Below are 144,179 nucleotides of genomic sequence, written 5' to 3'. Positions count from 1 at the left end.
TTTCCCCATGCCTGACAGATTCCAAACCTACAACCTCCTTCCTAGTCACCATGTCCAACTATATCCTCACCCACGATTACTTCTCCTTTGAAGGCATTACTTACAAACAAATCCAAGGTATGGCTATGGGCACCCACATGGCACCATCCAGTGTCAACCTATTAATGGGTCATCTAGAAGAATCCTTCCTAAAAACCCAGAATCCTAAACCCCTCACCTGGGTCAGATTCATTGGTGACATCTTTGCTACCTGGATCGAAGGAGAAGACACCCTATCCACATTCTTCCAGGACCTCAACAACTTCTCCCCCATTTGCTTCACCTGGTCCCACTCAACCCAACAAGCCACCTTCTTAGATATTGACTTCCACCTCAAAGGTGGCTGCATCAGTACCTCCAACCATATGAAACCTATGAACCACCAGCAATACCTCGACTTCAACAAATGCCACCCGTTTCATATCAAGAAGTACCTTTCGTACAGCCTAGCCACCCATGGTCATTGCTTCTGTAGTAATGAGCACTTTCTCTCAAAATATACTGAGGGTCTCACTGAAGCCTTCACTGACCATAATTATCCTCCCATCCTTGTACAAAAACAAATCTCACATACCTTATCTTCCCAGTCTCCCACCACCTCCGAAAGTCCCACTGTCGCCACAGAGGAGCATTCCTCTCATAACTCAGTACCATCTAGGACTGGAGCAACTGAATTACATTCTCTGCCAGTGTTTTGAATACCTCTCGTCGTGCCTTGAAATGATAAATATCCTGCCCACTATCCTTCCCACCCTTTCCACAGTGGTATTTCACCAATCACCGAACCTATACAATATACTCGTCCATCCTTACACAACTCTGCTCCCATTCCCTTACCTCATGGCTCATACGCCTGTAATAGACCTAGATACAAGACCTTTCCCATACATCCTCCAACCACCACCTACTCCAGTCCGGTCTCTAACATCACCTATCCCACCAAAGGCAGGGCTACTTGTGAAACCAGTCATTTGGTCTACAAGCTAAGCTTCTTTCTATGTTGGCATGACAACCAACAAGCTGTCTGCATGAATGGCCACCGACAAACTGTGGCCAAGAAACAAGTGGACCATCCTGTTGTTAAACATGCTGCCAAACATGATATCCTTCATTTCAATGACTGTTTCACAGCCTGTGCCATATGGATCCTTCTCACCAGCACCAGCTTTTCTGAATTGTGCAGGTGGGAACTTTCCCTGCAATTCATTAGTCACTGCCCTCACCCATCCAGCCCTTTTCCTGTTCCTGTTCCAGCACTACACAGCCATCATTCCACCACCACACCCAGTCTTTTTATTTCTCTCCTTTTCCGCTACTCCCCCCCCTCCCCCCTCCCCTGTCCTCCGTGTAACCTGCAGCACTTCATTGTTTGCCACTCTCACCATACTATACCTCTCCCTCCCCACCTCAACCTCCTCCTTGCCCCCACCCAGTCGCCACTCTCTTTATGCACTGGTGCTGCTGCTCGCAGTGTGGTTTCAGTTGCCTGAGACTGCAGTCGCACACGTGTGTGTGTGTGTGTGTGTGTGTGCGCACGCTTGCACGTATGTGTGTGTAGTGTTGACGAAGGCCTTAATAGCTAAAAGCTATAATTGTGAGAGTGTTTTCGTTGTGCCTATCTGCAACTGAGCATCTCCACTATATGATGAGTTGCAACTTTCCTTCTCATAATATTGTTACAGACCATAAAAAGACTATCCTCAGCTACTTTTGCCACTAGGACAATCTCAAATATTGGAGATGTCAGTGTCACAAATTTCACTTATGTTATAGTGTATACTTCCACTCTGTTATGTGCTGTGGAATAATCATCTGAGCAAGTCACCCATGTTAAATAAAATTTTCTTTCTGTAGAACCTAAGAACCTTCTTTTGCAATATCTTTAAGAAATTGGGATACTCACTGTAACTTCCCAATATTTTTATTCCCTTATGGGCTTCATGACTGACAATCTTGTGCCCTATGAAACCACTGAAATATAACATGATCACGATACAAAAAGGGAGGTTGGCCTCAAATGTGATCTCGAAAATCTACTTTGGGTGCAGAGAGATGTAAAGTATTCCAGTATTAAAATATTTAATCTGTTGCCAAATAACATCAAAGGCTTATATAGTAACACTGCATTATTTAAAAATAAAATAGAGATGTATTTACTTGATAAAAGGTTTTCTTCATAACAAAAATTTTTCAGCAGAGACATACGGACTTACATGCAGATATTTTTACAGTTTTGAAATGCAGACAGGTACAATGAAAAAGATCACTCAAATTGAAGCTTTCTTGGCCATGTGTGCGTGTGGGAGTTGCAGTTGCAGTTCTGTGAATGTGTGTGTTTTCTATTTTGGAAGAAGAACTTTTTTGTCCAAAAGCTTAAATGTTTAGCAATCTTTTCCATTGTGCCAGTCTGTGACTCAATGCCTTCTCTGTTTTATGAGTAATAGTCTGTCCTTTTCATATTCTGATTATTCCATCATGGGCATTATGTTGTACAGCGTGTGATAATCCTTGCATGGTGTCATTCTCTTCACTTAGCTTAAGTTTGGTTCTAGTTTTGTGTTTTTCCATTTTCCTTGTGATATGTTCTATGTAACCTACATTAGATACTCTTTAACTTGTTCCACATCCTAGTATCTCACATGCATAAATTGATCTATGGAATATGTGTATAAATAAATAAATGTCTAAAGTATGCTAGTAATTCTGTCTGCAGATCACCACACTAAGAGAGTTTTCTAAATGCAAAGTGCTGAGCTCTGAGCTGGTAATCTTATCCACATGCTGGTGACATCACAGTTTATTATCTTTTTGGATGACCAGGAAATTCTCACATGGAGCCTCACACAATACATAACATTTTGATTTCTTTGGGATTGCATAATATAAGTTTTTGTAAGCTTAAGGGTTTAAGCTGTGGGCTGTGAACCAGCTGTAAGCCTTTCCCATTATTCTCCAGGCTGTGTCTGGTACAGATTTATCTGATTCTTTATCAATATTGGCAAGAGCTGTGCTGCATGCAGTGTGGCGCAGTAGTTAATATTGCTAGCTGGTGTGCTATGTGTTGCCAGTTCAACCCTGACCACCTGTTATTTGTTTGTTATTATTTGTTATTTTTAGAAGGCTGTCAAAATCTCTTACATTTGTAATTGTAATGTATGCTCTAGAATATTTGATATTTGTATAAATAACAGCTCTCTCTGTGCAGGATTTCAGTTCTATTCTGTCTGCATGTTGTTGTTTGTAATAAATGTGATTTCAGTGCGAAGAGTTGTATTTCATTGACAACCTGGCTTTTAGGTTTGAACTTGAGTGTGGTTATGGATTATGATCTGACATTGGTTGGTGGAGATGCTGGGTACTTCAAAACTTCTGCAACACCGAAACTCCGACTATGTTCCAAAAAGCTGCTACCTACATGGACAGGAACTGAAATAGAAGCAATACACAGTTTATGTATTCAGGAGACAAATGGATTCCAAGCCAGCAGTAAGTCAAATGCACAGCAGATATACATCAGTATTCTCCAGAGATGCTGATCTGGATCCAATGAAATGGTTGACAGGATTCGACCAAGTTGCCAAAAACAAAAATTGGGATGACATATGTTTCACAAATGTGTACTTTTACGTGGACAGCACATCCCACCATTTATTCAAGAAGTATCAAGAGAAGATCAATAGCTGGGCTAAATTGAAGAAAATATTTGGTGACAATCAGCAGTAAGTTCACATAGTGGAATTTAATAAAACATGGCGAAAATATTTATGTGAAGTGTGGGATGTGTACTGTAGTTTAACACAAGAAAAACAATGTCCAGTCACTATCTAATTATTTCATACCTCATTTTACAACACATTACCAGTGTTCAGATAACCCTCCAACATTTTTATACATATCTTGGGTAATCTGAGGTGCTGCTTCGTGATGCTGCCATAGGTTCATTTTGATGTTACTGTATCATCACATGGATAATATGAAATGGTCACAATAAGTTTAAGTAGTTGTTGTGTACACAGATTTTTATTCGACATGCTAGATGTTCGGCGTAGAACTTACATCTTCCAATTATAAAACAGTTTACACTGTGACAACATCTGACTACTGTTGTTGACCCAAAATTCAGCCTAAGACTGAAGTATGGTGACTTACAAATTGCCTCTATTTATATGGTTTTAAACAATTACTATCATTGTTACATATTGAATTTTTCGTAAGAACAATTAGGGTTTTTACATACATCTTCCGAAATTACGTAGAATATAAGTGAATAATTCCATGCAAAGACAGAAAAGAATCAATTTCTATTAAGACTGTAAATTATATGCTTTATTATTGCAACAATATATTTTGTTAATTTGCATATCATAATTAATTGACTCAAAGAAAAATCATGCTGACATTTCCAGGTGTACAGAGTGATTAGTTTTATTGAATGAAAGGCCTAGATGCAACTAATTAATTTTTGTATGAGTGAAATTTACATTTCTATATGGTAATAATTACAGTTCTAGTAATTAAAACATGAGTGTAATTGATTCTGACTGAAAAATCATTGTGTCATATTTTTATTAGGGATTCAAACAATTTCTGGCTTCAAAATTTAAAAATAACTGTCTCTATGACTTTAATCATTAACCCACTAGCCATTGCCAGCCATTAATATTCATTCTCTTTCCGAGTACCTAGCAGTGAGTTACAGCCAGACGGCGAGAATCTCACTCCTACATGCTGCACTGTTGCCATACCTTGTGACAACTGAATTATTCATTCAATGGTCAGTTTCCTTTTCTATTTTTTTTTCATGTAGCTGTGTAGGTGTGAATGTATATCTGTAAATGTTTAAGTGTGATTCAAAAAATAAGCCAGGTGACAGCAATAAATGTGAAGTGCTTCACGAGCAAGTGAGGGGGCTATTTACCGCATTTATAACTTTTCAAACGTGAATTTGAAAGCAGGTCTCCTACTGTTGACAGTTGAAGACACAAGAATGGACTCCAAAACCATGTGTGCCAGCAAGAGAAATGTAAAGAGAATTGTAAACAAAAGTGTCAGAGCTGTAGGAACCGCAGAAGAATTTGGTTTCGTGTCACCTGGAAAGCATCGAAATCACAAGGAACCTGTTACACAAATGGATGGTTTTAACAACAATGTTTTAAAGTGCTCCATGTGAATGATGAATCCCTGACATCACAAAAATGTGTTACAGTTATCTACGAGAAAAATAGCTTCAATGGTAAAGAATTTTAAAAGACGTTGGTTCCTGATATGTTAAGAAGAAAGTTTTTAGCTCAAAGAAGTGACATAAAAGCAGTATGAACTACATCCCATATAATGATTCATGATACAGGAGAAGGAGGTAGTTCAAAAGTGTATTATCTTGATGAAACATGGGCCAATTAGAATCATTCTGGGAAGATCTGCTGGAAAATGAGTGATGGTACTGGTGGTTTTAAAGTTTTCATAGGAATAGGTTCTCAGATAGTTATTCTGCATGATGACTCTTCTTCTTTTGTTTCTGAGAGTAAACTTGTATTTACACATGATAAAAACAGCACTGACTACCATTCGGAAATGAATGCTGTTAGTTTCTTGACGTAATTCACAATTCTTGCCATATCCTGCTTCGAAGTTGGTCATTGCCAATTATAATCCAACTGTTACAGAGAAAACACCAAGTACAAACACCAGAAAACTGGATATTTTTCCCTGCTTTAAAAATAAAAATATTAAGCACAGTATAAACCAGACTCTTGCTGATCTCCTGCAGCTCGTTAATTTATACAAGTCACGTGACAGAACATACAAACTTGACTTCCTTACATGTGAATGGGGTCACACAGTTTTGTGTTTACCCATGTGTCACTCTCAGTGTAGTCCTATGGGATTAATTTGGGCAAAGGATAAGGGTATATGGGAGGGGAAAAAAAAACACATTCAAGATAACGTTGATTGAATCTCTTGCGCACAAGGCAATAGACAACATCATCAAAACCTGTAGCATGGGCACATCTGTGTGGCATGCTGAAATGCTTCAGAAAGAATAATTTGACAGTGAAGGAATGATGGATATAAGCCTTGAACCTATCATCGTAAATTTACAATCAGATTGTTCGGAAACATACTCAAATAGAAGTGACGGTGGTATTACGAAGTAGAATTTGGAACAAAGTAATAATATTTCTTAGTTTTAAAGCTTGTGGTTTAAAAAAATGTTTTTGTCAACCTGTCAGTTGCATACATAATAATGAGAACTTCCTAGTCTTTTTGATTAGGATTTTGTGTCCTTTGAATTACATAGACCATAATGTTCAACAAGTTGCCCAAGGAGAAGTTAAGCTTCTCCCACTTTTTGTATGCTCTTATAACACATGAGAATGCTGCTGGATGAATTTGTCAAAAGTCTTATATTTCAACATGTAAACCTCTGTCATTTTCAAGGAACAAACTGGATAAGACCATAAAATGACAGTAACTGTTACTGGTCAAGATATCGGTAGTTTTTGATGTATCGGTCATCATTCCCTGGAGTTATTCACAGATGATGGTTAATTGTTTGCTTGTTCAATAGATTATAAATTTGGTCTCTCACTGTAATGTCAAACGAGTTAGTTTGCTCTCATGATGACCTTTAACAGTGAATGATATGACAACTTATTGACTATTTCTATGACAGTCTTTTCATTAGTCTTTCCTACCACTATTTCTTTTTTATGCACAGTGATTACATTTAACTACAGTCAAACACATCAACACACACACCTTATACACATTTTAAAAAATTCTATTGAGTAGAAGCAGTTGTCAAGCAAATATAATGATTTTGTTTGTGCTTGAAATTAATTTTGTTGTGTATCAAATTTTTATTTATAATGCAGTTCAAATTGCAATAAGTGATAATTATCTTGTCATTAGGCAATTGTCATTTTGAGAAAAATTGTACTTCACGTCTTCACGAAGCTGTGTCAGCTGTTCTCGCGTCCTGACGTCATGCAGAGTAAATGTGTGGAGCAGTGGACACAATGTCGTCAAGACGTAAACTAATATTTCTCTCCTGACGACTGATCGAAATTGGTTTTAATATTTACTATTGCCCTCATAGATTTGAACGCATAATACGGTGTACCATAAGTAAATGAGCCTGACTGTTGTCTGCAGCAACGCAGTTTGGCAACATGGACTTTGTTTGCCCATTCTCTGCTGATGAACAAGCACAGTTCTCATCCCTCCACTGCTCCACCTCTATGTACGGAAGCACTACCTTACGTGATGTGAGCTATAGTTTGTAATCCAACATGTTTCCTTCATTCCATTTACTTGTGACACCGAATGTAACCAATGTCAGAATAACAGTTTAACTTAGTGGCCCTATTCGGGAGAGTGGAGATGAGATCGGAATAGATGCAGGGTCCCAAAGGGTTGTCGTATTACAATACCCCTTCCTTCCCCCCCCATGAACCATGGACCTTGCCATTGGTGGGGAGGCTTGCGTGCCTCAACGATACAGATAGCCGCACCGTAGGTGCGACCACAACGGAGGGGTATCTGTTGAGAGGCCAGGCAAATGTGTGGTTTCTGAAGAGGGGCAGCAGCCTTTTCAGTAGTTGCAGGGGCAACAGTCTGGATGATTGACTGATCTGGCCTTGTAACACTAACCAAAATGGCCTTGTTGTTCTGGTACTGCAAATGGCTGAAAGCAAGGGGAAACTACAGCCGTAATTTTTCCCGAGGGCATGCAGCTTTACTGTATGGTTAAATGATGATGGTATCCTCTTGGGTAAAATATTCTGGAGGTAAAATAGTCCCCCATTCAGATCTCCGGGTGAGGACTACTCAAGAGGACGTCGTTATCAGGAGAAAGAAAACTGGCGTTCTAGATCGGAGCGTGGAATGCCAGATCCCTTAATCGGGCAGGTAGGTCAAAAAATTTAAAAAGGGAAATGGATAGATTAAAGTTAGATATAATGGGAAATAGTGAAGTTCAGTGGCAGGAGGAACAAGACTTTTGGTCAGGTGAATACAGTGTTATAAATACAAAATCAAATAAGGGTAATGCAGGAGTAGGTTTAATAATGAATAAAAAAATAGAAGTACGGGTAAGCTACTACAAACAGCATAGTGAATGCATTATTGTGGCCAAGATAGACACGAAGCCCACGCCTACTACAGTATACAAGTTTATATGCCAACTAGCTCTGCAGATGATGAAGAAATTGATGAAATATATGATGAGATAAAAGAAATTATTCAGGTAGTGAAGGGAGAAGAAAGTTTAAAAGTCATGCGTGACTGGAATTTGAGAGTAGGAAAAGGGAGAGAAGGAATCATAGTAGGTGAATATGGATTGGGGCTAAGAAATGAAAGAGGAAGCCGCCTGGTAGAAATTTGTGCAGAGCATATCTTAATCATAGCTAACACTCGGTTCAAGAATCATAAAAGAAGGTTGTATTCATGGAAGAACCCTGGAGATACTAAAAGGTATCAGATAGATTATATAATGGTAAGACAGAGATTTAGGAACCAGGTTTTAAATTGTAAGACATTTCCAGGTGCAGATGTGGACTCTGACCACAATCTATTGGTTATGAACTGTAGATTAAAACTGAAGAAACTGCAAAAAGGTGGGAATTTAAGAAGATGGGACCTGGATAAACTGAAAGAACCAGAGGTTGTACAGAGTTTAAGGGAGACCATAAGGGAACAATTCACAGGAATGGGGGAAAGAAATACAGTAGAAGAAGAATGGGTAGCTTTGAGGGATGAAATAGTGAAGGCAGCAGAGGGTCAAATAGGTAAAAAGATGAGGGCTAGTAGAAACACTTGGGTAACAGAAGAAATATTGAATTTAATTGATGAAAGGAGAAAATATAAAAATGCAGTAAATGAAGCAGGCAAAAAGGAATACAAACGTCTCAAAAATGAGATCGACAGGAAGTGCAAAATGGCTAAGCAGAGATGGCTAGTGGACAAATGTAAGGATGTAGAGGCTTATCTCACTAGGGGTAAGATAGATACTGCTTACACGAAAATTAAAGAGACCTTTGGAGAAAAGAGAACCACTTGTATGGATATCAAGAGCTCAGATGGAAACCCAGTTCTAAGCAAAGAAGGGAAAGCAGAAAGTGGAAGGAGTATATAGAGGGTCTATACAAGGGCAATGTACTTGAGAACAATATTATGGAAATGGAAGAGGATGTAGATCAAGATGAAATGGAAGATATGTTACTGCGTGAAGAGTTTGGCAGAGCACTGAAAGACCTGAGTTGAAACAAGGCCCCCGGAGTAGACAACATTTCATTAGAACTACTGACAGCCTTGGGAGAGCCAGTCCTGACAAAACTCTACCGTCTGGTGAGCTAGATGTATGAGACAGGCGAAATACCCTCAGACTTCAAGAAGAATATAATAATTCCAATCCCAAAGAAAGCAGGTGTTGACAGTAATAAGTCACAGCTGCAATACTAACGCGAATTCTCTACAGACGAATGCAAAAAAATGGTAGAAACCGACCTGGGGGAAGATCAGTTTGGATTCCATAGAAATGTTGGAACACATGAGGCAATACTGACCCTATGACTTATCTTAGAAGAAAGATTAAGGAAAGGCAAACCTACGTTTCTAGCATTTGTAGACTTAGAGACAGCTTTTGACAATATTGATTGGAATACTCTCTTTCAAATTCTGAAGGTGGCAGGGGTAAAATACAGGGAGCGAAAGGCTATTTACAATTTGTACAGAAACCATATGGCAGTTATAAGAGTCGAGGGCTATGAAAGGGAAGCGGTGGTTGGGATGGGAGTGAGACAGGGTTGTGGCCTCTCCCCGATGTTATTCAATCTGTATATTGAGCAAGCAATAAAGGAAACAAAAGAAAAGTTCGGAGTAGGTATTAAAATCCATGGAGAAGAAATAAAAACTTTAAGTTTCACTGATGACATTGTAATTCTATTAGAGACAGCAAAGGATTGGAAGAGCAGTTGAATGGAATGGACAGCGTCTTGAAAGGAGAATATGGGATGAACATCAACAAAAGCAAAACTAGGATAATGGAGTGTAGTCGAATTAAGTCTGGTGAGCTGAGGGAATTAGATTAGGAAATGAGACACTTAAAGTAGTAAAGGAGTTTTGCTATTTGGGGAGCAAAATAACTGATGATGGTCGAAGTAGAGAGGATATAAAACGTAGACTGGCAATGGCAAGGAAAGCGTTTCTGAAGAAGAAAAATTTGTTAACATCAAGTATAGATTTAAATGTCAGGAAGTCGTTTCTTAAAGTATTTGTATGGAGTGTAGCCATGTATGGAAGTGAAACGTGGACGATAAATAGTTTAGACAAGAAGAGAATAGAAGCTTTCGAAATGTGGTGCTACAGAATAATGCTGAAGATTAGATGGGTATATCACATAACTAATGAGGAGGTATTGAATAGAATTGGGGAGAAGAGGAGCTTGTGGCACAACTTGACTAGGAGAAGGGATCAGTTGGTAGGACATGTTCTGAGACATCGAGGGATCACCAATTTACTATTGGAGGGCAGCGTGGAGGGTAAAAATCGTAGAGGGAGACCAAGAGATGAATACACTAAGCAGATTCAGAAAGATGTAGGCTGCAGTAGGTACTGGGAGATGAAGAAGCTTGCACAGGATAGAGTAGCATGGAAAGCTGCATCAAACCAGTCTGAGGACTGAAGACCACAACAACAGCAACCCCCTACCTGCCCCCCTTCCCCTCCCAAAGAGGTCTGACTATCGAAGAGAGACAAAGCTATTCTAAATCTCTGGCTAAAAGTAAGCGAACATAATTGGAAAAAAATACGAGTGTATAAAATTTCACAGTTTTATCATTTGTGTGTCCTTTTGAATGTTCTATGAAATTTCTTATCACTATGTTCAATGTTCATATATTACTTCCTAAGAAATTGTGTCTTACCTCTAAAAGAAAATTGTTAATGTGAGTTGATTTCTCACAAGTTTTTGTTTAGTTGGGTGTCAAGATATGGATATAGTATCACATAAATTATTTTATAATATGCAGTCACAAGTAAATTGTGGTCATACTTTCATTCTTTCAGACAAGAACTTTCCTCAACCAGAATGTCAGACATTTGATGTTGTATCAAACCAATTTCAAAATCAAAATTTCAATGGGCCAAAGAAATGTATCATCATTCAGATTTAATGGTCAGAATGATCACATCTAGATCAGTGTCCTTAAAAAATTGTTAATGTACGCCAGTAAACAAAATTAATTGTTTCTCAGAGTAACACCTCTGTTGTTGTAGCTACTTTGCTTCTTACTTTTATGAGTTTTTCAAATGCAGTGAACAGTATTTTAGTAAAATTAGTTGTGTTTTTATCATACTCCATTTCACATCATTTTATTCCAACTCCTCCCTCAGTTCATTTCGAACTTGTATCAACACAAAATCATCATTAGTTTACTCACATATACCTATATCCAGTAATAAAATATGAAAGGTAAGCATAGTTTTTAATTAATCTAATTACAGTGTAACTTTCAGTTCAGAAGTATGGTGAACTGTACAATGTAAAGAGTTATTTTATGTATATATTAAAGTGTGACAAAACAAAATTCAAGTTGATAGCATAAAATCTAACCTACTATACCAGACAAAGTGCAGATTTGTGTCCATGAATATCAGAATCAAGAGTTATCCTACATAAAATCGTAGAAAAACGCCAATTTGAAGTACATAAAAGAAAACGCAAAGGAAAATTCGCCTCCAGTCTGTTAATTGAGACCAAAGTAGTACACAGAACTGTGCAGAATTCATCCACACACAGGAAATGTGATTGCGGTAAGTGACTGTAATGTCACAAAACAGGTTATTTTGAAGAAATTCATTGACATCCAAACATACAATCAAATACAAAAGTTAACCTACAATGCACCTGTGATATGACTAAAACTGTACAGCAAACATATTGTTTGAATACAAAGTTCAAAATCATGACATCACAACAGAAAAACAATTCAAATCAATATAGTAAGCAAAACTACATGAAAATAGAATTTGGCATAAGGCTCCTCAAACCAAATTGAAAATGTTCAAGGCCTACATTTGTGATGTTTGGACCGAACTGAAAAATCCAAACCGCTGGGTACTGGAAATGGAAATGTCGTGTGGCTAGGGCCTCCCGTCGGGTAGGCTCGTCACGTGGTGCAAGTCTTTTGAGTTGACGCCACTTTGACAACTTGCTTGTCAATGGAGATGAGGTGATGATGATTAGAACAATACAACATCCATTCCCTGAGCAGAGAAAATCTCCGACCCAGCCGGGAAGCGAACCCGGGCCCCTTGGCATGGCAGCCCGTCACGCTGACCACTCAGCTATCAGGGCGGACTGCCAGGTACTAATCATTAAGAAAGTTCATAATCAATTAGTTCAGTATCAAAATCCATAAGGAATAAGTATGCATATATTCAAATCAATATGATGTGGACCAATTACTACCCTAAGACAAACAGAAGTTAGTATTACTAGCACAAAGGCTCAGTGATGCAGCATCAACAATGAATATAACTCTTGTCACATATGGGAAAATCTTCCAGATAGGTAATATTATTCATGTTCATACGAATCGTTGTTTGAAGATAAGTTACACATGTTTGCACTTCAATGATTCAATAGGAAAAGCAATCAATGTAAGTATTCAATAAAATCCTGAACAGGCAGTTGAGGTAAACAGTGACAAAACCATATATACCACTGATATGAGTACGTATCCCAGAGAAAAGTGGTTCAACTTGTGTGATGTTAAAGAATCTATTATGTTAATCAGTTGGTCACATACAGAAAATATAAATGTTTAAGATGAGCGTCAAAATACAACATGACAATGTTGAGCATCAAAGCACTAAAGGACATATATGATGAATGCTAATGACTAGTACAGAAAACATGACACAAACCATATACAGAATCACATATAGATAAAGGGACAAGCATAATGCAAAGCAGTGTAATACACTTGACATACTGAAATGTAGCTTAAACTCCATGCGCGATTGGTGTGTCAAAGAAATGGTTGGTGTCCAACAGGAACATCCAACCAAAATATCTCCTATCTGACTGATGCCTTTCTCAGACCAACCAGACAACGCATATGTTTCATCAAGACTGTGGTCATCTGTAACCATGCAGCCAAAATCCACTAATAAGGCCATTGTCAACAGCAAGCAAAATGCTCCTAAATCATGTTAATCAAAAGCTTTCAAAGACAACACCAGATTCACAGCAGAGCAATGGAATTCATTATAGCCAAGATAATGTAAATAACAAGTAAATCATTGAAATCCATGGAATATGTGTCATGTGTAAACTTTGTATACCAGGCTAAGTGTATGTAATGTAAATTATGTAAATTGATGCTAAAAGTCTCCATAATGATCATTATGAATATTCAGTCATGTATGTATGAAATATTTTAGATTCACATGATGTTGAACAATTGTAGAAATCATAAAAATGTGAAATAATACCAAATATTATACAAATGACCAAGATTACACCGTAATTCCTGCTGATCAACTAGAGTGCACGTAAACAAATGCATGTGTGTGATCTAGTTGGCTACACTTCTCTTCAGAATTCATATTGTTGCCAGTTACTGTCAGTAAAGATAAATTAAGATACTGTTATCAAATCAGCGAATCATTTCATGCACCAAGAAGTGATTTAGACATATGACTAGGAACTAAGTGTAAATGGTGTAAATAAGGAATGTAGTGCCGAAGTATAAAGATGTTGTTCCAGATACTACATTAGTTGGGGCCCTTATGCTTGCCAGACACGTGGTACACACAGAAAGTGTACCCCCCTGAGGGTTGATCAAATTGAACCTCAGAAAATATCATTAAAGCAGAGTGTATCAAGAAAATTATTGTACCTCATGTCATCAAACACGGATATCATGAATCAAAATAGATAATCAAAATCAGCAAAAATTCAAAGAATAGAAATGTGTGTAAGTATGACTGTAGTACTGATGTATAAAGGTGTTGAAGCAGATACTACATTAGCTGGGGTCCCTGTGCTTGCCAGACACATGATACACACAGAAAGTGTGGTTAGATATGAATATATGGCTTCAGCTGTGTGATGTTTCTTAAACGAAATAGCTTACGTGACTTTGGATAAATTGACCTAGATGCATTTAGATGTGGTATCTCTAAGATCTCAAATAGTCCAATGTATACATCGAAGAACTTTTTTGTTTCTTTGTTAATTGCTTTTGACTTTTCCTAACTTTTAGTTAACATGAGGTCTCCTATTTTAAACTGTCTAACTTCAAGATTTTTGTCATGCTTCTTCTTCCTCTTACCATGATATGTCTCCATATTTTTCTTCACCACCTCTTCCCTCTCATCAGCAGTTAGCTCTGCACAAGTTGGAAACTCAATCAATTCATCTAATAAGTTAGCAGATTTTTGGTTAAAATGAATTTCATGTGGTGTGAATCCAGTTGTATTATGCTGAAAACTATTTACAATGTCTTCAAATTGACTTGTATAAGTGTACCAACTTGTATGATCCTTGGAACAGTACATTCTACACAACCTACTAATTTGCCTCATATACCTCTCCATAGGATTGCATTATGGAGAATAAACAGATATTAAAATGTGCTTAATGTTCTCATTTTTAATAAATTCCTTTCATGTATGAGATGTGATTCCGTAGAAATATTGGAACACGTGAGGCAATACTGACCCTACGATTTATCTTAGAAGAAAGATTAAGGAAAGGCAAACCTACATTCCTAGCATTTGTAGACTTAGAGAAAGCTTTTGACAATGTTGACTGGAATACTCTCTTTCAAATTCTAAAGTTGGCAGGGGTAAAATACAGGGAGCGAAAGACTATTTACAATTTGTACAGAAACCAGATGGCATTTATAAGAGTCGAGGGGCACGAAAGGGAAGCAGTGGTTTTAGCCTCTCCCTGATGTCATTCAATCTGTATATTGAGCAAGCAATAAAGGAAACAAAAGAAAAATTTGGAGTAAGTATTAAAATCCATGGAGAAGAAATAAAAACTTCGAGGTTCACCGATGACATTGTAATTCTGTCAGAGAAAGCAAAGGACTTGGAAGAGCAGTTGAACGGAATGGACAGTGTCTTGAAAGGAGGGTATAAGATGAACATCAACAAAAGCAAAACGAGGATAATGGAATGTAGTCGAATTAAGTTAGAAGCTGTCGAAATGTGGTGCTACAGAATAATGCTGAAGATTAGATGGGTAGATCACATAACTAATGAGGAGGTATTGAATAGAATTAGGGAGAAGAGGAGTTTGTGGCACAACTTGACTAGGAGAAGGGATCGGTTGGTAGGATATGTTCTGAGGCATCAAGGAATCACCAATTTAGTATTGGAGGGCAGCGTGGAGGGTAAAAATTGTAGAGGGAGACCAAGAGATGAATACACTAAGCAGATTCAGAAGGATATAGGTTGCAGTAGTTACTAGGAGATGAAGAAGCTTGCACTGGATAGAGTAACATGGAGAGCTGCATCAAACCAGTCTCAGGACTGAAGACCACAACAACAACAACAACATGAGATGTGAACTGACTTCCATTATCTGACAGCAAAGCATGTGGTTTGCCAACATTCCTAAAATAATCATTAATAAATAATAATTTTCTTACTTGTAGCTTTTTTCAAATGGTAGAGCTTTACCAGTTTTGAAAACAAGTTGACAGTAACACACAAATATGAGTAGCCTTTTTGAGTATGGGGAAATTGACCCAATAAGTCAGTTCCCACCAGTTCTGATTTACCTTGTGGAATTCTACTCTGCATGAAACCTTTATGCTTCTTGTTGGTAACATTTACTCTCTGACATTGATCACAAGAACTCAAACACTTCCTAACCCTTCTGGAGATATTATCAAAGTACACATTTTCCTATATGTTTTGGATACACTTCATGGATCCACAGTGGTCGAAGCTCTTACGTATATGGTTAATCAATGTGCCAGTATATTGTCTAGGCTAACAAACCTTCCACTTGTCCATGTCAGGACTACTTCTTCTAAATAAAATTTCTTTAAACACTTGGTTTTGCCTTATCACATCCTTTATTACCTAAGTAGCTCTTGACTAGTTTCCATGTCTCATCCTGACTCAGATTACATCTCAGTTGTTTATGGATTCTCGCAATTTCTTTCTCTTCTTTAATACCTTGAATGTACAAGATCCTAAAATTCCTATTCTCTTGAATATTCTCACTATCCAGGTTACCCCTTACTGGTAATCTAGACAGAATGTCAGAAATTACATTCTGATCACCTCTAATGTGCTGGATTGAATAGTTAAATGCTGTAAGAAAATTGCCCACCTGGTAATCCTACTGTGATATAGCTTGCACTCCTGAATGTAGCACAAAGCCTTATGGTTTGTGTGTACAGTGACTTTGTGTCCTTCTAAATAATTTTGAAATTTTTAAACCCTCAAACAATGGCTAAAAGTTCCTTCTCAGTGACTGTATATGCTTTTGTAAACTTCTACTGGCAAAACTAATAGCGCAGTGCGCAGTCTCTCCCTCAACTTCCTTCTGTTGGAATAAACAAACTCCTAAGCTATAATCGAACCAGTCTGTCATCATAAAAAATGGTAAAGATAAGTCTGGTCTAAGAAAGATTTCACTATTGACAAGCTCTCTTTTAATCTCATCAAATTCCGCTTGACATTTGTCAGTCCATTCCCAAATACTGTTTTTATTGCAATTGCTTTCAGAATTTCAAAATGTTCATCCCAAGTTTTACTGACTACCAGAATGTCATCCACATAAATGACTAATTTGGAATGTAACTCACTTCCCAAAACATAATCCAAAGCCCTGATAAATTCAGCAACTGATAAGTTTAATCCAAAAGTACTACATGGTATTGAAAACTTTTTCCATTATACAAAAAAGCAGTATATTGCCTGGAATTGGGTTCTAAAGCAATCTGATGAAATCTTGATTTCAAATCCGAGCTTGTAAATATTTTGCTTCATGAAATTTATGCAACGATTCCTCCATTGATTCTGGATGGTCAGTTTCCTTGTCCAGAAATTTATTTAAATGTTGAGAGTCAAGCACTATTCTAACCCCACTATCTTTCTTAGCTACTACAACCATAAGATTGTTTATTGACTGCTACTCCTTTCTTTTATCTCCCAACTCTGCAATTTCTCCAGCTCCTTCTCAACAACTTTCCTCTTACAAATAGGTACTCCATAAGGCTTAATGAAAAATGGTTCATCTGGTCTCAACTTTAACTTACACATGTAATCTTACTCTGCATGGCTTGTCATTGAAGATGCTATTATATTCCCACAGGAACCCCTTCAGGTCACTCTTTTCATCGCTACTTAAATTGTCTGCTGAGTTAACTTTATCCATTACTAATTGAGAAAAATCTTCAAAAACCGCCTGGTTATCAAAATATTCATTATCTTCATCTAAATAATTGCTGTCATCAAACACTTCTACTCCTCTTAAGTTATTGCAACGATTATCATCACACATCATGTGTAATTTAGTTTCACCATGAACACCAGATTTTGGATCAATAAAATTTAACTTCGTATTTGACCAATCAAATCTAACATTAACTTCCAGTATCCAATTAATCCCTAACAACATATCCTCATTCAGGTCAGTTATTACTAGACAACCTTGCTCAAATACAACGTTACTGACAATAAATGAAATTAATGCTTGCCTACTGATTAATTTACTAAGTTTCCCAGTGGTTCCTTTTGTTTTAACACCAGTAATTGGAAATTCAGTGTACTATTCCATATTCTTTACTCTATTTCTTAATTTACCAGACACACCACTTACTGGGCTACCAGTGTCCAATAGACAAACTCCCTCCCAGTTCCCTATAGATATTTCATACATGGACTACCAAGTATTTCATGCTTATTACTGCCATCCTCTTCAGCCAATAAATCATCTTCAATATCCCTACAATTTAAACCTGCACTTACTTGGAACTCATTTCCTAACTTAGGTTGTAAAGTACGTAAAGGTAGCTTACAACTAGAGTATGTGTGTTTAATACTATCACAGTAATCACCTTTTCCTACAGACTCCTCATTCTCTTCCAATACTTTCAGTATCTTATCGCAAATTAGCTTATCTTGGTCCTCCTTATTGTAACAGCTATGTGATATCTCACTTACCTCAATGTGTATCAACTGATTTTCATGTAGCCTACCTGTTTCTCTGATTCCAAATCATCATATCCTACCATTCTATTACTCATATAATTGTCTAGTATTTCCACATAAACCATACCATCTAATTCATGATAAAATACAACATCAGCATCGGCATCAATAGACTCATTAGCAACATCATCAGCACCTACATGAACCTCAACTTCAACTTCATGTCTCCACATCACAGCCACTATCAGAACTACTAAAACTTGTGCCAGCAGGCACATAAACATGATTTAACTAAGGTATATGATCCTCACTTTCCTCCACATCTTTTTCAGACAATACTGAAAATTCGTCGTCACAAAATAAGCTATCTAAACCTTACTCATCAGCATCATCATATATGTTGCTATTACTAAAAACACAACTCTCATCAAATAAGTTAGTCAAATCATCTGTACTAAGATTGAAATCATCTGTACTAAGATTGAAATTATTTTCTACTTTCCTAGTATCTTCACTCATTGCCGTTGGCATGAAATCTCAAAATGTTTTCTCATTATCAACTCTGTTTATCTGGTAATTATTGTGTCTATCGTGGTGTCTGTGACCCAAATTCCTCCTTCCTCTCCTGCCTCTAGCCTGATTTCTGCAACTGTTCTTCACCTCAAACTAACAGGCCCACAATGAGGTGCTTACCTGTTTTCCTGATTGTTATTTTCATGGGATCTGTTACCATTTCTCCTTTGATTACCTCCGCCCTGATCATTGTTATCATTATTATTATTATTGGTTGTTACCAAAGTTATTATTACTTCTATTACCATCATTTCTGTTATTATTGTTCCTGTTCCTGTTGTTGTTGTGATGATCCCCCCCTCTGAAAAATTGTTCTTCCAAGCATGATCTAATTTATCTACGTATTTCAGAAATTCCTCAGTAGTGTCGTCTGGTCCGTAAACAAGACTCCACTGAACATGGCCAGGTAAACACTGCTCCAGCACATCAGTTTGAATTAATTAATCAAGTGGTTTATCTAAATGTGCTGAAGTCTGCTTCTCACAAAATTCTCGCATTCTCATATCTCCTTCACATAATCTACTTATGTCCGCAGCTCGTGGTCTTGCAGTAGCGTTCTCACTTCCCGCACACAGGGTCCCGAGTTCGATTCCCGGTGGGGTTAGGGAATTTCTCTGCCTCGTGATGACTGGGTGTTGTGTGTTCTTCATCATCATTTCATCATCGCCGCTGAAGTGGCGTCAACTGAAAAGGACTTGCAATACGGCGGCCGAACTTCCCTGCATGGAATCACCTGGCCAACAATGCCATACAATCATTTCATTTCAATCTACTTCCATTCAAAAATTCTGATTTTATTCATACCTGCTTACTTTCTGGCCAAAATTTATTTAAAAATAATTTTTCAAACTCCGTGAATGCCATTTCTGGGTTAACATGCTGGTTAGCCCAGGATAAAGCTTCTCCATCTAAAAATCATTTAGCAAATTTCACTTTCATTTGTTCTGGCATGCCTGGTGCGAAGTTTCCTTGCACTGGTACAAGTAATCAACAGGGTGTAGTTTAAAAGCACCCAAAAATGTTCATAATAACGTTTCTGCAATTGTTTTGAAACATTTTATTACCATTATATATACTACTAAACACATTAGTCTCTAGACTTAAAACTTTAGAGTTGACCGAAGGTTATTTGTTACTTCATTCACTTTGCTGTTTACAAAAGAAATTTGTTCTGATAAAAGTATAGAATTTAATTTTAGTTTCTCATCAATGAAATTATTTTCAGTTTCAGTAAAAGTCTGTATGTTATGCAACTCTGATTTTAATCTGTCAAGTTTGTTAATGACAATGTTTTCTGTTCTTTTCACTCGTTTGTTGACTATGTCAACATGTTTGTTAACTAGCTGTAATTCAGGAGCAGCGAAGTTCTCCAAACAATCCACTTCAGATTCTATATTGTCTACTCTTTCATTTACATTGTTTATCTGTTTATTTGCTGTATTAACATCTTCCCTAATTGTATCCATTTTTTTGAGAGTGTTGTCTATTTTTCTGAAATTATTTTCAGCATCATCTCTATTTTGTTTTATTTTGCTCCAACAGTTTACTATCTAGTAACTTGGAAAATTGTTCCAATAAAGTTACTGGTTGCATAAATCCATGGAAAGGTGAAATTATACTACTTGTGGAATTCTCGTGGCTTTGAATGGTTAGATACAGTGTCGATGCATGCAGCTTCTAACCAGATCTTGTTGTGATTCCAGCTTGGTCACTATTTATGTTGCTTCTACTCATTTTAACTAATTTTGTACAATGTGACAAGATGATAAAAAAAAAACACTTCTGAAAACTATCTTTCATAGAATATTTGCAAAGTATGTCACATGCAATTATTTTTGCCTGACTGCATGCAATTTCAATTTCGATCAGTGAACTGTTTTACTGCTTTGTTATGTAAATAATTTTATATTTGGTACTCACCTGACAATCCATGTGGTTGGCTGTTGGCGTTGGTCCATTAATTCACGTCCACTTTTCCCATACAGATCCTTGTTTCTACTCATGTCCCAGTAATGGTATATGGCACAGTATATTGTAAACAATTATCCCACCTGAAACGTGAATGACCATTAGCATATGATGCAGTTTTATACACATCCCGGCTCCTTTCAGCACGTTATAATAAAATGTGGGGAAAATGTTTATGTGAAGTTTGGGATGTGTATCATAGTTTAGCACAAGAAATACAATCTTCAGTCACTATCTAATTATTTCATACCAAGTTTTACAACACATTATCAGCATTCAGATAACCCTCCACCAACTTTATACGTATCTTGTGGAATCCAGGGGGCTGTTTCTTGATGCTGCCTTAGTTTCATCTTGATGTTACTGTGTTGTCACACGGATAATATGAAATGGTCGTATGCTTCCAACAAATGGATCTTGGAAAAGTAGAGGATGCCTGATAATTTTGTGAGCAATTCATCAGTTTGGGGCAAAGGGTAGGTATCTATAACGGACTGTGCATTAATCGTGACACTGAAGTCACCACAGAGGCAAAGCTTACCCGTCGGCTTCTTAACAATGGCCACTGGTGTAGCTAGGTCACTGGAACAAATAGGCTAAATGACATAGAGTGACTTCAAATGATCTAATTTGGCCTTGACAGAATTATACAATGTGAAAGGCACCTGAAAAAAAGTGAAAGAGAGAGAGAGAGAGAGAGAGAGAGAGAGAGAGAGAGAGAGAGACTCTTTCATGGTAATGTGGGCCTGGAAACTGGTATCTCAACTGAGCTCAGGGGAAAACAGCAATGGATACTCAATGCAGACAAACTCTGGTTGCTGATATGGAACTTTACCTGACATTACTTTTACCTCATGAGAAAGGGAGAAACCGAAAGCATTAAATGCATCTAACCTGAACAGGTATGCAGTATGAGAATAATCCATAACAGGGAAGATGAGAGGGCAAACAACAGATTTGTAAGATACAAAAATGGTGAACTGATCTAGGATTGGAATCTGCTGTTTATTATAGCTAAACAAATTCTGTGAGACGTATGTGAGAGGAGGTGAGCCCAAATCCAAATATGTCTTTGCATTTACTAAGGTCACTGTAGCTCATGTGTCCATTTGCATTTTTAGCAGTTACTTGAACACACACAAGTCAATAAACAATATTTTTTGGAGGACAGTTTGTGTTCATTGGTACTACTGCATCCACAATGTGTGAAGAGGAGCTACACACTAATACCGTTTGACCTCTCTTTCAACACTTGTTGCAAACAGCACACCTGTGTCGGATGAAGCAGTACTGGCAAGACAGAAGGGGCCCGTTGCTGCTGTGGCTGTAACCGATGGCGCAGGGGTGGTTTAGGTCTGTATCATGTGCCTGACACACCAGTAGCCCTTTTCATTGGCTCTCACATGGCGTTGTTTCCCGTGAGATCACCAAGTTAAGCGCTGTTGGGTGTGACCAGAACTTGGATGGCTGGCCATCCAGCCGCCATGCACTGTTGCCATTTTTTGGGGTGCACTCAGCCTCATGATGGCAAATGAGGAGCTACTTGACCGAATAGTAGCGGCTCCGGTTAAAGAAAACCATCTTAATGACCGAGAGAGCAGTGTGCTGACCACATGCCCCTCCTATCCGCATCCTCAAATGAGGATGACACGGTGGTCGGATGGTCCCGATGGGCCACTTGTGGCCTGTGCACATGGCGTTGTTGCACTATTGTCCTGTATGCCTTACCAGCCTGTTGCTGGAGGTCCTTTCACCACACTCTCTCTCACCTTTTGGAAGTCCCGCCATCCTTCTTTTACTTCCGCCACTTTTTCCTTGAAATGACCTACATCTATACTGTGATACTGCCAGTGCACTTGACATCCATGAGGCGATCTATCGTTTCTTTCTGCAGCACAGGTCACCGTATGTGGTTGAGGGGATGCATCCCCACGTCGATTGGCGTGCCGTTTGGCGATCAATATGCGCTCCTTATCATGACAGTGATGTCCAGTCTACATGGTACTTTACTGTCAATGGGAGGCAAGTATGTCAATCACGCCTTCACAGGATTCACCTAGCAGGCACCCCGTTGTGTGTCACTCGTGATGTTTCAGGTACAGACGATCACCGCCTGGTGTGCGGATCAGCAAGAGGTGTCTAGGTAATGGTGCAACAGATGTTGTCCCTCATTACCTGTATGACTCCTCATCAGATACCTACTCAACTTCTCCTATTTCCAGACACGGGATGTTGTGTCATTTTGTGTCTGAAGCCACAATATGCAAAGCATTTCCTAGGCAATCTAAATTTTTTGTGTCATTTTGTGTATAAAGCTGTACAATGCAGCACACTTTGTGTGATGTTTATATTATAAGGAAACACTGACTGTGCAGAATTACTTAATATTTGATTTACACTTTATATGTGTACCTTAATAAGCCTCAGAGCAGGTATCTTAATTAGTAATTAAATAGTTTCATAATGTCACATATATGAGTTTTATGTACAATAATTTTAGATTCATGTTAATATATTTGTGTCTTATATGAAACAATTTACAAATTTTCATTCATATAAACTGCATGTGCAGTTACTTACTTAACTGTTTTCCCTTATGTTTACAGGAATATGTAAAAAAATTTGTAAGGTTGTTACGATTAGTATTTTCTGTCCGTAGAGTACCAAATCACTGGGATCTGCCAGGGCACAAACAAATTACAAAATGCACATGCACACGTTATGTCTGCAACAATGATGTCACTTCCAATGATGGCAGCAACCAAGGAGGTCTGTCATAATGAAGGATGCCTGCAATAAATATCTGTTTTTGAGTGGCTATCAGTGACCAATGCTGAGCTTTGCCTTTGAGAGCCATAATTACGCAGTGCTGTCTCAGTGAAAGGACACTGACAATACAAGCCACTGTGTCTGCTGAAATGCAATTTTCCAAGTAAAGGTGTTAGTGACATAGACACTGTATATACCGCTGCATGATTGCACTACACTCTAAGTTGAGCTGTTAGTGATACATCACTAAACACAATTTAGGACGTTTCTTCTCCTCTCATATTTTTACAAGTGTGCAAAGTGAAAAACAATACAAAACTCCCTGTGCAGTGAACATTCCCTTTTTACGAAACAATAACACACTACATGTTTTTCTTGTTATTTTTCTAAACTTTACGGGTTGTAATTTTTCATATATTAAAATGTACCTAATTACTTATTTTTAAAAGGTTCTCAAAATAATTGAGCCAATAATGAACAATCTTTCTAACATTAATAGAACTTCTACATCTTCATGTATTTTGTTTAAATATTTGAACATTTTTTAGTAAGCCAGAAGTGCTTCACTATATTCTTTGTAAAAACAATATTTGCTGTCTAATCTATATCTTTATATATACATATGTTTTATAATTAAGAATTTTTAGGTCCTTTTGTCTTATTTGTACATAAATCCCATTCAAATTCTTAAAGAAGCGACAGGCAGGCTTTGTAAGGACTGTGTCAGAACTCTCAATTACATTGAAAACAATATAGCCAACTTAACACTATTCTTTGCATTGTGTAAAAGTGGAAAGAAATAAGCACTCAGATATCGATAGTAACTATCTGAGGGCGAAACGTGGGAGCGCGATTCTAAGCATTGATGTGAGACAAGGTCTGTCTGCGAGAGTGGAAGTAGTAGTGTCGGTCGAGAGCTAAAGTCTGAGTTTGCAATAATCCCATGTTTTGCTTGTCAGTTAAAGAAGCTTTCTTATCCTCCAAATAATAATAATTATTCTCCACATCTCATTAATGAATAAATGCTGTGATTAATAAATGTTAGTGTAACTTTGAAATTGAAATAATTTGTTAATCTGGCACTCAGCCATTATTGACACCTATGTCATTGTCACTGTCATTATTAACACTTGGCCATAATGATTTCTGAAGTTTTTAAATAGACTTAAATTATGAAACCACTTCTTACAAGTTATTTAGTATTTAACAGGACCCAACAAAATTCCTTTTTATTCAATTCATTCTTAGTAACAATAAGCTTCAGCCGCTGCTGCTGCTACGAATTGCTGTGAACCACATGGGAAAAGGCAGTCATCTAAAGAGGTGAGTGCAAAACTTAGGACCAAAACAGAAACACTGTCATATCACAACATGTCATGTACTCTAATCCAATAAATTCAATTGCACAACTCAGATTTGGTATCACTTGAAAATTCTTGGTCAAAAGTTCAGTCAGATAGCTTTAACGATCTGTTGAGGGCTTAGAGGACAGTGGAACTGACATTCATACAACACACATGCAGTGTTATGCAGGTTAGATTCCGTTTACTGATAGCTCAGGTTGTTTATCAAGTCTATTTTCACAGATGAACATAGGCATATTTGTTGTAGCTACATTACATATTAGTTGCATGTACATTACAGTATATTCTCATATTGACCTCATACTCATACGTTATTTGATTTTATACGTGGATATTTCAGACTGAAGCACGTAGAACCGCTCGGCTACCGCGGCCGGCTGTCCAGGTTAGGGTTCGAAGGTGGATTCACCAGCAAGAGGACTGGGTCCAGCTTACGGAAGGATCTTGGGCAGGCACAGATTCAGGCTTCCATTCTTCGGGACACAGTTTATTACTATCTCTGACCATTCCACCCACAAATAAAGTGTGCCACAGATGTGTACGATTTTAATAATGATAATAATAAAATACATGACATGTTTTATAGTAGTGATTAATTTTTCATTTACCATAAAATAATAATTTGTTTAGATCGATGAATAGTACTTTGCTTTAGCATAACATCCAAGAAACTGCTATTGTTGACACTAAGTGGGTTAGCTTATGCGTGTGCGCTTTTAGGTGGCTGGAGCTAACCAGTCAGGCCGCAAGCACATCCTTAAGAGTAAGCCCTCACGAAAGCAACTGAAAAGTATCCTATATTAAATGTAGCACATAATTTCTATAATTCTCAGTCATTCTCGAGACTGTTAGTTTTTATGCTGCTTAATTCTCCAAAAGTTCGTTAAGAAATGATATATGTAAAAAATATGAATGTTTCCAACTTTTTTTTTTGAGGGGGAGGGGCGTGTCATGACTTCTACACACCGCTTCGGATGTGTACCTGATCTTCAAGCAATGTGGAGACACACAGAACTGTCTGCATTGCATTGATACATAAGCTTGGTTTGATAGTTTACCTTGTGGTGACGATTGGGCTTTCTTGTAGTAGGCCATATACATAAATCATTACTTCTTTGTGGAAGTTTTGAGCCTTTTTGGGACAAAGGTGGCAACATCTTTTTGTTCACTTGCAGTGAGATGTATATTAGCAGGGTGATACGAAGCATTTTAGCATGCGATGTTAACGGCCATGCTGAGGTGGATACAACGGTTCCTGTCAGATCACCAAAGACAAGGACCCTAGACATGACTGGTACTTGGATGGGTGATGTTCGGGTACGCTATGTGCTGTTGACAATTTTCCCCTTTCTCTTTACGGGAGAAGGTATAATTCCATGATCACAAGTCTTTGCGCCAATGTCCTGGATTAAATTCCAGACTTCTCCGCAGTGTCTCATTAAGTGAGGGCACACAGAATTGTGGATGGTGATCCGTCCACCGGATGAGACGTTAAGCTGGACAGTCCACTTGGTGCTCTTCGAGAGGAGTAGGCTACAAAGCGGCACCGGGTTTCACCCTCTCCCTTCTCTCATCATCTCGAACATGACAATATACCCACGCGTGAGCGCACGCGTACATGTACACACACACACACACACACATTGCAGTCATCTACACGTAATAGATACATTTCCACTCAAAACTCTCATACTTCGTGAAGAAAAGGTGCATGTTCATCTGTTCATCTGAAGGATGGGGAAAACCTCACCCTTTCCAATTAGGTGGCTAAACATTCTCTTCGTGGTCTCCCAGCTATTCGTGGCATACGATTGTTTTTTAAGCATGGGCTAAAGGTGATGGCTCAGTACCTACAGTACTTACTTTCATCTTTTCAATAACATATGATTTTCTTGAGATTACTGCTTGCTACTATTGTTATTTTGGCATCAGTTCTCCTGATGCCGTTGCTGTAGTTAGAACTGCTTTTTTAAAAAATTAGTATTCAACTTTACTTTGACAGAGCAATACACCTCATTGATTGCCAGAGGTAATACATTTAATGGATTCTGGTTTCTGCTAGTGAACTTTTTAACACATTCATCATACACACACAAAGCTCCATTTTTCCTGCTTTTTCCGTGTGAAGTGCGTATCTTGTAAAATCCTATCTATGCAGAAGTTTATTTACATCAAGTACTTTAACAAGATTATTGTAAGATATTCATGCAAGTACCCTGCATGTACATTTCGAATATCTTGTGATTTTCACTTGGAATATTCGTAACTTCATAGTATTGTGAATAGTATTAATTGGGCGTATATTGATTTTTCAATAGCTTCATTCAATGGACCAGCAAATTCAGTATTTGCTCCATTAACATCATCTGTCATGATTATTTGCTCTTTATGTTGTTTATAACATCTTTGTACATTTCATTCTGCTTTATTATTAATGCATTGTTACACATGTAGTTGATGCTGATATTTCATTCAGTTTGTTCTTAGAGTTTTTGCCATGACTGTCTGATGTTAGTAACAGTCATGATATCCATACAAAACTTTTGCACTTTTATAGCTTTAAATAATGACAGTATTTTGAACAAGTGTAGTTGTTTGGAAGGGCCCAGGAAATGACCTGGGGGGGTCTCTGCAGACATCATGAGACTCTGGCATAAAATGGGGGTGATACGCGATTACAAGAAATCAGCAAGAGAGTTCTCACAGCCTCTGTCACCTCAATTCTCCAACTTCCTACCTACACGTGGTGCCCCTGTTAAGCCGAGCAACTCAGCGGAAGGTTGGGTAACCAACCCCAGCGGGAAACTGAGTCGGTGAGCAGATAGGAGTTGGAGGACAGTGGAGGGCAACGGGAAACCACCACTGAACTATCCCAAGAAAACCCCATGGCTTCGCTCAGCTCAAAATGTTCTGGAGTTTCAAGTTCCCCGATCGGATCTCCGGGGGGAACCAGGTTGAGAGGAGCTTCACGAAGAGTAAGATGGTGCAAAGAGAAGCACTGCATAGGAACATGGAATGTAAGATCCATGTATCAAGGAAAACTAGACATAGTGAAAAGAGAAATGGAGAAAATTAACATCGACATATTGGGAATAAGTGAAATGCGGTGGACTGGCATGGGAGAATTTGCTTCGGATGGCCATATGGTGTATTATTCTGGGCATGATAACAACAGAAGTAATGGAGTAGCCTTCATAGTTAGTGATAAAGTGAGAAAAGCTGTGATGGGATGCAAATATAAAAATGATAGAATGATGTCCATCAGACTTCAAGGTCAGCCCCTCAACATCACAGTAATTCAAGTTTATGCACCAACAACCGATGCTGAAAAGGAAATTATTGACCAGTTCTATGGAGATTTACAAGAATTACTACTGTCAACACCAAAAAAGGATATCGTCTTCATAGTTGGAGATTGGAATGCAAAAGTGGGAAATGAAGCTGTAGAAGGTATAACAGGGAAATATGGTCTTGGTACAACAAATGAAGCTGGACAGAGACTCCTAGAATTCTGCCAAGAAAATTCATTGATAATTACTAATACACTGTTTCAACTACCAAAACGATGCCTATATACCTGGACTTCGCCAGATGGCCAACACCGGAACCAAATTGATTACATACTTTGTAATCAGAGGTGGAAGAGCGCGGTTCAGTCAGCTACAACAAGACCTGGGGCTGACTGCAGATCAGATCATGAGCTCCTGATTGCAAAATTTCGGCTGAAACTTCAGAATGTAGCAAAAAGTATCCCAACTTGTAGATACGACCTTAACTCTATACCCTCCAACTATGCTGCAGAGGTACAAAACAGATTTAATGTATTACAGCTGGAGGACAAAAGCTCGCAAGAGATGTGGACAGAAGTAGCTAATACTGTCAAGGAGGCCGCAGAAAAACACATTCCCAAGAAAAGGAACAGTAAGAAGGCTAGATGGCTATCAGTTGAGGCACTGCAAGTTGCAGAAGAACGAAGGAAAGCAAAAATCAAGGGAGATAGATCAGCTATGTTTGAATTAAATAAAGATTTTCAGAAATTAGCTAGAAGAGATAAAAATATATTCTTTAATGAACAGTGCAAGGAAGTTGAAGATAGTAACGTAATGGGGAAGACAAGAGACCTTTATAAGAAAATTAGAGAAATTAAAGGAAAATTCCAGGCAAAAATTGGAATGATAAAAGAAATGGGAAAGATCTGAGTGAAGCAGAGGATGTTAAGGAAAGATGGGCAGAATATGTAGAAGACCTATACAAGAAAGAACTGCATCATGACAGGGCTCCTACTGCTGATGTTAATGTTAATTTAGAACTAGAGCCAGATATTTTGGAGAGTGAAATCCAGTGGGCCCTTGAAAATATGGCTGATAACAAAACTAGTGGACATGATGAAATACCAGCAGAATTGTTTAAAGTCACTGGAAAGGATGCAGTGAAAGTGCTGCACTCAATATGTCAAAAAATATGGATCACGCAGCAGTGGCCAGAAGACTGGGAAAGATCAGTATTCATCCCCATTCCAAAGAAGAAAAGTTCTAAAGAATGCTCAGATTACCGAACAATCGCACTTATTTCATCACATGCTAGCAAAGTTATGTTGAAAATCTTACAAAATAGACTTCGCCAATATCTAGATCGAGAGCTGCCAGAAGAACAAGCTGGATTTAGGAAAGGAAGAGGAACTAGAGATCAAATTGCTAACATTCGGTGGATTATGGAAAAAGCGAGAGAATTCCAGAAAGATGTGTACCTCTGCTTTATTGACTACGCCAAAGCCTTTGACTGCGTCGATCACAACAAATTATGGAACGTACTGAAAAACATGGGTGTACCAGATCACCTCATTCATCTGATACGGAGTTTATACCTTGACCAAGAAGCCACGGTGAGAACTATGTATGGAACAACGAAATGGATAAAGATTCAGAAAGGGGTCCGGCAAGGCTGCATACTGTCACCGTACTTATTCAATCTGTATGCAGAACATGTCATGAGGAATGCGAGGCTAGATGAAGGAGAAACAGGAATTAAAATAGCTGGAATAAATGTAAACAACCTCAGGTAAGCGGATGATACGATCCTGTTCGCAGAAAGTGAAGAAGAATTGAGAACACTCTTACTGAAGGTGAAAGACGAAAGTGAAAAGGCTGATCTTATGCTGAATGTGAAGAAAACGAAAATTATGGCAACTACACCTACCAATTCGTGGGATATAGCAGGAGAAACCATGGAGGTAGTGACCACATTCAGTTATCTCAGTTCCCAGATCTCTGCTGACGGTGACTGCAGCCATGAAATCCGGAGACGCCTGTTGCTCGGTAGACAGGCGATGTCAAACCTTGACAAGGTTATAAGGTCCAGAGATATAACACTAGCAACAAAGATCCGTATTGTGAGGGCTATGGTCTTTCCAGTTGTGATGTATGGATGTGAGACCTGGACCATTAGAAAGGCTGAACGATGAAGAATTGACTCCTTCGAATTGTGGTGTTGGAGGAAACTTCTTAGAGTTCCATGGACTGCAAAGAGAACCAACAGATCAATATTGGAGCAAATTAAACCAGATTTCTCCCTGGAATGTCTAATCTTAAAACAAAAGCTGACCTACTTTGGACACACAATGCGAAGGCATGCCTCGCTGGAAAAAACATTAATGCTGGGGAAGATTGAAGGAACTAGAAGAAGAGGACGTCAGAGGATGAGATGGATCGATGGCATCACAGAAGCAATGTGTTCCAACCTGGAAGGTCTACGGGAGAAAGTGCAAGACAGGAAAAAGTGGCGTGATTTGGTTCATGGGGTCACGAAGAGTTGGAACCGACTAAACGAATAGAGAGAGAGAGAGAGAGTTGTTTGGAAAAGAGCAGTTATGGGAATGAAGAGAAAACGACAAAAATTAATCCTACAATGTGCAATAATAATCATAAATTTATGATACATCCTTGTATGTATATTTCCATGGGTTTAAGATATGTTTTGCATTTGGGATGTTTGTCCTGGCTTGTAAGATGGGCAGAGATTGGAGACTCTCAGTGGGACCACTTCACCTCTAACTTTAATACTATAAGTATTTTCAGTTACAGTAAGCACGTTAAACTGTAGTAGCAATAGCTAAATCGTAATCCAAGGCGACAGTGACAGTTACGTTTGTCGATTCGGAAGGCATATTTGTTTAGAAAAGTCAGCTTTATGATAGGTAGAGATAATGGACTATTGCAATGGTAGCGGTTATTAGCTGTATACAAATTATCAAGTTAATAAGTACATTAAAGCAAATACAATGGTATTTGTAGTAAGATAATATGAAAAAGGATTCTCTTATTCACGATTAGTAAGTTAGCTTCGTAAAATATAATTATGAAAGTGGGCATACCTGATGACCTTTTGTCTATGATAGTTAAAAGTCTCTTTTATGTTAAAATTTTCTATACAGAATAAGTTTTACTGCAAAATCGGTATGCAAGGTCAGAAACTGATTAAAAATCTGGCTAAGATATCTCATTCATACCTGTACTATTAGTATGTGCTGAGAAAAGGGGATGTTGACTTGAGAAATAATGTATATGGTAATATTTTATTCACTGGAATGCTTTTTGTAACGCTTGTATTATGATTTCTGATATCCTAGAGCTAAGTGCACTTCACAATTAGGAGAGATTAATTTATCAATCTTTCCTCAGACTATTTACATCGTGCAAATATCTTCCAGAAAGTCTGCTGTTCTAGGCATTAGTAGTGAGACAAGCTATGTACGGGCGCACTCTGCATTGTTGCCAAATTTATTCAAGATGGCGGCGATGACGTCACCAAGATGACGGCGTGTAGACTTGGCAACAGTGCATGACATCATTCAAGATGGCGGATTTTGGCGGGGAAAACAGGTGAATTGGGCTATGTCCACTAACCTAACCCCCATAAAAATGGCGGTAAATTGGAATTTTGGCGGGAAAATAGGTCAATTGGGCTATGCCCATTAACGTAACCCTCCAGAAAAAAGTGGCGCGAAATTCAAATTCTAACAGGATTATCTATGCAAAACCATACTTGTCTTTATTACTATCATTTATCATCATTTACTATCTTCTTATTCTTCTTCTTCGCGGATGGATCACTTAGGACCACGCATAATCAACATTTGTTGGACTTCCTTTTCACTCAGTATTCCTTTATAAACAACGAATGGGCTAGCTTTCATTGCGTAGTCTATGTACGTCGGTTAGTTATTCTCTCTTCTTCCTCAAAACCCCGTGTGTTTGTGATTTTTCTGATTTCATTTCTATCATGTAGATTTGGAGACCCTAATTCTCTCAGGTCTTTTTCCATCTGTTTGTACCAGTTCGGTCTTGTAGTTTTGTTCTTTAAAATTGTATGGATTTTGTACGTTAACCTGTTTGAGTCCATTCTTTCTAAGTGCCCCATGAATTGGATTCTTTTCATGCGCATTGTGTCTGTTATTTTGGAGATATTTTTATATATTTCTGCATTGGGTTTTGGATAATGTACCCCATCTTTAGTTCTTGGTCCTAGGATTTTCCTCATTATCTTACGTTCTTTCACTTCTAATTCCTCTTTTAGTGTTCTGTGTTGAAGGTTTAGTGTCTCAGATGCGTAGAGAGCTTCGGGTCTAATTACTGTTGTATAGTGTCGTATTTTGCAGTTCCATGAGAGACTCTTTTTGTTGTAAATGTTTTTTGTTAACTGAAATGCCGTCTTCATTTTCTGGACTCTTGATCTGACAGATTTCTTTTCATTACAATTTTCTGCAATCCATTCACCTAAATATTTAAATTCTTTTACTTGAGAGATGTAGTTATTACCAATTTTGAGATCAGAAGGTGCATCTTTGATATCAGTCATAAATTTTGTTTTTTCAAATGAAATTTGTAATCCTATTTTAGCTGCCTGTTCTTGTAATAATTCTAGCTGTTTCTGTGCATCGGTAATGTCTTGTGTGATCAGTGCCATGTCATCAGCAAATGCTAAACAGTCTAATTCTATGCCCTTATGTTTTGGTCCCAGTCTGTGTGCTGGTGCACCTGCTTTTCTCCATTCTCTAAAAACTTTTTCAAGAGCACAATTGAAGAGCACTGGGGACAGTACATCCCCTTGTCGTACTCCTGTGTCTATTTCAATTTTACTTTGGATTTGGTCTCCGTGAGTGTTTCTTTTATGATGTTTGTGGTCTTTTGATCTAGTCGAAATTCTGCTAATACTTCAAAAAGAGATTCTCGGTCTATACTGTCATATGCTTTTTTAAAGTCGACAAACGTGATGACATAACTTTTGTTTGAAGTACTATGTAAATATTTCATTGAGTTTTTCAAGTTAAGGATTTGTTCTACGCATGATCGACCTTTTCTGAACCCACCTTGGTATTAGCCTAGTTTTGAATCCAGCTGAGGTTCTGCGCGGTTTAGTAAGGCTTTAGACAGAATTTTGTATGTTATTGACAATAAAGAGATTCCACGATAGTTGTTGGGGTCTGTTTTACTTCCTTTTTTGTACAGAGGATGTTTGATTGCAGTCTTCCAATCTGTGGGGATTTTTTCAGTTTTCCAGATTTCATGTATAATTTCTTTGAGTTTTGCAATAAGATTTTCTCCTGCATTTTTCCATAATTCTGCGATGATTTGGTCTTCTCCTGATGCTTTGTTATTTTTCAGTGACTGAATTATCTCCTTAATGTCTTGTAAACTTGGTGGCTTTGAGTCTGGGTTTTGTTGTGTACGATGGAACTCAAATTTTTCTGCAGGCTTTTCACAATTCAGTAATTTAGAAAAGTATTTTGCAAGAATTTCACAGTTTTCGGTGTTGGTATGAGCAATTTCCCCATGGTCATTTTTGAACGGGAGTGATGGAGGAGAGTATTTTGTTAATTTTTGTTTGAATACTCTGTAGAAATTTCAGGAATTGTTTTTCTTGAAATCATTCTCTATGTCTTGCAATTTTTTGTCTTCGTGTTGTTTACGGACTGTTCGTATTGCTTTTGTGACTGTTTTCCTGGTATCTTTGAGATCTTCCAGGGTCTCTTGATTTTTGTTACACAACCAATTTTGCCACGCCTGTTGTCTGAGATTTATCAGTTGGTCACACTCATCTGTCCACCATGGGTGTTTACGTGTTCTTGTTTGCGGTGCTACAGTCTCAGCTGCGTTTAAAAGTCCTGCTTGCAGTTGTTGCCAATTTTGTGGTTTTAGATTTTGCGTTTCTTTTGTAAATTGTTCATTGCCATTTATCTTTTGTACATCATATTTACGGTGTGGAGATTTCTTAGTGAATTTTCTTTTTTCTGGAATGACATCTAGGGAGAATTTTGTTGGGTAATGGTCGGAATCTAGGTCTAGTCCATTAAGGACTTTAAGTTTCATGATTTCTACTGTACTTACGTGGGAGATCATTACGTGATCCAACTGATATTAACCTAGTAATGGATTAGCTGAGATCCAAGTTTTCGTTTTCAAGGCTCTTTTCTTGAAAAATGTTGATTTGAAAAATAGGTCATGGTTTTTGCAGATTTCAATGAGTCGCATGCCATTCCGGTTGGTCTGTGTATGTCCTGACCATTTACCTACCCAATATCGATATTTCTTTTCTTTACCGATTTGTGCATTGAAATCGCCCATAAGGATTTTGACATGGTTATTTGGGATTTTTTGGAGAATATTATCTAATTGGTTCCAGAATTCTTCTACTTCTTCTATTTTGTTTTTGTTAGTGATGTTAGTTGGTGCATGTCCGTTGATTAGGGTGTATATCTTATTAGCTGATTTTATTGTCATCGCGGAGAGCCGACCCGAGTAAGATTTGAAAGTTGCGACTGAATCAAGTATTGATGTATCTACTATAAATCCAGTTCCAAATTGTGGACAATTTGCCATGGCTCGTTTTCCAGGTTTTCCTTTGTACATCCTGTATCCTTCCGAATCAAAAGGATTTTCATCTGTATATCGTGATTCCTGAAATGCAATAATTTTGATTTTACGTTCTCTGGATTTGTCCAGGATGTTTTTTAGTTTTCCCATTTTTAATAGAGAATTTACATTAAATGTCATTAGCCAAATTCTAGATTTTGGTATGATTTTGTTATTACGGGGTTTTGAGGTACTCCGATTTACCTCCATGCACACTTCTGTGGTCTCCCCAGAATCCGAATAGACCACTTGCGGTTTTTCAACCGTGGGATTTGACCCACTGGGGTAATTTGTCTTTGAAGGTGCTGTATCCATGTTGATTTAATTGGATTGGGTTTGTGACTGAAATTGAGATTTCAGTCTGGTAAAGCTCAGAGTTCCACTTCTGAGTTTTATAGATCAGCTGCCACTAACATGTGGAACAGACGCTGTAGGGTTACCGCCACTAACCTGTGGAACCGTCGTGCCCTTTGTCCAAATAACCTTGGACGATAGCTTTTATAGTATCCCAAAAAGCAAGGTTGCCTCTTCCGGCAGTTCCGCCGTACTGATGATCTTCATCTCCGCCTTCACTGCCCTTGAGGTCTTCACCGTGTCCCTGGCAAGGGGCCCTCACCAGGTACTATCACCCGGGCCAGGTGAACCAAGGTTTTTTTATGAGGTGTTACTCCTCCCCCTCCTCCTTTTTCAACCGGGCTTGGGATCGGCTATGGCGGTCATTTATTATTATTTATTATCATTTATTATTATTATTTATGATTATTGTTTATACCTTGCTCGTGGATTCACTATGAGGTCTGGAGTCCAACTGTGTTAGTTCATACCCCTGCCACCAGAGAGTGCCGCCGTGACGTTATTCAAGAGGCTGATTTTGGCAGGGAAAGTAGGCCAGATGGGCTACCTCCACTAACCTAACCCCCAGAAAATTGGCATGAAATTTGAATTTTGGCGCGAAAAAGGTCAATTGTGCTATGTCCACTAACCTAACCCACTAGGAAAAATTGGCTCCAAATTCAAATTCCAGCACAATAATGGCTGCAATACCTTACTTTTTTATTATTATCCTTTATTATTCATTATCATTTATTATCATTTATTATTATTTATTATCATTTATAATTATTTATTATTATTGACCTACCTTCACTTGAAAATTGCGCCAAATTCAAATTCCAACACGATAATGTCTCCAAATCTGTACTTCTATTCATTATTATTACCATTTATTATCATTTATTATTTATTCAAGATGTCCGATTCGGAAGGAAGAAAGCCATTTGCGTTACATCCAAAACAAAAATCGGTCACAAGTTCAAATTCCAATACCATAATCGATCACACATATGAAATAGTCCACATCCTACGAACTTTGACTGTCACTTATGTTTTTTCACTGCTAACCTATCAAAATCGCTTCAAATAATAAACTGCACTTGTACTAACATAATTCACAGCCTCTGATTTTGCGAGGAAAAAGGACTGAAGTCTTTATTTCAAGCAGTACAGTCATCAATTTCGAAAAGTGACCAGGGAATAGGTATATATCAACCAAAAATAGAGCCTAATGTGGTGAACTTGAGGAAGTACTTTTCTATCTTCTGGTTTGCACCGAACAATTTGTATATCGGACCAAGTATGCTGCAATAGGAGGAATCCCAGAAAAACGTGGATATCAAAACGAAGGGTGCATTATACTGTATGTATATTGAGGTACCAGTGATTCCAGATGCATCAGTTTGTGACATAGCCTGCGTTCTACTCGTATATACTTACGTGTCCTGTCTGTGTTTTAAAGCACTGTCTACTTGCGATTGTTAACGGTAAACCAGTCGGTCATCAGAGGACTTCCATCTCATGTGTGAAGAAACTTGACACATTCCTCTAAAGGAGCTTTCATTTATACGATCACCCCTGTCGCAGCTTGGGTGTAAAATCGAGACTTGAGGGTCATAACTAACTTAGCGGTAAGAGCAATGCAGCCGCTGTGTACGCATTGCCCAACTGATGCGCTGTTTACTGAGTAAGTGATGGAAAAGTTGTAATTTTCACATGTCTCACGCTGCTGCTTTACATTTATCTGTCTCCTTGTAGGATGTATCCTCCACTAGTAAGTATCATTTTATGTAGGCCTTATGCAGGCATCGTATAATTTCTGAGCCATGATCAGATGTGAACAATGAACACTACACGTCTCTGCAAAGCTATATTGTGCTCGTATCATGAACAGAGAATGTTACGATTCGGTAAGATAGTTCAGCGTAGAGAAACTGTGAAGAAGGATGTATGTCTGATAGGGGTGAAAGGTTAATATTATAGCCAGTTTTTAAGTGCAGAACATCGTAGTCTTACGAGTTTGTATGTTTATGTTCTCTGTCTTACGAATACCTTCCAAGTACAGATCCTAGACTCTAGAACAATTATTTAGAGTTGATAGCTTTGTTGATTTAGGTAAAAATGTATCCAACTCAATTCGTCTCGAACTTATCTTGTTCTTCTTAACTGTATGCTATTACATTACGGCGCTTTGAAATCTGTTACTATATTGATAAGGAGTGCTAACCTCCTCGACATGGTAACATCTCGAGAAATCTCGTGCACTTGGATGGGTTGGGGCTTGGAGAGTTATATTCATTCACGAAACGTGGAGTGTAATGCTTTTCTGCTGATCGCTTGGAGATTAATTCTCTAGTGGTGCTGCAGGGTGTGTTGGTCAATGAGTGTGTGAGGTTGGTCTTATACCCTACGACGGGGAGAATGCTCTGTGACTTCAATACGCTGAGAGATAGATCGTAAATTAAACACTATGCTCGAAGTGTTACAAATATGTAGTGTGTTGATTGATGTACTTTGATCATGTATGTGTTCGAGAATTAACAATGAATGCATGTACTGCACAGTAATCTACCCACATTCGCAATCATACTCGCAAAGTGATGTAAAAGGGGCGGTTTAGCTGCGATACTGAAATTGGGGGCCATGCTGTCACATCAATGGCTTCTTCGCACTATCAAGTCTGTTGCTTAATATTACAGTACATCGAAGGTGTCTTTTCCATCACATCCACGCATCGGTTACCACATAATAATTGAGTGATATAGCTTGTTTGAGTTGGGGGAGAAGTTTTGTGGGTGGGAGACAACTTCTGGGGGTCGCTAGCAGTTAAACAGCGATCGTGTGCACGAGTGCAAATTTACCAATAACTCGAAATGGAACGCTGAGCTATCATCTGCTCCGTCACGGCGATATATGAACTTAAATGTAGAGGCCATGAAAGACTTTCGCACGGTAGTTTGGAAACCCCCCACAACGCTGCCAAAATCTTCTACTTTCAGTATATTGTAAGTGTGTTTTATTTAAAAATAATTTAGTGTTATGCTATCTGCGGTAAGAATATGATTTACGTTGTCTAGTTTTCTGTGAGAGGTCATGGATCAGAGCGTCTTAATACCAGTTTAGAATGTGACATAGAGGTCCAAGCCGTGGCAGAAAAAAATGTTTGGCAGTGTACAAAGCGCGTTAGAAAACAGTGTTTCAAACAAGTAAACAGGGCCACAGTGGGCGTTTCTTGCGATTTACAGTATAGTACCTGGGATACTACCGGCCGGCCGAAGTGGCCGTGCGGTTAAAGGCGCTGCAGTCTGGAACCGCAAGACCGCTACGGTCGCAGGTTCGAATCCTGCCTCGGGCATGGATGTTTGTGATGTCCTTAGGTTAGTTAGGTTTAACTAGTTCTAAGTTCTAGGGGACTAATGACCTCAGCAGTTGAGTCCCATAGTGCTCAGAGCCATTTGAACCATTTGGGATACTATCATCCTCCTAGAGTAGAGGTGATGAAACTTTAAACTACCCTCTGTAGTGTATCAATAAGTGTGTATTTAATAGGTTTGTTCGACCCAGGGAGCAGTAGCAGCAGCAGTTTGAGGGGTAAATTCAGTGAGGGGTGATGTATGCCGTTAGACCGGCTGCAGAAGGTGGTGGATATTGCTTTGTCCGACTTCTGCTCAGTCTCGACTTAAAATGGTATGATCACATGTGCGAAGTTGTATAAATGGGAGCAGTTGCAAGATGTGTGGGGACTGACTAAGACCATGTTGGATTTTTACTGTAGCAGATAGGTTCGAGAAAGGCGACTCGTTTCGAGATATGATTCACTTGTGGCTGTGATCTTCCTCAATGAGTCATCATCGCCTTTAACTCAGTAGATATATAACGGAACATCTGACAAGGTATCGAGACAGAATCTAGTGGCGTGAGGGGGTTGCAAATACCAGTCACATACTGCGTTCCTTAGCCGAATGACTCAAAAATCATCGGGTGTGTGTGTGATATGTCCGCATTTGAGGATCAGGTTTATAAAGTATATCTGTTTCTGTAAAGGAAATGTCTATGTGCTGTTGTAGGGGGAGGGGGGGGGGGGAGGGATTTGACTTGGGGTACCCAGTCAATATAAGAAACGCTTATACAATGATGAGACTCTAAAAACTCGATCTCCAGACCACTTAAGTTGTACTGGCTTTGAGAACTTACATTCAGATGCAAACACCGCAGCTCTAGAAAAATCTGAAGTGAACAATTTAGCACAAGAAAAGTGTAAGAAGTCGAAGATGTTTGGTAAAAGTGAAGAAATAGTTATTTACTCTGACAGTCATGGACGAAATCTCTCAGAAATATTTCGTTATGAACTCAATGTGAAAGCATGTGGGTTTGTTAAACCTGGGGCACCCATGAAGGAAGTTATCAAAAGTATCGACCAGGAATATTTAGAAAACAAAATCAGAAGTATTGTGTTGATTGGGAAGCCAATGATGTTTCTAGAAATGAACTAGCATCTGCTATCGGTAACCTGAAGCAAGTTTCACATTCTGCAAGAGAGAGCATCGTAATTGTAACTGGAATACCTCACAGACACGATCTGATGACTACTTCCTGCGTAAATTTCGAAATTAAAAAGGTAAACAGGCAGTTCCACAAGATCTGCAAAATGTACCCAAATGCACATTTTCTTAGTGTGGACTTTCTTCAAAGGTGCAACTACACAAAACATGGAATGCATCTGAACAGAAGTGGCAAAAGGGTACTCAGTGAAAAAATTGTATGTACACTAGAAAGACTCAGTTTGCAAGATAACAGTCTTCACAATACAGCCATCCCAATGATGTATCCAAAAACAGTCGAGCAGCTATCAGTATCAGTTGATTACCACTTCAAAAGCAATGGTACTTTAAATACAACTCCTGCTAACATGCCAACAGAGAGAACAGTGACAGAAGCAGTAGGTCTACCTGAAAAGGTGAAGTCAACAAAAGCTACATTAACAGAAGCATCAGTCCCAGCGATGACAGAATCACCCAGGCAGCCAATAGTATCACCAGCAACCACAAATGAGAAGACAACTACAACAGATAGAACGGTGTCTAGTGGAAGAAATGTCGTGCTGTCTTCCCGTTTCAATGATTTTTTTATGTGCAGGCCTGAAGAAGAAAAAGCCAATACCCTAAACAGTGTCAAATGTTTACTACCACATGGCTTTAGGCAGACTCCTCTGAAATCTCAGTCAAGAAATAACAGCACTGACAATATAAAGAAGGTAGGGTTATCAATTTTTCATCAAAATGTGAGAAGCCTCCCTAACAAAATAGACCAATTGCTTATCAACATTAATGAGAAAGACTGTATAAATAATGCCCAGATATTGTGCTTCACTGAGCACCATGTTACTAGCAACTGCATCATGCCCCTTTTACCAAGTTACAACTTAGCAACCCAATACTGTAGAGTAAATAAAGAAATGGGGGGAGTGGCAATATATGTCAAGGAAAATTTTGACTACAAAGTAATTGACATTAAAAATACTGTATGGACCAACATTTTGAGGATTGTGCTACTGAAATAAAAACTAATCTCAATTCATTAATAGTCCTATCTGTTTACAGGGCACCATCAGGAAATATAAAAATGGACCAGGTATTGTCAGTTTTACTTTCAAAAACAAAGGATATTGCAGCCTTAGGTGATTTTAATGTAGACTGTCTGACTGATAATAACAATAGAAGTAACTTCCAGAATATGATGTCCACTTATAATCTGAATTCAGTAATCAATTTTCCCACTAGAATCACACCAGATTCCCAAACTATGATAGACAATGTATTTTTAAATGTAAGTAGATACCAGAACGTTAATGTAAACCAGGTTATAAATGGTCTCACAGACCATGATGGTCAATTAATCACTCTTTACAGTGTTAACCCTCTTGTTAAACTATCTCCCCAGTGGAAATGTATAAGAATAATGAACAAATAGGCAAAAGAATCCTTCAACTGTAAGTTGCAGCTAATGGACTGGTCCTTTATTTACAACATTGATAATGCTAATGACAAATTTAACTATTTTATAAATGATTTTTCTGCCGTTTTCGAAGAATCCTTTCCAAAGAAATGGGTCAAAAATATTAATCCAAATTCCGTAAGTAAGCCTTGGATCACAGAAGGTATTAAACAGTCATGCAGAACTAAGAGAGAAATTTATGCTAAAATCAGAACAACTAATGATACACAAAAATGGGATCATTATAGATTGTACTGAAAAATTTTAAAGAAAGCAATACAGAAATCAAAAGCCCTTTTCTATAAGGAGAAAATAGATAAATCTAAGAATAAAATGAAAACAATTTGGAACATTATAAAAAGTGAGACAAAGACAAAAACAAGCGACACAGATGACCTAAAAATCAGGCATGGGGGTAACTTAATAGAAAATCAAAAAAGTGTGGCTGAAATTTTTAACATGCATTTCCTGTCAGTAACCCAACAAATTGGCTGTAGGTCCTCTGTTGAGGAAGCTATGACTTTATGTCAGGATGCATACTCCAATATAATACCAGAAATGTACATTAATCCTATCACTGTAGAGGAAATTCAAACAGTTATCTGGTCTTTAAAGTGTAAGAACTCTGCAGGAGTAGATAATGTATCCAATAATTTATTGAAATTTTCATGTAAATGGATTAGTGATATTCTGTGCCATATTTTTGATGCTTCATTTCAACAAGGCATTTTTCCTTGAAAGACTCAAGTATGCCATTGTGAAGCCCCTACACAAGAAGGGTGATAGAGCTGAGGTCACTAACTACCGCCCTATTTCACTGTTAACAGCCTTCTCTAAAATTTTAGAAAAATTAATGCACAATAAAATTACTGAACACTTTATAATGAACAGACTTATCAACAAGAGCCACTTTGGTTTTCAAAGGGGCTGTTCAACTGAGGATGCAGTGTATGCACTTACAAATGAAGTACTTGAATGTCTAAATCAAAAATGATAGGAATTGGTGTTTTCTGCGCTTATCAAAGGCATTTGATTGTGCAGATCACCACATTCTCATGCAGAAAACCAAACTACTTGGAATAAGGGGTGTCGCAGGTAACTGGCTGCAATCTTATCTTCAGGAAAGAAAACAGAAAGTAATTTTAAACAGCTCAGATGAGTCAAGGGATACCTCCGCTCAGTCTGAATGGACTTCTATTAGTTGTGGTGTGCCTCAAGGCTCAATTCTGGGGCCACTGTTGTTTTTGATCTTTATAAATGACTTACCATTATGTGCAAGCCTGCCTTGCAAATTTACTCTTTTTGCTGACGATACCACCATGTTCATGAGTGGAAAATCAGATGTTAATTTTGAGGAGTCAGTTAACAACATACTCTCTGAAGTGATTAACTGGTTCAGTGTTAATGGTCTCTCTCTAAACTCAAGTAAGGCAAATTTTATCCAGTTCCATACAAAAACAAAAAAAGTGAGAGAAATAAATGTAACATGTGGAAATCAACCAATAGAAGGAATGGATGTGTTTAAATTTCTTCGGGTACATATTGATAACAAAATGAACTGGTCCTTCAATATACAACAGACCCTAAGAAAATTGAGCTCAGCTATGTATGCTATCAGAATGATGTCTTCTATTGGAGATTTAACTACTATGAAGTCCATATACTATGGGTATTTTCACTCCGTTATGTGTTACGGAATTATCTTCTGGGGAAATTTAGCTTTGGCAAAGAAAATTTTTGTGGCCCAGAAAAGGGCTATTAGAATTATGTGCAGAGTACCCCCTAAGACATCATGCCATAATCTTTTCAAAAAGCTGCAAATAATGACCACTGTATCACAGTACATATATTTGCTGATGTGTTTTGTAATTAAGAACCCTGCACAATTTCCATCAAATAAGAACTATCACAAATATAATACAAGAGGGAAAGAAAATCCTCATTGTGAACTTAAGAACCTGACAGTTATTCAGAGAGGTGTCAAATGATCAGGAACAAAAATTTTTAACCATCACCCTGACCAGATAAAATGTTTAAGAGAAAATGAATCTCTTTTTAAAGCAAAACTAAAGGAATATTTGTTAAATATGTCTGCTTATACATTAGAAGAGTTTTATGATGCAAAAAGGGAAATAGCATTTAGATAGAATTATCCATCTTGTTAACAAAGAAATGTGCTTGCAACTTTTCTCCAAATTAAAACATGAAATTTTTTATTAACACTCAAAGAAATCTGCTGTTATATGTACAATATCTGTTTTTCCTCTAAACTTTGTATTAACTATATGCAGTTATGTGGAAATTTTCTATATATATTTAATGAAGACTGTTTTGTATCTTTTTGTATGTTTGTTGTTTTGTATGTTAGTCTCGTTCCACATCTCATGTGACGTGCTCACAATACGAGATCTACGGAACATGAAATAAATAAATAAACTGTGATAGCGAACGGAAGAGTATGTCTAGTGCTAAGGAAGGTACAGGTATTTCCAGAGCCACAGCGTTCAACAGAGTGTATTTCCAATACTTCGCTCATTGCCAAATACCTTTCAGTTGAGACCTAGATCGTAAGATTTAATTGTAAGTATAATGATAGAAGAAATAGGTGAGGCGTTTTCTAGAATGTTTTCGTGTATGCAAAGTCTGTGGTGGTATTGATTCACGTTCCCACGTTAATGGTAGCTATCTTCGGAATGCAGAGGCCTGTTGGAGTGTAGGAATGTATGATAGTTAACTTTACCATGTTCTAGACGAACGAATAGCGAACTAAGTATGCCCTGGGCTGCTTTCGTTATCAAGTGTAACTTTGAGAAGATGGCGTGTTTGCGGTGGAGCGTTATTCCCTCCCATGTAAATTGTTCGGTCGACTGCTTCTGCACATTTGATGCCTTTATTTAGCTGAGGGAATATGGATTGTGGTGTGCTGGACACACATTTGCCTGTTCTCTAGACTTGGGAACGACTATTGTTGGTTTGTAGAGAATATTGATCATCTCGGATCTGTTAGATGACCGACTTCGGTATTCGAGAGTGCGAATATCAGTTTGCTCTACTTGTTTCTACTTAGTCAATGGTTTACAGCACGCTGCACATCACTAAAGTTTGGTGTTTGTGGAGGAATAATTTACAGTGGATATGTTGCGCATTATGCTACGTTAGCGATCGGGAGGCTAGTGCGGTGTTCTTGATATCGAGAAGTACAGCGAAAATTGACGGCACTCGGTAATATATTCCCTGGTTGGAGATCGGTTTGACGGTCCAATATTCTTGCGAGTATGGTTTGTATTTGATGACCTGTACACAACTTCGCGATGTTTAGTTGTCTGTGAAAAAAGGTGATCAGTGTAAAATAGTTTATTACCACTGAGTGTAGCGTCTGTAGAATGAAAGAACAGGTTGGCGGTGTATAGATTGAGGGAACTGTCCGTGCAAATTAGCAATCTTTGCAAAATAACGAGAGAGAGCGCCAGAAAGAAAAGGTGGATATTGCTTCGATAGCGACAGCGTTAGTAATTCGACTGGTAAATTCGATAAGAGCTAATGAGAATGCTCGATTGATTGTGATGTGATATAGAAGCGGTGAGAACATTTGCGTATGTTGGGAGCAGGAAGGCTATCACGTTATGTCCGGGAGGAAGACTGGATTAGGCGATATTTTAGTAAACAGGTTCTGTTATGGGAGGAATTTCCGTGCATACAAGCTGAGGCATGAAGAAAGCAAGCGTTAACTATTTCTGGGACACTATACAGTCCCCAAGAGGTCGACTTGGCTCTTATTTTTTGCAAAGAGATGTGACTTAAGAATAATGTTGCGAACGGTTTAGATGGCGAGTCGTCACGCAGACGTTTCGCGGCGATTAAGTATGGTTAAACGTGTGTGTGTGTGTGTGTGTGTGTGTGTGTGTGTGTGTGTGTTGTGTCTCAACACGCCTTGCATTCAACAGCAGAGACAAGCGGAACTTGGAGATGCCTCGAATATGAGACTGGTGTGAGCGCTGCTTGGAATGCAACTTAAACCAGTGTTTGGTGGCGGCGGCTGGCGGGTGCGAGCTGTGGCTGCCTCACTTATGGTCCGTTAGAATCGCTAAGAGGGGAAAGCAGGTTCTGCTATTGTGGAATGGAATTCTGAAGCGTCTTCCCCGGACCGCAGTTAGAGTGAGGAAGGCCGAACGCGCACGGTTCTGCTTGGAGTGCGCATTGTGTGTGTAAATAAATCCTCGGTCATTAAGGACGCCTACATACAACTTTGGCCTGCGTTCAGCTGAAGCTCAGGGTTGCACTCCCCCCAGATCACATCAGCACGTGTGTGTAGATGAACACGTATTTGGATAGGAATTTCTCCGGTGTTATGTACGAGTGGGAGGTGCCGTCACCTCATGCTTGCAGAAGTCGAGCAGGGGCTGTGCACGGTTTGACACCTGAGGTGTACATCACTTATCGCTACCTCCTGTGTACTTAATGGACTGTGCTTGCGCATGTTGATTGCATTATTTCTTGAGTGGGTCTGTCGGCCTTCATATGCGCTATTTGAATAGTTTACGAGTACTTAGCGTGTCTACACATCATTGTGCTGTATTATTTAGGAGCAGTTTGCAGGTCTGCACTGAAATTATTTCCGAAAATTAGGAGTTTTTTGGCTATTTGGACATAAATGTTTTGCATTATTTACGAGTGCTTCGCATGTCTGTAGGCTGTGTGATGCATTATTTTTAACTGTTTACAATTAGCAAGTGTGTGTGTAGAGCATTATAAATGAGTTATGTAGGAGTGGTTTGCAGGTCTGTATGGTGTGGGACATATTAGTGCGTGTGTTCTGTGATACATATACTCCATCCCTAATTAAAGTAAATTCGTTCCTCCATCCATGGGCCTAGTGCAGGGTAAGTCCTTTACCGGAAACCCGTAGGAGGAGGTTGCATCCTGTAGACTGAAATTGGTGGTGATGAGCTTTGTTTCCAACAATTTTCTTAGGTTGGTGGCGGAAGCGTAAGTGACCTTTCTTTACTGGCAGAATTCAAACTTGGCGCTGGCTCCTAGGAAAAGGTGGCGGTCTCGACCTTGAATGTAGTTGAAATTAGATAACTGAATGGCTTTTCATACTTATATGAAATTGTAAATTAAATTATTTAATATGATTAAAATTGAAATGCAATTAAGTACTTAGGCAATTGATAGCTTAGATGCGTGATGTGGGTGTTAGCACATTTACAGAAGATCAAGGGTGTGTGACATAAGTGGTCGGACGCCCACGGGGCGCGGCGCATGTCCGGTTATAATGCGTGTGCGAGAGAGCAGACGATCTTGAGTCAGTTAACTTAGTGAGAGCGTTCTTTGTCAAGCACGCCATGTGTTGGACTGGCAGTTGTGTGATGCCAGGGCAGATTCCACTCTCCAGCAAACAACTTTTGCGCTAAGCGTGTTCTTTGTCTGCCACAAAACCATGTGGTGCATCGCTAACCGACCGTTGTGGCGTCAGAATTGGCAGGTTTGAACGAGCAAAACATATTTAGTTGTGCGACCATCATGAGGTAGGCATGGACAGGCTCCAACCTGTCCAGCAAAACAAATTTGGGGCCAAAAGTGTGTCAGTGCGTTCTATGTCGACCACGTGGTGGATGGCGAACGGACGGGCGATTGTGTGACGTTGGCATTGGCAGGTTCCAGCGTGTCCAGAGAAAACATGTTTACAGGGTCCAGCGGCTAGTGCAATCCGAGCGGCCGCTGGACGAGTGGCAGGCTACCACTGACCATTGGCGCCAGGGGTAGCCTCCACTGCTGGTGACGATTTGAACTAAGTCAGTTGTAGTCTGAACCTACTGGCGATTGCACTGGGTGTTGCTGCAATCTCGAGGATGTGTACTAAGTCTGTTGGTTAGATTAGATTAGATTAATACTAGCTCCATGGATCATGAATACGATATTTCGTAATGATGTGGAACGAGTCGAATTTTCCAATACATGACATAATTAGGTTAATTTAACAACATACTTAAGTTAATATAACAACTTTATTTTATTGTGTTTTTTGTTTTTCTTTATTTTTTATTTTTATTTTTTTAATTTTTTTATATTTTTTGTTTTTTTTCTTAATTTATATCTAAAAATTCCTCTATGGAGTAGAAGGAGTTGTCATTCAGAAATTCTTTTAATTTCTTCTTAAATACTTGTTGGTTATCTGTCAGACTTTTGCTACTATTTGGTAAGTGACCAAAGACTTTAGTGCCAGTATAATTCACCCCTTTCTGTGCCAAAGTTAGATTTAATCTTGAATAGTGAAGATCATCCTTTCTCCTAGTATTGTAGTTATGCATACTGCTATTACTTTTGAATTGGGTTTGGTTGTTAATAACAAATTTCGTAAGAGAGTATATATACTGAGAAGCTACTGTGAATATCCCTAGATCCTTAAATAAATGTCTGCAGGATGATCTTGGGTGGACTCCAGCTATTATTCTGATTACATGATTTTGTGCAATAAATACTTTATTCCTCAGTGATGAATTACCCCAAAATATGATGCCATATGAAAGCAATGAGTGAAAATAGGCGTAGTAAGCTAATTTACTAAGATGTTTATCACCAAAATTTGCAATGACCCTTATTGCATAAGTAGCTGAACTCAAACGTTTCAGCAGATCATCAATGTGTTTCTTCCAATTTAATCTCTCATCAATGGACATACCTAAAAATTTGCAATATTCTACCTTAGCTATATGCTTCTGATTAAGGTCTATATTTATTAATGGCGTCATACCATTCACTGTACGGAACTGTATGTACTGTGTCTTATCAAAATTCAGTGAGAGTCCGTTTACAAGGAACCACTTAGTAATTTTCTGAAAGACAGTATTGACAATTTCATCAGTTAATTCTTGTTTGTCAGGTGTGATTACTATACTTGTATCATCAGCAAAGAGAACTAACTTTGCCTCTTCATGAATATAGAATGGCAAGTCATTAATATATAATAAGAACAACAAAGGACCCAAGACTGACCCTTGTGGAACCCCATTCTTGGTAGTTCCCCAGTTTGAGGAATGTGCTGATCTTTGCATGTTACGAGAACTACTTATTTCCACTTTCTGCACTCTTCCAGTTAGGTACGAATTAAACCATTTGTGCACTGTACCCCTCATGCCACAATACTTGAGCTTGTCTAGCAGATGACTGTACTGCCTCAAATAAAGACTTCAGTCCTGTTTCCCTGCAAAATCAGAGGATGTGAATTACATTAGTACAAGTGCAGTTTGTTATTTGACTCAATTTTGATAGGTTAGCAGTGAAAAAACATGACAGTCGAAATTCATAGGATGTGGACTATTTCGTACGTGTGATCAATTATGGTGTTGGAATTTGAACTTGTGACAGATTTTTGTTATGGATATAACTCAAATGGCTTTCTTCCCGCCGAAATCGGACATCTTGAATAAATAATAAATGATATTAATAATAAATAGAAGTACAGTTTTGGAGACATTATCGTGTTGGAATTTGAATTTGGCGCCAATTTTTCCTGGAGGGTTAGGTTAGTGGACATAGTACAATTGACCTATTTTCGCGCCAAAATTCGAATTTCGCGCCAATCTTCTGTCGGTTAGGTTAGTGGAGGTAGCCCAATTGGTCTATTTTCCCCGCCAAAATCCGCCATCTTGAATAAAGTCACGGAGGCGCTCTCTGGTGACAGGGGACTCCAGACGCAGTTCGACTCCGGACCTGGTAGCGAACACACGTGCATGGTGTAAAAAATAACCATAAATAGTGTGATTCTTGAGTTTCTCCCGGCGTATTTGATAATCAAAATATCCACGGGTGTACTGCCGGTCTACAGTGTCCAACGGGCACAATATTTTGGCGATCATACATGTCGCCATCATCAGGTGAACTGACGGTCTGAGCTCCTGTAAACGTGCCGGTACGGAGATCCGTACGCTATGGCTGCTCAGGGGGAACTGGCTTCGGTCGCGGCGGCGACCGATCTAAATACCCTCCGCCCGCGGCGCACTCCCTCCGCCGTCCGCGCCCCGCGCCACGGTCACGCAGTGGAACAGATTGCGACGGCGTCTGAGATGACGTTGGTGCGATGGCTCTGTCCTGTTCTCTGTCCTCGACGGTACCGTTGAGGATCGATGCCGTGAACACCAGAGGCACACTCGACTGATGTATCCGAGCAAGTCGGCAGTCGCTGAACATTGTTTGTCAGAAAATCACGCTATGGAGTATGAACGCACAAGGATTCTGGTACAGACGTCGAGATACTGGGACAGCGTTGTTAGAGAGACCATCGAAATTCGTACCAATGACGACCTCATAAACCTCATAAACCAGCGATTGGGTTAATCAAGAGTAAATCGAGCAAACGTATAGTTGTGACGACCACGGCGGACAGAGACATCACACCGACGTCATCTCAGACGCCGTCGCAATCTGTTCCACCGTGTGACCGTGGCGTGGGGCGCGGACGGCGGAGGGAGTGCGCCGCGGACGGAGGGTATTTAAATCGGCCGCCGCCGCGACCGTAGCCAGTTCCACCTGAGCAGCCATAGCGTACGGATCTCCGTACCGGCACGTTCACAGGAGCTCAGTCCGTAAGTTCACCTGATGATGGCGACATGTATGATCGCCGAAATATTATGCCCGTTGGACACTGTAGACCGGCAGTACACCCGTGGATATTTTGATTAATAATCATAAATAGTAATAAATGAAAATAAATGATAATCAATGATAATAAATGATAGGAAATGATGATAAATGATAATAATAAAGACAAGTACAGTTTTGCATAGATTATCCTGTTGGAATTTGAATTTAGCGCCAATTTTTTCTGGAGGGTTAGGTTAGTGGGCATAGCCCAATTGACCTATTTTCCCCCCAAAATTCCAATTTACTCCATTTTTATGGGGATTAGGTTAGTGGACATAGCCCAATTCACCTATTTTCCCCACCAAAATCCACCATCTTGAATAACATCATGTCCTGTTGCCAAGTCTACACGCCACCCTCTTGGATGACGCCATCGCCGCCATCTTGAATAAATTTGCCAACAATGCAGAGTGCGCCAGTTCATAGCTTGTCCCACTACTTGCATTTACCACTTTCAGGATCCATTTGACCCAGATTAATTTACTTTTCTTGTATTTGTTCTTTCTGGTGCAGCAATCTTTTGAGGATACGACCTCTTGAACTTAAACTGACGTAATTTACGCTTTACTATAGGCCTAGAGAAGTTTTGTGGCTAGATCTTCGTCACCATATGCAGAAGACATCCAGACTTGAGATTTACCTTTACACGACATCAATGAAAACTACTTGCATTCTGAACATGGGCCACCCCCTCCTCACACTTGTAATAGGTCGTTTCTTGCAAAACAATTCGTTATTGTTTCCATTCTGCCACCCATCGTGCTCCTAGATCCCATAAGAAGTAAAACCTTCAAGGATGTGAAACACGTGAAACTAGTCAGGTATATACTACCATGAGTCAGTTATGCTCTAACATGAGACAGGTATGACTACGATGAGACAGGTATGACTACCATGAGACAAAGTTGTCACAGGAATTTCTGTGCACTGCATTAACAATAAAATACCACAATATTGCTTAATGCTATTTCCACTTATGTCGTCTAAATTTGATCTAGTAAATTTGTAAGGAAGCCACTATTTTGAAACAAGCTGTTGCTACCTCAGTTTTATCATGTAGCTGCCGTTTATCTGCTATTAGTAGCTCAATGTTTACTTGATTATTACAACATTTTTCAAGGAATTTTTTTTTTTTTTTACACCTACAGGGTGTTCGGAGATTTCCGTTCCAAACTTCTAGGACTTGTAGAGGGGAGTGAGCACATAACACTTTGTCCGGAAACGTACCGTTTCCACGCTACAGTCGTTTGTTAGGTAGGTATGCAACAGTGTAGTCATGGTGGAGGGTGATTACGTTGGCTCGGCTGATGTCATTTGACGTCTGTACTACCTCCCTGACTTGGTTCGAGCCTCATGCACATGTCTGTGAGTATTGCAGCAACACTTTCGGGTACTTGTTTGCAGGATACACCGACATGATCCTTCTGACCAGCGTAAATCACGATAATGGAAGAGCTGCTCGTCGCCTTTATGAGGATCGTTCTCCACAATGTGTGACTCTCTTCGCCACAGTTACGCAATGGCTACTAGAAAGGGAACCTTCACTGTCAGCAGGCGTTGACTGTGATGCTCCTAAGAGGCGCGGCATATCTGAATTAGTGGATGCGGTACTGAGAGAGCCCGTCAACAAGTACGTGAGCAATTTCTTTGGCTAATAATGAGTATAACTGTAAAACAAGTGACGTACTGGGTCAGGCCTAATCTGTTACTTGTAAAAGTGGTCGCGTTACCCATATGTTTTTAAGTGGTTGTAACACGGAAACAGTAAGTTTCCAGAAATGGTTTCCAATTCAGAGTATTATCTACTCACTGCCCTGTGAAAATCCTAGAAGTCTGTAACAGGAATTTCTGAACAGCATGTATAAACACTGAGTCTTGTTTATACTATATCGTTACTTGTCATAAAGCTTTCTAGCAAACACTGCTACTTGCCATGTTCTCAACAAAATCTTTCAGTCCATGGCTATACAGGGTGGTCCACTGATCGTGACTGGGCCAAATATCTCACGAAATAAGCGTCAAACGAAAAAACTACAAAGAACGAAACTCGTCTAGCTTGAAGGGGGAAACCAGATGGCGCTATGGCTGGGCCGCTAGATGGCGCTGCCATAGGTCAAACGGATATCAACTGCGTTTTTTTTAAATAGGAACCCCCATTTCTTATTACATATTCGTGTAGTATGTAAAGAAATATGAATGTTTTAGTTGGACCACTTTTTTCGCTTTGTGATAGATGGCGCTGTAACAGTCTCAAACGTGTAAGTATGTGGTATCACGCAACATTCCGCCATTGCGAACGGTATTTGCTTTGTAATACATTACCCGTGTTAAAGTGGACCGTTTATCAATTGCGGAAAAGGTAGACATCGTGTTGATGTATGGCTATTGTGATCCAAATGCCCAACGGGTGTGTGCTATGTATGCTGCTCGGTATCCTGGACGACATCATCCAAGTGTCTGGACCGTACGCCGGAAAGTTACGTTATTTAAGGAAACAGGAAGTGTTCAACCACATGTGAAACGTCAACCACGACCTGCAACAAATGATGATGCCCAAGTAGGTGTTTTAGCTGCTGTCGCGGCTAATCTACACATCAGCAGCAGACAAATTGCTCGAGAATCAGTGTTGAGAATGCTACATCAACATTGATTGCACCCGTACCATATTTCTACGCACCAGGAATTGCATGGCGACGACTTTGAACATTTTGTACAGTTCTGCCACTGGGCACAAGAGACATTACGGGACGATGACAGATGTTTTGCATGTGTTCTATTTAGTGACGAAGCGTCATTCACCAACAACGGTAACGTAAACTGGCATAATATGCACTATTGAGCAACGGAAAATACACGATGGCTGCGACAGGTGGAACATCAGCGACCTTGGCGGGTTAATGTATGGTGCGGCATTATGGGAGGAAGGATAATTGGCCCCCATTTTATTGATGGAAATCTAAATGGTGCAATGTATGCTGATTCCCTTCTTAATGTTCTACCGATGTTACTACAAGATGTTTCACTGCATGACAATGGCGATGTACTTCCAACATGATAGATGTCCTGCACGTAGCTCGCGTGCGGTTTAAGCGGTACTGAATAGCATATTTGATGACAGGTGGATGTTCACCGGATCTGACGTCCCCGGATTTCTTCCTGTGGGGAAAGTTGAAGGATATTTGCTATTGTGATCCACCGACTACGTCTGACAACATGCGTCAGCGCATTGTCAATGCATGTGTGAACATCACGGAAGGCGAACTACACGTTGTTGAGAGGAATGTCGTTACAAGTATTGCCAAATGCATTGAGGTTGACAGATATCATTTTGAGCATTTATTGCATTAATGTGGTATTTACAGGTAATCACGCTGTAACAGCATGCATTCTCAGAAATGATAAGTTCACAAAGGTACATGTATCACACTGGAACAGACGAAATAAAATGTTCAAACGTACCTACATTCTGTATTTTAATTTAAAAAACCTACCTGTTACCAACTGTTCGTCTAAAATTGTGAGCCTTATGTTTGTGACTATTACAGCGCCATCTATCACAAAGCGAAAAAAGTGGTCCAACTAAAACATTCATATTTCTTTACATACTACACGAATATGTAATAAAAAATGGGGGTTCCTATTTTAAAAAACGCAGTTGATATCCGTTTGACCTATGGCAGCGCCATCTAGTGGGCCAACCATAGCGCCATCTGGTTTCCCCCTTCAAGCTAGACAAGTTTCGTCGTTTGTAGTTTTCTCGTTTGGCGCTTATTTCGTGAGATATTTGGCCCAGTCACGATCAATGGACCACCCTGTATATATTCAGAAAATTTATAGGAAGAGTGACTAATGAGGTACATTTTAATTTGCTTTTGGGTTGGTATGGATTCATAATTTCTTGCTTTATGTCAGACCATAGCTTACCAAATATTTTACTACCAGTGTACATTCCTCCACTCTGAACTTAGTGTCTTGTATTGTGGCTGCGTTACATTAAAACTGATTTTCATTATCAGTAACACAATCTATTGAAGAATAAATGTATTGGGAAGTGAGTTTAAGAATTTCATGGTCCTCAAAAAAGGCTTCTGCAAGATGTAAGTTTGTGTGCTTTACACAATGTTCTTTCCTCTCGCTTCTACTGAACGAAAATTTTAGGTGCACGGGAGACAATTCCATAAGACAACAGGGACAGGAAACACGTAAAATAAGCCAGCACTGTTGCCTTTGAGTCAAGATATTGAGAATATACAGGGTACCCCACTTAAACCTCCATGATTTCAAAGACTCAGGAAAAAGAAACCACAGTAGACATGACAATGAAAAATGCACCACATTGTAGAGCATCTCAAAGAATTTATTTATTTATCGTCAATACACCTCTACATGTGAACCATTTATAGCATGAAGAATATCGAGTCTACATTAAATTTCTTGCCAAGTTCTTCTGTTATTGTTGCAATCGCATTAGTGATACGATGTCGCAATGTAGGAATATCGTCCACTTTGGTCACATACACTCAGTCCTTCATGAATCCCCACATGAAGAAATCAAGGGGCATAATATCGGGTGAACGTGGTGGCCAGCATATAGGTCCTCTGCGTCCGATTCAATGATTCGGAAATTTCCTATCCAGGAACTTGCAAACAGCCGTTGACCAATGCGGTGGAGCGCCATCTTGTTGAAAAATGATGTTGGGTTGCAAGTCTTGTATCTGAGGGTACACAAACTGGTCCAGCATGTACAGATACACTGACCCATTCTCTGTTTGTTCCGCAAAGAAGAATGTTCCAGCAGTCCTGTCGTGCATTAGCCCGCACCAGATGTTTAGTTTAGGGCTATCACGAATATGTTCAATGACAACTTGCGGATTTTGCGAACCCCAGATCCGAACATTATGCCTATTAACCCTTCCTCATAGATAAAAGGTTACCTCATCTGAGAATAAACATCTTTCCAGGAAGCTGGCATCCATATCAATACGCTGCAGCATATCCACAGCTAATTGTTGCCAGCGTGGTTTGTCGTTCGGCGTCAGATGTTGCAAAATTTGCACTTTGTAAGCACACATACGAAGCCGCTGGTGAACTACACGATGCAATGTTGATCGAAGTACATCAAGTTGCCTAGATGCTTGACGATTTGACGTACGTGGGCTTCTGAGAAACGTTTGTCTGATGTCCTCCACTGTCTCTTCTGAAACTCCGTAACGTTCACTGTCACAATGTTTCAGAACACTTCCTGTTGCCAAAAACTTCCTATACCATTCCTTAATTGTTTTCATATCAGATGGATCTCATTCATACATACGAAGATAATTTATTTGCACAGTAATCGGCGATTTTGTTTCTGCAAACTACACTACTGCTTGCGCGCACTGCTGTGGAGGCGCCATTTTCACTTCATGCGACCATGCTGCACTCTGGCGACGATACTTGGCACTTATGACGCGGGAATATAAATTCTTTGAGATGATCTGCAATGTCGTGCATTTTTCATTGTCGTATCTACTGTGGATTTTCTCTCCTGGGTCCTTGAAATCAGGGAGGTTTTAGTGAACACCCTGTGTTTCTGACGTCATAACACACTGAACTGAGCCTGACTATTAGTTTATTCAAGTGTTGACTCCATTTTAAATTACAGATAAGGTGGCGTTTTAAATGTGCTTGGGGAGAGAGATATAGTAAAGACCATAAGTCAGTCCCCTAATAATACTCTCAAAAACCATGTGGAATTAATACACTGAGATTTAATGACCAATTTTGACTATTTCTCTGTATCTAATTAGTTGTTTAGCTTATTACAGTTTTTGTTAATTTCCGAGTTTACTCCCAATACTGGTACACATATAGGTCATTTAATGTGTACACTGTTTTAATGTTATAGAAATAAGTAGCAATTTTTTAAAAAAATTTCACCTCAGTAACATTACTATATTTGTATTAGAGAGTTCTATTATTACGTAATACGGATAGCCGAGTCTAATAGTTCGCGTGGCGACCACAGTTCCTCAACAGAGCACCAGCAGCGCGCTTCTCTTATCTTCCCTGCTGCCCGCGTCAGTTCGATTTACGTAAGTACGAGGATAGCAGCCATCGCACACGCTCCGGCAACGCACTGTGGACATCTTTTATCTTGTGCTATCATCCACTACGATTACTATTGTGTTGGTGACAAACCACATAAGCGTCTCGGCTTTCGATAAGTTTTACCTTCAGCATAGTCTTTTTCCTTTCGATCACTGGTCGCCCCCAAAGCACGTTAAAAACAATTTTTCAGTGCATTTCTATACATTAATTTTAGTTTTCAACGTTAACATTTTTTAATTCTTCAGTCAGGACCCAATTTTTTCATTGATAACACTTATGAGGGGCATCGTCCGTTGCTTCACTTAAGCCGACACGAACATATTTTAATCAGTAAAGTGTTGACAGTTCATGATTTTAACACAGGTTAGTCCCGTTTTTGGCAGATGTTTCACGTTACATGGGGACCGTTCACATTTCTTTTTCATTTCATTTTACTCCTGGCTCAGTTTCTGACCCCTAATTGCATTCCTTCGTTTTTATTGGTTTCACCGAGTGAAAGTTGAGAACTTTGCCTAGCCACGCCAGCTATTAACTTGCGGCATCCTTAATAGTTCCTTATACCATAAGACCCAACATTGTAAGTAACCATCTTTTGGCATGAAATTACAAACCCTATGTATTATATACGAATAGGCTCGTTCTTTGGGGGGCGTTTGCGATCCCAATTTAATTTCCTGACTAGGAGCATAATGTTTACTTCCTTGTTTAAGTCTATTCACTCAGTATTTTAAGACTGTGCGCGTGTGCTCTTCTTCCCGTGGTGGCACATTGGAGTGTGAGTGTATAGTGCGAGAGGACTCATTGTCCTCCCCTTGTTTCCACTCACAATAACTGGACTGAACGAGCTGGCTGGTATAATTGTTTATTACATTAAACTTTACAACTTGCACAGGCAGCGCGCCAACTGTGGCTCCTGGCTTAGCTGGAAGACATATGCTACGGGATCTCGCAGCTACCTGCTCGGCTGTTACAACCATGGAGTTATTCTTACCTCCATGGTTACAACGGCTAATCCTACCTGCGCGCACAAAGGACCTGAGAGATCCACATCTGCACGTAGGTTGCAATTTCTTCCGACAGGGAGCAGACTATACTGGACAGTCTGACCTGCCCAGTTTGAAGCTTCCACTAGGTGGCAGTTAGAGTGAGTCCAAACAAAGTTGTATCAGATAACTTCATTTCCCCATTATTAACGTATTGTTGGTTGGTTGGTTTGGGGAAGGAGACCAGACAGCGTGGTCATTGGTCTCATCGGAGTAGGGAAGGATAGGGAAGGAAGTCGGCCGTGCCCTTTCAGAGGAACCATCCCGGCATTTGCCTGGAGTGATTTAGGGAAATCACGGAAAACCTAAATCAGGATGGCCGGACGCGGGATTGAACCGTCGTCCTCCCGAATGCGAGTCCAGTGTCGTACCACTGCACCACCTCGCTCGGTATTAACGTATTAACTCATAAAAATTTATGTACAGGTATATACCAGAAGATGAAACTTAAAAGTTGCGAAACCGGTTATGTGAGTCTCTAATCGATTTCAATTAAAAACAGCTTCTGCGGTCGTTTGAACTTTTCATTCAGTTTTATATTTTAATAGTTTTAAAACCTGTATATATGCACGCGATATACTGTATGAATTGGTCAATCAATTGTGCATTTTAAGTTGTTATCCAGTTCGACCCAAGGAATTTTACAGACGGACAGGTCGTGAAATGTCGTTGAAGTTGTACGCGGTATCTCGCAACCGCGTTGATAGATCTACGCCTCACTTGTTTCGCTTACTTTCGATATTACGTCACCCGAGTTAAATTACTATAAACGGTGAAATTTTCGCGAGTTGAACACCTTTCCTCGGTTTTTACGAGTTACATCTGCTGAACAACGAACTCAGAATTTACATTTGGCGCCATCTTCGCCAAGGTCTGTTCAAATGGTTCAAATGGCTCTGAGCACTATGGGACTTAACTGCAGTGGTCATGAGTCCCCTAGAACTTAGAACTACTTAAACCTAACTAACCTAAGGACATCACACACATCCATGCCCGAGGCAGAATTCGAACCTGCGACCGTAGCGGTCGCGCGGTTCCAGACTGTAGCGCCTAGAACCGCTCGGCCACTCCGGCCGGCCGAACGTCTGTTCAGATTGCATACTATCAAATAATGCAAGCAATAGACCTGCCGGTAACGTCTGCCTAACCTTGCTGTAAAAGTTTCTCAGGAAGATAAGACGTCGACAAGTTTCTGGATTTCTGAAAGGCTTGGGATCTGCACTGCAAAAACTCACACTTACTCTACGATGCAGAATATCTGCCTTCCTAAGTGCCCTCACTTCAAAGCCACCATGTGAGCCAGACAAAAGGCACGTGAGCCTTTATTCTCAATATCAGAATTGATCATACAGCATAAGGCTTTCGTCGATGACTTTGGAGATGTGCAGTTGAGCCTAATCCTTATCAAATAGTGTACCAGATTTCACTGAGGTGATAAAAGTCACGGAATACTTCCTAATATCGAGTCGCACCTCCTTATGCCTGGCGTACTGGCATGAACTCCACAAGTCGTTGGAAGTCCCCTGCAGAAATATTGAGCCATGCTGCCTCTATAACCGTGCATAATTGTGGAAGTGTTGCCAGGGCAGGATTTTGTGCACCAATTGACCCTCTGGAATATGTCTCATAAATATTCGATAGGATTCATGACGGGCTATCTGGGTGGCCAAATCATTCGGCCGAAATGACCAGAATATTTTTTAAACCAATGGCGAACTGTTGTGGCTCTGTAACATAGCACATTGTCATCCACAAAAAAATCCATCGTTGTTTGGGAACATGAAGTCATAAAACGCTGCAGTGGTCTTCGAGTAGCTGAACATAACCATTTCCAGTCAACGATCGGTTCAGATGGACCAGAGAACGCAGTCCATTCCATGTAAACACAGCCCACACCATTACGGAGCCACCACCAGCTTGCACAGTGCCTTGTTGATAACTTAGATTCGTGGCCTCGTGGGATCTGCGCTACACTCGAACCCTACAGTCAGCTCTTACCAACTGAAATCGAGACTCATCTGACCAGGCCTCGGTTTTGCTTCGTCTATGGTCCAACCGATATGGTCACGAGCCCAGGAGAGGCGCTACAGGCGATGTACGAGGGCTATTCAGAAAGCAGGGAACGTTTTGGCATTAAAAAAAAAACTAAGTGCAAGAAATACATTTTATTAAATACATCTGAAAGAGCGACTGACATACTACTTTTCCACATAGTCGCCAAACACATTGAGGCACTTATAATAGCGGTGGACAAGCTTTGAAAGACCTTCGTCGTAAAATTCTGCCGCCTGAGACTTCTGCCAGTGAGTCACGCCCGCCTGGAGTTCCGCGTCGTCGTCAAAGCGCTGCGTTGCTAGCCAGTTCTTCATCTTGGGAAGCAAGTGAAAGTCGCTTGGTGCAAGATCGGGGCTGTAGGGCGGATGAGGGAAAATTTCCAATTTCAATGAATTAAGTAGTTTTTTAGTGCGTTTTGCCATGTGAGGTCGTGCATTGTCCTGCAAAAACAAAATTTTGGACGTCAGCTTTCCTCACAAGGGAACCTCCCCATCGCACCCCCCTCAGATATAGTTATAAGTTGGCACAGTCGATAGGCTTTGATAAACTGAACACAGATCAATTGAGAAAACAGGAAGAAGTTGTGTGGAACTGTGAAAAAATAAGCAAAATATACAAACTGAATAGTCCATGGGCAATATAAGCAACATCATGGACGCTCGAAGCCGAGGCGCGCCGTGGTCCTGTGCTAGCGTGAGCAGCTACTGAACGAGAGGTCCTTGGTTCAAGTCTTCCCTCGAGTGAAAATTTCACTTTCTTTTTTTTTTTTTTTGCATAGTTATTATCTGTTATAGTTCATTGACGTCTCTGTTCACTGTATTAAGTTTAATGTCTGTGTTTTGCGACCGCATCGTAAAACCGTGCGATTAGTAGACGAAAGGATGTGCCTCTCCAATGGGAACCGAAAACATTTGATCGCAAGGTCATAGGTCAACCGATTCCTCCACAGCAAAACACATATGATATATTCTATACGACACTGGTGACGGCATGTGCGACAGGAGTATGTTGTCGACCCACCTAACTTGTACACTTGGCGAATGGGTAAAAAGATTCTTCTACCTTGCCCGATTTAGGTTTTCTTGTGGATGTGATAATCACTCCCAAAAAAGTGATGAAAACATAAGAGTTGGTCACATAAACTGAAAATAAAAAATTAAAACTTTTCACTCGATGGAAGAGTAGAACCAACGACCTTTCATTCCGCAGCTGCTCACGTTACCACGAGACCACGACGCTCCTACGTTCCCAGCGACCTTGATGTTGCATATCTTCCCATGAACTACTCAGTTTGTATATTTTCCATATTTTTTCACAGTTCCACATAACTTCTTCCTGTTTTCTCAATTGATCTGTGTTCAGTTTTTCAAGGCCTATCCACTGTGCCAACTTATAACTAAATCTGAGGGGGGTGCGATGGGGAGGTTCCCTTGTCAGCGTTGGTTTTGAACTGCTCTTCTAAGGCTGTGCAAAGTTTGACAGTACTGGGCAGAATTTATGGTTGCTCCACGTTCGAGAAAATCAATAAGAAGCACACTTTGCCTATCCCAAAACACTGTCGCCATCAACTTCCTTGCTGACAAGGTTTGCAAACATCTTCTTGGTTTTTGGGGGGACTTTGTGTGCCCTCACTTCACGGACTGTAATATTGTCTCGCAAGTGACGTGTTTCACCCAAGTGGCGTCACCTGTTACGATTTGATCCAGTAATGAATCACCATGTTTGTGGTAGGCCTCCAGAAATGGCAACGTTACCCCTATCTGCTGTTCTTTATGGTGCTCTGTAAGCATTTTGGGCACCCATCCTGCACTACATTTGTGGTACCCCAGCTTCTGAGTGACAATTTCAAACAACAAAGCCTATGAAACTTGTGGAAAAGAAAGCGAAAGCTCCGTTATTGTGAAGCGACGGTTTTCGCGAATCATTTCATTAACTTTAGCGACAAGATCGTCAGTCACAATGCTCAGGCGTCCACTCTTCTCCTTGTCATGAACGTTGGTTCGGCCATTTTAAAACCGAATGCACCATTTCCGGACGGAACATTCACTCATTATGTTGTTTCCAGGCACTTTGCACATTTCACCATATATTTCTATAGGTTTCAGTTTTTTTGCCAACAAAAATGGATCACAGACCGCACCTCACAACTGGCGGGATTTTCGATTGTAGTGCACATTTCAGATTCGAATATCGAACAAACCAGACTCGCAGAGACGTTTTCGCTGTCACGGATGGATGCCGACTGAGCTGTCGAGCACACACATACCAAAATATACGCTATCGGCGCGCGCCTAGCGGCATCAGACAGAAACGTTCCCTACTTTCTGAATAGCCCTCGTAGTACTGTTAGCAAAGGCAGTCGCGTCGGTAGTCTGCTGCCATAGCCCATTAACGCCAAATTTCGCCGCACTGTAGTAACGGATACGTCCGTCACACGCCCCCACATTGATTTCTGCGGTCACTTCATGCAATGTTGCTAGCCTGTTAGCACTGACAAATTCGTCGGCCACTGCCTTGACCGTTGTGAGAGGTAATGCCTGAAATTTGGTATATTTGGCGCACTCTTGACACTGTGGATCTCGGAATATTGAATTTCCTAACCATTTCCGAAACAGAATGTCCCAAATTTCTACCTCCAACTACCATTCCACGTTCGAAGTCCGTTAATTTCCGTCATGCGGCCATAATCACGTCGTTCGCCTTGTCACACGAATCACCTGCTCCGCCAGTGCTCTGCCCTTTTATATCTTGTGCATGGGATAGCACCGCCATCTGTATATGTGCATATCGCCATCCCATGACTTTTGCGACTTCAGTGTAAGTAATGTTGGTCATTCGCGGATGCTTTACGTGCGGTGTTCGACAGCACGTTAAACAAAATGCTGAGCTGCTCCCTCATTTCAACATCAGAAATACGCGACAGGTGGGAAACGAAGAAAAACACGAAGTAACGTTGGGGAAAATAAAGAAGAGAAATAAATTATTTTCATTGTGAACTGTTATCAGTAGCTTGTGCAAAGTTAAGCCCCTTTTACACGATCGAATTTCTTGTCTCAGAGCGACTACTCGAGACAAGTGAGTCTACTGCAGCGCCCCTGGCGTATTTTTCCTGTACTGAGTCTGTCGCGAGTGGTCATACTCATTTAGTGCAAAATTACGTATGTTGTGAGCGCTGTCTGCTGTGCAGTTTGACATCCGAACGGCGAAAGTGAGGTTAAGAGGGATTATCCCTTTTACAATAAAATCAAATATAGTGCAAAATTTAGGAACAAGCAATGATGATAGCGTTTATTAACGACAAAAGCAGAATTCACAGTGCACATTCTTGTGAAAGGTCGTGTGGTAAATTCTTTAGACGCCTAAGAACTGAAAGATTACGAAAAGTGTGTAACAAACATTTATTTGTTCGAGAAAATATATACTTGCAGACATATCAAAGAATATCTAGAATGCAGCAAACAGCGCCTTTTTCGTTTATCCTTTGTATCTTGGTTTCTTGCTAAGTTCCAAATAACATCTCTCGTCAAATATTTCTAATTTTTGCATCGTTAAAATAATTTCCTTTACAACCCGGTTATCTCTTTACGTCCTTATAGTTTAGGCTTTTTTCTCTGTAACACGTAAATGCCTTTTTGATTTGAAATATCTCACCTCTCTTGCAGGAAAACACTAGTAGGAAAAATACCAGGACCTTCTGTAACTTTTCAGTGAGTGACGAAAAACAAAGCAAAGAACCTATAACGATCAAGTGTGCAGCATACTCGGAAATTTAGAACTCCACACTCGGCAGTCTATGGACCATTGACATCATAGACACGTTCGCTTTTTGGTTGCTTGCTGATTTACGTGTAGGCACGAAAGGTGTATTCACTTGAGTAGTCAGTATTGACCAGAAAGTCGCTCGTATAAAGTGGGCTTTATTCTAGGTAATACTACTACACTTCCAGGTTTTTCTAGTAGGCCTGTCGTACACTACATATCATAATTGTTGCAGTAATGCGTTTCCAGGGTTATGTGGCAACCAAGACGTTTCTAAAAAGCAGAAGTAAACTCCCGCTGAGGAATATGGGGCCTTCGATCATCGATCTACAGAGACAGAAAGGTAGGTTCTAAGACGTTAGCCCGCATCTCGTGGTCGTGTGGTAGCGTTCTCGCTTCCCACGCCCGGGTTCCCGGGTTCGATTCCCGGAGGGGTCAGGGATTTTCTCTGCCTCGTGATGGCTGGGTGTTGTGTGCTGTCCTTCGGTTAGTTAGGTTTAAGTAGTTCTAAGTTGATGACCATAGATGTTAAGTCCCATAGTGCTCAGAGCCATTTGAACCATTTTTTTCTAAGACGTTACTAACTTTGAACAATTAAAAACAAAATTGAAATTCGCGGCTGCGGCTTACAAGGCTATTATTCTTTCGGAAAGTTGTAGCTGGCGAATTCCGAGTTCTTCCCAACAAGAATAATGCCGGCAATTTTCTCCACTCTTTTTCCTTATAAGCACTATTTCTTCGCAGAATTTAGACGTAAAGTAAAATTATAGCAAACGGTCTTCTTCTCACCAGGAATAGTTTTTAAAAAATGTCTGCGTTCCTTTTTTTTCTTAACAATAATGGTCGTGGAATTTAGGCGTAAATTATGGTACCGTTACTTCACATTTGAAAGGAAACTCTTACATAGATATGTGCGATCACACAAAAGAACAATACGCTCTTCCTTTTACTCGCTGTTACACTTTCTGACCATGTTCGTTGCAGAAAAATGGAAAAAATTAATTTTTATGTGTCAGACTTACTGAATGCGCAAAAAAAATTGGATTACTTTACCTGCAGACAGATTCAGCCAACAGGAGCATTCCTAAAATAGTGAAGTCTTGGCCTGACGAGACAGCAACAGCACATGTTACACATCACATATCTCAAGTAAATATTCAGATATTTGTGTGGTAATGAAAAAATTCGAACAATGTCAGCGAGTTGTATTTATTTATGAATTTTTAATTTATTCGCTTTCGGAACGTGCCCAAAAATGTTGTACTACAATTTGTTACTGACAACACGGAGTATACAATAATTTAAGCTACATAGGCTTAAAAAAGGACAGATTCCGACATAAAACAAGTTCTCACATCCACAGTATATCGAAACGATTAAACAAGACGAAAATGAAACACCTAGGATACATGAGATAGTATGCTATAAAAATCCTACTGGTAACGCAATAATAAGTGATAAATCGCTGTTGTACACATTTGGGATATTCTCCTTCCCCTGTCATTTTAATTACCTAGAGCATTGTATTAGTAGTGCAGGGAGCTATAACTGGATGTCGGTACTGTTGACACTCTCGTACAGTGTTTTATACGTTGCTACATCGCTGTGTTAACGTCCTTATCGCAGTGGTCCACTGGTTCCGTTCAGATCACCGAAGTTAAGCGCTGCCAGTCTTGGCAAGCACTTGGATGGGTGACCATTCGGGTCTGCCAAGCGCTGTTGGCAAGCAGGGTGCACTCAGCCCTTGCGAAACCAATTGAAGAGCTTGTTGATTGAGAAGTAGCGGCTCCGGTCACTAAAACACAACGTCCGCGAGATCGGTGTACTGACCACATGCCTCTCCATATCCACATCAATAAGCGCCTATTGGGTGATGGTGACACAGCGGTCGGTCGGTACCGGTAGGCTTTCCGAGGCCTGTTCGGACAGAGTACTATGTAGTTGGATGCTAAAAAGGTTTGCAGGCTGCTTGGGAACTGACGGCCAAGAGACCGAAGATTACTTGCAAGTACGTTTATGCAATATGTGTTCCGAAGGCATTGTAAGAATATATGGTTTGGATCTTCTTCCTCTCTGCAAACACATGGAGGGGTGGTCTAGTACCTCACGCCGCGGAAGTCGAACATGCGCCAGAACAAATGGACGTGGTCAGCCCATAGAGGGCTCCACCTCCGCGGCGGCTATTCCGCGCAGCGGCTCTCGCGCAGCGAGGGCGCCACCGCTACGCCACGTGCAGACAGCCGCCAATAGCCGCTCCCTCCGGTTTCGTATATAGGGACCCGCTCTGCCCTAGTCCAGTGTCTTCAGCAAGGTCCTGGAATCTATCCTCACCCGACGCATCCACCAGCATCTCCGCCAGCACCGCCTTCTTCCCGTTACCCAGTGTGGCTTTCGTCCGTCCTTCTCTTCCGACGACCTTCTCCTTCACCTCACTCATCTCCTTTCCGAACAGCTTAATTCCCGTCGCTCCGCAATCTTCCTCTCCCTGGACCTCGAACGTGCCTATGACCGCGTATGGCATTCCGGTCTCCTCTTCAAGCTCCAAACCTTCGCCCTTCCCATTAACTACGTCCGTCTGATCGGCACCTTTCTCTCCCGCCGTCCTTCCTATGTCACCATCCATAACGCAGATTCCTACACCTTTTTCCCCTCTGCCGGTGTGCCCCAAGGCTCCGTCCTCTCCCCCCTTCTGTACCTTTTGTACACGGCGGACATGCCGCCGCCGCCAGCCCCCGTCCACCTTCTCCAGTTTGCCGATGACACCGCCTTCCTTGCCCTTGCCCCCACCCTGCAGCGCTCCCAACACCTTCTCCAATCCCATCTTGACCGGTTCACCGCTTGGTGCAACCAGTGGTTGCTCAAGGTCAATCCCTCCAAAACCCAGGCGATCATTGTAGGCAACACCACCCCTTCCTTCCGCCTCCTTGATTTCTACATCACCATCTATGGCCGTCCTATCGCCCTCACTCCCACCCTTAAGTACCTTGGCGTCACCCTCGACCGTCGCCTCTCCTGGACTCCCCACCTCCGGACAATCCAAGCCAAGGCACGCTCCCGACTCAGTCTCCTCAAGCTCCTCTCCGGCCGTACGTGGGGTCTGGACCCCTCCACCATCCTCCACACCTATAAATCCCTCATCCGCCCTATCCTTTGTTATGCCCATCCGGCTTGGATCTCCGCCCCCCCTCCCTTTTATAAATCCCTCCAAATCCTTGAACGCCATGCTCTCCGCCTCGCCTATCGCATCCGTCTCCCCTCCCCCACGCGGATCCTGTATGATCTCATCCCCTTCCCCCACCTCCTCCTTTTCCTTGAAAGGATATGTATCCTGTACACCTCCCGTAAACTCGACCCTCCTCACCCGCTCGTCTCCCCTATCCTCTCACACCCCCGCCCGCTGCCGCGCCTGTATTCCCACGTCCCGCCCGGTCTCCATCTGTCCACCCTCCTTACCCTCTCCCAAGGTGGCTTCCGCCAGCTCCCCCTCCCTGATGATGCCCTCCTCCCCTCCATCTACCCCTCCTACCAACTTTGATCCTCCCGCCCTCCTCCTGTGCTTGCTCCTCTGGGCACCCTCCTCTCCCTCCCTCCTCCTTCTCTCCCCCCTCCTCCCCCGGGCCTCCCCTCCCCTGTCCCTCTCCTCCTTCCCCCGTCTCCTCCGCCATTGGCATCCTTTTTCCCCCCTCTCCCCCACCTCACCCCTGTTCCCCTCTTGGCAGGTCCCCGGACTCGCACACGCTAAGTGGACATTCGCGCGCCGGAGATCACCGCCATCAGTGTTTCGTGTGTGCCGTCGTGTTTAGTGTTCAGTGTTCCCCGTCACACTCCCTCGTTCACCAGTGCCATCGTCATCTTCAGTGTTTGTGCGTCGTCTCATCAGTTAGCAGTGTGGTTTATCGACGAGTGTGAACGGCTCCGTGTTTGTCTCTCTGTGTCTCCTGTTTTATTGCCCACCATTCTGTAACTTACGTGTCTTCTCCTGTTTACTGCTTGTATCTTCTATGGCTGAAGAGCAGCGTAGTGTGCTGCTGACAGCCTGCCTGTTGTACAGGCTTTAAAATAACAATAAAGTAAAACAAAAAAAAAAAAAAACCTAGTCCAGTGTCCCACCCTCTCTCCATCTCCACACCCTCCATCTCCTTTCCCAACACAACTTCCACCGTCTACCCCTCCCGGATGATGAGCTTCGCCCTGACATCTACCCTTCCTACCAACTCCAACCCCTCTTCCTGCCTCCTCCTCAGGGCTCCCTCTCCTCCCTATCCCTCCTCCTGAGCGGCTTCCCCCTCCTACTCCCCCTCCATCTCTTGTGCCTCCTTTCAGTGTCTCTGCACTCCCTCCTGCCCCGTCTTCCCTCTTCTTCTCCCGTCCCACGTGTCTCCTGCCTCTTCGTGAACCCACTGATGCCCCTCCTCTCTTCATCCCGCCGCTTCCCCAGCTGCCCCATGCTTTCCCCTCCTTTTCCAGCCTCTCTGACCTTTTCCCTCGGCAGGTCGCACCTGGCAGTTTTATTTTTCGTTGTGTGTGCTCCAAGTGTGTTTTAAGTGTGTTGTTCCGGAGTGTTTTTACTACTGTGGCCGACTTTTAACCTGTGCCTGCGCATTCAGTGTCTTCTCTGTGTTTTAAGAATCGCCAACTGTGTTTTTAACTTTCTGGTAACTTTTTTAACTGTCCCCCATGAACGTCTCCATGTCAGTGTATATTTTACCTCCATTTTCTCCCCTTACTCTGTTTTATGTTCCTCTTTTTTATCTCCTTATGTATGTATCATTTTATTCTTGTTTTAGTTGTAGTGTCACTCGGCTGAAGAGCGGTGGATTGTGCCATTGTGCCGCTGACAGCCCTCCCCTGCCCATATGGGGCAGGGGAATGAAATCACAATAAAGAAAAGAAAAACCTAGTCCAGCTAGTCTGGTACTCGCTCTGGATTGAGTTTCTATCTCGGCGGTACTGCGTTCTTGACGTTGCTCGTTGTTGACTTTTGCCTGGCTCTGGTTCCGAGTGGATTTACTGTTGGTGGTTGGTGTTGTGGTTTCTACAAACCTCCGTTGTTTATTTCTTCCTTGTTGTGATGGTCATAGTCGGTCATGGTCGTTTGTCGTTGGTCTGTCGTCCGACTTGTCCTGTGTTTACCTGGTGGTGCGTGCTCCACCGCCGGCGGCTTCCCCGCCTGGCGGCTCCGATCCGCAGCCCAAGGCGTTCCCACAGTTGGTTGTGGTTACTACAGGTGGTGCTTAGGTTGAACCGATAGAGGTGTTCCTTGAACATCCAATGATTAAATTTCATCTGTGCGCTGTCGTGAAGCACCTCGATGTTTTTGTCTTATTATATACCATGTACTCTTAGAATTGTGGGTTAAATTAGTACGCAGTGACTGTCTTTGGAGTTAGACGTCCTCGAAAATTCCTCTTGTCACTCTAATGACAATCGCTTTCTGGCCATGGGTATCGTACCTGTGAGAGAGAGTTTATCATGTGGCATAGAGTTGACTCGGTGAAACGGAGCTCTTTTCGTTGTGCTGTCAATAAGTGTGTGTAGTCATCATGGCTGTTTTTTGTAAGTCGGTGGTGTTCACCGCTGAGTTGCCTCTATTGGTCCCTGTTTCCCACTACCACTAGACATTTCGGCCTCTCACTTGTTACCAGACCATCTTCAGCCTTCTTTTTCGTCTTTGCCTTTTGTTTCCTTCTATGTGCATTCATTCTGAGATCTTACTATTGCTATTACTATCATTGTTATTGTTATTGTTATTATTATTATTATTAGTAGTAGTAGTAGTTGTATGACGTTACAGAACACAAACATACACATACAAGATCTATTTACAGATTGATGTTTAAATCTTCCAATCAGATCGTAGCATTCGCTGTCACTTCATACTAATTTCTCACAGTACCTTTAAAAGAATGGCCTAGGCATTTCTCCACAGTACGTCTTACTGGCTCTTCCTCTGCACTGCAGTCATACGCAGCTCTCTCGGGGAAGATCATACGGTGCAACCTTCAATGGGTTCTGAGTAAGGTGGGTGTTCTGGAACTGGCGTCCTTTCCATAATTTTTTTCCACTTATCGGTGACATCGAAATCGTCTGTGATCCGAAGATCTACTAGAGGTGGCTTGCGTATAATTCGTGAATTATAGAAAGCGCTGCTTAGAACTAACTTCTAATGGGACTCTGTCGTCTTAAGAACTTGCAGCCCGGTAGTTTTTCTTCAGAGGTCCATAGGGGGCAATACTGGATAGAACAGGCGACCGCTGAATGGGAGTAGATCTGTGAGTGCCAATGCAATGTTATGATTAAGCCTGTTTGATGTCTCATCAGAGTTTTACACGTTGTGTCCTACTCAACATTGTTCCAAGGGCTTTAGTTTGTTGCAGGGTACCCTTTATTTTACTTCTACTGTTTTCATTCTGAATTTGTCTGTTTTTGAGCTATAAAGCGGACTGAAGTGAATGCCTGTTCAAATGGTTCAAATGGCTCTGAGCACTATGGGACTCAACTGCTGAGGTCATTAGTCCCCTAGAACTTAGAACTAGTTAAACCTAACTAACCTAAGGACATCACAAACATCCATGCCCGAGGCAGGATTCGAACCTGCGACCGTAGCGGTCTTGCGGTTCCAGACTGCAGCGCCTTTAACCGCACGGCCACTTCGGCCGTGAATGCCTGTATTTATGATCATATTTACATGTAGCCACTATATACATTATAAATTTATTTCCCCTTGCTTTCAAGACAATGAATACCACTGAAAGTACTTGTTTCTCAGCTTTTTTAGTCCTTTACTACTTCCCACGGGCATCGCTCCGTAATACAAATACCAAGCTGCTGAAATATTATTTTTCAGTTCCATTCCGTATACAATGCCACATGTGCACAAAGCAGGCAAGGTAAACATGAAAGCTTTCTATTATGACAATTTGTTTGGTAAAAATGGTGTCTACGTTTTTTCATGACTCGCCATTATGACTTAAACTAAGAGTGATACTTGAAATGACGAAGACCGTCGTAGTATCGTCACGTAGCCTGTTACCATTCCATTTCGAGCCTTCGTTCTGTTGGTTAGATGACTTGTGGACTTCGTCATGAATGGCTCGTATTTTTGAAGATACATCCTCCATTATTAATAGGAAACTGGACTCTGTGGTCAAGGCCAACTGCCGCAGAGCAATCCGCAGGGCTCCCCACTTCCACACTAATGCAGTGCACAGCTGTCCACGTGTCATGTTTCTTCTCTGCCAGCTGAGAATACAGGCTATGTTTATTGAGGCTTTCCTCTTTCTTGCTGACGTTTGGTGCCATGCTTATGGATGTCAATCGCTCCTTTGGCTAAAGTAGCGAGTAGCGAGAAGTTGTTAGTAGCTGAATTCCATTACGTGTTCTAGATTACTCAGTTCTTACTCATTCACAATCGACTTGTCGGCGTGTTTCAGCTTGCTGTGTCGTTTATGTTCAGTGATTCTTGTGTAGCGGCACTTCCCACTATACTAACAGGAACCGTTTAGGTAACAAATGCGTGGTATATGTTACACACAGACGATGAAAGTAGGTTCCATATGGCCTAGGCCGATGTGTTAACTGATATTAATTGGTTTTTATATCGATCTTATATTGCCTTTCCGTAACATGTAACTGACTCTTTTCATCGACCTAGGGATGTACAGCAGAAGGGTTTTGGCTGAAGTATCTTACTTTCGACGTCATCTCCCAGAAAGTCAGGCTTTGTGATACTTCTGATATCCATCCCGGCGTGGCCATTGTTTCTCAAATTCATATCCATATGGTGAATTTGCGTCGCAGTTGTTGTAGGTCACACATTCGCCCTACGCACGTTTTTTCGTGTTTTGCTCCTACGATGGTTTAAAAATTTGTATATACGCTTTAAGGGGTGTAGGACGTCAAACAGGCCGATTTGGAGCAGGAGAGGCACCACAAGACGTTTTAATTTGCACTGTCTATACTTTTACAAGTAAATTCATAAAACTTGGTCAGCATGACAAGGAAGGATTCAGGATCCATATTCACTTACTATTGGCTGCAATTGTTGCTACAGCTACACTTTTCTTCATAAGTAAAAGACAATTTTCGATGAATTTTGCACAGCATACAACCCATACTTACAGGTTTACCAGACTCTAGCATTTATTTAATTTATGAAAAAATAAATTAGCTGTTACATTTTAAAATTCATGTTTAGATAAAACTCAACTGTTATAGTTAATTATCTCAATTTTTACCACAGTTTTTAATATATTTGGAAAATTCTTGAGTTACCATACACCTGTAAGTATGGTTCGTATGCTGTGTAAAAGTCATCGAAGAATCTCTCTTACTTATGAAGAAAAGTGTACATGTATCAACAAATAGCAGCCGATAGTAAGTGGAAAAAAATGATGAAAATTCACATGTAGAAGAAACTTATGTTTTTGAACTTCCACTGCTATGAGTGTGAATCCTGAATCCTTAGTGGCCATGTTGACAAAGATTTATGAATTTATTAATAAAATTATAGACAGTGGAAATGTCCTGTGGTGTCTCTCCTGCTCCAAGTCGGCCCGTTTGGCGTCATATCCCCTTATGAGAAAAGAAGTGATGTACCATGACGGAATTATCCAAATAGTGCTGTAGATCTACAGGTAAACAAATGATTACAATTACAGAAAATTGAGTGATTTATTCAAGAAAACGAGCTTCGCAGACTGAGAAAGTCTGGCACACAGTTTTAATCTACCAGGAAGCTTCCTATCAGTGAACACTCCTGTGCAGAGTGAGAATTTCGTTCTGGAAGTCAGTAACGCGTTGGCCCACCTCTGGCCCCTACGCAAGCAGTTATTCGGCTTGTCATTAATTGACAGGGTTGTTGGATGTCCTACTGGGTGTATCGTGCCAAATTATGCCCAATTGGCGCGTTACATCCTCCAAGTCACTAGCTCTTTCGAGGGACCTGCCCATAATGCTCCAAATGTTTCCAGTTGGGGAGATCTGGAAAAGGTAGAATTTGACAAGGATGAAGATAAGCAGTAGCAACTCTCGCCGTGTGGTGGCGGCCATTATCTTACTGAAATGTAAGTCCAGGATGGCTTGCCATGAAGGGTAACAAATCGAGGCTTAGAATATCGTCGATGTACCACTGTGCTGTAAGCGTGCCGCGGATGACAAACAAATGGGTCCTTCTATGAATAGAAATGGCTCCCCAGACCATCACTCCTGACTGCAGGCCGTAAGGCGTGCGGCAGTCAAGTTGGTATCCCACTGCTGACTGGAGCATCTCCAGACACGTCTTCCTTTGTCATTGGAGCTCAGTTCGGAGTGGGACTCATCTCCGAAGACAATTCTACTCTAGTTAATGAGATTCTGGGCCGAAGACGTGTCTGAAGACGCCCCAGACACCATTCGGATACTGGCCTGACCGACGCCCGTCTTACGGCCAGACAACCAAGAGTGATGATCTGGGATGCCATTTCCTTTCATAGAAGGACCCATTTGTTTGTCAACTGCGGCATCCTTACAGCACAACGATGCATCGGCGATATTCTAAGCCCTATTTTGTTGCCCTTCATGGCAAACTATCCTAGGATTACACTTCAGCAAGATATGTCCGCCCATAGGCGGCGATAATTTTTACTGCTTGTCTTCTTGCTCGCCAGCATAGTCGCCGGATCTCTCCCCAATTAAGAAAGTGTGGAGCATTATGGGCAGGATGCTCCAACAGCTCAGGATTTTGACGATCTAACGAGCCAATTGGACAGAATTTGGCACGATATCCCTCAGGAAGACACCCAAAAACTCTATTGATCAATTCCAACACGAATAACTGCTCGCGTAAGGACCACAAGTGGACCAGCAGTTATTGACTTGCTCAATTTGTGAAGCTCGTTTTCTTGAATAAATCATCCAATTTTTTCTGAAATTGTAATCATTTGTTTGTCCGTATATTAGAAGAAAGATTAAGGAAAGGCAAACCTACGTTTCTAGCATTTGTGGACTTAGAGAAAGCTTTTGACAATGTTGACTGGAATACCCTCTTTCAAATTCTAAAGGTGGCAGGGGTAAAATACAGGGAGCGAAAGGCTATTTACAATTTGTACAGAAAACAGATGGCAGTTATAAGAGTCGTGGGACATGAAAGGGAAGGAGTGGTTGGGAAGGGAGTAAGACAGGGCTGTAGCCTCTCCCCGATGTTATTCAATCTGTATATTGAGCAAGCAGTAAAGGAAACAAAAGAAAAATTCGGAGTAGGTATTAAAATCCATGGAGAAGAAATAAAAACTTTGAGGTTCGCCGATGACATTGTAATTCTGTCAGAGACAGCAAAGGACGTGGAAGAGCAGTTGAACGGAATGGATGGTGTCTTGAAGGGAGGATATAAGATGAACATCAACAAAAGCAAAACGAGGATAATGGAATGTAGTCGAATTAAGTCGGGTGATGTTGAGGGTATTAGATTAGGAAATGAGACACTTAAAGTAGTAAAGGAGTTTTGCTAATTGGGGAGCAAAATAACTGATGATGGTCGAAGTAGAGAAGATATAAAATGTAGACTGGCAATGGCAAGGAAAGCGTTTCTGAAGAAGAGAAATTTGTTAACATCGAGTATAGATTTAAGTGTCAGGAAGTCATTTCTGAAAGTATTTGTATGGAGTGTAGCCATGTATGGAAGTGAAACATGGACGGTAAATAGTTTGGACAAGAAGAGAATAGAAGCTTTCGAAATGTGGTGCTACAGAAGAATGCTGAAGATTAGATGGGTAGATCACATAACTAATGAGGAGGTAGTGAATAGGATTGGGGAGAAGAGGAGTTGCCCGCATCTCGTGGTCGTGCGGTAGCGTTCTCGCTTCCCACGCTCGGGTTCCCGGGTTCGATTCCCGGCGGGGTCAGGGATTTTCTCTGCCTCGTGATGGCTGGGTGTTGTGTGCTGTCCTTAGGTTAGTTAGGTTTAAGTAGTTCTAAGTTCTAGGGGACTTATGACCACAGCAGTTGAGTCCCATAGTGCTCAGAGCCATTTGAACCATTTGAATTTGAGAAGAGAAGTTTGTGGCACAACTTGACTAGAAGATGGGATCGGTTGGTAGGACATGTTCTGAGGCATCAAGGGATCACCAATTTAGTATTGGAGGGCAGCGTGGAGGGTAAAAATCGTAGGGGGAGACCAAGAGATGAATACACTAAGCAGATTCAGAAGGATGTAGGTTGCAGTAGGTACTGGGAGATGAAGAAGCTTGCACAGGATAGAGTAGCATGGAGAGATGCATCAAACCAGTCTCAGGACTGAAGACCACAACGACAACATATCACATCAGATCTGCCAATTTCCGTTCCATGTGAATAATTCCTTCGTGATGCGTCGTCCTTTTTTTCTGTCGTAGAGTGTATATCAGTAGTGCACCGTACACTGCCAAGTTGTTGAGTCCACTGTAAGAATGCTTTTTTAACTATTCCGAGAGGTAAACGTCAATCACAGGGCTTAGGAACCTAGCAAGATGGCCTACTGGTAAGATAAGGCTCGTGTCCGGGTTGACAGCTCAAATTAGTGCCTAGCCACCTAGAAACAGTGCGCTCAGTAATGTCTACCACACAATTGACAAATGCACCACCACCAGGCAGCCAACTCCGTCTGACCCCCCACACTGCTATTAGGGCTGCCCCCGTCTGTGCACCATCTCTTGGATTGGCATCCAGCAGGCGTGCTGCAAAGTAATGCCTCCTAACTTTTTGTGCGAAAACTCTTAAGGCTTTTTAAATAAAACATACATTATTTGCACTGTACATCTCTATTATTTAAGTGTACATATTTACAGCCCTCTGTTGCTAGGGGGCTCCGAATTGTAGCGAGTAACATGGCGTTGTGTAACGTAACTGTCGGTGAGTGAGAAACAGCGCGCCGTAACCGAGTTTGAAATTCGACTCGTTCGTCCACACATGGGTACCCTCTCCTTCAACATGACAATGTGAGACCTTGTACGAGTGCCGCAACCTCTGCAGCAGTCCGACGCCTTGAGTTCACCGTCATCGATCATCCTCCGACAGAGATCTGACTTGGCCCCATAAGATTTTCATCTATTCCCAAAACTTGAACACCTTCGACGACTTCACTTTGACGTTGATGAAGCGGTACAAATGAAGGTGAGGTTGTAGCTTCGTCAACGAAGTCGACATTCTACAGTGACGGTATCAAAAAAATGGTTCAAATGGCTCTGAGCACTATGGGACTTAACTTCTGAGGTTATCAGTCCCCTAGAACTTAGAACTACTTAAACCCAACTAACCTAAGGACATCACACACATCCATGCCCAAGGCAGGATTCGAACCTGCGACCGTAGCGGTCGCGCGGTTCCAGACTGTAGCGCCTAGAACCACTCGGCCATTCCGGCCGGCGACGGTATCAACAAACTGATTTCTCGCTGGGAGAATTGCGTTCGTCGCCAGGGTGACTATGATGAGAAATAAACATGTAGACATGAAGAATAAAGATGTAGAAAGTTAATGAAGTTTGTTTTATTTAAAAAGGTTTAATGGTTTTCATACAAAAAAAATCGGGGTCTTTACGTTTCAGAGCCGGCCGGTGTGGCCGAGAGGTTCTAGGCACTTCAGTCGGGAACCGCCCGACCGCTACGGTCGCAGGTTCGAATCCTGCCTCGGGCATGGATGTGTGTGATGTCCTTAGGTTAGTTAGGTTTAAGTAGTTTTAAGTTCTAGTTGAGTGGTGACCTCCGATGTCAAGTCCCAATTCTCAGAGCCATTTGAACCATTTACGTTTCAGCACGCGATCTTTCATTCTGCATCATGAATCCGAACTCTCTCGACAAAATACCATATGTTGTTTGGGGATATTTTCTGAGTTTATGGTATACGGGGTCCATTGCCTTCAGAGCGTTGTGACAGAGTAGTAGTGTAATCATGATTCATCCGGTGTGTTACCTCAAATACTTTGGTTCTGTGTTTTGTATCTAGACAGGCTTGACCACATTGCGGTAGCGCCACTGTTGGAACACTGTACTACTATACCTGCCGGCGCTGGCTCGACTGAAAGCCCGAAGAACTGAATCCGGGAAGAGACAAAGTAGCTCTACGTGCGAGTCAGTCTTCGGCTGAGCAGAGGGTCCGACCACTGCATAGAGACGAACACGGTCGACGTACAACGCGACCGCTTGAGCGACGGATTATAAGCACACAGGGCCCCAGGCGACGGCCAGCTCCCACGTAGTTGATGTCTGCATAAGAACTACCGTGCCAGGCCCATTGCCACCGGCAGGTAAACACCTGGGTCAGTGGCTCTGCCCATGCAACGCCTCGTGCACGCCCTACGAGGCAGTATTCTGAACTATTCCTCTGCGATACCCGTACCAGCTCATCTGCATTCATCTAGATATCTGCTGGCGAGGACACTAAACTGTAAAAACACAACTGCGAATCATTCTGTAACGAGCCACCAGAGACCACGGGTTGCTCATAGAAAAAAAAAATTCAGAGAATAATCCTCAACAACTTCCGAAATTTTGCCGGTTCCCCTGTGTACTCGCACAGTACCGCTCGAGCCACTGTACTGGCTGGATGTTACTTAGTAGCAGTATTGGCGATTTTCAGTCCTACCGCATTCGCGTGTTGTGCGAGGAAGAAATAACTGCCTGTGCTCGTCTATGCGCGCCCTAATGTCCCTCGCGTTGTTCCCATAACCGCTAGGCGAAATGTACGACGGTGGCAGCAGAGTTCTCGCACTGTCCTTCTCTAGATTTGGCTTTTGGAGAGGGTCCACCTTGAGCAAAACACAATTTTAATTCCCCAAATACGTTTCGCTGCAGGTTCAACATCATCATAGGGTTTTATGTTACCTTCTTTAAAAAGGAAAAATGCTTTTTACTACTGGTACCCATATAAATTTGAGTTTTTAAAGACAAAATTTACACATTTCAAAAAACGGGTAAATTCTGAGTATATGCCTTCTTATAACGTGCTATGGATTTGAAGATTTCATGTAATTTCATGCAGTTGTTTTCTGTCACAGTTTGTCATCTGCAACCATATAGAACATAATGCACAGGAGTCGTTTCATTCGAAAATGTATGACTGATGGCTCAAATGGCTCTGAGCACTATGGGACTCAACTGCTGAGGTTATTAGTCCCCTAGAACTTAGAACTAGTTAAACGTAACTAACCTAAGGACATCACAAACATCCATGCCCGAGGCAGGATTCGAACCTGCGACCGTAGCGGTCTTGCGGTTCCAGACTGCAGCGCCTTTAACCGCACGGCCACTTCGGCCGGCATGTATGACTGAGCATGTTATGATTATGCCTACCATTAACTAATACTATGGTGTGTGTTTGCAATATGTTTCATTTACTTTTGCTGGTTTCCAAATTATCTTCATTGTTAAGACCTGCACTAAATAATTTTTCTAATCACGGTTTACAAACATAGAAACAAGACGGCGGATAGCTGAACAGTTGAATGCCTTCCGAACAGGAGATTTGAATCTTAGTGGAGTGTATATGTCATTTTGTGTGCGTGTGTGAAATGGACTGAGTTTCATTTATTTAATTATTACTTTTTCGTTTTATTTATTGCGTGTGTTTGGAAGAGGGATTTGGGGTGTTTGCTCTCTGTCCTCAAAGAACTATCAGAAAACAACAGTTTCATTGCTGAGAACTGTGAATTCATTTATTACTGTTTTCTTTCAATTATGGCTTTTTGTATTTGATATTTGTCTTCAGTTTTTAGTGGGTTTTTTTGTGAGGGTCTGTTTCTGCCTTTGAGAACTTTCAAGTAGAGTTGATGTTTGGTGGGCTGTTTCATGTCCACAAGGTGTTTAGCAAATGTAGAATGATAGCCATTATTTTTAATGCTCTTCTGTGTTCTGTGTATCTGTTATTATAGTTTCTGCTTGTCTTCCCTATGTAAACTGTTTTGCTGTCTTGCATTTCAGTTGGTAAATACCAAATATGTTGTGTTTGTTTGTGCTTGTATTGGTTGCTCTTAGTTTTCTCTGTATTGAGTTGCCTGTTCAGTAGGCTATTTTTAGTCCTTTTTCTTTGAACATGTTGCCTATTCTACAGGCTGCTTTGTTGTTTAAGTGAGGGGCAACATATTCAGTAAAGGAGGACTAGAAGTAGCTTACAGGACAGACAACTCAATACAGAGGACACTAAGATCAAAAAACACAAGCACAGACAAACGCAACATATCTGGTTTTTACCAGTTGACATGCCAAGACTGTAGATCAATTTATATGGGGCACACAAGCAAAAACTTAAATATCAGATATACAGAAAGCAGAAGAACATCAAAAAATAACGGCTGTCATTGTACATTTGCTGAAAACCTTATGGACAGGAAACACAACCCAACAAACATCAACGCTAACTTGAAAATTCTCAAATGCAGTAACAGTCCCCACAAAAACAAATAACTGAAGAAAGGTATCAAATACAAAAAGCCATAACTGAAGGAAAACAAGTAATAAATGAATATGCAGTTCTCTGCAATGAAACTCTGTTCTTTGTTCTCAAAAAACTACCAGAAAACACCAACCCATAAACACCAACCCATAAACACCCCCCCCCCTTTCCAAACACACACACACACACACACACACACACACACACACACACACACACACACACACAAAATCTTCCATATAGTATTAGTTAATGGTACGCATAACCATAACATGCCCAACCGTAAATTTTTGAATTAAATAACTGTTCTACATTACGTTCTATATGGTTGCAGATGACAAACTGTGAAACAAAACAATTACGTTAAATTACATAAAATCCAGGAAATCTACAGCGTTTGGTAACAAGGTATATATTCAAAATTTCCGTTTTTTAAGGTGTAAATACTGTCTTTAGCAACTCAAATTTATATGTGTACCAGCAGTAAAAATAATTTTTCCTGTTTTAAAGAAGGTAACATAAAACCAATTGATGGTGCTGAAACTTCAGCGAAACGTGTTTGGGGAGTAAAGAGATAAATAAGAACTTGTATTGTGCTCAAGGCGGATCCTCTCTATAAACAGATCTACTTTTAAGCAAACACGGACAGAAGAACTGGTGTGTGTGTGTGTGTGTGTGTGTGTGTGTGTGTGTGTGTGTGTATGTGTATATATTCCTAAGGGACCAAACTGCTGTGGTCATTGGTCCCTCGACTTACACACTACTTAAACTAACTTACGCTAAGAACAACACACACACACACACACACACACACACACACACACACACCCATGCCCGCGGGAGGACTCAAACCTACGGCGGGAAGAGCCGCGCAATCCGTCACATGGCGCCTTGAACCAAGTGACCACTCCGCGGGGCAGAAGAGGTTGAACCTCAAGATGATTAATTCTCCTCTAACATACCCAACAAAGGTTTCGCTAGAGCAACGCCCTCTTTCTCCCACACATTCCCATTTAAGTTACTCGCGCATCTCTCTTTCACTTTCGTATGAACTATATCGATCTGTTACGGCTTCGATCACTGTAGCAGTAGTATACAACTGATCACACCGGAGTTTTATATGTGATTTCCTTTGCAACTGGACCGCATTTTTCCAGGTTCGTTCCAACACATTTAATTCTTCTATTCACCTTCCCTACTAATGATCTTACTAGTTCGTCCAAATTCACATCACTCCTTAGTAAACGTAAACATCACTCGAGACTTAGGCTTGCTCCGACTGGCTGGCTGCTGTCTACAAGTCACTATGAGCAGAGATCTACGAGGGGCATTCAACAAGTAAAGCAATAGACTTTTTTCTGAAATCACGTTCCTTAAATTCATAATCCGAATAATATATCATATTACTCTCCACTCTTTTGGCTACAAAACCGTATTTTTCAACACAATCGCCGCTCAATAAGACGACCTTGCGCCACATTACTGGAAGGGCCTGTATGCCGGCACGGTACCACTCTACTGGTTGACGCCAGAGCCGGCGTCTTGCTGCATCAGTAATCTCCCAATCACCCACGTGCTGCTTCTCGTGGAGTGCATCCATCATTGGACCAAACAGATGGAAGTCGGAAAGTGGGAGATCTGGATTGTAGGGTGGATAAGGAAGAGCTGTCCAAAGAAGTTTTGTGAGTCCTCTCGGGTGCGAAGACTTGTGTGAAGCCTTGCTATTTTGAGGCGACGAACACGCTGAGGTCGTTTCTTCAATTCCCTGAAGATAGCACAATACAGTTCATGTTTGATCCCGCATCAAGAGGAAATAATTCCTTCAGAGTCCCAGAAGACTGTCGCCAAGACTTTACCAGCTGAACGTGAAGGCTTGAACTTTTTCTTCGGAAGAGAGGTGGTGTGGTGCCACTACAAGGAATGCCGTTCTGTTTCCGGTTCGAAGTGATGAACACATGTTTCATCGCCTGTGGCGATGTTAACAAAAAAAAAGTGGCGATGAGCCTCATAAGGCGCAAAAAATTCCGTACAGATGGTCCGTACAGGTGGCGAGGAACCCAGCGAGCACACACCATTGAGTACCCCAACTGGTGCCCGCCCGGCTAGCCTCACGTTCCATGGGGGCCGAACCGCACAATAATCCTGGGTTCGGTGTGGGGCGGCGGTGAAGTGGGTGGACTACTGTGGCCTGTTGTGGGTTTGTGAACCACTGCGGGACGAAGCCTCTCTGTCGTTTCTAGGTCCCCGGTTCAATACACACACACATACACACACACCCCAACTGGTGGACGAGTGTGTCACCACCACCAACAGAGACGTCCAGTTCAGCAGCGAGGTGTTTGACTGTGATCTGTCGATCTCCTCGAATGAGAGTGTCCGTGGATTCCAACGCTGCAGGAGTCACAGTTACGTGCGGCCGGCCGGCACGCTGGAGATCGGACAGGTTTGTCCGACCTCATTGCAGTGATGACAGACGCCTCTCCGAACGACTTACCGTGCTTTTGTTCATAGCCAGGTTTCCTTAGACATTCTGCAAGCTGCTATAAATACGTGTGGTGCTCTGGTTTTCCACCAAAAGAAACTCAATGACAGCTCTCTGCTTGGAACTCACCTCCGTTACGCGCGACATTTCGAATGTTACGTATAGCGCCACTGTCCATCGGAACTTTATGAAACTATAGGGGTTGGGGCAGAAATATTCCAGCATGTTCCACAACAAATCCTCCATTTTTTAAACTTAAACTGTCTGAGAAAGTGTGTTGCTTTACTTATTGAACGTCCCTCGTATGATCATAGGTTACTGATAAACACGTCGCCAATTCCTGTAGCCGTTATTGCTAATAGATGAATCCTAATGGTGCCGCTGCTTCTTGATTTGAATTTGATTTGATTTTATCAGGGACGCAAAAACAACACTGGTCAAGCCTGCTGCTGCCCGCACCGAAACAGAGTTTATTGTGCGGTATCGTTCCGTATGTCTCTAGTAAAGCCAACCAATGCCCTTCAACAGTGCAAGGAGATCCTTTACCAGTGTTTTGATAGACACAATTTCTTCAGGTCTGGTTGATATCCTGCGTCTTTTAATCTCCAGTGCCTCGCATTCGAAGATAAAATATGATGCGATTTCCTCGCCCACACCACACCTCCTATATTTGGGGTCTTCTTCTATTATCCCCATGGTACGTAGGTGTTTGCTGAAATTCCTATGGCCTGTCAATCGTCCAACCATGAGTTTCATTTCTCTCCTGTTCAAGCCCAGTATTGAGAGACTTCTCTTACAACATGGCTTCGTCATCAATACCTGGCCTTGTTTTTGCTTTTGGTCCTTACCCCAATATTCTACATGCTGTCTCCTTGTCCAGTCTCATAGTTTTATTTTGATCATCGCCTTGGTGATTGTCAAGACAGGTTCCGGTCCAATAAATGGGTCATCGCCCCTATCCTGGCCAACCTATCGATTTGCTCATTACCACTAATCCCTGAGTGACCAGGGACCCAGAATAGGTTTACCCTATTGCTTTTCCCTAGCTCCACAAGGACTCTATGGCATTCTGCCACGATCTTTGATCTTGTTGCAGAGGCTGTCAGTGCTTTCAGGGCTGCTTGGCTGTCTGAATAAATGCAAATGCTACGACATCTGTAGCACCTCCGCAAATTCTCCTCCACGCACTCCCTGATAGCAGATATTTCTGCTTGAAACACAGTGGTCATCTTCCCTAGATAGATTGCACTCTCCAGCCTTGGCTGCATCCCATATACCCCGCCCAGACACCTTGGTCTGTTTTCGAACTGTCGGTGAACCAGAATATGTCCCTGCTTCTTTACTGAAGCAGACCTTCATTTGGCCTCACGAGGCTGATTGGATCCTGTTCCAGAGGATCTCACATCAGAAAAAAATTGACGAGGTACCGGCAATCGACCCTTGTCTTTCCATACCGAAGGAAGTGACACTAACCATTCGGCTATGGAGGCGGTTTTCTTTGTATTTTCCGCAACGATGTGATGTTCTCTAGCTCTTCGGCACTGGATTTGTGATCAGATACTACTGACTTTGTTATATAAGTTAGGGAGATCTGACTTAACTAAACGGAGTGGAAATTTTGCCCAAGTATTTCCCTACGATCACCCAACAACATGACCGCAGCATCGACAACGTAGCGCTGTTCGATGGCTTCCTGGACATAGAGTGCTATGCTTAATTTGTTCTTCCAGATATTGACTATTTCGTCTCCAAAGGTAAAGCGGTCGTCAGCCTGAGTCTTAGTGAACATCACAATGCTTGACTAGTCATGGTTCTATCGGAGCCGGTATGCTGTTGTCTTCCTTCGATCTCTGAACTGTCTTAATGCAGGCAGCTATAGCGGGACGTTCGATTTGACGTGGACTCCGAATCTCGGTAGAACTCGGCATTTTTCAGTTTAACAAATGTTGCCCAAGGGGAAAGAAGTGATAAAAATCCTAGTGCTAACTGGCGATCGAACTCGAGATCACTGGATCCCTATTCTTGTCACTCAGCCACTTTTCATTTCTTTTTAATTTTATTTTTTGGGTCTCGTTCCATCAGTCTAACCATAAATTAATCCTCACCAAAATTCTGCCTTCATAGACAGAGGCTCTCTTGCATGGCCTTCTAATGATTTTCCCAAAGATCTACTATACTGAAGATATTCTGAATAAGAAATAAAAACAATAAAAATCTTCTTTCTTAGAATGTAAAAGGTTGTTTGTATATAAAAGATAAATACCTTCATTTTTGGAGATACACCGTGGAAACGGAAAGTGTTACACCACGTAGCACCAGTCCGATAGTTATCAAACTTCCTGGAGATGTTCATCACTCAACGATAATTAAGTGATTGAAGTCTCATTCCATTTGGAACCGATCTCCGTCACCAAAATCAGACTGAGGTGGGCATTTACAGGCACGAACACACCTTGCTTTCGTTGTGGCACGGAAACAAAGTCTCTGAATGCCATCTTGAGGAATTTATTACCGGGTCTGAGACACCTGCTTGTCAGTTTATGATGACTGCTGTCTCGAGGCTGGTATGAAAGTATGAGTATACGCCTTCCCATTGCATCCCAGGCATGTTGTACTGGTGACAAACCAGAAGTCTGGGCAGGCCAGTCGCGGATCCGTACATTCCTCGAGGGAATTCTTGTGTAAACTGCAGTGTGGGGACTTGCATTAACCTACTGGAAAAAGCCTCCAGTAAAGACGTCATGAAGGATGTGACAAAAGCGTTTACCGCGATTTCCATGTACTGGCGAACATTCCGTCTCCCTTCCACAAACATCAAATCAGTTCTTTTGCTGTACCCAATATCTCCCCACACCATTAGAGAGGTATGCGTCTTGAGAAGTGCGGCTTCTCGTGATCTTTCGACACGTCGTCTACGGACACGTTGGCATTGTTACTAACCACAAACAGAAAAGAGACTTTATCGATGAACACCACAGAATACCACTCAGTGTAAAGGTTGACTCTACAGCATACAACAAGTATCTGTTGCTGTGATATGGTGTCATCGGTAAATGACACGTGACTACTTGAGATCTCGCCGGCCGGAGTGGCCGAGCGGTTCTAGGCGCTACCGCTACCGTTGCCGGTTCGAATCCTGCCTCGGGCATGGATGTGTGTGATGTCCTTAGGTTAGTTAGGTTTAAGTAGTTCTAAGTTCTAGGGGACTGATGACCTCAGAAGTTAAGTCCCATAGTGCTCAGAGCCATTTGAACCGTTTTTACTCGAGATCTCGACCCAGCTTCTAGTAATTTGTCGCAGATGGTTCATGGTGACATTCCCGCTGCAAATTCTGCCCAGAGTCAGCAATTGGCATTTAAGAGGTCGAATCACGTTAAGGTGACCACCGCATACTTTCGACGTCACTGTGCAATAATCACTCACGGCCGATAGGTGGCAGCACTAGCAGAGGGCTGTATATTAAGGGTGTCAGGAAAACGAGGGAAACGTTGTAGTCATAGTCGTAATTTGGAAACGGAGCGATTTATCTGACGCCCAAAAGGGCGTGATCATTAACTTTCGGGCCAAACGTGGAAGCATTTCCGAAACGACTGCGTTTGTAAATTGTTTGCGTGCCGCCGTGGTAGCATGGCGAAACGGCGCTATCCAAAATCTGTGCTGAGGCAACTGTGGTGTACCGTGGGCCACAGATGACAGGGGTGAACAACGGCTGCAGAAATGTGCATGGGCGAATAGACATGCAACGGTTGAGCAACTGGCTGCCCATGTGCACCCCAGTACGGCAACTGGACGTCCACTGATTGGCGACTGGTGGCCTTCTGAGATGAATTACGTTTTATGCTGCATCAGGCAGATGGTCATTGGCGTGTACGGAGTGAAACGTTTGAAAGCAAAGCGTCCGAGCCTCAGCATACCGGCTACTATTGTATTAGTAATAAGCCGATGATGTTATTAAGGGAGCGTTGTGGTCTGGGGGATGTTTTTATGGAATTACATGGGTGATCTTGCCATTCTGGAAGGCACAGGGAATTAACACAATAATGCATCTATCCTTGGGGGCACATCCACCCGTACATGAAGACTGCTTTTCCTCAGCACAATGGCATCTACCGGCAGGACAATGCAACGTGTCACACAGCTCGCAGTGTACGTGCATGGTTTGAAGAGCACCAGGAAGTGTTTACCGTACTGCCACGACCACAAACTCGCCGGATTTAAAACCAATCGAGGGTCTGTGGGACCACCTAGGTTGGGATGTTGTGCCGTGGATCCTCACCAGAAAAACCTAGCGCAGCTGTCCACGCCACTGCAGTTTGTGTGTCTCCACATCCCTGTCGGTACCGTCCAGAACCTCACTGACACTCTTCCTACACGGCCCATGCTGCAAAACTTGGTGATTCACACTTTTGGCAGGTGGTCACATTAATGTGACTGGACCGTGTATCTGTTTTTTAGAGCCAGTCGTATAATCCGATGATCTTGTAGTATTGTAGTCCTTCTGCCTGGATCTGTGACTAATCTTCTTGCCACACTGTCTGAGTCTTTCTCATCACCACTCATTTAGCTGTCCGTGCTTTACAGCCAGCTGTGTGCGCAATCTTTCAGTATGATGGTCCTGTGTCTCTCGTGCCAATGTTTCGACCATTCTCAAAGTCTGAACACCGGCGATAAGATGGGCATGCAATGCACCTCCTCAGGGCATTCTGTATTGCCGTTTCTACCTACCAAGTTACAATAATGTTAGACACACCAAATAGCCAGCACGTACTTAAATCATTCTCATTCTGAAAACAAGCTCATATAAGGACAGAAATATTGGAGTATATATTTTTTATAGCTAAGTCGAGGTGCTGATGCTCCATTTCTGTTAAGGTTGTTGTTGTTGTTGTTGTTGTTGTTGTTGCTGTCTTCAGTCCTGAGACTGGTTTGATGCAGCTCTCCATGCTACTCTATCCTGTGCATGCTTCTTCATCTCCCAGTACCTACTGCAACCTGCATCCTTTTGAATCTGCTTGGTGTATTCATCTCTTGGTCTCCCTCTACGATTTTTACCGTCCACGCTGCCCTCCAATACTAAACTGATCCCTTGATGCCTCAGAACATGTCCTACCAACCGATCCCTTCTTCTAGTCAAGTTGTGCCACAAACTCCTCTTCTCCCCAATTCTGTTAAATACCTCCTCATTAGTTATGTGATCTACCCATCTAATTTTCAGCATTCTTCTGTAGCACCACATTTCGAAAGCTTCTATTCTCTTCTTGTCTAAACAATTTACCGTCCACGTTTCACTTCCATACATGGCTGCACTCCATACAAATACTTTCAGAAAAGACTTCCTGACACTTAAATCTATACTCGATGTTGACAAATTTTTCTTCAGAAAGGCTTTCTTTGCCATTGCCAGTCTACATTTTGTATCCTCTCTATTTCGACCATCATCAGTTATTTTGCTCCCCAAATAGCAAAACACATTTACTACTTTAAGTGTCTCATTTCCTAATATAATTCCCTTGGCATCACCAGACTTAATTCGACTACATTCCATTATCATCGTTTTGCTATTGTTGGTGTTCATCTTATATCCTCCCTTCAAGACACTATCCATTCCGTTCAACTGCTCTTCCAAGTCCTTTGCTGTCTTTGACAGGATTACAATGTCATCGGCGAACCTCAACGTTTTTATTTCTTCTCCATGGACTTTAATTCCTACTCCGAATTTTTCTTTTTTTCCTTCACTGCTTGCTCAATATACAGATTGAATAACATCGAGGAGAGGCTACAACCCTGTCTGACTCCCTTCCCAACCACTGCTTCCCTTTCATGTCCCTCGACTCTAATAACTGCCACCTGGTTTCTGTAGAAATTGTAAATAGCCTTCCGCTGCCTGTATTTTACCCCTGCCACCTTCAGAATTTGAAAGAGAGTATTCCAGTCAATATTGTCAAAAGCTTTATCTAAGTCTACAAATGCTAGAAACGTAGGTTTGCCTTTCCTTAATCTAGCTTCTAAGATAAGTCGTAGGGTCACTATTGCCTCACGTGTTCCGATATTTCTTCGGAATCCAAACTGATCTTCCCCGAAGTCGGCTTCTACTAGTTTTTCCATTCGTCTGTAAAGAATTCGCGTTAGTATTTTGCAGCTGTGGCTTATTAAACTGATAGTTCGGTAATTTTCACATCTGTCAACACCCGCTTTCTTTGGGATTGGAGTTATTACATTCTTCATGAAGTCTGAGGGTATTTCACCTGTCTCATACATCTTGCTGTTAAGGTAAATTGTTTATTCTTGAGATACTACTAGAGTTGGGCATTGAAATATTGTTCCCGATCCAGTAAAGGACTGTGGCACCATAGGAGCGTGGTCGGTCGTTGTCGAACACCACCTCCAGAAGGGCCGTGGCGTGTGAGCAAACAGTGTTCCAAAATGCTACAACACCACATAATTGGAAGTTATCGGCCTGCTACAACTCGGGTGTCAGATGAAGGCGCTATGACTTTGCTGACTGGAGTGTGTCCGGTGCAGCGGCGGGCCCGACGCACTACCGGCTGCCGCCGACGCTGGGCTACAAGGGCCACGACGTGACCAAGGAGCGCGCGCCCGCCTACACGATGCGCCGCCGCTTGCCGCTGCCGCTGAGGCTGCTCGGCCCGGGGCCCAAGTACGGCCTGCGGCCCAACCTCACCCAGCACGGGCCGGGCGACCCACCGGCCTACACCATGCGAGAGAGGCTGCCTCTAGGGCGTGAGTACATTAACAGGAAACACTACAATTCCTATTCGCTTTGTCCTCCAATATAGTCATTTTCAGTAGTTTCCCACATTTTCTTTCTTCCTCTTTCGCCAAAGCTAAGCTAGCAATCCCATTTAACGCTTCCACTACCGTTGGAACGTATGTGTCCCACAATAGGTTATCAGAGACCCAATCAGAATTTACTGCACGCTATTGCTTGGGTCACAATCCAAGTCTCACGAGCGCTGTTTGCAAGTGGGGTGTACTTAGCCCTGGTGAGGTCAGTTGAGGAGCTCGTGGTCGTGCGGTAGCGTTCTCGCTTCCCACGCCCGGGTTCCCGGGTTCGATTCCCGGCGGGGTCAGGGATTTTCTCTGCCTCGTGATGACTGGGTGTTGTGTGCTGTCCTTAGGTTAGTTAGGTTTAAGTAGTTCTAAGTTCTAGGGGACTGATGACCATAGATGTTAAGTCCCATAGTGCTCAGAGCCATTTGAACCATTTGAACCAGTTGAGGAGCTACTTGATTGAGAAGTAGCGACTTCAATGATGAAAACTGACAGTGACTGGGAGAGCTTTGTCCTGACCACGTGCCCCTCCATATCTGCATTCATTGACCCCTATCGGCTGTGGATGACCCGGCGCCGGCCGAAGTGGCCGTGCGGTTAAAGGCGCTGCAGTCTGGAACCGCAAGACCGCTACGGTCGCAGGTTCGAATCCTGCCTCGGGCATGGATGTTTGTGATGTCTTTAGGTTAGTTAGGTTTAACTAGTTCTAAGTTCTAGGGGACTAATGACCTCAGCAGTTGAGTCCCATAGTGCTCAGAGCCATTTGAACCATTTGATGACCCGGCGGTCGGTCGGTACTGTTAGGCCTTCCGAGGCCTGTCTGGCGGAGTATTGATATGCACGAGGGGCGTTCATTAAGTAATGCAACACTTTTTTTTCTGGAAAAAGTTCCGTTTTGTTCAAGATTCCAGTACACCACTTTATTCTCCACTGTTTTGGCTATAAAACCCTATTTATAAACATAATCTCCGTTCAATGCGGCGGCCTTACATCTTACTGGGAGGGCCCGTACGTCCGCATGGTACCACTCTACTGGTTGACGTCGGAGCCAACGTCTTGTTGCATCAGTAACCTCCCAATCATCCACGTACTGCTTTCTGTGGAGTGCATCCTTCACTGGGCCAAACGGCTGGAAGTCGGAATGAGCGAGATCCGGGCTGCACGGTGGATGAGAAATAACAGTCCAATGAAGCTTTGTGACCTCCTCTGGCGCACGAGCACTTGTGTGAGGCTTTGCGTTATCGTGGAGGAGAAGAAGTTCCTTTCCATTTTTGCGGTGGCGAACGCGCTTAAGTCGTTTCTTCAATTCTTTGACAGTTATTTATTTATTTACTTACTACACTACTGGCTATTAAAATTGCTACACCACGAAGATGACGTGCTACAGACGCGAAATTTAACCGACAGGAAGAAGATGCTGTGATATGCAAATGATTAGCTTTTCAGAGCATTCAAACAAGGTTGGCGCCGGTGGCGACACCTACAACGTGCTGACATGAGGAAAGTTTCCAACCGATTTCTCATACACAAACAGCAGTTGACCGGCGTTGCCTGGTGAAACGTTGTTGTGATGCCTCGCGTAAGGAGGAGAAGTGCTTACCATCACGTTTCCGACTCTGATAAAGGTTGGATTGTTGCCTATCGCGATAGCGGTTTATCGTATCGCGACATTGCTGCTCGCGTTGGTCGAGATCGAATGACTGTTAGCAGAATATGGAATCGGTGGGTTCAGGAGGGTAATGCGGAACGCCGTGCTGGATCCCAACGGCCTCGTATCACTAGCAGTCGAGATGACAGGCATCTTATCCGCATGGCTGTAACGGATCGTGCAGCCACGTCTCGATTCCTGAGTCAACAGATGGGGACGTTTGCAAGATAACAACCATCTGCACGAACACTTCGACGACGTTTGCAGCAGCACGGACTATCAGCTCGGAGACCATGGCTACGGTTACCCTTGACGCTGCATCACAGACAGGAGCGCCTGCTGTGGTGTACTCAACGACGAACCTGGGTGCATGAATGGCAAAACGTCATTTTTTCGGATGAATCCAGATTCTGTTTACAGCATCATGATGGTCGCATCCGTGTTTGGCGACCGCCGTGAACGCACATTGGAAGCGTGTATTCGTCATCGCCATACTGGCGTATCACCCGGCGTGATGGTATGGGGTGCCATTGGTTACACGTCTCGGTCACCTCTTGTTCGCATTGACGGCACTTTGAAAAGTGGACGTTACATTTGAGATGTGTTACGACCCATGGCTCTACCCTTCATTCGATCCCTGCGAAACCCTACATTTCAGCAGGATAATGCACGACCGAATGTTGCAGGTCCTGTACGGGCCTTTCTGGATACAGAAAATGTTCGACTGCTGCCCTGGTCAGTACATTCTCCAGATCTCTCACCAACTGAAAACGTCTGGTCAATGGTGGCCGAGCAACTGGCTCGTCACAATACGCCAGTCACTACTCTTGATGAAATGTGGTATCGTGTTGAAGCTGCATGGGCAGCTGTATCTGTACAAGCCATCCAAGCTCTGTTTGACTCAATGCCCAGGCATATCAAGGCCGTTATCACGGCCAGAGGTGGTTGTTCTGGGTACTGATTTCTCAGGATCTATACACCCAAATTGCGTGAAAATGTAATCACATGTCAGTTCTAGTATGATATATTTGTCCAATGAATACCCGTTTATCATCTACATTTCTTCTTGGTGTAGCAATTTTAATGGCCAGTAGTGTACTTTCTTTTAGTCTGAGAGTCCTGGGAGTAGCACAATACGCTTCAGTGTTGATCGTTGCTCTACGAGGCAGTCCGTCCCCGGTAGCTGAGTCGCCAGCGCGACAGAATCTCAGCCCTAAGGGCCTGGGTTCGATTCCCGGCTGGGTTGGAGATTTTCTACGCTCACGGACTGGGTGTTGCGTTGTTCTAATCATCATCATTTCAACCCCATCGACGCGCAAGACGCCGTAGTGGCGTCAAATCTAAAGACTTGCATTCGGCGAACGGTCTACCCGATGGGGAGGCCCTAGTCTCACGACGCTTTTAACACGAGAGAGAACATCAAACAGAATACCCTCATCAGAGTCCCAGAAGAACGTCACCGTGACTTTACCGGCAAAGGTTGCAGCTATGAACTTTTTCATCAGAAGAGAGGTGGTGCGGCGTCACTCTACGGACTACCGTTTTGTTGCTGGTTCAAAGTGATGAACCCAGGTTTCATTCCCTGTAACGATGTTAACAAAAATAAACCTCGTAACGCGCCAACAATTCCGCCCAGATGGTCCTTCGTTGCTCTTTACGGTCTTCTGCTGGGCAGCGAGGAATCCAGCGGACATACACTTTTAGTAGCTTAAGTGGTGGACGAGTGTTTCAGCAGTACGAATGGAGACGTCCGACTGACCAGCTAGGTATCTGACTGTGATCCGTCGATCACTTCGAATGAGTGTGCCCACACATACCAACAGAGCAGGAGTCACAGATGTGTGCGGCCACTCGGCGTGCCAGAGATTGGCCACATTCGCGCAACCTAGTTGCCATGATGACGAACGCCTTGCCGAATGACTCGCCGTGGTTTTGTTCACTGCCAAGTCTCAGTAGGCATTCTGAAAGCGCCTATTAATATCTGCGGTGCTCTGGTTTTCCGCCAAAAGAAACTCGAAGAAAGTTCTCTGCTTGGAGCGCACCTCTGTTACAGTCACCGTTTTGAAGACTATGTATAGCGCCGCCACCTACTGGAATTTTATGAAACTGTAGGACTTGAAGCGAAAACTATGTCCTGCAACGAATCACACGTTTTTTCAACCGAAATCGGCCGAGAAAAGAAAGTGTGTGTTGCATTACTTGTTGGACATCCCTCTTATCAGTCACCCGTTGATAATGGTATGCAAAATTCTTATAACTATAGCTTGCACCTGTCGTCTGTGCTGTCTTCAAGATTCTTTCTTAATGCTTTGCTCCGCTCCGTTTTGTAGTATGAAATTGTTTCACGCCTTCGTATAGGCAATGCAATTCACAAATTTGAAAAGTAGGTTGCTGTAACGATTTCCGGGACAATTTATGTCTATAAGCTGCACGAAAACATTGACTTTTCCATGTTACAAACAGTGCCTGTATTGAGAACTTGTACTGTGAGTTAAAAATGTGGAGAGATTCTCTATCTACTGGTGTGTGCCTGTTTTTTGTTGCTCTTGTCGTTTTGGTGGAGTCATCTTCTGACACCCCAGAGGTACTTACGAATACCCCTTCCCATGCTGCAAAATGCGTAGGGAGAAATATTTTTTCCTTATTGTTACTTCTGACTTTGACATTAGTTAAAATAACCACACATTAATGTCTTCCATACCGAAAAAAATTGATAGTGAAAGAATCAAGCCTGTAAGTCAGATTTACACTTTCATCTGCTCACGTTTTTGTCGTCTCTCTTCTGCTGACCATTTTCTTCCCTATCTTTTTGGAACTGTTCTTTCTGTGTTGGAAACTATCCCAAATCATAACTTTGAACCTATGTTTTATTCTATCTTCAATTTCTTGCTAGTTTGTTATAGGTCTCCATGCGCTTCCTAAGCCAATTCGCCTTCTAATTTTTCAAAATACTGTACATTTTTTTTCGTCAGTCTGCTAGGATTCATTCCATGGATGTTACCATACAATAATAGTCTTATTTTCCTAATTTCATCTGTAATTTTTTCTACGTTTTACACACTTCTGTTACTTCTTGATTGAAATATTTCTATTATTCTCCTATTTTCTAACATCTTTCTCCTAAGCTTTCTTTCCGTTTTGGAGATATCATTATCTTCTTTTACTAATCCTGATTTTAGTGTCTCTGCTGCATATGTGTTTTTTAGGCCGAATTACTATCGTAAATGATAAATTTATGCATTTATAGAGAACTATTTTTCATTGTAAACATCCTTTGTTCAGTTAAATGCTAAGTCCATCTTTCATAATTTTCCTCTGGTAACTTCTTTCCCACATCCATTTTCCTCGATAACTTTTCGTAATAGTTAAATTTGTCTGTCTTTCGGATATTTACATAATTTGCGATTAATTTTGATGGCGTAGCCTTCTTGCTCGTCGTTGCCTCTGTTTTTAAATTTATATCTGTTTTTGTGCTACTTATACTCTATCTGCCAGACTTTCTAAATCAGTTATAAATGGTAAACAGTCAGTTTTGAGATTATACTTTCCCAGCCAGTTTGTATTTAATTTTTGATATTATATTCTGCCAATATTTTCCTTCATTCTCCGATCATTTCCTTAAGTACACAGATAAAAAATATTGGAGGAAGTCCATCACCGTGTCTTAATTTCAAATCGCGCTGAAGTTTCTCTCACGAATTTTGCTTTACATTTTATATTTGCTAGTGTTTCTTTTAAGAGCTCCTTTGCTATCGTATCTATTACAGATTCTTTTAGAGTACTGAAAAAAGACAGCCTGTCTATTTTCTTTTTTGTTATTTCATTCCCTCAGAAGATGGTGGGCTGGCAATGGAACTCCTACAAGTTTCTCAAATACAACGGGATTGAAAATAATATAGTAAACGATCTAAAACATACACGATACAAATGTAATGGGTGATGTTGATGTGATAATTATTGTTATAGTAGGTGAGTGTTGTTGGGTCAATGTAGGCTGCTTGGAGCTTTTATACGTGGACTGGAGATTGATGTTTTGGGTGTTGATGACTAATTCCGAGTAGATGGATGAATGCAGTGGGATCAAATGTAAGAAACTGCAGGTAGGATATGGGGGAGGGGGGGGGGGCATCTGGTGTAAGGAGTTGGAGTAGGTTTATTCAGAGGGTTGGGAAAATGGGACAAGGTCTGGTTGTGCTTGTGAGGGGAATTTAGCGCAGTTGGGCTGAAGACTTGAGTGGGTTCAAACGAGGGTATCTAAAGGTGGAGGTGTGGTAGGGTGGGGTGGGGGGGGGGAAGGGGAAGTGAAAAGCAAGTGGTTGTGGGAGTATGTGGCGTTGTAATGTAGGTGAAATGTGGAATAGGCAACCAATATGATCTGATAAAGTTTATAGCGTCGCTCAAAAGGTTGGATATTTTGGAGGATATTTGTGACAAAACGGCTTATATCTTCTATGTGTTTGCGTGTGGTGGCGGGGGGAGGAGGGGGAATGTAGGGACTCCTTAAGATAGAATGAAGAGTTTATGAGGCTGATGAGGCCAATCCTTTTATGTTTTTTGGAAGGGGGATTTTGCCTTTCGCAGTAGGAATAGGTCGGTGGGGATGAATTGGAGATGTTTACATTTCGGTGAGTACTACAAGATAAGGCGTTCTTTACCTTCTTTAACTATGTGATTGGATTTTTAATGGAGGCAGGTTGTTACATTTTTGCAGTCTTTGGTTTGATCGCCACAGTGGATAAGGTAGTTTTGACAATGGTTGGCTTGAGCCTGGAATAAGAATGGTACTATGTGGTGCCTACGACGGTAAACGAAGGGCACGTGGGTAATAAGGTAGCCAGTGTACAATGTGTATTCGTTTTGTATGTTGAACGCAGAAGACATACTTAATAGTGCAGTTCATATTTGGTGAGAGCACCAAATCTACCTCTCACGTCACTCGTTGCAAAGGTGCAGAGGAACTGTCCAACAATCACAAACAGAAATTATCCCCCTTCTCTGATTTCTCGGAGCACGTATTTCATTTCTGTGAGATTTCATCAGGAATAAACTTTAGGTTCTTCCATAATCAGCCAGCTTGAGCGGAAAGGTGCTTCGTCACATTAATTGAAAACGTCACATCACATATGCCTGAGTGTCTTTGTGTGAACGCGACTACTGCCTAGGCGTGTGTTGCCTTACACATGGATCTCATGAAGAGTACACCTAAAGCCGATGAAAGAGCTCCAAGGTTACCTCCTCAGTACGTTGTTTCTAAGGCAGAGAACGAGATGAAAGCCACTCGTATAGGCGCTGAAATCTCGTTGGTTTCTATGAATATAGTCCAGTGCCAACCACATTTGCAGATTGGTTTACAGAGCTTTTTGAAGGAATCATGGTTATGTTTAGCTCTGACGGATAAAAAGCATTACCGTGGCTTTTTTGCTCCTTTGCTCAGACGGTACGCTGCCAGCTAAAATTCATCCAAAGCAGGTGAAGATTTATGTTTACCTAAGCATTCAACAGTTCAGAAATAAGCGACTGATCTCAAACCTGGGCAAACGTCTCTTGAACACAGTTTACATGAAGGAAGATCAGATAAAACATCGACGAAGTATGCAAAATGATGCTGAACGACTGAAAGATAAATGACTACCTGACGCCGTACACTTGTCAAAAGAAATGGGGCAGCACGTTGTACATGAAGAATTAGCTATGAAAAGGCTTTGTGCAATGTAAGTGTCGCAATTGTTTGATCCCGGCAAAAATAAAAATAAAAAAGAATTTATCGGTAAGGTTAGGATCATTTTGAAGAGGATTCAACTGATTCTGTGCGTCTATTTGTTACCACTGATGAGACGTGAGCTGATACTTCTTCCTGTTAATGAAAAGCAACGAAAGCGATGGGAAAGTTGGTAGTCGTACACCAAAAAGAGTGAAGTCGATTTCATTTGCATTTCTTCAGTTTTATGGGATGCAAATCAGACTTTTCTTACTGATTATTTTGCAAAGGGTAAAACCAGAACTGGCTAATACCACACAATTCTCTTGGAGTTCTGAATGAAGAAATTGCGTGACAACTGTTCTCTTATGCAAAGAAAAAAATCAACTTTGATCACTAAAATTCACCTGCTCGTGAAGGTTCTCTCTAACTGCCTAAAATCGCAGAGAGAAATAAACTGCCGATATAAATCCGTGTCCGAAATCGTCATTCACCAAGGCAACAGAGCACTGCATTCATAGGAGACAAGGCATTTTCTATGCTGCAGCTAGCTCCATCTTCTCCACTGGAGATTGTGGCAAACAGTCGCAATGACTGAATAACAGACAACATTGCGAGACGATGAGACTACGAGTCATCGCCGTACAAAGTCACGTTTGCTGTCAGAGGAGTGGCCTAGTGGCGGGCTCCAGCACCTATAACTTCGATGCTCTGTAGCCTCCTATCCTCAATTTGCTCCTCAAGACACCATCCAGAACCCCTCTAAGTTTGTCGCAATGTTTCTGGGAAGCACTGTATATTTCCTGCTTCGCTTCAATTTCGCACTGCTGCTCTTTCGTGTCGCCGTAAAATTATGCTTGCTGCCACAAATTTTATAAACGATATATTTCAGTCTTATCTCGCTCACTATTGTATACCTTCTACAATACTCGAACCCATGATTGTCACCATGAAAGAACAAAATAGTCTCACCCAAATCGTGATATCGTAGGCCGTGGCTTTATTCAATCTCGGTAATGCTCTATCGTGGCTCATCGAGGCAAAACATGCCTGGCTGTGTTGAACCTGGCCGTAGTGCTAGAATTTCATATGTGTTAAAGTTTTCTGAAGTCGAGATGTATGGTCAAGTTCGTGAATTAGTTTGGAATCAACTTAGTTCGTTAAATTTTTCTCCAGAGTGCGTACTAGCAAAAACAGGAATTTGTGAACGTCAGACACGCAGTCCAGTCACATTAATATGACCACCACCTGTGTTCGACGTAAACGTGCAATTGCTGTTCGGCGACGGCATGTGGCAACCGTAGCAGTGGAAGATATATAAAGCGCGTTGTCGCATTGAGGAAACGTCCAAAAGGGCATGATCATAGGGTGCCGGACCAAGGATGGAAGCACTTACGAAAATGTGTGTTTGTGTGACTTCCTAAGGGACCAAACTGCTGAGGTCATCGGTCCCTTGACTTACACACTACTTAAACTGGCTTATGCGAAGAACGACACAAACACCCGTGCCTGAGGGAGGACTCAAACCTCCGGCGGGAGAGGGCGCACAATCCGTCACATGGCGCCTCAAACCACGCGGTCACTCCGCGCAGCCAGCACTTACTAAGTTTGTAAACTGTTCGCGTGTCGCCGTGGTTGAAGTGTACCGTGCAGAGCAAAATGGAGCTATCCAAAACTGGCGCCGAGGGAAGTATGGTGCTCCATGGCCACACATGACAGGGATTCAAATGGTTCAGATGGCTCTGAGCACTAACGGACTTAACATCTGAGGTCATCAGTCCCCTAGACTTAGAACTACTAACTAACCTAAGGACATCACACACATCCATGCCCGAGACAGGATTCGAACCTGCAACGGTAGCGGTAACGCGGTTCCAGACTGAAGCTCCTAGAACCGCTCGGCCACACGTGGCCGGCATGACAGGGGTGAACGACGGCTGCGGAGATGTGTAAGATCGAATAGATGTGCAATTGTTCAGCAGCTAACCACCCAGACGAATGAAAGGGCTACCAATAGTGTTTCCTCAACGACTGTTCAGCGAACGTTGCCGCGTATGGGCGTCCGTCACAGGCGCCTGGCTCATACGTCCATGTTGACTGCTGTTCGTTGCTGATGAAGGCTGGAATTTGCACGCCATTACCGCAACTAGACGTCCACTGAGTGCCCGCAGGCGGCATTTCCAGATAAATCACGTTTTATTCTGTATTGGACTGAAAGCAGATACCCTATAGTAATCACTGGAAGGGTTCAGGTTGGAGGGGGAGGGGGGGACGTCATCGTCTTGGGAAGGTTCTCGTGGCATTCCCTGGGTGATCTCGTGATTCTGGGAGGCGCAATGGATCAACACAAGTATGCATCTATCCTCGGGGACAATGTCCACCCCTACATGCATTTTGTTTTCCCTCATCCCGATGGCATCTACCAGCAGGACAATGCAACATGTCATACACAGTGTATATTCATGGTTTGAGGAGCACAGCATCAGTTCATCGTACTCTATTGGTCACCAAACTCCCCGAATTATAACCCAATCGAGAATTTGCGTGACCACCTCGATCGGGCTGTTCGCGCCATAGGTCTGCAACCAAGAAATCTAACACAACCCGCCGCGGCACTTGAGTCAGCATGACTCAACGTCCGTGTTCGTACCTTCCAGAACCTCATTGACTCTCTTTCTGGACGTCTCTCAGTGATCTGTGCTGGAAAAGGTGGTCATTCAGGCTTTTGACAGGTGGCCATTTTAATGTGACTGGACAGTGTATAAATTTGGGTGACAGGAAATCTTGTCCGATTGTATTTGTCTGGAGAGTAGCCTCGTACAGATGCGAAACGTGGACATTAATCAGTTCATAAACATTTAGATGCGTTAGAAACGTGGAGCTACAGAAGCCTGCTGAAGATTAGATGGGTTAGTAGAGTGCCTAATGATGAGGTACAAAATGAATTTAGTCTAAAAGAGAAATTTGTGGCGGAAAAAAAGGGACTGTTTGCCAGAACACATCACGAGGCATCAAGGGATTGTTAATAATGTAAGAGAGAGAGAGAGAGAGAGAGAGAGAGAGAGAGAGAGAGCGTGCGTGTTTTTGAGCGGTACAAGCGGCAATTTTAGAGCGAGACCAAGTCTTGAACACAATGAGACAGAAATGGACGTAGGTTGCAGTGAGCGTTGCTTAGGACAGATTAGCACGACGAGGTGCATGAAACCATTCTCCGAACTGAAGAAGATAGCAACAAGAACTCAGGTGAAGAGCGATACTTGAGTGTTGCTCATCAGTGAGGGATCCGTACCAGGTCGGGTTGACAGAAGAGATAGAGAAGATCCAAAGAAGAGCGGCGCGTTTCGTCACAGGGTTATTTGGTAAGCGTGATAGCGTTACGGAGATGTTTAGCAAACTCAAGTGGCAGACTCTGCAAGAGAGGCGCACTGCATCGCGGTGTAGCTCGCTGTCCAGGTTTCGATAGGGTGCGTTTCTGGATGAGGTATCGAACATATTGCTTCCCCATACGGAGGCTTTCCGGCAGTCGTTCTTCCCGCGAACCATACGCGACTGGAACAGGAAAGGGAGGTAATGAAAGTGGCACGTAAAGTGCCCTCCGCCACACACCGTTGGGTGGCTTTCGGAGTATAAATGTAGATGTAGAATTTGCACGCCATTACCGCAACTGAACGTCCACTGAGTGCCAGCAGGCGGAATTTCCAGATGAATCACGTTTTATGCTGTATCGGACTGAAAGCAAATACCCTCCAACAATCATCGGAAGCGTTCAGGTTGGAGGAGGGGGCGTCACAGTCAGGGGAATGTTCTCGTGGCATTCCATGGGTGATCTCGTCATTCTGGAAGGAGCAATGGATCAAGACAAGTAAGCATCTATCCTCGGGGACAATGTCCACCCCTACATGCAGTTTATTTTCCCTCAGCTCGATGGCATCTACCAGCAGGGCTATGCAACATGTCACACACAGTGTATATGCATGGTCTGAGGAGCACAGCATCAGTTCATCGTACTCTCTTGGCCACCAGACTCCCCGATTATATCCCAGTCGAGAATCTGTGTGACCACCTCGATCGGGCTGTTCGCGCCATAGGTCTGCAACCAAAAAATCCAGCGCAACCCGCCGCGGCACTCGAGTCGGCATGGCTCAACGTCCATGTTCGTACCTTCCAGAACCTCATTGACTCTCTTCCTGCACGTCTCGTAGTGATCTGTGCTGGAAAAGGTGGTTATTCAGGCTTTTGGCAGGTGGCCATTTTAATGTGACTGAACAGTGCATAAATTTGGGTGTCAGGAAATGTTGTCCTATTGTATTTGTCTGGAGTGTAGCCTCGTACAGATGCGAAACGTGGACAGTAATCAGTTCAGAAAAATTTAGATGCGTTAGAAATGTGGTGCTACAGAAGACTGCTGAAGATTAGATGGGTTAGTAGAGTGCCTAATGATGAGGTACAAAATGAAGTTAGTCTAAAAGAGAAATTTGTGGCGGAAAAAAAGGGACTGTTTGCCAGGACACATCACGAGGCATCAAGGGATTGTTAATATGGTAAGAGAGAGAGAGAGAGAGAGAGAGAGAGAGAGAGAGAGAGAGAGAGCGTGTTTTTGAGCGGTACAAGGGTCAATTGTACAGCGAGACCAAGTCTTGAAAACAATAAGGAGACAGAAATGGACGTAGGTTTCAGTGAGCGTTTCATAGGATAGATTAGCACGGCGAGGTGCATGAAACCATTTTTCGAACTGAAGAACACAACTACATGTACATGTACATCTACATACATACTCCGCAATCCACCATACGGTGCGTGGCGGAGGGTACCTCGTACCACAACTAGCATCTTCTCTCCCTGTTCCACTCCTAAACAGAACGAGGGAAAAATGACTGCCTATATGCCTGTGTACGAGCCCTAATCTCTCTTATCTTATCTTTGTGGTCTTTCCGCGAAATATAAGTTGGCGGCAGTAAAATTTGTACTGCAATCAGCCTCAAATGCTGGTTCTCTAAATTTCCTCAGTAGCGATTCCCGAAAAGAACGCCTCCTTTCCTCTAGAGACTCCCAACCGAGTTCCTGAAGCATTTCCGTAACACTCGCGTGATGATCAAACCTACCACTAACAAATCTAGCAGCCCGCCTCTGAATTGCTTCTATGTCGTCCCTCAATCCGACCTGATAGGGATCCCAAACGCTCGAGCAATACTCAAAAATAGGTCGTATTAGTGTTTTATAAGCGGTCTCCTTTACAGATGAACCACATCTTCCCAAAATTCAACCAATGAACCGAAGACGACTATCCGCCTTCCCCACAACTGCCATTACATGCTTGTCCCACTTCATATCGCTCTGCAATGTTACGCCCAAATAGTAAATCGACGTGACTGTGTCAAGCGCTACACTACTAATGGAGTATTCAAACATTACAGGATTCTTTTTCCTATTCATCTGCATTAATTTAGATTTACATAACAACAAGAACTCTAGTGAAGAACGAGAATGTGTCACTGCCAGCCCTTGACGAGCGAGGGTATGAAATAACAGTAAAGTAAGTAAATAGCGGTCTGATGGCGCGATGTTGGCCGGTGTAAGGCTAGGCGCAAATTGAGACGCGTATAGCGCGTGTGGCGCGACGCAGCGCAGCACGTGTTTTTGTAACATCACAGGTTCAAATGGGACCGCGCAAATTGCGACGCGACGCGACTGGGACGCGACACGCGCCTGCGCCAGGTCGCGCGGCGTTGTGGTTGAGGCACAGTTTCTCGCGCCGCGCGTAACGCTTGCCTCGCTAGCACCGTGGGAAATTTGACGCGGGGAGCGGAAACGTAGCACGGCCATATGCTTACATCGGAACGGCGCATATGAGCAGTGGTAATATTGCCCATACGATAAATTTTGCCTTACTGTGTACTGAATTTTATTGCCTTTTGGTAGTGTTTCGTTTTTCACCATTTAAACGCTCCAGCTTTCTTCGTTAGCACGTTGTACTTTTCTGTTATTTATATCTGCACAATTTTGTTTTGTTTTTCTTCTGTCAAGAAAAATGTATATTTCAGTAACTGATGAGCCATTGGCCGCTGGAATTGCACCATATGCCTCCGCGATGTTTTCAGATCGCAAGAAGGGACAGAGGGTTGAATAAGGAAGTAAAGAATATTATAAAATCATGTGATTAAGAATCAAGGCAGGGAAGTAAGGCAAGGTTATATTCTCGCTGCCTAGTAAACTAGCGTATCTGTACGATCTGTTACAAAAATTTAGAAAGGGATAATCTCCACAGGCGTGATCTCTTTGTGCTTGTGGTAAAAAGAGTCCAAGATCTGAAGTATAGAAGTTTCACTGTGATTACTCTGATATGGATGTAATAATGTAATACGACACACTGTACTACATGCATGTGAACAACATATTTCCACTGCAAGCTAGAAACAGTCGAAAAGCAGTCACAAATAACAATGTTTTAATTGGTTCATCTTGATGAGAAAAAGCATTTCAATTGTTGCATGGACATTATCAGCATTAATAAACTAATTATACAACAAAAGGCTACGCAAATGAAGAAAATGGTCGGTATTATTACGAAAGTAGGAATATCCTAAAAGAGTGTTATGATTAGATATATTTAATTTGTTGAAATGTGCTGCTGACAAAGGCAGATCTACTTTCATGGCAATGTTTTTCGAACTCCATCTCACAAGGCACACATGGCTAACTTGTGCATTCCTGTCGGGCGCATTATCCTTCGCTGCTGACAATACACTGACCATTGTGTTGTGCGACAGACCAATTGTTTATTTTTCTCAATAACAACTATTTTATTCGCGATCACGCATTGTCAGTTTGGCAATCCCTAGGTGAGTAAACAGTATCTGGCATGTGCCTATTATTCCGCTTGAAGGAACGCTCGTCATTATTTTAATACTGCTCAGATCAAGAGAAGGAATAAAATCCTTTGGTAAATTTCCATTCCAGTCGCTCAGTGTTAAAAATACGATGGGTTACGGGGATTCCACCAAAATTCCAACACAATTGCCAATCTGTTTTTGTGTGAGTTGTTAACCTTTCCTCATTCCAAGAAGCATCACCATTTATGAGTAAAGGCCACATTTCTCTTGGTGACTGGTTTAATTGTACTTCCTTTGTCACAATGTAATTTGCCCAACTCATCTCACTGCAGCTATTGAGACAGAATTCCGAAACGGAGGGCCTCATTAAGCAAGTAACTGGCAATCACAGAGTTCAATAGCTTACGAAAAACCTCATAGTATCGGTTTGCAGTAACATAAAAGAAGAAATTTCATGTTTATTTTCGTACTAGGAAGCTCTTGTTTCGCTAGCTGTCAATAACTCTTAAAAAATTACAGTCACTGGAGTGAAATAAAAAAAGAAGTATAACTAGTGATATATCGCCATAGATAAGAAAGTTCCGTGTGTTTAATAATTGGCAAAACACTCTCCTCCTTCTGTGCTATCATTCGCCACACTTTCGTTCGATGTCTCGAGCGGTTTAGGAGATACGAGAGATGTTGCGAGTATTTCATTCTCGCGGGCGTGAGATCGGAAGTGAGCGCGCTACATGGGATCCATTTTCTCGAGATCGGAGGCAGATAGAGATCTCCTCCAAAGTCTAAACAAAAATTCAGCATGTTAGCTAAATTTCATACCCAGCAACATATGGTGTAATACGCACCAAACGCAAAATCATAGAGACCCCTAATTTTCGTTGCAAACTTTTTGAGTTTTGCGTAGTGTCTTACTAAAATGTGTATATCACAATAAGAATGGTCATTAGCGAGGTGATCAGTACTTCGTCACGAAGCTGACATATAACGCTACAAGTAAGGCAAAAATCATATATTTTCAGTGAATAGTTTCTGTAAAATCGTTTGAGAAAGATAAGAGGTTGCGCGCGCTTCGATTCTGTTAGCGCAGAGCGTCGCCAGTCGGCGCGTGCGAAGTATGGTGTACGCGTCACAATATGCGCTGGACCTGCGCGACCCGTGCAGCACGTGCGTGTCGCGCTGTCATGTAACACGTGCTATACGCTTCTCAATTTGCGCCTAGCCTAATGCGTGCGCTGTAGAGCGGTGAGTCTTGGGGTGAGATGTGACGTGAGGACGGCCGGCCGGAGTGGCCGAGCGGTTCTAGGCACTACAGTCTGGAACCGCGCGACCGCTACGGTCGCAGGTACGAATCCTGCCTCGGGCATGGACATGTGTGATGTCCTTAGGTTAGTTAGGGTTTAAGTAGATCTAAGTTCTAGGGGACTTACGACCTCAGCTGTTGAGTCCCATAGTGCTCAGAGCCATCTGAACCATTGTTTTGACGTGAGGACGACGGGCCGGCAGTGAAGCTGGACGTGCCGGGCCCCGGCAGCTACCAGCCGGAGAAGTGCACGGACGCGTCGCGGCCGCGCGCGCCCGTCTTCAGCATGGGGTCGCGCACGATGGCGCGCCTGCTGGACCACCTGCCGGGGCCCGCCGCCTACAGACCTCCCGCCACCGTAGGCCGACGCGTCTCCGACAAGCCCGCCGCGCCCTCTTACACCATGTGAGTGCGGACCACTACTGCGCTATAGCGATGGCGGTATTCAGCCGAATTACTGAAATAACACTTCTACTGAGTCGCGCTGTGCAGTTACGCGATTTCTAGCATTGATGACGTGTTGCTCTTCAATACTTTATTACACCAACACCACTTGTGGCGCGGCACGTTACTTTTTTTACCGCCCTGCCAGTGTCCAGCAATGTTCATTTGTCTAGCTGAAAGCTGTAGTAGAAAATACTAGACCAGTACTGTCTATTCCAGGTCGCAACATACATAGAATTGTCCAGTAAACGGGATGTGGCTAGCTACTGAAATAAAAGTTTTAACTTGGCAATGTAAATTTTCAGGTGTATTTTTACGATAAAGATCACAGTTAATACTGCCAAGTCCGTACTAAGTGGCAACACAATGTAAAGTTCACACGCACACCACAATCAGACACGTTGCCAGTTTATGGTATTTACACCCGTTACCGAAGTTAATTGAGTTCAAATAGAGCTCAAATGTTGTGCATTCTGCTCTACACGTAATACCTGTTCCAGCCTTACATCGCACAACACGCCACGCGGTTTTAACTAACAGTCAAAATCAATAATTTTGATATTCTGTCCGAAATTATACACGACTTCCACTATACCGTTCACTTAAATACACTTTGTACTACTTCGCGAACTCGTAATTAGCCTTTTTCCGCGATTTTACAGTACTTTCGTCGGAGCTGCTTTCAATGAGATGTTAGTAGTTCGCACCCTCAGCCCCGACCCCCCTAGATCACACCAAAGGCTTTCTTCCCAGTATAAATTGGCGCGAGCCTGCATTTTTCTGATTGGCTGATATCACAAACAGCAAATCAGGTTGCAGTAGTATCCCGCGCTAACCCGCACTTTACTTCAATGACCAATCATAGTAAAACATTTCTTTCTATGGCAATTGCTAAATAAATAAATTTAGAAAAGTATCAAATATAAAATTACTCCTTCTGAAATTACCGATTAATTTGTGTTCTACTCACGATTTATTAGTACCATAAACTCACTGCACATTTAATTATAGTAAATCCCCTGTATAGTTTAACTGGTACTTTGTGAATAAACAAAACAATTTTCATTTACTTCTTCTTCACTCATACAATACTCACACTGCTAATTACTACACATATAAAATAATTATAATTATGCAAATACATTAAACATTAATCAAACATAACTTTACAACTTTGTTTTGACTACGACTGCTAGCACTGTCCGTCAACTGCTGACCTCTACCGCCTACTAGTACAACTACATGCGGCTCTATAACTCATGTCCATGTCAGCTGGTGACATCTGTCGATGACTCATGCCTGTAACGATATCGTCCTAACAAGTGACAGGAGCGATGCGAAGGCGCTACGCCTCACTCTATTTCATTTCCACAATGTCCACAGCTTGTTACGTTATACACTGTTGCTCAAAAATTAAGGATAATGCTGATACATGGTGAAACAACGCTCTGGTGGGCGGTTTGCGGGTTTAAATCGCCCCGGGGTATGACTATGCGGTGCATTTGACCTGCGGTCGTCGCACGGTGGCGCTGGCAGCAGTCCACATACGCAGAGGTGTGTAGGCATGTCAGAGTACGGTGGAGCGAGTAAGTGTGCAAATGTTTTCAGTCGTGCTAATGGTGACTGTGTGTTGAAAATGGCTCAAAGAACACATATCGATAACGTTATGAGGGGTAGAATACTAGGGCGACTGGAGGTTGGTCAAACACAGCAGGTCGTAGCACTGGCCCTCCGTATGCCACAAGGTGTGATCTCAAGATTATGGCAACGATTCCAGCAGGCAGGAAACGTGTCCAGGCGCGACGTCCACAGCGTACAACACCACAAGAAGACCGATAACTCGCCATCAGTGCCCGCAGACGGCTACGGAGTACTGCGGGTAGCCTTGCTCGGGACCTTACCGCAGCCACAGGAACAGTTGTCTCCAGAAACACAGTCTACAGACGACTGAACAGACACGGTTTATTCGCCCAGAGACCTGCAACGTGCATTCCACTGACCCCCGGTCACAGGAGAGCCTCTAAAGTCTGGTGTCAAGACCACAGTACATGGTCATTGAAACAGTGGTCCCAGATTATGTTCATGGACGAGTCCAGGTATAGTTTGAACAGTGATTCTTGCTGGGTTTTCATTTGGCGTGAACCAGGAACCAGATACCAACCCCTTAATGTCCTTGAAAGGGACCTGTATAGAGGTCGTGGTTTGATGGTGTGGGGTGGGAATATGATTGGTGTACGTACACCCCTGCATGTCTTTGACAGAGGAACTGTAACAGGTCAGGTGTATCGGGATGTCATTTTGCACCAGTATGTCCGCCTTTTCAGGGGTGCAGTGGGTCCCACCTTTCTGCTGATAGATTATAAAGCACAGCCCCACCGAGCTGCCATGTGGAGGAGTACCTTGAAACAGAAGATATCAGGCGAACGGAGTGGCCTGCCTGTTCTCCAGACCTAAACCCCATCGAGCACGTCTGGGATGCTCTCGGTCGACGTATCGCTGCACGTCTTCAAACCCCTACGACACTTCAGGAGCTCAGACAGACACTGGTACAAGAATGGAAGGCTATACTCCAGTAGCTTCTCGACCACCTGATCCAGAGTATGCTAACCCATGGTTGTGTACGTGTACGTGTACATGGTGATCATATCCCATATTGATGTAGGGGTACATGCGCAGGAAACAGTGGTGTTTTGTAGCACATGTGTTTCGGGACTGTTTTCTCAACTTATCACCAATACCGTGGACTTACAGATCTGCGTCGTGTGTGTTCCCTACGTGCCTATGCTATTAGCGCCAGTTTTGTGTAGTGCCACGTTGTGTGGCACCACATTCTGCAGTTATGCTTAATTTATGAGCATGAGTGTAGTGTAACTAAGGCCTGTGGCAAGTCAACTCTTAACTCTGGAATATGACAAAAATAAATTAAATATTGTCCAACACGGTCACCACTAGACTTTACTGCGTAGAAAAGAAAGAAGCTCTGCTCTCTTCCTCTCTGCATCAGAGCTGCGAATCAGCTTCACTAACAGCATATGTTGTCAACAGGAGTATTTTATAAGTTATGTTGATACTTTCGTACGTGAGGCACAATAAAAATTGATTGAGACTTAATTAAAATAAATTTAGGGCCACGCACTGAGAAACTTTCTAAGCCTAGGTACTCACCCATGAGTGCTAACGTACTTCCATGAAATTTTTGCTCACCGTCAGCCGTATTTAGCCAATGTCGTGGAGAACCTAGGGCTCGTCCTTCCTCCAAGTCACAGTCAAGAGTCAGCTCCTACACAGTGGCTCTGGTAGGCAGGAGACTGCATAGCATTCAGCTGCACGATTTTGAACTGAGCTAATTGACTTTCGCCAGATCCCCCACCACATATCTGACCACGTCCTCTTGTAAAATACTAAATTATTACATAATATGCATACAATGTGCGTCTACCTTTAATATAATGTTTCTAAACTTCCTATCACCCACCACCCTAATAATTCGTAATTTATGGCTCCTTATTTCACATCATATTCTCTTTCTACCGTTCCTCTGTTCATTCAGAATCTCCCTTTTCTTGTGGAAGGGGAAGGAGCGGGTCTGTGGGGTGGGGAGGAAGAGTGACACCCTGTCTGTAATTGCTCTCTCAAGGAAAAAACACCTCATTGTAACTGGAATTCTCTGGCTGTGTGCCGGCCACCACTGCTCTGCTAAAACAACAGCCCGAGGTTACAGTTTCCTTGTAACGTGTTGCCGTCTCCCGCTCTCCACGTCACTAGACGGCGCTTCCACAGTTCCATCTAGACACGCCGCCTGGTAGGTAGTACACATTCCAGTGCGCAAGCTTGAGGTGGTAAGTGCAACCTCTTGCGACATGGCTTTGCAATGCGTTGCCTTCTTCCGATTGAGCTTTTTATGTACGACACGATATTCAGTCTTGTTTCACTTAAAGCCAGTTTCGTGCTAAGCCTTAAAATAGTTTTACATTGGATTTTTTGGGGAATGAACCACAAATTAAGAATGAATAACTGAAAGTTTTACCAATGTTTTTTTCAATTCTTTTTAGGTAATGAAGAACCGCGACCTGCGTAATTTTATATAATCCCGTAGGTGATCATATACGGTAGGTTTTTGGTAACTTTTTCGGCATATGGAGTCCCATTAACTCACTGGACACTGGTACTCATAGTGAGAAGAATTTAGTAGTATTTTATATACCTGATAGTTATTTAGGAATTGCTTATTTTTAGCTTTCGTCCTTTCTAGATGTCACGGAAGCGTTTTACGTTGTTTTATGCTATTTTATGTTAAGCGTCCGCTACTTAGCGAAGGAATTGCTGACTACGAACGCTGGGTCATCCCATTCTCTTTTCACGATCGCAACATGACTTGATTTTGTGCGTATGTTCATCCCGCATATCTTTGCACTTTACATTTCTTACCTTAAAGAGTTTTTATCTATTAATTGGTACACATTGCACCTGATGATGCAGCTAAAATGCTGCAAAACCTGTCGTGCTTATAAGTAACGGACTTGGAGTGAAGGGATATTATCTTCAAAATCCTACCTTTCAGTTACTTTCCACATTGGGTCCTCTTAAATTTTTGATGAGATAGCATTCACCGACAAAAAGGTGACGTGTCACCTTCTACCTCGTGTTTGGACAGCTGTGAGATGACTATTCAGTTCTTATTACAACGTTATTCTTCTTCCTGTTAAAGTTTAAGTAATTTTAAACAAATTAGTGAGTACGTGTGAACCAAACATGTTAGAATTTTAGAACGAGGTATATGAAACATCTCACAGCATTGAAAAGTAAGAGTTATCACTCCTAATTTGCTAAGCACGTGTTGACACTGGACCATTACACAACAAACATACGACTTGATTTAAAAATTCTAACTATCTCGCTCTCTGTCTGTTTGTCTGTCTGCCTCTGTGCCTTTTCATGACACACACACACACACACAGGGTAAACATGTCAAATAACAACAGTGAAATCGCGTGCCATCTTCAAAGAAACACGCAACGACACAATTGAACATCAGATAGCTTTTGTAACTCGTGAACACACGACAGAAACTTTGTAGTTTTCAGATGAAATACGGCAAATGGGTGTGTAACAGTTAAAACGAGCTATAGCAAAATAAATAAGCGTTTTTGCACGTCTAAAACAATGGAAGCGGGACTACAGCATCACACTCTAAATGACACGATATACATGTATAAAGAACGGTCAGATGAAAGCGAGACACATATAAAAAAGTAAGTAACCTTTTTATTATTTCAAAAGTATTCGCCATAACTGTTAACACATGTGTCCGACTGTGACGGTGAATGCCTTCTTGAAAACATGGTTGCGGTTGCGTACGGAACCGTGATTCTACCCAGGCTTGCGCTTTTCTTTCCGAAGCAAATCGGTGGAGACGAATATCTTTCTTCAGGGCTCCCAAAATATGGAAATCGCATGGGGAGACATTAGGACTGTACGTGGATGTGTGAGGCCTTCCCAGTGAAACTTACGCAGTGTAATTGAAACAACCTGCCAACAAAGTGTCCGCCCCCATGATGCCAAAGCTTTACGTTCTATGTATTGTCCGACATAAAGACCACTGTGGCCGGCCGGAGTGGCCGTGCGGTTCTAGGTGCTGCAGTCTGGAACCGAGCGACCGCTACGGACGCAGGTTCGAATCCTGCCTCGGGCATGGATGTGTGTGATGTCCTTAGGTTAGTTAGGTTTAAGTAGTTCTAAGTTCTAGGCGACTGATGACCTCAGAAGTTAAGTCGCATAGTGCTCAGAGCCATTTGAACCATTTTTTAAGACCACTGTGCAGTCACAAGTGTGACACATTGTCAGAACAGAGTATTTGTTCCAGGTTTCCGGCAGAGACAGTTCTAATGCGACACTGATAACACACGCATCGCCGTGTGGGAATGAAATGCTCCAAAGTTGAAACACGCCGGACAGTACGATTCTTGTGAGCAAAATGTCTAATTTTCACTCTGATTCACCTTGAAATTATTCCGTTGTGTGAAATAAATGCAATATCGCGTCCAGTCGTACTGAAAAGGTCAACACAGTCGTTATGCCTTTCGTGTTGTAACTCCGGAGTACGCTTCCAGTTACCGTGTCCTTCACTCCTTTACCAGCACCGCAGCAGAATTATATTATATCTGCAGAAAAGTAGCGCATCGGTCTTAGCATGGGATACGATATGTAACCTAGAAGTCCGCTCGTACTTTGACCATCAGTGAGAACTGTGGGACCTGTTATAGATTACTGAGTAGGGAGATTTGTTGCCAATTCCGTAGAAAATGTTTCACTATATGGCGGGGAGGGAGGGGGGTGGGGGTTGCATTGGGGAGAATATTGGGAAAATTGAAGAGGCTTTCTCCTGAAACTGAAGATGGGCACTGATCCTGGACCATTCTTTGCCCATCTTGTCTTCTGACAATGCGCCATTTTTGTAGCGCATCGGTCTTAGCACAGGATACGATATGTAACCTAGAAGTCCGCTCGTACTTTGCCCATCAGTGAGTACTGTGGGACCTGTTATAGATTACTGAGTAGGGAGATTTGTTGTCAATTCCATAGAAAATGTTTCACTATTTGGCGGGGAGGGAGGGGGGGGGGTTGCATTGGGGAGAATATTGGGAAAATTGAAGAGGCTTTCTCCTGAAACTGAAGATGGGCACTGATCCTGGACCATTCTTTGCCCATCTTGTCTTCTGACAATGCGCCATTTTTGTAGCGCATCGGTCTTAGCACGGGATACGATATGTAACCTAGAAGTCCGCTCGTACTTTGACCATCAGTGAGTACTGTGGGACCTGTTATAGATTACTGAGTAGGGAGATTTGTTGTCAATTCCATAGAAAATGTTTCACTATATGGCGGGGAGGGAGGGGGGGGGGTTGCATTGGGGAGAATATTGGGAAAATTGAAGAGGCTTTCTCCTGAAACTGAAGATGGGCACTGATCCTGGACCATTCTTTGCCCATCTTGTCTTCTGACAATGCGCCATTTTTGTAGCGCATCGGTCTTAGCACGGGATACGATATGTAACCTAGAAGTCCGCTCGTACTTTGACCATCAGTGAGTACTGTGGGACCTGTTATAGATTACTGAGTAGGGAGATTTGTTGCCAATTCCGTAGAAAATGTTTCACTATATGGCGGGGAGGGAGGGGGGGGGGGTTGCATTGGGGAGAATATTGGGAAAATTGAAGAGGCTTTCTCCTGAAACTGAAGATGGGCACTGATCCTTGACCATTCTTTGCCCATCATCTTGTCCCTCACACATACTGGCCCTCACATATACTGGCAGTTGCCTAACAGTACCTTCATTAACGGACTTTCACTAATCGATTCACCAATGAACTTCCTCTAATGCCGTTAAAAGCATTGTTTTTGGCCATTCTAAGAACCTGGATCTATTAGTTTCAATGTTAGTTTTTGTTATTCACAATCCGACCAACATTGGCCCTTAAATAACTGGGAAAAGTCAGTTCAATTCCTAAAATCTTAGTTGTGCAGAACCGTCTATTTTGCGGCTTCAGCTTCCAAATGTGCTATCAAAAACTGAATTTTCATTATTTCTTCCCAAGCAAAACGTAGAGCTTCTTCAAACTTTCTTAAAATAACAGTCGGATATAGCTCTCCCTCCGACTTGAAAGTTGGGAAATGACCTACCACGCGACTACCTCTCATTAAGCTCCATTTTACTCACAAGTCATTCATGGAACGTAGCATTACTCCTTTAATTAGATAGGGACACCGCCTTTTTTGTTACGTATCTCAGGGTCCAGTGCGTCAGCCGTACCTCTTGTAAAAACTAATACGGTTTTATTCCCACCATGTCGATTGCCAGTAATACCCTTTATAATATTTGGAGTCTTTTGTATAAGCAAACGGCCCTCTGCCCGTTCTATCGTTCCTAATAATACGGACTTTTCAACACTATGCTCTCACCACACTATGAACACTCTTTGTTGCGCCGCGCAGGGCGCCTTGTCACGAACTGCGTGGCCCCTCCCGCCGGAGGTTCGAGTCCTCCCTCGGCCATGTGTGTGTGTGTGTGCTGTTCTTAGCATAAGTTAGTTTAAGTAGTGTGTAAGACTAGGGACCGATGACCTCAGCAGTTTGGCCCCTTAGGAAATCAGACACATTTGAACACTCTTTGTTGTTTACAATGCTCTTCATGCACTGCAATTCTCATCAGCCTGAGACTTGAGATTTTTTAGTTCTTTTTGCCCTTCTTCTACGTTATTAACTGTCGGATTCAAATATATATTTGCTTTTACGTTGTTCACATGATTTCCGCCAATACCTCATGAACAGATTACGAGGATTCTTAACGCTCTAGTTCTGTTTGTTCAACAATTTGTTCTCTAAAAATAATATTCTTCTTCTTTATTTCATCTTTCACTTTGATTTTTATGTTACCTATCTGCCCACTGAGTTGTTATATGTCTTGTTTCATATGAACCATCTCCACTCTCGATTTCCGATTTCGAATACGTGTTCGCAGTTAATGTACTCGGTTGAGTTTTTATACTATCGAATTGACTAGTTAACTCGTACTTGGGGTCTTCCATTTTACTCAGAGTTAATCGAGTCCATAACGGCACGCCCTCATCTTCGGAACTTTCTTCTAATATTGTTAATACTGTTTAAACCTTTAATCCTACAAACACAATTACACTGAAGAGCCAAAGAAACTGGTACACCTGCCTAATATCGTGTACGGCCCCCACGAGCACACAGAGGTGCCGTAACACGATATGGCATGGACTCGTCTAATGTCTGAAGTAGTGCTGGAGGAAACTGACACCATGAATCCTGCAGGGCTGTCCATAAATCCGTAAGAGTACGGGAGGTGGAACTCTCTTCTGAACAGCACGTTGCAAGGCATCCCAGATATGCTCAATAATGTTCCTGTCTGGGGAGTCTGGTGGCCAGCGGAAGTGGTTAAACTCAGAAGAGCGTTCCTGGAGCCACTCTGTAGCAGTTCTGGACTGTGGGGTGTCGCATTGTACTGCTGGAATTGCCCAAGTCCGTCGTAATGCACAATCGACATGAATGGATGCAGGTGATCAGACAGTACGTACGTGCCACCTGTAAGAGTCGTATCTAGAAGTGTCGAGGGTCTCATATCCATATCACTCCAACTGCACGCGCCCCAACCATTACAGAGCCTTCACCATCTTGAAAAATGCCCTGCTGACATGCAGGGTCCATGGATTCATGAGGTTGTCTACATACCCGTACACGTCCATCCGCTCGATACAATCTGAAACGAGACTAGTCCGACCAGGCAACATGTTTCCGGTCATCAACAGTCCAGTGTCAGCGTTGAAGGGCCCAGGCGAGTCATAAAGCTTTGTGTCGTGCAGTCATCAAGGGTACACGAGTGGGCCTTCGTTTAAAGGTTCACATGTTGGCACTTGTTGATGCCCAAGCATTGAAATCTGCAGCAATTTGAGGAAGGGTAGCACTTCTGTCACATTGAACGATTCTCTTCAGTCGTCGTTAGTCCCGTCCTTGCAGGATCTTTTTCCGGCTGCAGCATTGTTGGAGTTTTGATGTTTTACCGGATTCCTCATGTTCACGGCACTCTTTCGTGAAGTGGTTGTACGGGAAAATCCCCACTTCATCGCTGCTTCGGAGATGCTGTGTCCCATTGCTCGTGCGCCGACTGTGACACCACGTTCAAACTCACTAAAATCTAGATAACCCTCCATTATAGCAGTAGTAACCGAACTAACAACTGCGCCAGGCAACGCCGTATTGTGCCGGTTTACATGTTTCTGTATCTGAATACGCATGCCTATACCAGTTTCTTTGGCGCTTCTGTGTACTGCTGCAATAACACGTGTTCAACTGTCCTACAACCCGTCACATAAGTATTCTCAGAACCACAAATTCACTTTTACTTACTCAACACGAATTGAACTCACAGCTAATACGTAACGGTAGACAGTTTTCTGGAGCGTGGCTGCCGGCACCGGAACGCAACATCACGTGGTAGTCGTGCGCTGCCGGCTGCCTGTGGGGACGTCGGTTATTGGTGAAACAACCTGTTTTCGGTTTTTTTTCACGTCAGGTTGACCTGACTGTTAAGACCTCTCAAAATAACCGGTTTCTGAAATAACCCATTTTCGGTTTTTATTCCATTTATTTCCTGTGATAAGCGTGGAAGTGGAACAAAGATTGATAAATTTTGACTCTCTCAGTTTCAAGACATATAGAATAAAATAGTAAATTAAAGAGGCAAATGAAAGAAAAATTAATTCACCATTTGCTGCTTTTCTCGGAAAGTGGTAAGTTGTTGAATACTGCAAACATCATCAATATTCTCCTACTGATTCTAATTTTCTGAAACTCTGCTCAAAAATCACGTTGTAATCTGGGACCTTACCACTAATCGAGCAAAACGAATAGTCACTGCTTCATGGTGAAAACTGAGGTTGATGAACGCTGTTTCTCGTGTTGATTTGCCCGTTTTACAGGGCTACAAGCTGATAAAGGCATATTGTGTAGACACAAGACAGTGTATGAGCTACTTTCCATTTTTATTCTATACAATGAATGACTTGTTCTTAGGTGTTTAAGTAGTTACTGTTACTATTATTTCCTTCCTCTTTCATCATCTCATAGAAATGGCAGACAAATCTTTAATCTTTTAAAGCGTGCGAAGCATTGCACTTCATTGCTACGCCGCTTCGTAAAAATGTTTCCAGACTAGGGCTAGTGCCATTCTGTAATACACTGGGGGAAAGTCCTGCACGTGTACCTTAAAGCCACGAGACACGGCAACAGGGACACTATTGTCTGACCAGTGCTATGCCAATTCTTACGCCTCGTGTTTGTTGCTCGTTTCTACTGGTGTTATTAAAATAGCTCTCAGCACTTTTCCCATTTTCCATAATAACGCAATATTTCAAACCAGTGCAAATTTTACAAATAAGCAATACTTCTAAAAAAAAGGTTTATTCGAAAACGAAAACTATTAGCACTGCTGGTAGGGCTAATTGATATAAGTTATTAGTAAAACTTAAAAAAAAAACACCTGTTACAACCGAGACCAAACAAACACCGAAAACTACCGTTTATTCAGAACGGAAATATCGGTATCAATTTTTACCTGTCGGTTTTTCCCATCCCTAGCTGCCTCCGGATGCGATAAGTCATCGCTGACTGCGCTCGGCTGCTATCACCAGGACGCGTTGACTCGTAGTCCGTCGGTGAAGACATGTCCACACCCATAGCAATTCGAGCCGGCACTGTGAACGATGCTATTCTGTCGGTCACGACCATGTGTACAAGACGGCTGTCATCCAGCGCTATTGTCACATTGTGTAGTCCAGCATCCGATCGTTGCTGTATATTACCTTTCCAATTCGCTGGTTCCACCGAGGTCCAGGAGAGGGACAACCCGTGGCGCGTAAGTCACAGCACGTGACACTGTAGGTCTTGAAAATGTCATCAACCGTCTACAGTGCGGAGATAGTAATTATTTCAAACGCGTTTAACAATTCTTGACTGCGACTTTAAATGCATGAAAGATCTTGATAGCACACGACAAAATTAAGAACTTTAGTCGGTACCTTTCCAAATAAATATTGATTTCCCGCGGGCTCTGCACGGAGTCGAGCGTTCCTGAAGTGTGACGGACAAGCCTACTAATGTTACGTCACAAGTTCGTTGGAGGGCCCGTATATCTCGTTGGCCCCGGTTTCCACACACACATCACTGTGGTTAACATCGTGGTACGACAAACCAATCACTCTGCCCCGTTCGAACACACGAGCTGATATTGCGCCCTCTGACGTCGACGAATCGTATCGGCACACGCTTGAACGTTTCCAGTTACAAGGGGGCCGCGCCTTCTCACCATAATCGCTTCCTCAAGATTCATGGCATGTCGAGGGCCTGGCGTGAAATAGAAGTGACTCAAGTGGTAGTTACAAATGGCCAAGCGTTTAGGAAAAATTAGCATTTCTGGCGCTGATTGAAGGAGGCATCAGCCATTTGTGTTTCCGTTGTTTCCGGGCAGCGGTTGACACAGCGGAAAAAGGACAGTACGGTAATCCGAGAGTCGTGGGGTCGAGTCCCTATGCGAAAAGCTTTTTTATTTTCAATTTTTGCGTTACTTACATTGAAAAGTAAACAGAAATATATCTCAGTATATTGTATTTGTTAATATTTACGCGAACGGCATGAAAGCGCGAGGCAGAGGAAAATTTTGGGTAGCAAATCCATTGCCAAGAAATGTAGTTACAGCATCCACGAAAAGTCCGCGAGCAAATTTCCAGCACAGGATTGTACGGAGTACACGACAAATTCGTGCGTTAAATTAGACCCTTTTATTGTTCTACTGTTGATGGTTTACACTCGTAGGATTTCATTCGTCGTAGAACAAGGAAGCAGTAATTTTCTCAGCATCTTACACATGTTATTAACGATTCAGTTTTACAGTTACGGGATTGTTTTTAAAGTTTCTGTAGGAAAACAAACTTGACTTCCATTCATCAGAAGTTGTCACTCATTGCTCAGTATGCAACAAACGACGCGTGACGCTGCTGGAAGGGCGAAATGAAACTAATGGCATACGAATTCCTGTACGCTGTAATCACAATCCCTTGTTGGAAAGTTATTTGCAGAGTTGTCGTGAACGCTGTAAGTACACTCAATTCTTGAAAATTTGTTTACTACTCCAAATTTTCCTTTGCCTTTTCATTTCATGCCTTTTATGAAAATATTAAGAAACAGGTTATATTGAACATTTCGGTTTATTTACAGTGGAGCTAACGTAAAAACCGAAAATTAAAAGAAAAGCATCCGTGTAGGGACTCGAGCCTACAGCTCTCTGTTTACCGTTTTGCGCTCTTTCCACTGCGCCAGCCGCTGGCCGGAAACATGAATGGCTCATGCCGCGCTCGACCCGCGACTATTCTCATAATGCCTCATTTTATTTGTTTCTTTATTAACGTTACAGCGTGACCCACCGCCTTGGTAATCATAGTGAGTTATTTGTCACTAAAAACTAGTAACAAACCTGAAGAGGTTGTTTCTTCGTCTTTTTCTGTAGCTTCTCTCAATGCTGTTAGTTATTCTCTGTTTCACGAAACAGCTTTGTTAATTAAAAAACACATGTAACATATAAAATAAATTTTGGAAAAGGAAAAAAAAATTAACCATGTTGTTAATAAGAAAATAACAGAGGGTAGGAAAGATTTAGAAGGGAAAAGAGGTTCCTTTACTGGGTATTTCAATTGCGTGGGCTTCCGTAAATACTTCCGCCCTGTCTCACCTGAATAGGCATATTGTATTACATTATATTGTATTAGGTAAACGGATCATAGCTTGTCCGACTTAAGCCAAAAAATGCTATTTCTTTCTTATAAACGCTTGGCCATCTGGAGCTCCCAGGTCTGCCACTTTTATTTCTGTCCAGGCCCTGCTTGGAAGAAATAAGTGATGACAGGTAGCCCTTGCTGATTTGACGTCTCTGCACCGACTGAGCGTGGTGGACACTGTCCTGTATTATATCTCTTAAAAAAATAATGTAACTATTTATTTAGAGGAAACACTCTCCTAGTAAATTTGTTTGTCCTTTGATTTATCGTGATCTGTTACTGATTTTTAGTGAAGTTAGTTTTTACGTTTAGCTTTCAAAAAAATGCAAAAGAGATATAATAAGCAAAATAATGAATTTCGTAGGTTGCCAATTACGTATTATATCTGGTTTTATCGAGCGCCAGGCTCCCTACAAATTACTGTAAATGCAATAGCGTAGTATTACTCAGCTCCAGTTCACTGATCTGAAATTATTACTATCACAGAAAATAGACAAGTTTTAATAAAATTATTTCACTGGATTCCTTCAATTAATCTCACTGAATATTTTTACATAATTTCTTTCACTCCGGCTATCAGACATTGTGCTGTGAAAAACATTTTTTTAAATGTACCGCGTAATGGCGGCTAATTGTTAACAGTCAGAGATCACTGTTACTCGCTCCACAGCAGCTGGAAACATGCTAAATAATTTTCATTAAATATTCTTTTCATAAGATAAATGTGGCGTACGTTCTTGAAATAGCACAGGGAGATCACTTTATTCTAATATATTCTTACTAGGACACAGTTTACACCATTAAATATTTGCAATTACGTTACGAGGGAAACAAATGCTAGCGCAGCACAATAACTTGCGTACCTTATTCCAGCTAACACCAGAACGAACAGAACAAAACAGACTAGACAGAAGAATGAGCATTGCATTGTGTTTTATACTCTTACAAAGATAATAATACTTCTTTTAATTACTTGCACATTATAATCTCATACAATAAAAATAATGTCTTTTCTGCATCTGTCGATCTATATTGTATATTTTTACAGTTAGTGTTATTACCTTTCGCAGATAAATAGATGTTTGCAGTTCATTTTGAGTCACATACAGTCATATTTATTTATGTTTCACCTCGATAGTGGTGAATATTGCAAAAGGGACACTACACCTGTCCGGTCACACAAAAGAGGACGCTGCTGGTTCTACGTGCACGTGCTATCCTAATCACTTATTACGGTTCCACTATTCCCCACACCCTTCGATTTTGGAGTGATTCGGAACACTGGTTCTGGGTGCTGCGCTTTTGGCGAACGGTAGCGTGTGACACAGTGGCTGGCGGCCCGTGCCGTAACTACCCGGCGGCGGACGAGCGTTGTGGCGCGTGCGCAGGCGCGGCTGGCTGACGGAGCCGCTGTACGAGTCGAGTCCGGGCCCGGCGGGCTACGTGCCGCCGCCCCCCGAGGTGTACCTGCGTCGCGCGCCCAAGCCCGCGGTGGGCGGCCGCCGGCCTCCCATGCCGCAGTCGGCGCGCCCCGGCCCGGACGCCTACTACCCCAGCTACGCCTGGGGCCGGCACACGCCCGCCTTCTCCTTCCGGAAGCGCAACTCGCCGCTCGTCATGGCCTTCTTTCTGCGGGAGGACAACCCCTGACGCCGGCGCCGCCTCAATTCACCTTATGTTTCCTGTGTCCCTCTAGTAAATCAGTAAAGTACTTTTACCGTGTGAAAAGTCCATTTCCTCCGCGCTTCGGAGTTGCTGTGGCACTGAGTGAAATCACACTCGCGGAGCCGGCCGCGGTGGTCTCGCGGTTCTAGGCGCGCAGTCCGGAACCGTGGGACTGCTACGGTCGCAGGTTCGAATCCTGCCTCGGGCATGGATGTGTGTGATGTCCTTAGGTTAGTTAGGTTTAAATAGTTCTAAGTTCTAGGGGACTGATAACCACAGCAGTTGAGTCCCATAGTGCTCAGAGCCATTTTTGAACACTCGCTGACGAGGCGAGGATCGTCGCACTATTGGTGCTGTGCCCTGCACGACATAGATATAAGTGTTATGACAGATGGCCACTTGTTACGACTTCTGCACCTCTTGTTACGGCCGTTTGCTACTTGTTAGCAGCAGACACAGTGGCTGCGCCAAAGACTGAGACGGCGTGGAGTTTTACAATTATTTATTGAACTTTCTTTACAATTTCTCCCTCGCCGTCGCTGCCCAGCCCTGCAGATCCCTCCGCCTGGCTGCTGCTGTGTAGATTCTCCGACAATGCGCGCAACGCGCTCCACCTGTGCTCCGCTGAAGCCAGGATGCCCTCTGGTTGAGATGAACTCGTCGCCGGTCGGCGCCCCAGTACGGGCACGCCCACGGTGCCGCGTCGCCGTGAGGTCAGCTGCCGACGCCTGCTGCACCGGCGGCTGGGAAGCCGTCAGTCGCGATGTCCGCGAGGTCCCGTCATGGTCGGATCACGCAGCGTGGCCGGGTTGCCGTGAAGTCCGGACGTCAGTCCCCGGCGGCGCCTGTGACCGAGACCGCGCTGCGGCCGGTCCTGCTGGAAGTTCTCGCTGTAGTTAGTCAGCCATGGTGCCGACCGAACTCGGTCCGACCCCCAGAGCTGAAGTTGACATCTGGCGGAGAACGGATGACCCCTGCGAGCTGGAACAGACTTCCGGAATCGTCACCTGCGAAGATTGAACATTCGGACACGGACCACGTCCGTTCTCAGATCCGAACTGCTTCCTAATGACCTCTGTCCGTTGCTGCCTGCGCTCCACTATTTATATCCGACAGGACGACGTTTTTTACCCTCGGTGGCAGCTCCTTGTTATTACTCCCGCAGTATATGGCAGCGTAACTTAGCGTGCTGGCCTCACTTCCCTTACTCACAAGGGAACCTCCCCATCGCACCCCCCTCAGATTTAGTTATAAGTTGGCACAGGGATAGGCCATGAAAAACTGAACACAGATCAATCGAGAAAACAGGAAGAAGTTGTATGGAACTATGAAAAAAATAAGCAAAATATACAAACTGAGTAGTCCGTGTCCAAGATAAGCCACATCAAGGTACATGTTCACTGATGAGCACCGTGGTCCCGTGGTTACCGCGAGCAGCTACGGAACGGAAGGTCCCTGGTTCAATCCTCCCTCGAGTGAAAAGTTTTAATTTTTTATTTTCAGACAATTATCAAAGTTCATGCACTCAGACATGATCAACTTCGCTCTCCAAAATTCCAGGACATGTTCAGATTTGCTTGGACACATGCAGGATTTGACGGTCTACACACGGAAAAACTTGAAAACGTTAAAAACGTATGTTTTGACAGAGCACAGGGAAAACTGTGCGACTGTGAAACTTGTTGCCGTTTATGTGACAAACTCTTATGTTTTCATCACTTTTTTGGGAGTGATTATCACATCCACAAGAAAACCTAAATCGGGCAAGGTAGAAGAAACTTTTTACCCATTCGCCAAGTGTGCAAGTTAGGTGGGTCGACAACATATTCCTGTAATGTGAAGCACATGCCGTCACCAGTGTCGTATAGAATATTTCAGACGTGTTTTCCTGTGGAGGAATCGGTTGACCTATGAATTTGCGATCAAATGTTTTCGGTTCCTATTGGAGAGGCACGTCCTTTCGTCTACTAATCGCACGGTTTTGCGGTGCGGTCGCAAAACACAGACACTAAACTTATTACAGTGAACAGAGACGTCAATGAATGAACGGTCAGATTGTAACTTCGCGAAAATAAAGTAAGTAAAATTTTTACTCGAGGGAGGACTCGAACCAAGGACCTCTCGTTCCGCAGTTACTCACTCTAACCACGGGACCACGGCGCTCCTCAGCTTACACAGTCCTTGATGTTGCATATCTTACACTTGGACTACTCAGTTTGTATATTTTGCTTATTTTTCCATAGTTGCACACAACTTCTTCCTGTTTTCTCGATTGATATGTGTTCAGTTTTTCAAGGCTTATCCACTGTGTCAATTTATAACTAAATCTGAGGGGGGTGCGATGGGGAGGTTCCCTTGTCAGCACTCTCCAGGCTTTGCTTGGCGCTCGGTCTGTGTGCGTCCTTGCGTCAGCTTGTTGGTAGACTGCAGCTGTCAGCAAGGCTATCTGTGCCGCGCTTACTTCGCAACGCCTCGATCGCCGACGTGCCTGTGTTTTGCCATTCTCTACTGTGTGAAGCAACACTTACTACATGTGGCCGCAACATAGGTTTTCGATAAAAATGTCGAAACGCCTGCGATAAATGCATGTTCGAACGTAAATGTAGATGCTAGCCAAGGCTGCAGGTTGTGCTCTTGATCTAACCACAAACGGCACGTCTGCGATCTCCTCAACACCTCGTAAGTGTCAGTCGTGGTAAGAACAGTGTTCTGTGTAGGTCTTTGTGCATTATGTCGGAGCTAAGTGAATCGAACATACACAGGTTGGTAGTCGGTTAATCATATGACGGGTACTTCTGTAACAATGTATTTGGTCTTTCCAGAGGCACCGTATCGAGGATTTATACCGTATGTGCGGAAAGCGGAAAAACTTTAGCCGCTAAATCAGAACGCGGGCGAAAGTACGTGCCGAGTGATCGTGACGGGCGCTCGTTGCAGAGGATTCTGACAAGAAGTTGACGACAGCTGCGAAAGTCATTGCACAACTGAATGTCGCACCACCGAAGTAACACGAAGGGGCTCTAGAAGCATAGAACTGCAGGGTCTAGTTTATCAGGGGATACAACCCGTCGGCTTTGACCAATGACGTCAGAATTCGCCAGAGAGCATGTATTACAAAGATGAAAGAGCTGAGAAGAATGTTCAAAAACAAAGGAATGCCAGAGAGAAAAACTGTACTTCACATATGTAAGGGCCAGTAGTATTTTCACGTTAACGATATCGCGTGTTTGTATCTTAGTATTTCTCCGCAAAATACAATGGAAAGAAATGAATGAAATATGTTACTAGCAAAGAGTACATCACGTTACATGTATGTCATTTGTATCTCGAAAGTCTTTCGAACTGTATTGCTTAAGTGCAGTACGGGATACAAGTTCAGCGTAGTCGATTTCTTAGTTTCAACTAGCATTGCTGTCCTGTTGTTCACTTGAACTATGTATCCCCTGCTTCACTAAACCGCAAATGAAACACCCGATACAAATTAAAAGCTCATTCGAAGTGTGTTGCTTAAGTACAGTCCGGAATACGAGTTTGCCGTAAGTCGATTTCTTCGTTTTCACTAGCATTACTGTCCTGTTTTTCACCTGAACGATGTATCCTCCGCTTCAGTAAACCCTAAGTGGAACACGGGATACAAATTGTAGATGTGCTGTTTGTCTCCGCTATTACTAACAGTCTTTTCTTACGTACATATCAGTATTACTGATGACAGAAGGACCTACGTATGTAATATATGTATACCAGACTTCCATTGACCTCGATATATGTACACTGGTAACGAAAAGGTGGAAATACACGTACGTTACATTTGCAACCTGTACCTCAATTGAACTACACGGAGACAAGAAGACGACACATGTACAATTTGCATCTCGTACTTCACTATGGGGTACAGTTTTCTTGTTGCCTTGGACGCTAATAGTATCCCATTCGTTACTTGAGCTATATAGCTATACGCAACATTTGTATCTTGCTCGCCAATTGACATATATAGTGTCAGTGTAAAGGCGAAGTGAAGGACGGGATACAAATTATAGTTGTGTCGTCAGTCTAAAGGCGAAGTGAAGGACGTCTCACGTCCGTCGGCCGTCGTAATTAAATATATTATTATTGTTATTATTATTTTTTGATTGTTGCCGACTTACGTGGTGGGCCTTAATAAAAATGATATTTCATTTAATTTTGATTTTACGATTAAATGCTTTCCCGAAGTTCTCCTTTTTAACAATATTAATCTTAAATTATTTGTTACGTTAATGAATGTTAGACTCGCTGAATCTTAAAACATGAGCATATAAGTTGTACAATGTAATAAACTTTTCATATTAATTTCCTCGGCTAGTCAGTTCACTTTAAAGCAAAAGATCTTTAGTTATTAATTACAATTGCGGCCCACACACGCGCGAGAGTATTTTTCTTACCTCCGTTAACCATTGTATTGTAGTCAGAGTCCTGGCTCTGGGTCTCGGCTATGGTACTGAAAATAAGAGTCTTAAAGTTACGTATTTCTGCAACTTCGTGCGGCTGTGGAGAAAAATTAATATTATGTTAATAGCGGGCGAGTTTTCCGCTTCCGCTAATTTTTCATAAGTTAATATCGCCACGTAATGGCGTCGTTGGCTGCATCGGCTGCTGCGATTGTTGAACTGTAAATTACTTGAATGCAGGTTAATTCAAGGAAGGCGGACATGAAATCGGGATCACCTCTTACAAATTAAAAGTGCACAATAATATTAAATCAGTATATTATATGCTTAACTCATACAAATATGCTTACATTTGCCAGCACTCGCAAGATGTCCGTCGATACACAATAAAGACAAGAGAAGAAGTGAAGACGACTAAAAAATTAACAAAAGAGCGTATCTTGTCGTCTCTTTAGATCACTTTGTTATATTTCTTTGCATTGCATTTCTTTGCTTTTTTCGACAGAGAAATTATTGTTTTACGGCTACATGAAAAAAAATATTATTTAATTTATGAATGTCTTTTATTCATAAATATTGGTTTTAAGTCTTTTCGTAATATGGCACTGGGGACGCTATAGACGGGATACAAATTTTAGTTGTGTCGGGGGTTTCGCCTGTAATATAGCAAGTACACATTCGAAAATGTCGAACTGATACTAGTGCTCGGAAACGAAAGAAGATCGACAGCTGAGGAATTTCTATTACGTACTTCACAACACGAAAACACACATATTGGTGGAATAAAACTGTGAAATATGTCAAAATTGTGAAATACAGTGAAAGAAGCAAATGGAAAAGTGAGCTTCAAATGGCTCTGAGCACTATGGGACTTAACAGCTATGGTCATCAGTCCCCTAGAACTTAGAACTACTTAAACCTAACTAACCTAAAGACATCACACAACACCCAGTCATCACGAGGCAGAGAAAATCCCTGACCCCGCCGGGAATCGAACCCGGGAACCCGGGCGTGGGAAGCGAGAACGCTACCGCACGACCACGCGCTGCGGACAAAGTGAGCTTACCACACGGAAATATCGAGGAATAACCGAAGCTCGTCTACACAGACAGTAACGAAAATTACGTACCCACAAACAGGCAAATCCATTTCTATAAACGAAAATAAGACACTAAAAATTGTTCTACAATAACAAACTAATACTCCAAATTACCTCAATATCATTACGAATAATTATTTTAATGTACAATGATAGCGCTTAACCGGAACACAGAACTGTTTTATTATCTATGCCTCGAAGTGAAGACCTTACTATCTATGACTAATGTATGACGTCATTGGTCAAAGCCGACGGGTTGTATCCCCTGCTAAACTAGACTCGAATTGCAGGACGAGCTGGAGCTCCAAAACCACTCACCAGTGATGCAAATGCCGGTAACAGGGAAACGTGGTGTGGAGCAACGGAAGAAACTCGTTTGGTCAGATGAGTCTTACTTCACACAGTTATCAATGTCCATCCGAGATTACGCCCCCAAGACTGAAAACACTGCGGGAGGTTCGCCGGTGAGTTGGGCAGCCCTATTGCAGTATTGCATGGGCTCCATAGTCCATAGATAGTGTGGCCATTCTGGCTGATCAGGTCTACCCCACGGTGTAATCTTTGTTCCCCCAATGGTGATTTTCTGTTCCAAGAAGACCGGATCTTTGTTCACACAGCTTACATCCTCCATGACTGGTTTTGTGGGCGCGAGGATGAACTGTCGCATCTCCCCTGGCCACCACGGTCACCAGATCTCAATATTATTGAGCCTTTGTGTTCTACTTTGGACAGAAGTCATTATCTGAACTTGCCAATATTTTGCAGAAAAATGGTATAAGATTCCTTTGAAAACTATACAGGAGCTGCATTTCTCCTTTCCGAGACTGGAAGCTGTTTTGAATACCAACGGTTTTCCTACGCCTTATTATGCATGGCAGTGTGTCGTGTTTTTGTTTCCATATTTTTGTCCATCCCTTATACGTGCGTACTGCTCCGCAGATTTATGGGAAACGTTCTTGGCTGACTCAGATTAGTATTGCTACACTATTAAGTCAGTCTAAGTAATGGAAACGAACTACAAACCAATATTATAGAAAGGGGGTGAGTTTGGAGATACGATATTCCGAAAAGACTTTGAGGAGCAGTTGAAGACCCGAGTCTAAACAAGCCCCCTGTACTAGACACATTTCTTCAGAACTAATGAGATCCTTGCAGGAGCCACCCATAATTAAGGAGAACTGCCGCCAGAGTTCAAGAGGAATGTTATACTTTTATTTTCAAAGAAAACAATTGCTGACAGGTGTGAATATTAGCGAACCATCAGTTTAATAAGTCATGATCGTAAAATACTGACACGAATTATTTACAGAAGAATGGAAAAAACAGTAAACGCCGATCACAGCGATGAATTTTTTGGGTTCCAGAAAAATGTAGGAACTCGCTAGCCAATACTGGCCTTACGACTTCAAGACAGACTGAAAAAGGCAAACCTACGTTTATCACATTTGTAGGTTTAAATAAAGCTTTTGACTATATTGACAAACATATTTCGAAATTATGAAAGTAGCAGGGATTAAACACAAAAAGCCTTGCCCAGAAATTAGACTGCGGTTGTGAAAGTGGAAGGATATGAAAGGGAAACAGTGATTGAGATGTAAGTGAAATAACATTATTCAGTCTGTACACTAAACAAGCAGTAAAGGAAACTAAAGAGAAAACTGAAAGGGGAATTTAAGTTCAAGGAGAAGAAATAAAAATCTTTGTGTTTTGCCAACGTCGTTTTAATTCTGTCAGAGACCGCAAAGGACCTGGAAGAGTAGTTGAATGGAATGTGACCTGAAGAAAGGTTATAAAGTGAAACAATGTTTGTGAAATGCAGTCTAACTAAATCAGGCAACGCTGAGTGAATCTCGTAAATGAAGAGGTTTGGACAGTTCAGATTAGTCTGAACTCAACAACAACAACAACAACAAGTGTCCAGCCCCGCTGTGGCTCGCGAGACATGGTTATATTCTCACTACTCCATAGGCAATAGAAAGTCCTTTAACAGTCCATACGTCCGCCTCAGCAGCTGAGAGGTCAGTGCAGGTGATTGCCATGCGGGGGACACGGGTTCGATTTTTTTTCCTTTGCAAGAGAACTGATACGGGTTGCACTCAGCCTCGTGAAGCGGATCCTAGGTCAAGAAAACCGACAACGTTGGAGAGCGGCGTGCTGACCACATGCCCCTCTGTACCGCACCCACTGACACCATTGGCAGAGGATGACACGGCGGTCGGTCGGCCCCGATGCCCTTCTAGGTGCAGATCGACGAACTCACAAAAATCTAACCACTTTCGGAATCATTCCGAGATCCGACCTCTGAACCGGAATATGTTCATCGCTAACAACAAAATACAGTGCCTCCAGTTGGCTCCTAGGAACGCTCTCTGATAAGCTCCACGACAACAACACTTTTTAAACTCATGAGGGAAAATGTCACACAGAAACACCACAGTCGCATTAGCACGGGAGCAAATTAACTTCATAGGTATTAATTAACCCTAGCCAAGTCCGTCACTTGTATCCATCTCCACCTCCAAGTAGCTAATGACACCATTGTCAGCTCTGGGGCCTCTTTTCTCTGAAAGAGTCCACGCTCACTAATACGCAATACAGGTCGCGAAAAATTGGAAAGTGCCTTAGCAGACTTCGACGCCCGGCCACGAGAATGCACTTTCGAATGGTTTGTACTTTTTCTACGAGAAAAGTAACAACCTTGGTCAAACAGGTCCACTAACTGCAGGCTTCGGAAATGGCAACAGTTCTAAGACACAAACTCCGCTCCAGAAGGCCCATGACTTGCCATTTCAACTGCATGATTGCTGCCAGCACACTGCTCGATCTAGCGTTCCACTGAATTTTATAGGGCGTCCACATGAAACCTCCCAGCTTCCCAACTGCAATAAAAAAAAGACGAAGAAGAAGAAGAAGAAGAAGCTGCTATTAGACATAAATGCTTAGAGTTTGCGACATCATGTACAGCAACTCAGAAAGTTTTACGCAGATTTTTTTTCCAAGCGATTCCTTTTCTTTTGCTTCAGCTACTAAATAAGTACCAGAAATGACTATATCTCAACAGAGAGATCTCTGATTGGTCTATCCGGGGTACAGAGTTCAAACCGTGCTGTCACCAACTGTACCTTCTACTTTAAGTTACACCAGGAGTGTCAATACAGTGAGTCTGTGTTTTGTTCTGTTGTGGAACAAATCTTTACAGATTTTGACAAATAATATAGGTAATTTAGACATGGAATAACATTGCGTCATTTAATTTGAGGACCCATTTGTGTCTTGCATCAAAGTGGGCGTGTAGATAGAAGTACAGACGTGTTTGGGAGCCCATTGAGAGTACACAGAACAAGACGGCCCGCACTAACGGAAACGTACTCAATGGCTGTTTCGTTTTTATTGGCCTGTAAAATTTTGGGCTGTGACCGGTGAGCAAAATACGTGCATCTGTGTGTGTGTGTGTGTGTGTGTGTGTGTGTGTGTGTGTGTGTGTGTAGGGACGTGTGACATCACATGTATATGCTCATATACGAGGTGTGGCTAGAAAAAAACCGGACTAGTACTGGTGAAACAATAAAACGAATGCAATAAGGCTGAAAGTCGCGTGGCCTGTCACGTGACTCTCGCTCCGCCTACTGCTCGAGTGTCATCTGCCTCCTGCACTCAGTCTGCCCGTGGCGTCTGTTTTAAGTAGTTGACGTTTTGTCTGTGCGTCGGAAAATGTTGAGTGTACAGAAAGAACAGCGTGTTAACATCAAATTTTGTTTCAAACTAGGAAAATCTGCAAGTGAAACGTTTGTAATGTTACAACAAGTGTACGGCGATGATTGTTTATCGCGAACACAAGTGTTTGAGTGGTTTAAACGATTTAAAGATGGCCGCGAAGACACCAGTGATGACACTCGCACTGGCAGACCATTGTCAGCAAAAACTGACATCAAAGGGATTGTGCACATTGATTGGGTACCAGAGGGACAAACAGTGAATCAGCATTACTACATTAGCGTCCTAGCTACCCTACGTGAGCGAGTACGGAGAAAACGGAACGATTTGTGGAGAAAAAAGTCATGGATCCTTCACCAAGACAATGCCCCAGCTCACAGTGCGTTGTCAGTGAAGACGTTTTTGGCAAAACACAACATTCCCATCTTAGATCATCCACCCTACTCACCTGATTTGGCCCCCTGTGACTTTTTTCTTTTCCCTAAAGTCAAGTCAGCTTTGAAAGGAACTAGATTTGAGACTGTTGAAGCAGTAAAAGAAAAAGCGACGGAAGTAATGTATGGACTTACCGAAAATGATCTGCAGCATTGCTATGAACAGTGGAAAATTCGTATGGAGCGGTGTAGAGACTGAGGAGGAGAGTACATTGAAGGAGATAACATGAAATTGTAAATAACTGTAAATAAATGTTTTTTCCAGCATCAGTCCGGTTTTTTTCCAGCCGCACCTCGTACTGTGGGCCACAAGCCCCATAGATATACAGGGTGTCCGAAAAGACTTTCCTTGATTACATAAATTGATAACTCAGGCTAGAAGTAAGATACAAATATGAAACTTGTGTCGAATTGTTTACAACTATCAAAGTTTTTTTCTGTTTTAGGTTCGCAGGACGTAAGTAGTGGATGAGGTGCAGTGCCCAAGAAGCCATGCTAACCAATCAGGAGAAGGCACAGTGTGTCATTTAGTACCATGAGACACGATCACCAACCACAGTGCAGAGACACTTCACTTCCAGACAACATTTGGAAGGAATCCACCTGATGTCAAGAGGATTAAAGCCTGGTATGAGAAGTTCAAGAACACAGGATCGGTTGCTGACCTTCCGAGGTCTGGTCGACCAACAACCTCGCAGACAGGGTGGAAGCTGTAAGGCAGTCTTGTCTGCGAAGTCCGAAGAAATCGGTGCGCAGGGCCTCACGTGAATTACAGATGCCAAAAAGCTCTCTCCATGACATTTTACACAAACTTTTATTGTTTCGTGCATAGAAAGTGCAAATCGTTCAGGCCTTGTTGTTCAATGACAGTATACGTCGATATGACTTTGCGGTCGAAATGCTATCACGTATTGAGGACGATGATGGTTATCTCAGACGAATTGCCTTTTCCGACGAAGCGACCTTTTTTGTCAGTGGAGTAGTGAATCGCCATAATGTGCGCATTTGGGGTTCACAACCCCCTGGTGAGGTCATGGAGTGCACCAGAGGCAGTCCAAAGGTGAATGTTTGGTGCGCGCTATTGCACGATCGAATTATCGGGCCATTCTTCTTCGCTGAGGCTACCATCACATCTGCAGTGTATCTGGACATGTTGCAAGTGTATACTGTTCCTCAGCTGCTTCAGTATCAGCCCGATGCGCCACCTCATTGGTGTTTGGACGTCCGTGCCTATCTCGATATGATCTTTCCTGGGCGATGGATTGGTCGTGATGGGCCAACGGTTTGGCCTCCACGCTCTCCTGACATAACCCCATTAGACTTCTTTTTATGGGGTTATGTAAAGGATGAGGTCTACCGAACACATATACCAGAATTTGAAACCCTGCGGCAACGGATAACCACAGTCATTGAATCGATCCCTCCAGTGATGTTGGCTAATGTGTGGACGGAAAGTGAATATCGCCTAGATGTGCTACGTGCTACCAAGGGTGCTCATGTGGAAGTTTACTGATGTGTGAAAAAAAACTTTGATAGTTTGTAAACAATTAGACACCAGTTTCATATTTTTATCTTACTTCTAGCCTGTGTTATCAATTTATGTAATCAGGGAAAGACTTTTCGGACACCCTGTACTACTCTCTTGACATTCTGTGATATCTGATAACATGACCTTCCCGCTGATCTTAACTGTACTGCTTACTCACTTGTCTTTCTGGCTAATGTGTGGACGGAAAGTGAATATCGCCTAGATGTGCTACGTGCTACCAAGGGTGCTCATGTGGAAGTTTACTGATGTGTGAAAAAAAACTTTGATAGTTTGTAAACAATTAGACACCAGTTTCATATTTTTATCTTACTTCTAGCCTGTGTTATCAATTTATGTAATCAGGGAAAGACTTTTCGGACACCCTGTACTACTCTCTTGACATTCTGTGATATCTGATAACATGACCTTCCCGCTGATCTTAACTGTACTGCTTACTCACTTGTCTTTCTGAGTCATGTGGGTATCCCAAGAAATGAACCGACCGACCACTTTACTAGAGAAACGATTACTTATCCAACATCCGCTTTGACGATTTGAGTTGCGGATTCGTAGGTGCAAACAAGAACCCTCCTCACTCGAAGATGGAATGACACCAGATGGGCTACTGCCCCTCAAATAAACTCCGTACTATGAAGTACGCTACTGCTGCATGGCGCTCTGCTTTCGATACCAGCCAGAGGGAATCCACTGTCCTTTGTCGCCCCCGCACTGACCATGTCTGTTTAACCCATAGTTCTATTTTATCTCAAATGAAACTACATGGTTTCAGAGACCTTTCCAACTCTCAAACATCTATGATGCATGTATGCAGACCGAAGCCACGAATGAAAATTTGTACCGAGGCCAGGTTTCGAAACCGGATTTCCTGCTCACTAGGCAGGTGCGCTAACTACTATACAACCGTAGCACAGTGGCTCTGCCTGGGTGGCGTAGCGGTTAGCACTCGTGCCTAGAGAGCAGGAGACCTGGGTTCGAATCCCAGTTTTGGTACAAATTTTCATTCGTCACTTCAGTCTCAATTTATACATTATTTATTTAATGTAACGAGCCACCCTGATTCGGTTGCGGTACCTTACAGGCAGTAGCTCTCACCCTAATGGGATGCGCTCTCCTTCTGGCTCTCCGTACTAAGCTATTCTGGGTTCTTTGTCCCTAATATTGACATGCTACTCATTCAGCGCTGAATTTCTTCTCCATTTTCTCTGTGAATGTTGTTTCTGTTCCCAGATATAACTTTTAAAACCACTTTCGGGGCCGGGCATGGTGGTTGGCGTTGGGACATGTACCGCTGCATGCTGGGTCTGGGGAAGGGCCCTCGACCCTGCCTCCTGTGCCAGCTGTCTTGGTCATCCCTCTTTTAATCTGTTTTAACTGTTTTTAGATGTGGTTAGCCCCCTTTTTTCCTACCACATCCAATTTTCCGTTTTAGGAGTAACACTCCGATGAGTAGTGGTTGATGTTCCTCTCTTTAACACTTTCTCTATAAAAGTTCGGCAGTGGGATGGAGGTGTAGGATGCTTACCAGGTAGGATTGGCGAAGGACATTGAAGAAGTTAAAAGAAATACAGCAGGCTTTGTATTATAGCGAAATAGGAGGGAGAATGTCACGAATATGACGCACGAGACAGGATGCCAGTTGTCAAAACAAAGGAGTTTTACGATACTGCAGAGCCTGTGTTATGCGAATTACGATGCAAGGTTCCTTTGGACATGCACACAGACTCTGAAATATCGTATTTATCCTCCGAGACAGGGCAAGCCACTGTCAAGTAAAATGTCTCCTCTGTATGGCAACATAAATAATGGATGTACGAGTACAGGCTGTAGATACAGGTTGTAGACACATGGATGACGACATATAAAACTCAGGGTCTGGTCGTAGTCGTACTTTTTTTTATCATACTAATTTATTAATTTATTTATTTTTATATATTTGTTAAGATCACTTAGGACGCCCTCCAGGCGAAAAACAGTTATGTGTAACTACCATCAATAACAAACAAAATAAAAAGGGAATTATAGAATTTAAAGATAACGCCCTCCTGGCAGAACAGACAAAATGGCATCCGCGTCCCACCAACTTGTGTGTAGACGCACACTGTATCCCAAGGCAGTCAGGCATGTTCCAGGCACGTCTTCACGAAGAATATTGCATTTGCCGATATATTGGATCGAGTCCTGATATTACACAATCTCAATGAAATCACCTTCTCATACCTGGGACACCCCAGCTGCAGGGGGTATCTGTTTTAATTACTATCTAAAAAGTTGGCGTAGTACTGACGGTATCGCGGATGGTACACGAGAAAAGTAAAGCGACCTAGCAGGTACGTCCAAAAATCAAGAACACTCTTATCACCTTCACGGAACAAATAAGAGATCGAGAGGCCTTTTATCCAGGTCACAGCGTTGGTCCTCCTACGTGGGAAGTATGTCTCATCTGGGAACAAAAGAGATTGCAGTGTAATGGCATGGGGAGCAGTACGTAGAAGAAAGGCAAGCATCTTCTGAATCAGTAGCCACACCTCTGCAGAAGATCCACACGTCAGTCGATGTTCGTCCGTAACAAGCGTAGACAACGAGGACACAGCGGCGAATCTGTCATTTTTATGGCATATACACGAACTTGTGTCACGTATTTACCATTAAAGACCATATACCAGGTAGCACGAGCGCTCCTGTCGAGGAGGATATGGTGCACAGAACGCCAAACCACGGGCCATGCGATCGTTGGATGTCGGCTTTCCACAACATTCCTAGTATGATTTCTCATCATTAGGCGGTAAACATCACGTGCGGTAGGGTTTCTGGTACTAGGCAAGTCGACATGGACATAACTGTATTCGATGAAAAAGGTCCTGATATGTGACTCGGTGTGACGTTCGCTGTGTTATTCAGTGGTTTGGTATTTAACTAATTTGTAAATGAAAATGATAATCTTATTTTATAACACTGAGTAATTACTAAATAATTTTTCTCCCGGCTAAAGATTTGGTCAAGTTGCTAAAGAACTACAAGTTAACGTCGTGTTAAAGTGTTGTCTGTAAGTTGTGAAAGTGTCATTAAATCACAGTTCATACAACAGATTCTATACAACTATTGATTATTATCATTAAAACCACCGAATCTCAGCCGCGCACAACACTGACGTATGTTACCTGAAACAATATTAAATAATTTCGGCTCCATACATCAGCTAGAAAAGTTTGTTATAACTATCGTGCTATGAGCACTGTTTTTAAAGAACCAATCTGATTCGAATTATTTTCATTAAAATGAGTTCGGGACCACCGGTGCACATTTATTTTTACACATTTGTATTACCTTCGGCATTTATGTCTGCAGAGTTGCGTAATTTGAATTTGCCGCTGAGATAATTGTTAAGATGGCGGCAGACAATTGATAGAGACTTTCTATTGTTAGAGCAAATAAGATAAAAATTTGAAATGCTTAGTACACTTTACTTTCGTATTGTGCACTATTTAGACTTCATCAAGTAAACATTTGATTTTTTTCTAAGGAAAACACAGACAAAAACGCGATACAAATCGCTATCATCAATGGCTGCGCTCTTTGCAGCGGCATATTTATAATAATAATGAACTATATTCTCAGGTAATAATTAACAAATAATTACAATTTCTTAACAGACTTCAGTTTGATATGCGTCCGCAGCCTAGAAAAGCCATCCAACAAAAGGTAAAAAACAAAGGAAGACAAACGCAGATCATAAAAGGAATTTACAATTATCATTGTCTTTGTATGATACACATCGATATGTCCAATTACATCATAAAATATTATATAAATAATCAGTATTTATCATCTTTTCACTGTTTCTTTTATATGCCGAATAGATAATGTTTATAACTGTTAGAGGCATAATTTCCTCTCGTCGCACTGTAGCTAAAATTTATCTCGTGGATATTACATCGGGTAGGCAAACGGTACAGTCGGCCTTTGGCTGTGGAGCGGTGCGGTACGTCCCGGCCGCTCCGTATCGCCTTTTCGGGTGTGTTGCTGTTTACCGCGCTAGTGTTGAGTGTTATAGTTACGTTCCTGACATCCGATGGCTCTTTCGTACTGCAGTTTGACACTAAGTGCTCTCGACCCAACGCCCACGAAGTAGATAGATTTCTACGCCACGTGATTCATGTTGAACCGAAAGAGCTGCTGGGTATCCACTTATCTATCGTCTCCAGCGTTGTCTACCGAGGCCTGTGACAACCTTCTCAGACGATCTGCGGAAGGTTATAGGTTCTGCCACTCTGACGGAAACGTTGGTGTGGTAATACTCGAACGTGCTGGACTGGGAATACAAAGTGTGCGCGTGTTTGAGCCACCATTTGAAGTTCCAGTGGCTTTGGTCACCCTTGCTCTTCGACCCTATGGCACAGTCCTCGGCCATACGGCCGAAAAATGGGAGACTTTCGAAACTTACCCTGTCCTTAACGGGGTGCGGCAGGTCCGTATTGAATAGCACCACCATATACCTTCGTATCTCACGATCGCTGGTTGCCGGGCGATAATTATTTACGACGGTCAGCCGAGGACCTGTTCTGGATGAAGACAGGTAGGACATATGCGTGCCGAATGCCTGCAATACCGTCTCGTGCAGACGCCCTCAGCCGATCTGATTCGACCGTCGATAGCGACCTCTTTGCCGATTACGTATGCTGCGGTGGCGAGACGAAAAACACCAGCTGTTTATGACGACCCTTCTATATTGGTGCAAGCCTTGGAGGCTCCTGCAACAAACAGTTCCTGAGGTGTCCCCTGCGTCTTCCAGCGCCGATGCCTCTGTTGCCCTCTCGTCGAGCTTAGGCGCATCACTGCAATGACAAGCCGACGGTACGGTGGAAGTTGAAGAACAGGATGGCGCGTCCACCCCCTGCCCTGCACCGGATACAGAGGCGAGACATCGTAAACAGAAATTGCCGAAGCGCCATAAGAAACGGCGCATAACGACCGACGCAATAGAATGGCTCGAGGAAGCAACGATGGATGATGAGGCGCGTCAGCCGATAAACCGATCCGACATGGCCGATACTAACGTATCACACGGTCGCTGTCTTCTCCTGCTACCGGTGGGTCCGCGCACTGTGGGGATGCGGGAGATCACCGAAGCCCCGACCCCGGGGATGCACCCACTACTACGTCTGCCTCTCGAGATCCAGTGGAATCGACCTCCCTGGGAGATTGGGCGCAGGAGATGGAAATGCAGGATGCATTTCAGGACCCTGACGATACACCGATGCCGTTGGCAACCTCTACGTTAACGGCGACAGACGCCTAGGCTTGCATGACCCACACCCGTCGCATCCTATCTCTACGCCCCGACGACGCTCCACCTGTAAAGCCAAGGACAGCCCCCCCGACTTGATGGAACAGGCATACCGCCTCGCCACGATCAATGTCAACGGCATCGCTTCTGCTCTCAAAACCCGTATGTTGCACGATACGTTACGAGCTGCGGATCTGGATGTTGTTTTCCTTCAAGAACTCCGATCACGACTTTGTATCGATACCTACGGATATGACGCCTACGCTATGCCTTCAAATGTGGGCGGAGGAGGTACGGCTGTTCTGCTGTGGGGAGGGATTATAGCGACTGATGTATCTTATTTACTGTCGGCCCAGGGGGTCGCACTTACAGTTGGTACAGTTCGTCTGGTGAACCTGTATACTCCCTCGGGCGCCGACAGAAGGAGAGAACGCCGCATCTTTTTTGCCGAAGGCATAGTACTACTCTTCCAAGGCAATGCCGACCGCTTGGTAGTAGGCGAAGATTTCAATTGTGTGCGCAGACCATCCGACCAGCGTAGTGTAACGACGCGTATGACTCAATGATTTTTCTTTGAAATATGACCATGTGCAGACTTCGTCACCTACGTCGTTTACAAAACACTTCAAAAAATTATTTAAATTCTTTTAAAGTTCTCTATAAAAGATTCTTGAACGAAACTGTAATTAAAACACCTTCAGTTGAGTCGTTTGTGCAAAATTACGTCACTCAGTCCAACTGGTTTGCGCAAACTTTTGAAATTTAGATGTCGTTTGTTTCTTCTTGGAAATTATATTCTTGCAAGTTATCTTATTTTTACCATATTAAAATCAGACTGTAAAACCTTTAAGATTCAAAAATCGAAATCAAACTCTTCTGAAAATTAATATCTTGGAAACATTCAGTAATAATTCTTCCTCAATATAACTCTTCATAAATAATTCTGGAACACGTATTTAAGCTTCAGATCATACACTGTTTTATTGTCTTCGTATATGCTACATACAGATGTGAACATCAGACTCGACAAAACAGAACTGAACAAAATACAACATGAACTAAACATTCTGTGACGTCATTACAATGGAAAATTACAAATTTTTATTTATTTGAATGTTGGAGGTTCGACGCAACAACCCGGTCACAGGATCTCCTGCTGCTCTTTGGCCGTTGACCCGCGGCGTCTAGTGGCCAGCAATTTTCTTTCTGGTTCCGGCAGTGCAGATGCTGTTTCCGCGAGTTGCGCTGCTCTCTCCAAACATGAGACATACAAAACGAAAATTCAAAACTTTAAATATTTTACAAACATAACAAAATATTACAAATACATAAACAAAACACTAAATTAAACTTATATTTACCTGCAAACTGAGCTGATCATTGTGGATGGGTGCCACACTGTACCATCTGCCCAGCACTTCAGGCGCTTATAAAAGACTTGGCTTTGTCAGACGCAATGGTCGTACAACACGGAGACCGAAAGGCATACACCTACTTTACTAGTCATTCCGCGAGCCGTTTGGATCGTGTTTCTACATCTACATCTACATCTACATTTATACTCCGCAAGTCACCCAACGGTGTGTGGCAGAGGGCACTTCACGTGCCACTGTCATTACCTCCCTTTTCTGTTCCAGTCGCGTATGGTTCGCGGGAAGAACGACTGCCGGAAAGCCTCCGTGCGCGCTCGAATCTCTCTAATTTTACATTCGTGATCTCCTCGGGAGGTATAAGTAGGGAGAAGCAATATATTCGATACCTCATCCAGAAACGCACCCTCTCGAAACCTGGCGAGCAAGCTACACCGCGATGAAGAGCGCCTCTCTTGCAGAGTCTGCCACTTGAGTTTGCTAAACATCTCCGTAACGCTATCACGGTTACCAAATAACCCTGTGACGAAACGTGCCGCTCTTCTTTGGATCTTCTCTATCTCCTCCGTCAACCTGATCTGGTACGGATCCCACACTGATGAGCAATACTCAAGTATAGGTCGAACGATTGTTTTGTAAGCCATCTCCATTGTTGATGGACTACATTTTCTAAGGACTCTCCCAGTGAATCTCAACCTGGTACCCGCCTTACCAACAATTAATTTTATTTGATCATTCCACTTCAAATCGTTCCGCACGCATCCTCCCAGATATTTTACAGAAGTAACTGCTACCAGTGTCTGTTCCGCTATCATATAATCATAGAATAAAGGATCCTTGTTTTTATGTATTCGCAATACATTACATTTGTCTATGTTAAGGGTCAGTTGCCACTCCCTGCACCAAGCGCCTATCCGCTGCAGATCTTCCTGCGTTTCGCTACAATTTTCTAATGCCGCAACTTCTCTGTATACTACAGCATCATCCGCGAAAAGCCGCGTGGAACTTCCGACACTATCTACTAGGTCATTTATATATATTGTGAAAAGCAATGGTCCCATAACACTATCCTGTAGCACGCCAAAGGTTACTTTAACGTCTGTAGACGTCTCTCCATTGACAACAACATGCTGTGTTCTGTTTGCTAAAAACTCTTCAATCCAGCCACACAGCTGGTCTGATATTCCGTAGGCTCTTTTTTGTTTATCAGGCGACAGTGCGTAACTGTATCGAACGCCTTCCGGAAGTCAAGGAAAATAGCATCTACCTGGGAGCCTGTATCTCATATTTTCTGGGTCTCATGAACAAATAAAGCGAGTTGGGTCTCACACGATCGCTGTTTCCAGAATCCATGTTGATTCCTACAGAGTAGATTCTGGGTTTCCAAAAACGACATGATACTCGAGCAAAAAACATGTTCTAAAATTCTACAACAGATCGACGTCAGAGATATAGGTCTATAGTTTTGCGCATCTGCTCGACGACCCTTCTCGAAGACTGGGACTACCTGTGCTCTTTTCCAATCATTTGGAACCTTCCGTTCCTCTAGAGGCTTGCGGTACACGGCTGTTAGAAGGGGGGCAAGTTCTTTCGCGTACTCTGTGCAGAATCGAATTGGTATTCCGTCAGGTCCAGTGGACTTTCCTCTGTTGAGTGATTCCAGTTGCTTTTCTATTCCTTGGACACTTATTTCGATGTCAGCCATTTTTTCGTTTGTGCGAGGATTTAGAGAAGGAACTGCAGTGCGGTCTTCCTCTGTGAAACAGCTTTGGAAAAAGGTGTTTAGTATTTCAGCTTTACCCGTGTCATCCTCTGTTTCAATGCCATCATCATCCCGGAGTGTCTGGATATGCTGTTTCGAGCCACTTACTGATTTAAGACCAGAACTTCCTAGGATTTTCTGTCAGGTCGGTACATAGAATTTTACTTTCGAATTCACTGAACGCTTCACGCATAGCCCTCCTTACGCTAACTTTGACATCGTTTAGCTTCTGTTTGCTGAGAGGTTTTGGCTGCGTTTAAACTTGGAGTGAAGCTCTCTTTGCTTTCGCAGTAGTTTCCTAACTTTGTTGTTGAACCACGGTGGGTTTTTCCCGTCCCTCACAGTTTTACTCGGCACGTACCTGTCTAAAACGCATTTTACGATTGCCTTAAACTTTTTCCATAAACACTCAACATTGTCAGTGTCGGAACTGAAATTTTCGTTTTGATCTGTTAGGTAGTCTGAAATCTACCTTCTATTAGTCTTGCTAAACAGATAAACCTTCCTCCCTTTTTTTATATTCCTATTAACTTCCATATTCAGGGATGCTGCAACGGCCTTATGATCAATGATTCCCTGTTCTGCACTTACAGAGTCGAAAAGTTCGGGTCTGTTTGTTATCAGTAGGTCCAAGATGTTATCTCCACGAGTCGGTTCTCTGTTTAATTGCTCGAGGTAATTTTCGGATAGTGCACTCAGTATAATGTCACTCGATGCTCTGTCCCTACCACCCGTCCTAAACATCTGAGTGTCCCAGTCTATATCTGGTAAATTGAAATCTCCACCTAAGACTATAACATGCTGAGAAAATTTATGTGAAATGTATTCCAAATTTTCTCTCAGTTGTTCTGCCACTAATGCTGCTGAGTCGGGAGGTCGGTAAAAGGAGCCTATTATTAACCTAGCTCGGTTGTTGAGTGTAACCTCCACCCATAATAATTCACAGGAACTATCCACTTCTACTTCACTACAGGATAAACTACTACTAACAGCGACAAACACGCCACCACCAGTTGCATGCAATCTATCCTTTCTAAACACCGTCTGTGCCTTTGTAAAAATTTCGGCAGAATTTATCTCTGACTTCAGCCAGCTTTCTGTACCTATAACGATTTCAGCTTCGGTGCTTTCTATCAGCGCTTGAAGTTCCGGTACTTTACCCATGCAGCTTCGACAGTTTACAATTACAATACCGATTGCTGCTTGGTCGCCGCATGTCCTGACTTTGCCCCGCACCCGTTGAGGCTGCTGCCCTTTCTGTACTTGCCCGAGGCCATCTAACCTAAAAAACCGCCCAGTCCACGCCACACAACCCCTGCTACCCATGTAGCCGCTTGCTGCGTGTAGTGGACTCCTGACCTATCCAGCGGAACCCGAAACCCCACCACCCTATGGCGCAAGTCGAGGAATCTGCAGCCCACACGGTCGCAGAACCGTCTCAGCCTCTGATTCAGACCCTTGCTCTGTACCAAAGGTCCGCAGTCAGTCCTGTCGTCGATGCTGCAGATGGTGAGCTCTGCTTTCAACCCGCTAGCGAGACTGGCAGTCTTCACCAAATCAGATAGCCGCCGGAAGCCAGAGAGGATTTCCTCCGATCCATAGCGACACACATCATTGGTGCCGACATGAGCGACCACCTGCAGATGGGTGCACCCTGTACCCTTCATGGCATCCGGAAGGACCCTTTCCCCATCTGGAGTGACTCCCCCCGGTATGCACACGGAGTGCACATTGGTTTTCTTCCACTCTCTTGCTGCCATTTCGCTAAGGGGCCCCATTACGCACCTGACGTTGGAGCTCCTAACTACCAGTAAGCCCACCCTCTGCGACCGCCTGGATCTTGCAGACTGAGGGGCAACCTCTGGAACAGGACAAGCAGCCATGTCCGGCCGAAGATCAGTATCAGCCGGAGACAGAGCCTGAAACCGGTTCCTCAGACAAACTGGAGAGGCATTCCGTTCAGCCCTCCGGAATGTCTTTCGCCCCTTGCCACACCTCGAGACGACCTCCCTCTCTACCACAGGTGAGGGGTCAGCCTCAATGTGGGCAGTATCCCGGGCAGCCACAATCTTAGTCCGATCGGCGGATGCGTGGGACGAGCTGGCCGTCCCCGACAAACCCCCATTCGGACCCCCACAGTGATGCCCATTGGCAACAGCCTCAAGCTGTGTGACCAAAGCCAACACTGCCTGAAGCTGGGAGTGAAGGGATACCAACTCAGCCTGCATCCGAACACAGCAGTTGCAGTCCCTATCCATGCTAAAAACTGTTGTGCAAAGAACGTCTGAACTAATCTACAGAGAGCACAAACAAATCGACACAAAATTTAAACGGTTATTAAAACACAAGATTGCCTAGTAAATGCCGTAATGCTGCTACTTGCGCACTGCTGACACACTGCTCGGCGGCGGAAGGAGACTAAGCGATTTTACACTATTCAGGTACTAAAACGCGATGCTACATCTCTCAAATACTATAATTCGCCCGAAATTTATGAATTAAACAATGCAAGAACCAAAAACACGCAAAGAAATTAAGAATTAAACTATGTAACAAATGAGTGAGCTAGGAGTATACGACTTTCTGCTGGCAGCTGCTTATCCAACGGCGGCAGGGAGCACACTGGCTGTGACCAACCGACACTGGCCGTTCAAAACAAAAACAGAAGACAGACGACTACGCGAATTTACACTATTCAGGTACTAAAACGCGGTGCTACATCTCTGAAATACTATAATACGCCCGAAATTTATGAATTAAACAATGCAAGAACCAAAAACACGCAAAGAAATTAACAATTAAACTATGTTACAAATGAGTGAGCTAGGAGTATACGACTTTCTGCTGGCAGCTGCTTATCCAACGGCGGCAGGGAGCACACTGGCTGTGACCAACCGACACTGGCCGTTCAAAACAAAAACAGAAGACAGACGACTACGCGAATTTACACTATTCAGGTACTAAAACGCGATGCTACAACTCTGAAATACTATAATACGCCCGAAATTTATGAATTAAACAATGCAAGAACCAAAAACACGCAAAGAAATTAACAATTAAACTATGTTACAAATGAGTGAGCTAGGAGTATACGACTTTCTGCTGGCAGCTGCTTATCCAACGGCGGCAGGGAGCACACTGGCTGTGACCAACCGACACTGGCCGTTCAAAACAAAAACAGAAGACAGACGACTACGCGAATTTACACTATTCAGGTACTAAAACGCGATGCTACAGCTCTGAAATACTATAATACGCCCGAAATTTATGAATTAAACAATGCAAGAACCAAAAACACGCAAAGAAATTAACAATTAAACTATGTTACAAATGAGTGAGCTAGGAGTATACGACTTTCTGCTGGCAGCTGCTTATACAACGGCAGCAGGGAGCACACGCGGCCTGCGATCGGCAGTGGTCGACGCTGAGATGTGGCCGGCGGCTTTCACGGACCACCTAGAGTATGTATGCACTGTCACCCTCCCCCGCCAACGCGTCCGACGAAGTAGAGGTCTGTGGCGCCTCAGTGTGGCCCTTCTTGATGAGGTAAATTGCTGATGCGAAGTTGAGTGCACATGGAGCAGATGCCACCTGTGATTACCCGCCTACGGTTCCAACTTCACTGGTGGTTACTGTGTGTCAAGCCCTCCTTGTGCCGAACGTTAGCCAGTTATGGACGAGATCGAGCGCGCTGGTATACTCCGACCACTAATTTCTACTACGCTGCGCTCCGCGAACTGGCTGTGTAACCGCCGTCGCCGGAACGACAATCGGCAGAACACCATTCAAGGCACAATTATTGCTGCATATCACCGCCGTACGTGTCGCGGGTGTGCGGGTGCTGGCGAGGACAACTGATGATGTTAGAGGAGTACGACCTTCCCTCCACCATATCATTCAAGATAGGAGAAGACGCAAGAAGCAGCTCATTACAGATGTCGAGACGGAGGATGGACGACGAGCTGAAACGCAAATGGACATCGTCCGAGCGTTCACACAGTCATATACATATGTATGTAGGCTGTTTAGGTTTTTATGTTGGTAACGCCACGTAGCGCTCTATATGAAAATGCCTGACTGTCTGTGTGAAGTCTGTGGCTGGTTTGCATTGTTGGAATATTCGCTATTGTAGTGTTGGGCAGTTGGATGTGAACAGCGCGTAGCGTTGCGCATTTGGAGGTGAGCCGCCAGCAGTGGTGGATGAGGGGAGAGAGATGGCAGAATTTTAAGAGCGGACGATCTGGACGTGTGTCCGCCAGAAAGAGTAAATTTGTAATACTGGATATCATGAACTGATATATATATATTATGACTTTTGAACACTGTTAAGGTAAATACATTGTTTGTTCTCTATCAAAATCTTTCATTTGCTAAGTATGCCTATCAGTAGTTAGTGCCTTCAGTAGTTAGAATCTTTTATTTAGCTGGCAGTATTGGCGCTCGCTGTATTGCAGTAGTTCGAGTGACGAAGATTTTTGTGAGATAAGTGATTCATGAAAAGTATAGGTTATTGTTAGTCAGGGCCATTCTTTTGTAGGGATAATTGAAAGTCAGACTGCGTTGCGCTAAAAAAAATATTCTGTGTCAGTTTAGTGATGATCACAACAAATAAAGAGTGAACTGTCTGAGTACGTTAAGTTTTGCTCAGCTGTTTGAAAATCAAATAACGTGGAGGTTTTCCAGCACAGTAATTCATTAATATTCTAAGGGGGTGTTTCAACTTCTCTACGAGCAAGAGTCCAAAATGGATGTATGAGTGAGGGAAGTCCTATCCGACCTACCCGTCTCTCGGAATCCGCAAGATGATGCTACGCTCTTTTCGGAGGTGACGTTGGAAGAACTGCGAGAGGCTATGTTGCGCCGTGCTCCCAACAAAACGACAGGTCCTAACGGACTCCCTCTTGAATTTTACAAAAGGTTTTTGATCTTATGGGCCCAATGTGGGTCAGGATGTACAGAGAACTCCTGAACCCCCATTTTCAAGTACCATCTGAATTCACTGAGAGCCTCTTGATTCCGGTGCCCAAACCCGGAGGAGGCTGTCGCCCACTTCAAATTTTCGCCCACCGACAATGCTAAACACCGACTACAAGCTGTTGACACGTATCGTCCGTGAGAATCTCAGATCTATGGTTAGGGCGGCCATTCACACTGATCAAACCTGCCTCAGAGGCAACACTAATGTGTTTACGACTTTGAGCACGTATAGAAACGTGCAAACATGTCGTCTCCACGGCGCTCTTGCTGCGCTGATTTCTGACCACACTTCCGATCATGTCGAACATGGTTTTCTGCGTGCAGCTGAACCGCGCGACCTCAACGGTCGCAGGTTCGAATCCTGCCTCGGGCATGGATGTGTGTGATGTCCTTAGGTTAGTTAGGTTTAAGTAGCTCTAAGTTTTAGGGGACTGACGACCTCAGAAGTTAAGTCCCATAGTGCTCAGAGCCATTTGAACGATTTGCGTGCAGCTATGGAACACATCGGCATCCCATGCATGACGACATCTGTTGTGCTTCGTTTGATCCATGGGGCGGTCACGAGAATTATGGTAAACGGCTATTGGTCCGCCCCCGTCCGTATCAACAGGTCCGTCAGACAGGGTTCTCCTCTGTGATTTGGCGCAGTTGTTAGCATACTGGACTCGCATTCGGGAGGACGACGGTTCAATCCCGTCTCCAGCCATCCTGATTTAGGTTTTCCGTGATTTCCCTAAATCGTTTCAGGCAAATGCCGGGATGGTTCCTTTGAAAGGGCACGGCCGATTTCCTTCCCAATCCTTCCCTAACCCGAGCTTGCGCTCCGTCTCTAATGACCTCGTTGTCGACGGGACGTTAAACACTAACCACCACCACCACCACCACCACCATCCTCTGCGATTCTTGAAGTTTTCCCGGTGGACATAATGTTCCATCATCTTTCGGGCGTGCACTCGGGACAGCGACAATTCTTCTTGCGATATTTCGGCTAGAAACCTCCCAGCCATCTTCAAGGCGAGTCGGAGACTTCGTTCGGAAAGAATTTCTGCATCTTCACTTCCGACAGATGTCACCACTTTTAAAGATTAATTATTTATTTACAAGCACGGTGGATTCGCGGCAGCACTATTTTGTTTGCACTCTGCGCTTATATGTTTATCTTTGCTATATACATCTTATCTATGACTAGCGCAGTAGTGGCGACTTTGATATCTTTGACGCACGCGCTTTCA

The 144,179-nt window shown here is 42.6% G+C and overlaps 1 protein-coding gene across 1 annotated transcript; it reads left to right on the top strand.

The window, feature by feature from the left end:
- The first annotated feature begins 28,753 nt into the window (after positions 1-28,753).
- LOC126260620 (outer dense fiber protein 3-like protein 2) lies at positions 28,754-118,316 on the top strand. The gene is made up of 4 exons (XM_049957958.1): positions 28,754-28,994; positions 87,129-87,347; positions 103,078-103,279; positions 118,055-118,316. The coding sequence occupies exons 1-4, from the start codon at positions 28,754-28,756 to the stop codon at positions 118,314-118,316; spliced, it is 924 nt and encodes a 307-aa protein (XP_049813915.1).
- Positions 118,317-144,179: the final 25,863 nt, after the last annotated feature.

The sequence above is a fragment of the Schistocerca nitens genome, chromosome 5 (assembly GCF_023898315.1).
Source record: "Schistocerca nitens isolate TAMUIC-IGC-003100 chromosome 5, iqSchNite1.1, whole genome shotgun sequence".
In the NCBI taxonomy this organism is placed as follows: Eukaryota; Metazoa; Arthropoda; class Insecta; order Orthoptera; family Acrididae; genus Schistocerca; species Schistocerca nitens.
The sequence above is the reverse complement of the archived record's forward strand: the minus strand, read 5'-3'. Positions and strand labels throughout refer to the sequence as shown.

What these genes read in the sequence shown, in the direction of transcription:
- LOC126260620 (XM_049957958.1), top strand. Translation starts at nt 28,754, where the DNA reads ATGTGGACAGAAGTAGCTAATACTGTCAAGGAGGCCGCAGAAAAACAC. An exon ending in AGAGAGGCTGCCTCTAGGGC is followed by an intron (nt 87,348 to 103,077) that starts GTGAGTACATTA and finishes ACGGGCCGGCAG; the next exon opens with TGAAGCTGGACGTGCCGGGC. An exon ending in GCCGCGCCCTCTTACACCAT is followed by an intron (nt 103,280 to 118,054) that starts GTGAGTGCGGAC and finishes GCGCGTGCGCAG; the next exon opens with GCGCGGCTGGCTGACGGAGC.